This window comes from Oncorhynchus clarkii, chromosome 23 (assembly GCF_045791955.1).
Source record: "Oncorhynchus clarkii lewisi isolate Uvic-CL-2024 chromosome 23, UVic_Ocla_1.0, whole genome shotgun sequence".
NCBI classification, from domain to species: Eukaryota; Metazoa; Chordata; class Actinopteri; order Salmoniformes; family Salmonidae; genus Oncorhynchus; species Oncorhynchus clarkii.
The window spans coordinates 5,478,217-5,603,735 of NC_092169.1; the positions used below are offsets into that span (position 1 = coordinate 5,478,217).

Below are 125,519 nucleotides of genomic sequence, written 5' to 3' on the forward strand. Positions count from 1 at the left end.
GTCTTTGTTGTTCTGTGTATCTGCTTCACCATTCAGACAGTTGTTTATTTCCAGTATAACCTGTTCATTTTTAAAGAACCATATGATGTGACACTTGTAGCTGTCACTCTTGGTGCTTGGCTTATACTTCATTGTCTTAATATTCCAAATAAAACTGTTAAGTGTAATCCACATTGGGCTTTGGTCTCTCGTTCTTTTTATTTCGTTCTCACTGTGCTGCATTTTCTTCTTACCTCTCACCATTCGATCTACCTTAAAGGGATCATTCACAATTAGACAACTAATTGAACATTACCTTGAAACTTAAATGAGGTTATGCAGGATTTGGTTTGCGGAGTCTATTGGAGCCAGCCTACTCTGTTTAGCCGGAGAGCACTGCATGTGGGGGGCCTTCTCTATATTCAATCCCTGCTCCCACCTCTTCCTTCCCCGGGACTAGCTGCTGCTCTTTTCTGGTCCGACCCACCCACCAGGGCTAGCCTGAGCCTACCCACCAGGGCTAGCCTGAGCCTACCCACCAGGGCTAGCCTGAGCCTACCCACCAGGGCTAGCCTGAGCCTACCCACCAGGGCTAGCCTGAGCCTACCCACCAGGGCTAGCCTGAGCCTACCCACCAGGGCTAGCCTGAGCCTACCCACCAGGGCTAGCCTGAGCCTACCCACCATGGCTAGCCTGAGCCTACCCACCAGGGCTAGCCTGAGCCTACCCACCATGGCCTACCAGTAGCTGGCTGGAGACGCATGCACGGCCCGAACGTTAGGTATTTGTTCCTTGAAATAAAGTATAAATAGCATGTGGGTTATCGGTTTCCAGTTATCTACCCGACCTATAAATAATTGAAGCTCACCCAGAGGGAGAGAGAGCAAGCAAGCATGGGAAGCATTCTGTAGGCTTGCAGGGTGTGACTTAAAAGCTTGAACTTGTTGTAGAACTTCAACAGACCTCTACATAATACCTGAACATGCACAACGCTCTCACAATCCTTCTCCAACCACATGTTTGATGTTATTGCCCTGTGCGAGGTGCTGCACAGATTTGCTTATCTTGATCACGTAATGAGTGGTTATTTGGCATGTAAGGTGAATTCTAGATCAGTGATTCTGAGCAGCACATTGCTGCAGGCAGGTCCCCATCAAATGTGCTGCTGAAACTCAAGCTCTGCTTTTATAACAATACCAATGCCAACATCAAGTTCACTTGTAAACCTGCCTCAGGCCCTTAAAAGCTTCAGTCTTCAGCCACAAATACCCCAAGGCGCTCTGGGAATTTCCAATAAGTTGTGGAATCCTGAGCTGGACCAAGACACTACTGGAATGAGGTAGTGCGTAACGGCAGTAATGACAATCGTTTTTTTTTTATTGTATTTTTATTTTACCCCATTTTTTTTCATAGTGTGACTATCTCTATCCTATATTTTTGGTACTCTAGCCAGTCTAGCGTCTTTGAGAACACATTCCTATCAACTTTGTAGAATGGCGCTGAGGTCTCTGCTTCTGAGAGATGAACTTATGCTTCCATTAATGCCAATTAACCTTAATAATGAATCACCCTTATGTTGCTCCGACTCCTCACTCGCTCCCAAACCACTTACGTTTTCAATTTCCTTCCCTTCTCGAGCTCAAAGCTAAATGTTTCTCCCTGCCAGAGTGCTAAGTCCAGCGCTCAACACAGATACACACCAAACGGCTCTCGCATGTCATCTGCATGCAACCAGGACTGACAGTACTAGGAAGGAGAGAACGGTAGGGAGAAGGGAGAGAGCTGCTGCTGCATCTCCAGCATTGGACTGCCACCAAGTCTGTGGCGGCGAAGTGAGCTGACCTCCCGCTCACCTCATCCAGGCAGGCACGCGCGCACACACACACACACACACACACACACACACACACACACACACACAGGCTGCCATCCATTTCATTCCAGAAATACTGTATCTCCGCAGACAACATTTTACACCCTCTTCAGAGATCACCTCCTCCCAGTGGCTGTGCTGAGAGGGCCGGCCCAGAAGCTGCGCCTCTCCTCTCTAAGCCAAACTGAAGCCCTGGCCTGAGCCAAGAACAACTGGCCTATCGAATCACAGAGAAAGAAGACAGTGCAGGGACTACAGGGAAAGTAGCCTATCCATCCAAATGTAATTTCAAAAACTGTTAGTGGCAAAAGTTATTCAACAACTTTGTCTTTCTTTGGGTCCTAGACTAGTGTCTTGATTTTCCGCTAATTGAATCCTAATGCTCTTAATTTTTTAACTATGATTTAGTAAGTCAAGCTACTGTATTTAATAACTTACACTATATATACAAAAGTATGTGGACACCCCTTCAAATTAGCGGTTTCAGCTATTTCAGCCACACCCTTTGCTGACAGGTGTATAAAATCGAGCACACAGCAATGCAATCTCTATAGACAAACATTTGGCAGTACAATGGCCTTAATGAAGAGCTCAGTGACTTTCATTGTCATAAGATGCCACCTTTCCAACAAGTCAGTTTGTCAAATTTCTGCCCTGCTAGAGCAACCTGGTCAACTGTAAGTGCTGTTATTGTGAAGAGGAAAAGTCTAGGAGCAACGACTCAGCCGGGAAGTGGTAAGCTACCCAAGCTCACAGAACGATACCGTAGAGTGCTGAAGCGTGTAAAATGGTCTGTCCTCGGTTGAAACACTCACTACCGAGTTCCAAACTGCCTCTGGAAGCAGTCAGCACAAGAACCGTGTGTCGGGAGCTTCATGAACTACAGTTGAAGTCGGAAGTTTACATACACCTTAGCCAAATACATTTAAACTCAGTTTTTCACAATTCCTGACATTTAATCCTCGTAAAAAATTGCCTGTTTTAGGTCAGTTAGGATCACCACTTTATTTTAAGAATGTGAAATGTCAAAATAATAGTAGAGAGAATGATTTATTTCAGCTTTTATTTCTTTCATCACATTCTCAGGGGGTCAGAAGTTTACATACAATCAATTAGTATTTGGTAGCATTGCCTTTAAATTATTTAACTTGGGTCAAACGTTTCAGGTAGCCTTCCACTAGCTTCCTACAATAAGTTGGGTGAATTTTGGCCCATTCCTCCTGACAGAGCTGGTGTAACTGAGTCAGGTTTGTAGGACCCCTTGCTCGCACACGCTTTTTCAGTTCTGCCCACACATTTTGTATAGGATTGAGGTCGGGGCTTTGTGATGGCCACTCCAATACCTTGACTTTGTTGTCCTTAAGCCATTTTGCCACAACTTTGGAAGTATGCTTTGGGTCATTGTTTATTTGAAAGACCCATTTGCAACCCAGCTTTAACTTCCTGACTGATGTCTTGAGATGTTGCTTCAATATATCCACATTATTTTCCGTCCTCATGATGCCATCTATTTTGTGAAGAGCACCAGTCCTTCCTGTAGCAAAGCACCCTCACAACATGATGCTGCCACCCCCGTGCTTCACGGTTGGTATGGTGTTCTTCGGCTTGCAAGCCTCCCCCTTTTTCTTCCAAACATAAGGATGGTTATTATGGCCAAACAGTTCTATTTTTGTTTCATCAGACCAGAGGACATTTCTCCAAAAACTATGATCTTTGTCCCCATGTGCAGTTGAAAACCGTAGTCTGGCTTTTTTTAATGGCGGTTTTGGAGCAGTGGCTTCTTCCTTGCTGAGCGGCCTTTCAGGTTATGTCGATATAGGACTTGTTTTACTGTGGATATAGACACTTTTGTACCTGTTTCCTCCAGCATCTTCACAAGGTCCTTTGCTGTTGTTCTGGGATTGATTTACACTTTTCGCACCAAAGTACGTTCATCTCTAGGAGACAGAACGCGTCGCCTTCCTGAACAGTATGACGGCTGTGTGGTCCCATGGTGTTCATACTTGCGTACTGTTGTTTGTATAGATGAACGTGGTACCTTCAGGCATTTGGAAATTTCTCCCAAGGATGAACTTGACTTGTGGAGGTCTACAACTTTTTTTCTGAGGTCTTGGCTTTCTTTTGATTTTCCCATGATGCCAAGCAAAGAGGCACTGAGTTTGAAGGTAGGCCTTGAAATACATCCCCAGGTACACCTCTAATTGACTCAAATTATGTCAATTAGCCTATCAGAAGCTTCTAAAGCCATGACATCATTTTCTGGAATTTTCCAATCTGTTTAAAGGCACAGTCAACTTAGTGTATGTAAACTTTTGACCCACTGGAATTGTGATACAGTGAATTATGTGAAGTCTGTGATACAGTGAAGTCTTTAAACAATTGTTGGAAAAATTACTTGTGTCATGCACAAAGAAGATGTCCTAAGAAACTTGCCGAAACTATAGTTTGGTAACAAGAAATTTGTGAGTGGTTGAAAAATGAGTTTTAATGACTCCAACCTAAGTGTATTTAAACTTCCGACTTCAACTGTAGGTTTCCATGGCCCAGCAACTGCACGCAAGACTAAGATCACCATGCGCAATGCCAATCATTGCCTGGAGTGGTGTAAAGCTCGCTGACATTGGACTCTGGTTCAGTGAAAACGCGTTCTCTGGAGTGATGAATCACGTTTCACCATCTGGCAGTCAAACGGACAAATCTGGGTTTGGCAGATGCCAGGAGAACACTACCTGCGCCAATGCGTAGTGCCAACTGTAACGTTTGGTGGAGGAGGAATAATGGTCTGGGGCTGTTTTTCATGGTTCGGGCTAGGCCCCTTAGTTCCAGTGAAGGGAAATCTTAACACTGCAGCATACAATGACATTCTAGACGATTCTGTGATTTTAACTTTGTAGCAACAGTTTTGGGAAGGACCTTTCCTGTTTCAGCATGACAATGCTCCCATGCACAAAGCGAGGTCCACACAGAAAGGGTTTGTCGAGATTGGTGTGGAAGAACTTGACTGGCATGAAGAGAGCCCTGACCTCAATCCCATCGAACACCTTTGGGATGAATTGGAATGCCGACTGCGAGCCAGGCCTAGTCGCCCAACATCAATGTCTGACCTCACTAATGCTCTTGTGGCTTAATGGAAGCAAGTCCCCATAGCAATGTTCCAACATCTAGTGGAAAGCCTTCCCAGAGGAGGGGAGGCTTTTATAGCAGCAAGGGGGGGACCAACTCCATATTAATGCCCATGATTTTGGAATGAGATGTTCGACAAGCAGGTGTCCACACGCTTTTGGTCATGTAGTGCGGCTTAGTGATCCCCCAACCTCCCCACACCCACCCCATTAAAAAGTTCCCATCTGTCCAACATTTGGGAACCAACATCTGATTTTCTCCCCCTCACTCACCATGCCCAAGTCAACGAGGGAGCACCCAGCTAGCTCCTTCCTCACCTCTCTCTCTCATATCTCCCCGTTCTATCTTCATCATCAACACCCCACCCCTCAACCTCCCCTGTCTTCTGAAGAAAAGCCGGAACACACGTTAACAGTGAGCATCTGGACTGACCTCTTTTCCCCCCCTGACAGATACACTGGAAAATGTTATCCTGGAAAATGTTCTCCGGCATGTCCTTCCACTATTCCTCTCTCTCTCTACTGTACCTCCATATATTTCCTTAAGTGATTGCTGCCCACTAACCCACTGTCACATACATAGCATATACACTGCTCAAAATCACACAAAAATGATCAATGGAAATCAAATTTATCAACCCATGGAGGTCTGGATTTGGAGTCACACTCAAAATTAAAGTGGAAAACCACACTACAGGCTGATCCAACTTTGATGTAATGTCCTTAAAACAAGTAAAAATGAGGCTCAGTAGTGTGTGTGGCCTCCACGTGCCTGTATGACCTCCCTACAATGCCTGGGCATGCTCCTGATGAGGTGGAGGATGGTCTCTTGAGGGATCTCCTCCCAGACCTGGACTAAAGCATCCGCCAACTCCTGGACAGTCTGTGGTGCAACATGGCGTTGGTGGATGGAGCGAGACATGATGTCCCAGATGTGCTCAATTGGATTCAGGTCTGGGGAACGGGCGGGCCAGTCCATAGCATCAATGCCTTTCTCTTGCAGGAACTGCTGACACACTCCAGCCACATGAGGTCTAGCATTGTCTTGCGTTAGGAGGAACCCAGGGCCAACCGCACCAGCATATGGTCTCACAAGGGGTCTGAGGATCTCATCTCGGTACCTAATGGCAGCCAGGCTACCTCTGGCGAGCACATGGAGGGCTGTGCGGCCCCCCAAAGAAATGGCACTCCACACCATGACTGACCCACCGCCAAACCGGTCATGCTGGAGGATGTTGCAGGCAGCAGAATGTTCTCCATGACGTCTCCAGACTGTCACGTCTGTCACATGTGCTCAGTGTGAACCTGCTTTCATCTGTGAAGAGCACAGGGCGCCAGTGGCAAATTTGCCAATCTTGGTGTTCTCTGGCAAATGCCAAACGTCCTGCACGGTGTTGGGCTGTAAGCACAACCCCCACCTGTGGACGTCGGGCCCTCATACCACCCTCATGGAGTCTGTTTCTGACCGTTTGAGCAGACACATGCACATTTGTGGCCTGCTGGAGGTCATTTGGCAAGGCTCTGGCAGTGCTCCTCCTGCTCCTCCTTGCACAAAGGCAGAGGTAGCGGTCCTGCTGCTGGGTTGTTGCCCTCCTACGGCCTCCTCCACGTCTCCTGATGTACTGGCCTGTCTCCTGGTAGCGCCTCCATGCTCTGGACACTACGCTGACAGACACAGCAAACCTTCTTGCCGCAGCTCGCAGTAATGTGCCATCCTGGATGTTCTGCACTACCTGAGCCACTTGTGTGGGTTGTAGACTCCGTCTCATGCTACCACTAGAGTGAAAGCACCGCCAGCATTCAAAAGTGACCAAAACATCAGCCAGGAAGCATAGGAACTGAGAAGTGGTCTGTGGTCACCACCTGCAGAACCACTCCTTTATTGGGGGTGTCTTGCTAATTGCCTATAATTTCCACCTGTTGTCTATTCCATCTGCACAACAGAAGTGTGCAGAAGTGTGATTGACTTGGAGTTACATTGTGTTGTTTAAGTGTTCCCTTTATTTTTTTGAGCAGTGTATGATATGCATATAAAATGCAAACAAATTATCCCACTACAAACTTTATTTATTAATCTGTCTGTCTTGCTCTCTTTTGAATTGTTTGTCCTCTCACTCTCTTTCTCTGCCTCTCTCCAAGTGTAGCCTACTGTATCATTGTTGCTTGGCTGGCCTTCCTGTAAACTCCAGCTCTGCTTACTCTCACCCCCAGCTTCCCTGTGTCTTGAAGGCTCCAGGAAGTTATACTCACTTATAATGCTTATAATCAGGATCTCGTTCGTGTGCTTATGGACTTCTGACAAATTCCTTCCTCCTCACTCGCTCTCTTGTGCTGTAGACTTAACATGCCAGCATTCTATTGAATCTCTCTTTCCAGAGAAAGCAAGGGCTCTGCGATGAAGTAGTGTAGGCCCTGAGCTGGAGCTACCACATGGTCTATGTGGTGGAGTAGTGAGAGCCCTGTGGTGGGGCAGTGTGGTGGAGATGCCCAGATTTGTGGATGATTGGCTGTGTGAACTCTTAAACAACACAAACGTCAGTCTACAAACTCAAAATATTAATGGGAACCATAAAATGAAGCCAGGAGCGGTGGTTTCCTGCATTCACTACAGGCAGACAGGGATGGCAGGTAGTGTCTGAATGAGACTAAGGAGAGAAAGTCTCCCTTTCCCACTGCCTGTTCCCAGAAGGATGAATCAGAGAGGGAAACCACAGAGTGGCCATGAGCCTTTCCATCCTCTGTTCTCTAGCCCAGAACAGTGAGGGGGGTCAGGGCCTGACCACAGCATCTCTCCTTCTCTCCCCAACCAAACTCCCAGGGGAGTCATGTGACTTACACTGCTGTCACTACAGGACTGGCCACTATTTCAACCGTTTTCATGGGAGTTTAAGGTTACTTCTGTCAAATGTGTTGGTTTGAGTATGATATGTAACCCCTGAAGGGGTCCACCAGTAAATAAGGACGTAAACACATAAGCAAAGCAGAACACGCCCTAACCCTAACCACTTAAACATCCACAAGGACCTCATGTCAATTTGGCTTGTTGACATAATCTTATTAGGCTCTATGCTTTTTTTGTGAAGTACTAAATAAGCTGTTATAAAGCGCTAATAAATGTGCTGTGATGTTGTTATTTAGGACTGCAATGTTCATGTTGCCCAATCATTTATCACACAGGGAGTTGGGCTTATATGCTTTACATGCAGCCGTGCTGAGGGAAATGGAATTCTAGGAGTAGAGCCAGAAGTTGAGGAATTACTGCCCCCCCCCAGACTTTCTTTGTCACTCTAGACCTCTGATGCATGTTCTGTCTGTACAGATCTCTCTGTTCCTGGAACTGTGAAAGAAGAGATAGAAAATTGGAAGAGACAGAAAGAAGAGACACATTCCTTGTGCTTCTTCTCACTCAAGTCAGACATGGCTACACCAGGCGAACCGATGCAGGATCATTGCGAATGGAATGGATAGGTGGTGTCTTGCTGGTATTTTCCTGGTGAAAATATGATTTTTTTTTGGTAGTGAAGGATCAGAGATTATATTCTCCGGGCCCAGAGGACATGTTTGGTTTCGAGAATGGTATTAGCGTCAAAGCCTCAGCTCAGAGGCTTTATGGTACTTGTGGGCTGAACCAAGTGTGCAGGGTCTGAACCGCCAACAGGAAATGACAGAAGTCTGCGCAGAAGCTAAAAAAAGAATGCTTGTTGTTAAGGGAGAATAGGGGCGCGTTCAAGCGGTTCACTTTTGTGAAGTTGATGGTCACCGCCTTTCAGTATGTTGCATTATGGTTATAAAAATCATCCGACTTGCGACTACATGAATTTGACAAAAATCATGTGATCAAAGGTCATGCAGTTTTTGATAGTTGCCTTCAAGTCACTTGCATTTGCTTCTCACCAACAGCACCAAGCAGCCATCTTTTTACCTATGCGAAATCTGTTCCAAGTATTCCAATTCATAAAGAGCGAGGCACATGATCATATCCCAACGTTATGAAGGTTTGAAACTATTATTTTTGTCAAATACAATATCTGTTTGGGATTCATGAGGTCAATTTGCAGTGTACAAGTCATTTATAACTATGTTCCGGGCAGCCCCCATGACCATCCGTTCAAGGAAAAATAGGTCCACGGCTGAATGTAATTGGGGACCCCTGAAACAGTGTCTGACTTTCGACTGTTGCAGATGCACCTCCCCCGACTTCACTCGCTGACTTTCATCTTAAGTCGGCTTCGTTTGGGTTACCGCTGAAACAGTACTGGGGAGGTTGCGAGTACAGCAAATTATTGCAATCAAACCACAGACCTTATTTCAGAGATAAGCCTGTCTGGAAGGTTGGTGAAAAGAGCAGAGATAACAAGATACGAGGTAGCACCTTGTCATTGTTGCTAGCTGTCTGGCCAGCCAGAATCACAACAACACAGGGAATTCTGCCCCATTGAAGCGTGCAAATAGATTTTGTGTCGTTGTCAGCTAACCCAGAACTAAAATCTCATGTAATTGCGTCAGATGCTCGATTAAGGTCTGGGTGGGACGAAAAATTTGCACACAGGGACAAGTTCCTTGTTAGTCACGGCATCCCAGTATTTGATACCAGTTATGTTACATGTGTCTGTATACGAGAGATTACCAAGAATCTAACAAAGAAAATGCTATCCGTCTTCCATCTGTGTTATTGTGACTGGCAATGTTTGTTTTGTTTAGCTCAATGGTTCAGCAAGCGTTCTCTCTGACTTCAGTATTGCTGAGAAAGAAAGAAAAATCCTCCAGAACTGTAATGTTGGCACCAATCTGACACCACTGCCTCCTCTCCTCCTCCACCCCCTTCTCTCCTGGCAAGCGAAGGCACCCTGGCACTTGACAGCATGGAGCTAAGAATGGCGCGCTCCTCCGGCTCACGCAATGTGGTGTGCTAAAATTTCCTGCAATAAAAACTTGATTGGGAAGATCCCATTAAAAAATGAGGAAAGAGCTGTGAGCATGCCAGCCAACTGCTCTCATAGGAGAGGGAGAGAAGGAGATGAAGGGTGGTTGATGAATGGAGAAATTCAACAAAAAAAAGAGGAAGGAAATAGTGATACTCTCCCCGTTGACCAATGGTTACCATGCCACTGCTCTTTATTTTTTAAACGAGTCCCCACAAGAACCTTTTCTCTGTGTTTTTTTTCTAATCCTGTTTTCATTTAGCATATGGTAAAGCTCTCTCTTGCTGAGTTTCCCAAACCAAAATCTATTTCCTGAATCACTCCCTCTCTCATATACACTGAACAAAAATATAAACACAACATGAAACAAATTCAAAGATTTTACTGAGTTACAGTTTATAAGGAAATCAGTCAATTGAAATACATTAATTAGGCCATAATCTATGGATTTCACATGACTGGGAATACAGATATGCATCTGTTCGTCACAGATACCTTTAAAACAAGGTAGGGGCATGGATCAGAAAACCAGTCAGTATTTGGTGTGACCACCATTTGCCTCATGCAGCATGACACATCTCCTTCGCATAGAGTTGAACAGGCTGTTGATTGTGGCCTGTGGAATGCTGTCCCACTCCTCTTCAAAGGCTGTGCAAAGTTGCTGGATATTGGTGGCAACTGGAACATGCTGTTGTACACGTCGGTCCAGAGCATCCCAAACATGCTCAATGGGTGACATGTCTGATGAGTATGCAGGCCATGGAAGAACTGGGACATTTTCAGATTCCAGGAATTGTATACAGATCCTTGCAACATGGGCCGTGCATTACCATGCTGAAACATGAGGTGATGGGGCTGGAGCATTGGGCCAGTAACCAAAAGATTGTTGGTTCGAATCCCCAAGCCGACTAGGTGAGAAAAAAAGTCTGATGACGGCGTATGAATGGCACGAATATGGTCCTCAGGATATCGTCATGGTATCTCTGTAAATTCAAATTGCCATCGATAAAATGTAATTGTGTTCGTTGTCCGTAGCTTCTGCCTGCCTGCCCATACCATAACCCCACTGCCACCATGGGGCACTCTGTTCACAACGTTGACATCAGCAAACCGCTCGCCCACACGACGCCATACACGCCGTCTGCCATCTGCCCCGGCACAGTTGAAATCCATAGATCAGGGCCTAATGAATTTATTTAAATTGACTGATTTCCTTATATAACTCAGTAAAATCTTTGAAGTTGTTGCGTTTATAGTTTTATTCAGAATACTCAGAAACTCTTTCCATGTTATTTTCTCTTCCCCGAAATGTCCTCTCTTCACACAATGTGAACAAGATGGATAATAATAGTGAAAAATTGGGTGAAATTAGAAAAAGAGGGCGAATTTAAAAAAGGGACGAAAATGAAAGGCGAGAGTGGCGTGTGGCGGTGCTGGGGTTTTGAGGCTCAGCTGTTAGCAGGACAGGGTTACAGGGCTGTTGTCTGGATGTCTCTCATGTCCAGACTCCCCTGGCGGTGTCCTCTTTCCTGCAGCCCAGTTTATTGGCTCCCAGGGCCACCTGCGTTCCTCCAAGTCACTGAAAGCACTCTGATACCCCTCACTGAGGGAGACATCGGCCCCAGCCAGAAACAACCCTTAGCCCCTACACCCTTACGCACTTGCGTAGATCTGGAAGGATTGGATATGAAAAGCAATGTGGTGGTAGGTTCACCTTACCTGGCTTTTGATAGGCTAGTTGTTTCCATATTGCATATACCAATCATTTAAGTGCCTAGGCGGTAGGGGACATGGGATCTTTCTGGACCAGGCCATAGTGTAGGTCTGCATGTCTGCCTGCCTGCATGTCTACCTGTCTGTCCACATGGCCCCCGACTGCCCCCAAATGAAAGTTATGTGGGAGTAATACACCAGTACACCAGACAGCCCATTAATAGCAATATGTTCTGCACTGGGGGGGTCATTTTCACTGGGCAATGCGTATCACACTGCCACACAGTATATCAAATGTTCATGCAAACTTGGCAGAAAGAGCACTATTTGTTGGAGTTCATAACCATGGTGTCTGCTGGTTAGGCCTAGTTTGTGTAAAGTAATCCACCCTTGGGGATCTGGGTTAAGAATGCCCCCTCAACAAAGTGACTATGTGACCTGTGACCCACCAGAGAGCCCCAGCAGACTTTGAGTCCCCATTGACACCATGGGAGAGAAAAGATAAAGAGGGCTTTATAAACTATTGAATGAATGTTCAAAACAGCACATGAGTGACTGTTAAAACATGCATTTGCATAACACTGTAGTGGAGTGTTCTCTCTCTTCCTTACTTCCTAGCTTTTCTTCCTCATAAACACACACACAGAGACACATACACACACATACAGGCAGGATAGGGGGGAGTTGGGTCACATTCCTTCCATCGGGGCTGCAATTCTGCCTGCCAGGTCACTCCCAGTTCAGTCCAGGGAAACTGGGAGGGAAGAATTTCCTCTGTGAGTCCATACTGAACAGAACTGCAACCACAGAACAGCCTGGTTGTGTATACATATGCATGTGTGTGTGTCTGTTGTTTGAACAACTGTACCAGTGTATATTTGTTTCAGCATGTGTAGGCCTATCCCACTGGGCACATTACGTATTTGCAAAATGGATAATTGAGTAATTTTTGGTTGAGATGTTGATCAATGAGATTACAACCTATATTCACCGCCCTGTTAGTTGAATTGGTAACACTGACACCTAGCGTCATAACATGATATGGCACGGTCATTAGCATGTCATAAATGTCTTTACAGCTGGCATAACCTGTCATAACATTGTCATGACATATTTAGACGTGTTGTGACATATTGCAGTATTTTATGGCTGGTTATGACACCTACATAAGAGGGTCAAAGCTCATAAATCCGACCAAGGCAAACCATTCCATTATACTTAAATAGTATATAGTATGTTATATAACATTTCCTAAAATTGGCAATTTTATTATCAATCAATCAAATGTATTTATAAAGCCTTTTTCACATCAGCCGATGTCACAAAGTGCTGTACAGAAACCCAGCCTAAAACCCCAAACAGAGCAATGCAGATGTAGAAGCACAGTGGCTAGGAAAAACTCCCTAGAAAGGCAGGAACCTACGAAGAAACCTAGAGAGGAACCAGGCTCTGAAGGGTGGCCAGTCCTCTTGTGGCTGTGCCGGTTGGAGATTATAACAGAACATGGCCAAGATGTTCAAATGTTCATAGATCACCAGCAGGGTCAGATAATAATAATCACAGTGGTTGTCGAGGGTGCAACAGGTCAGCACCTCAGGAGTAAATGTCAGTTGGATTTTCATAGCGATCATTCAGAGTTAGAGACAGCAGGTGCGGTAGAGAGAGAGTCCAAAACAGCAGGTCCGGGACAAGGTAGCACGTCCAGTGAACAGGTCAGAGTTCAGTAGCCGCAGGCAGAACAGTTCAAACTGGTGCAGCAGCACGACCAGGTGGACTGGGGACAGCAGAGAGAGAATTAGAGGGAGTATACTTAAATTCACGCGGACACCAGATAAGACATCAGAAATACTCCAGATATAACAGCCCCCTAGTCCCACGACACAAACTATTTCAGCATGAATACTGGAGGCTGTACAATTACCTGCTGTCTCTAACTCAATTACCATTGTAATTGTACACACATTGAAATCAAACATGCCTAGCCCAATGCTCTGTCGCTGATGACTGGGACGAATGCAGGAGCAAGACAACACACCCTCTTTTATGACTGACATATGGTCATGTACGTGGTAGGCCTATCTGGCTTATATTATTACAACAACAACAACAACAAAAATGTCCTGTGATAAATTTCTTTAAACGTCCACATTTTGGAATCAAAGATGGCTGTCACAACATTATTATTGTAGTCCTTCATGGATAATATATAATAAATGATATTTATTTATTTATTTAACCTTTATGATGATATTGAGGGAGAACTGCAGAAACAAACTTTCAAACGAGAGGAAAGTTATTGCCAGGGAAAAAACATATTTGAATAAATAATACGATTTCAAGTGAAATCCTTTGTTGTTGTTGTGATTCATTCTTAACATGGTATTTTGAATACAGTTGAAAAAGTACACTTTGACATTCATGAAGCACCATGACCACTCTGTTGCTTTACTTGGACTAAGAAAATACATTATGACCATCATAAGAAGCATTATGATCATCATAATCATATAAGCCAGATAGGCCTATTCTGTTTATTATGCCCTTATGTCAGTAATCACTCATCAGTCACAAATAGGGTGTTTTGTCTTGCTCCTGAAATCTGCTCCTGCAGTCATCCTAGTCTGGTAGGTTTTGTGGATTTTGACACTCTTATGCAGGTGTCATAACTAGCCATGAAATAATGCAATATATGTCCCAATAGGTCTTAAAATATGTGTCATGGCAGTGTTACGACCAGTTATGAAAGGGGATACCTAACCAGTTGCCACAACTGAATGGATTTAACCCAACCCCTCTGAATCAAAGATGTGCACGGGACTGCCTTAATCGACATCCACGTCATCAACACCCTCGGAACAGTTATTATTGGGTGTTAACTGCCTTGCTCAAGGGCAGAATGACAGATTTGTACCTTGTAGGTTCAGGGATTCGATCCAGCAACCTTCCAGCTACTGGCCCAGCACTCCTACCCGCCAGGCAAGTTATGTCAGCTGTTATGACATATTATGATATGGTTATGACCATGTCATAACATGTTGCTGTGGAAATTCTTAAACACGAGACACTAGAAGTCAATCTTACTATGAATCATTGTTTGTCAGCGCGCTGGAGAGTTTGCAACCAACTCAATGCACCATAGTAAACATGTCAATCAGGAGCTCTCCTTGGGCAGACCCAGCAGTTGTCTTATATACGACTATACACAGACAAGTTATATTTGCATGATTTAGCATAATTAATTAATCATTACCGTTTCATTTCATTCATGTGACCTACCAATACTAGTTCATAATATGTGACATACCAATACCTCAAGAGGCTTCTTCTCTCTAAACTGAGACCTTGAAACAGATATCTTTCATTCTCAAAAAAGGTCTGGGCGTACTGCCAAATTGCAGCAACTGATAAGAGAGGATTCGTTAAATCAGTCACTTGCATGAACACAGAAATTGGTTATTAGAACAGCTCATGAATAGAACACAGAAATGAGTTATAAGAAAAGCACAAACATATTTATTTAATTTAACTAGGCAAGTCGGTTAAGAACAAATTCTTAAACCCGGACAATGCTGGGCCAATTGTGCACTGCCCTTATGGGACTCCCAATCAAGGCCAGATGTGATTCAGCCTGGATTCCAACCAGGGACTGCCTCTTGCACTGAGATGCAGTGCCTTAGACCGCTGCGCCACTCGGGAGCCCAAACATTAAAATTCCCATTACAGTGTTATGACACTAGGTGTCAAATAAAGAGTTAACGTTGAATTTCCAATGTGTTATCACTATGCTTTCAACCATCTAAAAGCACAACCAAATTCCAATGGAAAAACAATATCTGATTTTTGGTTTAGTTGTCATCCAAATGTCTATCACTGCGCTTTCAACTATTTTAAAGCATAGCAAAGCTCAAATGGGAATACAATGTCAGATATTTTGTTTATTTATACAACAGATCGTGGTATCACTGTGCTTCATCTAATAGCAGAACCAACTCACTGGGCACAAACTGGTTGAACAGAGGTTGGACCCACTTCCCTTGAAAAATAGTTTGCCCTACAGCCAATTCTGTCGAATCAAAAGAATTTGCAAAAAACAATCAGATTTCGACAGAAATATGGCTGAGATGCAAAGAGAATTGAAGGAGTGGGGGTACAAAAATGATCAGATTAATATTGCCATTGAGAAAATTCAAAACAAAACGAGACATTACCTTTTTCAAGGTCAGTCTCGCAAAAAGACGCATTCTTGCGTTCTAACTACCCGATATTCAAAGTGCTCTGAACAAATTAAGGGAATCGTTCACAAACATTGGCACATTCTAAAATCTCAGTGATCTGTTTTTGGACCTTCCCTTGGTCGTTTTCTCGGGGGGTAGAAATCTGGGAGACCAATTGGTACACTCTTCTCCGTAGGAGAAGAGAGGCTGCCTGGATGTTTTATTTAAAGACCCTTGCTCCCTTCGTCTTAATGTAGACTTTGATCTGAAGCCATTCTTGTGATTATTGTGACTTTGCTATTGTAATGGTTTGTAAACTTGTGTAGTCTAAAATTAATCTATGATCGTATGCTATCCATTAGTTTTTTGTATGCTGTTGTATGTCATTTTAATATTTGAGAATTAACCAATGATATTAGGCCATACTTGGCCATGATTACAGACACCTGTGTGTATTTTGACACTATAAAAACGAGTCATCCCGCAGTGTTTGTGATTATACCCTGATGAAGACAGCTTGGCTGTCGAAACGTTGGTAATTCCATTTTTGCATCTGAGCTCCTAGAGTGTGCGGCTCTCCTTTATTTTCAAGTTTTCTACTCTGCTAGCCAGCACCTCGCCTTATTAGGTGTGCGTTTATTTTTCTTCTAGATTGAACAAGGGTTGGAACGGGTTCAGGGAACAGAACCAAAAACTGGAAAGATTTTTTTTTTTTTTGAGGATCAGAACCAGAACTGAGAATAAAAGTGATCTGTACTGAACAGAACCATTATTTTAATTAAAAGTATGGGATAACGTTATTTTACGTGCTGGGCATTTTCTTCCAGTCCCACAAAAAAATGCAACAAAGCCCCTATGCAAAGCCCTCACTGTCACTCAGAAACGTATTCCAGTGCCTGCCTGTCTGTCACGGCTGATTTCCTCCTCTTCGTCTGAAGAGGTGTAGCAGGGATCGGACCAAAATGCAGCGTGGTAAGTGTCCATAGTAGATTTGAATGAAAAACCGAAACAGTACAAAACAATAAACAAAATGTGACAAACCAAAACAGTACCGTGTGGTGAAACAATCACCCACAAAGTACCCACAGAATATGGCTGCCTAAATATGGTTCACAATCAGAGACAACGATAGACCGCTGCCTCTAATTGAGGACCAATCTAGGCAACCATAGACATACAATATACCTAGAAAGGAGACAGCCCCATAAACATAGAAAACCCCTAGACAAGAAAAACACATACATCACCCATGTCACACCCTGACCTAACCAAAATAACAAGGAAAACAAAGAATACTAAGGTCAGGGTGTGACACTGTCAGCATGTGTGTATGCTACCTGCCCCTCTCCCTCCGTCTAAAGCGTGCAGTTTACTGTAGCTACTGATGTTAGAGGCGTAATTCAGAATTAGGGAGAGATTTTTCATTAGAAAACAGTGGATTAACTTTTTCAATGTTAGTTAAGGATACTATAGTTATCACGTTTCACACTGAATATATTAACTACAAAAAGGTCAAATGTGATTTATTTTTAAATCTGGTGCTGCTCTGCTCACACACGCTTGTTAGCTATCTCTGGTCTAGCTCTCAAACTGTAGGTGGCAAATTTGTGTAATGTAATGGAACAGAGTCATGATAAAGGGATAGCTCTGGTCCAACATTAGTTAAGCCAACTCTCTGAAGTTCAAAGACATTCAAAAGTTCCTGCATAGAAGCTGTTCTTCCGTAGGTAGAATTATGTGGGACTAATTCAGATAACGCATGGCATACGATGCCTAGCGCCTCATGCCCAGTGTTCTCCTCACCCACAAAATTTCAGTAGCATGTCACACCCTACACTACACTTGTCTGTCCAATGCATGTACATTGCTGGCCCACCGCTCTATCCACTGGTGAAGTCATTTAATGTCGAGCTCCATTTTGTATGTCATTTTTTTGTACGTGTGTCTTGTGGGTTTGGCCCAGAGCTATGGTCCCAGTGGTATCTGGGTCCATAGTCAATGTTGTGACTATTTAGCACAACCACCTCACAAACGTTAAATAGGCACCGCAAAGACAGAAAACAGAGTTACAATAATACTAGTACTTACCCATAAAAGTTGTTTTGACGATATCTGTTTCAGACAGAAAGACACCTACTTTTCTATTCACTAATGGTTTTGCTCCTTTGCCCAACAGTGGAAGTGCCGGAACGTGATTAAAATCCATGCCCAACATGGGGAAAAAATACTGTATGTAAAATAACAATCTCCACCAGTCTCTCCCCTCTCCTTTCTCGAATTCCCCCTCTTTTATGTTACCTACAGTGTGTTTACTTTATCCACTGAGTCCTTCTCTAGCTGTAGGAGTCCAGATAGATCCAGCAGCGCTTTGGCATGTTTGTCTCTCTGGGGACTCTACATCACCCAGCCTGGTTAGGTGAAGGACTCCCAGTCATCATGCCAATACAGAGTTGGCATGTTTGTCTCTCTGGGGACTCTACATCACCCAGCCTGGTTAGGTGAAGGACTCCCAGTCATCATGCCAATACAGAGTTGGCATGTTTGTCTCTCTGGGGACTCTACATCACCCAGCCTGGTTAGGTGAAGGACTCCCAGTCATCATGCCAATACAGAGAAACTTTCCATCCACTGCCGCTATACTATTCTTAATGCTATATAGACAGACAGATGGATGGATGGACTGACAGTAGGCGGGAAAGCGTTCGGATAGCCTTTTAGCCATTACAAAAATAGAAAGTGTTGATAATGGGATATGTAGGAGGGTGAGCCGGTCAAGGATTGATTCAGACAAGGTGGTCTATTGTATGACAAGTGACAGTTTAATTATGAGTAAAGATATCTGGTACAACGTATACGGGCCCATTTCATTCGGTTCTTAAGGAACCAGCAGAAAAAAAGCCCCGATAACAGAGTGCATGTATATTATATACAGTACAGAAAGTAGGTTGAGTCTAGAAGTTCTGGTCTTCTGGTTGGTCCTGTTGGGCCGTCCGTCATCCCTCTGAGTCTTGTCGTGCTGTTCCTTGTCACACAATGTTCAGCTAAGAAGGAGATTAGGTGTGTGCGCTGGTTTCTGCAAGTCAAGGCTGTCTCTTCCTCCCAATGTGTGGGTGTATGTCTTATCTGTGTGTCCTCGGCAGTTAGTGTGTGTAATGTATGTGTGCTGTGTGTGTGGGTGTGGGAGCTATCCTGTATGGGACCTAACATGTTTTACTGTGAAAATACGTTGTCTCAGTTATAGCAATGTAATAGCAGTAGGCTGGTCACCTGCATAAGAAATAGCACTTCCTTACAAAAGCCCATAAATAAAATTGGCATTGGCCAAATGTCCCGAAGAAGAAAAATCCCATTGCGTAAAAATGCTTTTTACCCTATTCATTGATGGAAATACCAGTTGATGTAAATACATTTGACCGGTCATGCTAATCGGTCTATGGGTTCATTTGCATTTCGTTATGTATCTTATTAATCACAACTGAACATCATACATTGTTAGGGTTGCGTCAATCGAATCTGGTATTAGGATAAGTATGACACTGAGTCACCGATTGTATGCTATGTACCAATAAGTGGTAAATGCAATTTTCGTATATACGGGCTCTCTGTCACACCTCGCAGGGCAAAACAGAAAACTGACTTGTTCCTGACAAAGATATTATAATATACTCTTGACAGAAGTAGTTCCGGCCTGTCAGGGTAGAGACTGGGCGTGGTTTAAACTCACTCAGCCTATCGTTGATTGTTGGCGCACGAGCTGGTCCCAGCCCCCTAAGCGCTTCAGCGGTCAGTCGTTGTAGTTGTGTAGAATATCTATGCACTCACACACTCAATACAGTTATCTCACACCTAGCTCCTGTTATCTAACAAAATACCGTTTGTTCTCGCAACACTACGTTCTGAATGTGCCCCCACAACTCATTGCACAGTTCCTGTCTTCATGTTATTCTGTATTTTTCCATCACGAGAAAGGCCCATGGCCCTGAAACTGTTAACAATGTCTCAAGTCAGCTATGTTGCATAACACATATACCCACACAAGCCAACAGCAAATAATATTTCATCACATATGATATGGTAAGGGCTATAGTGTATAACACAGACCCTCACAACATATACAGCCTTTGAGCGGAAAATCTGTCAGACAGCGTTTTTATAAGCCCAATCATTGTGTAACAATTCTGAATACAATCGTCTGTTTTTGATTAAAGATGAGAAAGAGCTACTAGTTTAATTTATTATCTGGTAATTTAAGCACACTTCCCATTCGCTATTCAAATGCATAGGCAACGGAAGGCAGGCTTCATCAGCCCTTCACACAACACTTTGCAATGAGCTGGAGGCATTATGCATTTGGAAACATACACTGAACAAAAATATAAACGCAACATGCAAACAATTTAAAGATTTTAGTTCAATTGAAATCAATTAATTAGGCCCTAATCTATTGATTTCACATGACTGGGAATACAGATTTGCATCTGTTGGTCACAGATACCTTTTAGAAAAAGGATCAGAAAACCAGTCAGTATCTGGTGTGACCACCATTTGTCTTGTGCAGCACGACACATCACCTCCGCATAGTGTAGATCAGGCTGTGGATTGTGGCCTGTGGAATCAGTGTTGCCAACTCCTCAGTAAGGAAAGTAGCTAATAGCTGTCCTAAAAGTCGCTAAATGACGTCATTGCCTAATTTGCCATGTGCATGTAATTGTGATGGGTGCTGTAGGAGAGAGGAATAACGTCGCGGGCTTGGGACCGGCAAAAGTGACCCAAAAGATACACTCTGGCGGAGTTACCTAGTTTTAGAATTTATTTTAGATTACATTTTTTTGTTTTTTTGTTTAGTTTTCTTAATTTGGTTTGGTTTTTAACCTTATGGTCCACTTAGGAGCTTTCAACAAGTCACAGTAAAACATTTTTTATTTTTTTTTGTATACAATCTACATTAACAATCTAAATGGACCAAAAATAGACAATAGAAAAAACTGTCAATGGCAATGTGAGAAAATTATGGTAACTAGTCTGGCCCTAATTCAGGTAAGGAAAAAAAAATCATGTAAGTCAGGGCGGGATCAGCCAGCAGCGGCTTCCCGCATGCGTGATTCATTTGCAGTCTGGACAGCGGAGGGGTGAGCATCTCCTGCTCTGGCTGCAGCTGGGAGGGATTGCTGCGCGAGTACTGGGCCGCCTGTGAGTGCTTTGGGACAGGGGTGGGGCCGACGGCAGCACCCGTTGCTCGTTGAGAAGAGTAAGAACGATACGTGCTTTCACGTCAGAGTCTGCAAAAGTCTCCAATAACACCGGAAATAGTCGCTAGAATTGTCACTAGTCGCTTTTTAAAAAATGTGTCGCTAGAGGGGTCTGAATACTCACTAAATATAGCGACAAAGTCGCTCATTTGGCAACACTGTGTGGAATGTTGTCCCACTCCTCTATAATGGCTGTGCGAAGTTGATGGATATTGGCGGGAACTGGAACACAGCGTCGTACACGCCGATCCAGAGCATCCCAAACATGCTCAGTGGGTGACGTCTGCTGAGTATGCATGTCATGGAAGAACTGGGACATTTTCAGCTTCCAGGAATTGTGTCCAGATCCTTGCGACATGGGGCCATGCATTATCATGCTGAAACATGAGATGATGAGGGCGGATGAATGGCACGACATCTCTGCATTCAAATTGCCATTGATAAAATGCAACTGTGTTGGCAGTCCATAGCTTATGCCTCTCCATACCATAACCCCACCTCCACCATGGGGCACTCTGTTCACAACATTGACATCAGCAAACCGCTCATCCACACCACGCCATACACTCCGTCGGCCATCTGTCCAGTAGGGTTGAAACCATGATTCATCCTGGAAGAGCACACTTCAGCGTGCCAGTGGCCATCGAAGGTGAACATTTGTCCACTGAAGTCGGTTATGAACTACAGCCAGATCAAGACCCTGGTAAGAACGAGAACACAGATGATCTTTCCTGAGACGGTTTCTGACAGCGTGCAGAAATTATTTGGTTGTGCAAACCCACAGTTTCATCAGCTGTCCAGGTGGCTGGTCTCAGATGTTCCTGCAGGTGAAAAAGACAGATGTGAAGGTCCTGGGCTGGCGTGGTTACACGTGGTCTGCGGTTGTGAGGTTGATTGAACGAACTGCCAAATTCTGCCAACAGCTCTGATAGGCATTCCTGCAGTCAGCATGCCAATTGCACAATCCCTCAATTTGAGACATCTGTGGCACTGTTGTGTGACAAAACTGCACATTTTAGAGTGGCATTTTATTGTCCCCAGCACAAGGTGCACCTGTGTAATGAGCATGCTGTTTAATCATGATGGATGGATTATCTTTGGCAAAGGAGAAATGCTCACTAACAGGGATGTAAAAAACAAAAAAAAAATGCACACAATTTGAGGTACTGCAGCGCCAGCTGTGCCACCAGAGACCCTGGGTTCGCGCCCAGGCTCTGTCGCAACTGGCCGCGACCGGGAGGTCCGTGGGGCGACGCACAATTGGCCTAGCGTCGTCCGGGTTAGGGAGGGCTTGGCCGGTAGGGATATCCTTGTCTCATTTCGCACCAGCGACTCCTGTGGCGGGCCGGGCGCAGTGCACGCTAACCAAGGTTGCCAGGCTGGCTTCCGGGTTGGATGCGCGCTGTGTTAAGAAGCAGTGCGGCTTGGTTGGGTTGTGTATCGGAGGACGCATGACTTTCAACCTTCGTCTCTCCCAAGCCCCTACGGGAGTTGTAGCGATAAGACAAGGTAGTAGCTACTAAAACAATTGGATACCACGAAATTGGGGAGAAAAAGGGGTAAAACTTTCAATTTTTATATATATATATATATATATATATATATATATATATATATATATATATAACATCCCCAAACCCAACTTTATAAGAGGTTTTAAAAATAGGTTCCATTTGACTCAACGTTCTATCATGTACAATACGTCATTGTTGGCAGAATATATGGATGCAGTTCAATGCATAATTAATATAATTCACCAATACATTTATTGGTAGTGTCGTGAAAATTCTACACAGGGACACTCAGAGTTAATCTTAAATGAAGGTTTATACTTCTATTAACATAAGGGAAATCAACACATAAAACCAGACACTTCATAATTTCAAACCCTTCATTATGGGTTGTACAATCCTCAACCCTTCTTGTAAAACCATGGCTTAAGACCTTCGCTTCATAGTTACACATATGCTTAATTACACAATTTCATTCATGGATTCTGGCAATGGCTTTTGTTAATGACAGATCGCTATATCAATACATTTCTAGTCTAAAATATTATACATTTCACAGTGTGCAGATCTCCACAATCAACCTGATACCCCAAATAAACCATTTTGGAAAAGCACAAATCAATTTCAGGCATGGTTGACCCTCTCCCTCCCAGCATTCATTCTTCTGGCGTTTCAGTTCGTCCTACCAATGGTACATGTTCAAAGTAGATGGGCCTTGATAATGTCTCTCGCCTGTGCCGCCACTGTCCTTTACAATTCATTATGTCTTGTGCCTTTTCCTACCAGTACACCAGCAGCATGAGAGAAGTATGGACGGGAACTCTCTCCATGCTCACTCCACTTGGACTCATGTCGCACTCCTGAGAGAAAAGGCATTTGATAGCTTCGACTGGATGCTGTGTACAGGTTGCTGGCTCGGACTCAGGTCTCACGGAAGAAGTGGTGAAGGACCATAGTGAATGCCATTGTCGCCATTACTTCAGCCGGTTAGACGGGGTGAGGTTCACACTGTTCTTGGCCGAATTATCCCTTCCATGCATCTAGTTACCATCTGTGGCCACCTTCACCATAACCTCAAGAGAGGACAGTTCAGAACAACAGTTTAGTTTAGGCCATTCTGATTCAGGGAATCCAGACAAATTATTTACTGTATGACAAATGATTCACTGAATGACAAATTGTTACTTCTACCAATATTCTTAATACAATTGTTTAAGACACACAGTTGAAACCACCAACATATATTTTTTTCCTTTTACAGGCAGGCATGTGAAGAAAATCTTATTATCCCCCACATAATTCCCCCTCACATCATGATTCATGTGTCCAGAAAAACAACACTGCCTGTTAAATCAATATAACAAATACAATTATTATTACAACCCTTGATGGGCCTTGATGAGAGCTCCTCTCTTGTAACCATTGTCATGTTGACCTGTTGCATTGGTATACAGTTCTGTACAAACTGTCCGTGGAACATAAACTAGTCAAAATTCAGTTAAGAACAAATTGTAATTTACAATGACGGCCTACCCCTGCCTAACCCGGACGACGCTGGGCCAATTGTGCACCTCCCTATGAGACTCTCAATCACGGCTGGTTGTTATACAGCCTGGAATCAAACCAGGGTCTGTAGTGACGCCTCCTGCCCTAAGACTAGCTTGCCGCTACTTCCTATACATACACTGCTCAAAAAAATAAAGGGAACACTAAAATAATACATCCTAGATCTGAATGAATGATATATTCTTATTAAATACTTTTTTCTTTACATAGTTGAATATGCTGACAACAAAATCACACAAAAATGATCAATGGAAATCAAATTTATCAACCCATGGAGGTCTGGATTTGGAGTCACACTCAAACTTAAAGTGGAAAACCACACTACAGGCTGATCCAACTTTGATGTAATGTCCTTAAGACAAGTCAAAATGAGGCTCAGTAGTGTGTGTGGCCTCCACGTGCCTGTAGGACCTCCCTACAACGCCTGGGCATGCTCCTGATGAGGTGGCGGATGGTCTCCTGAGGGATCTCCTCCCAGACCTGGACTAAAGCATCCGCCAACTCCTGGACAGTCTGTGGTGCAACGTGGCGTTGGTGGATGGAGCGAGACATGATGTCCCAGATGTGCTCAATTGGATTCAGGTCTGGGGAACGGGCAGGCCAGTCCATAGCATCAATGCCTTCCTCTTGCAGGAACTGCTGACACACTCAAGCCACATGAGGTCTAGCATTGTCTTGCATTAGGAGGAACCCAGGGCCAACCGCACCAGCATATGGTCTCACAAGGGGTCTGAGGATCTCATCTCGGTACCTAATGGCAGTCAGGCTACCTCTGGCGAGCACATGGAGGGCTGTGCGGCCCCCCAAAGAAATGCCACCCCACACCATGACTGACCCACCGCCAAACCGGTCATGCTGGAGGATGTTGCAGGCAGCAGAACATTCTCCACGGCGTCTCCAGACTCCAGAAGTGTGATTGACATTGTGTTGTTTAAGTGTTCCCTTTATTTTTTTGAGCAGTGTATATAATAACCATAGATAACGTTATAGTTTGAAAAACTCAGCTAACAGAACTTGTTGGGGTATCCATTCAGACACGCACCTCTTTCACACTCTCACATCCACATTCACTTCATGCTATTACTTGACTTAGGACTACCGGTACCCTCCTCCATTTTTAGTTTTATTGGTTATATTATTACTATTATTTTTTTATAAATTAATTTAAATTGACTCACTGAAATCAGTTGCCATTTCCCTCAATTGTTTGCAGATGAGTATCCTCCTAGGCAACTCACAGTATGGGTCTAGTCTGGGTGGGCCTCTTTTGGTCAGATGGGCATTTTCCTCACGCTTCATAAAATGTGCCACCGGGTTTTCCTTGCAGACCCCCACTGGTCAGCTCCACAGGCAGAATCAATCATCCTGTTCATTGACGGCAAATTGTCGTTGAAATCCTACACTGGGACACAAAGTCAATCTTAAATGAATCATTCTTCATTATCAGCGCGCTGGAGAGGTTCCAACCAACTCAATGCACCAAGTACACGTCGATCAGGAGCTCCCTCTGGGGCAGTCCCGTTAGATCCTTATATACCAGTTACAGACACGTTTCATAGGTATAGTTCATAGGGTTGGTTCCGGCATGCGTCTGGCACCGTCTCCTATCTTAACTTATAGAACATATTCTGGGCATTCTGCCAGATGGTCCTAAATTGGAGGTCATGTTACCCCCCTCATATCTTTACCAGCACAGGCAGGAACCAAGGATGATTTATGACACTAAGACAAGATTAACATTTTCAAGGCTGTCTCTTCACATGATAAACATTTCATCGCAGTAGACCAAAAAATATTGCTATCAGGTTTTAATCATGGCTAGCCTGGTACATTGTTTGCAGCCTCCATTCAGGGTGCGCTATTTCTATTTCAATGACTCAATATTCTGGACAAAAACAGATAAATGTAACTAAGGCTGGAAATTTCAATGCAATCAAACTAGCAAAGGCAATAATCACAAGTCAGTCATAACGTGGCTAATAGGCTAGCATATCTATTAATGTAGAAAGCTAATGTTAGCTAGATAGCTAGCTAGCTGCTAGGAGAATGTCATGCCATTGGAGGAGTGGTTGAGTGACTGACTTTTTCCCCTCATATTGTTTTTCGGTGGCTATACTCAGCTAGAGATGCAGGTGTCATTTGGTTCGCTAGCAAGAACTTGAACGACTGTTTGCCAGTTAGCATATCTATTGCGTTCCCAAATTCACTCTGGTTATCTACTCTGATTTCAGAGCACTCTCAAAAAAGTAATAGTTAGAAAGTGGTAGATAACATGTAAACAGCCCAACCAGCTCTGCTGTGGCGAGTAAAATGGTCAGAGTGAGGTGTTCTCTCATTTGTGTCTGGAAGTAGCGAGCTAGCTAGCAAGTTAGCTTGGGTGCTTGGTTGGGACAGGCATGCATTGGCAGGCAAGCTGTAGAAGGACGAGGAGCTACAATTCTCCATCGTTTATCATTGCAATTTTGACGGCCAACTAGCTGAAAAGGCTTGAGGGGATTTATCTAATGTTCCTTTGTTAGATCTTAGCTCATCTTGCTCTGGCTAGCATTAGTTGTTGATCTTGTTGTTGTTGATGCACATAACTGAGGTAGAGCGAGCCTACATTTTCATGGTTATTTGATCAATAGGACTGTAAAGTTTTCAACACTCCCGTCGTCTTTTCATATTTGCAGAGATCCATTCAGGTGTATTTTGTAGCTTCTGGTGAATGCGTTCTAATGATCTAAAGTTGCGCTGTTGCAACTGCCTGTAAACACACAGTCCAGTTCAAAGTGAATGACGGCAGGCCTGTGTGGCAAATGGCTTGTTTGTATAGCGCACTGGTCTGTGTAGACCCCGGTCCTGGACAAGACAGATGTTTTATTTACTGCAGGGTCTATTAATTTCCCAAACGCACGGCCACTTTCCCACTCAATATTGCTATAGAATCTTCACAAATGTTTGAGAATTACGTATACTAAGAATTTATGAAAATGTGAAAATGACCATATCTAAGTGATCACTTGTCCAGAATTTTTTTATTTTCAAGTGTCAAATTCTTCCTGGGGGTGTAAATGAACAGATTTTAATAAGATTTCATGTTGCTTAAATGCTGTCAGTTGCACTTTAAATGCCACAATGTTTCACACACAAGTTATTTTCAAAGAGGTAGCTAACAGCAAGCACGCTGCAATAAAAAACACAGTTCCACTCACCAGATGACGATCATTTGAAACGTAATAACGTAATAACAAATTAGCAACAACATCCTCTTGGATAACATCTGCTGCAGCTGTTGCAAACTAGCTGACAACAAAAGCTAGCTAGACCGTTGGAAAACTACTGCTCGCTATTGCGCAGTGACCTGTTGGCCTTCAAGAAGGCAGATGTTTCCATACATTTTGGTCCCAACCATTAAGTCAAAATGTGATTGGATCACCACATTAAACCGATGGTTGAGAATCTCCCATCTTATGCCAAAGACACCAGTCACATGATCTCATTGATAGAGGGCTTAGAAAGGATACCAGAGTGCACCCTGCTGGCCACTTCTGATGTGGAGAGCTTATACACAAACATCCCACACACTGGAGGCTTGCAGAAGCTGCAACACTTCCTTCAGCAGAGAGACTCTGCCCTTGCTTGTTCCATCCAATGATTGCATCTTACAACTTACTGAACTGGTATTATCCAGTAACTACTTAATCTTTAAGTCAGGCTTTTTCCTTCAAATTTGGGGTGTAGCCATGGGCTCCCCCTTTGCCCCCAACTATGCAAACCTGTATGTGGGACAATTTGAGGAAGCACTCCTTTACAAAATAGAGATGTAGTATCGTTGATCTATATCTGTCTATATTAGTTACTATGCCGTTACTAAGCAGTAATGTATTACGGCAGTGTTATGTTACGACACCTAATAGTAAGTGCACATGCGCACTATTGGGTCAGAGGGGCTGTAGGGCACGAGTGGTTCTTACTAGACAATACTAACTGTACTCCCGTCTCCTGCCTGGTCATTTTCTCCACAACACAAATATTACAAGAGACACATCCCCTGCTTTCCAAAATCCTCCTATGGAACTGATACATAGATGATGTCTTTGTACTCTGGGAAGGAAGTCAGCAGGAACTAAATGAATTCCAAACTCTACTAAACGAGAGCTCTGAATACCTCATCAAAGAGAATGATGCATTACACACAGACTTCTACACAAAGCCCACAGACCGCAATACCCGAAAAACATTGACACGGTCTGAATATGGACTTTGATCTCAGGCCCTTCTTATGAACAATTCTCTCTTTTATTAACAAGTCTTATAAATTGGTTTACTCTTTCTACAGCTTATCAGCGTACACCCAATATGTTCCCCCTGTTGATGATGCTTATTATGTATTATGGTTGAACCAAAAGATTACATGTAACACATTTTTTTTATGAAATAGGAAATAATTATGTGAAATTGAATTAAACAATAAAGTTAATTTTTTATAATATGTTTATTATTTTCCAATAAAAAATCTATTAAAAAAGGACAGCGATACAAACATTGACATTCATTGTACTGTTGAATGGGATGGCCAATTTAGAGGACAACTTAACTCACACATACACAAAATAAAACAAAATCCTATTAGGTGGTACATGTATAAGAAGACAGCATATAGTCATTACAAGCAGTGTAGTTAAGCCAGAAATAAATATTAAGTGGAGTACAGCACAGCACAGAGTAGAAGCAGATCATCAACCCAGTTATGAAGCGGGACTAGACCATTTATCCAGTATCGGCTGCCATATTTTGTAAAACATTGGACTTCTATTTAAGGTATTGTATCGAATCTTTTCCATATGTATTACATTTCCTAAATCCCGTAACCACATTTCAAAGGTAGGTACAGTCTCCAATTTCCAAATTTGCAATATGAGCCTTTTGGCTAATAGAGTACAAAGAGAGACAGCCTTCCCCTCCTGGTTATTCCCATCAACTGTACCAAACAGAGTGATCAATAGGTCAGGGACTATAAACAATAATGTTGATGCTAATATTATGTACAATATTCAATAATGTTTCCCATATGATAACAATAGCCTAATATATTCAATATGTCATAAACTTGTCACACCCTGATCTGTTTCTCCTGTCTTTGTGCTTGTCTCCACCCCCCCCCCCCCCCCCCCCCCCCCCCTTGTCTCGTCAAGGCTACCAGCGTGTTTTTCTTACTCCTGTTTCGTTGAGCCCGTTTTCAGGATTTTTATCATTCTGCTTGCCCTGACCTTGCCTGCCGTTTTGTACCTTTGCCACTGCCCTCGATTACTGACCTCTGCCTGCCCCCAAACCCACCTGCTGCTCCGTACCTTACGGACTCTGCCCTGGACTACTGACCCCTGCCTGCCCTTGACCTGTCCTTTGCCTGCCCCGTTTATATAATAAAAGTCCGTTATTCGAACTGTCTGTATCTGGGTCTTTTGCATCGGAGCCGTGATAAAACTATTGTTTTTAACAGTTTCACTCAATTCTTCTAATTAACTTAATAATTATGACACACCTTTCGCTATTGTCATTGGTTACACTAATTGTACTGTTAGTCTACATAACCTGGTTCAAGCATTCATGAAATTACCCTGAAAAAGGCAGAATGGGAGATACAGTGGGGCAAATAAGTATTTAGTCAGCCACCAATTGTGCAAGTTCTCCCACTTAAACAGATGAGAGAGGCCTGTAATTTTCATCACAGGCACACTTCAACTATGACAGACAAAATGAGAAGGAACAAAATCCAGAAAATCACATTGTAGGGTTTTTAATTTATTTGCAAATTATGGTGAAAATAAGTATTTGGTCACCTACAAACAAGCAACGTGCACTCAACTTCTTTGGTTGACTTCTTTGGCTTGTTCTGAGTGGAACCTGTCCAGTTAAACCGCTGTATGGTCTTGGCCACCGTGCTGCAGCTCAGTTTCAGGGTCTTGGCAATCTTCTTATAACCCAGGCCATCTTTATGTAGAGCAACAATTCTTTTTTCAGATCCTCAGAGAGTTCTTTGCCATGAGGTGCCATGTTGAACTTCCAGTGACCAGTCAGTATGAAGGAGTGTGAGAGCGATGACACCAAATTTAACACACCTGCTCCCCATTCACACCTGAGACCTTGTAACACTAACGAGTCACATGACACCGGGGAGGGAAAATGGCTAATTGGGCCCAATTTGGACATTTTCACTTAGGGGTGTACTGACTTTTGTTGCCAGCGGTTTAGACATTAATGGCTGTGTGTTGAGTTATTTTGAGGGGACAGCAAATTTACACTGTTATACAAGCTGTACACTCACTACTTTACATTGTAGCAAAGTGTCATTTCTTCAGTGTTGTCACATGAAAAGATATACTCAAATATTTACAAAAATGTGAGGGGTGTACTCACTTTTGTGATATACTGTATATACAGTGCCTTGCGAAAGTATTCGGCCCCCTTGAACTTTGCGACCTTTTGCCACATTTCAGGCTTCAAACATAAAGATATAAAACTGTATTTTTTTTGTGAAGAATCAACAACAAGTGGGACACAATCATGAAGTGGAACGACATTTATTGGATCTTTCAAACTTTTTTAACAAATCAAAAACTGAAAAATTGGGCGTGCAAAATTATTCAGCCCCTTTACTTTCAGTGCAGCAAACTCTCTCCAGAAGTTCAGTGAGGATCTCTGAATGATCCAATGTTGACCTAAATGACTAATGATGATAAATACAATCCACCTGTGTGTAATGAAATCTCCGTATAAATGCACCTGCACTGTGATAGTCTCAGAGGTCCGTTAAAAGCACAGAGAGCATCATGAAGAACAAGGAACACACCAGGCAGGTCCGAGATACTGTTGTGAAGAAGTTTAAAGCCGGATTTGGATACAAAAAGATTTCCCAAGCTTTAAACATCCCAAGGAGCACTGTGCAAGCGATAATATTGAAATGGAAGGAGTATCAGACCACTGCAAATCTACCAAGACCTGGCCGTCCCTCTAAACTTTCAGCTCATACAAGGAGAAGACTGATCAGAGATGCAGCCAAGAGGCCCATGATCACTCTGGATGAACTGCAGAGATCTACAGCTGAGGTGGGAGACTCTGTCCATAGGACAACAATCAGTCGTATATTGCACAAATCTGGCCTTTATGGAAGAGTGGCAAGAAGAAAGCCATTTCTTAAAGATATCCATAAAAAGTGTCGTTTAAAGTTTGCCACAAGCCACCTGGGAGACACACCAAACATGTGGAAGGTGGTGCTCTGGTCAGATGAAACCAAAATTGAACTTTTTGGCAACAATGCAAAACGTTATGTTTGGCGTAAAAGCAACACAGCTGAACACACCATCCCCACTGTCAAACATGGTGGTGGCAGCATCATGGTTTGGGCCTGCTTTTCTTCAGCAGGGACAGGGAAGATGGTTAAAATTGATGGGAAGATGGATGGAGCCAAATACAGGACCATTCTGGAAGAAAACCTGATGGAGTCTGCAAAAGACCTGAGACTGGGACGGAGATTTGTCTTCCAACAAGACAATGATCCAAAACATAAAGCAAAATCTACAATGGAATGGTTCAAAAATAAACATATCCAGGTGTTAGAATGGCCAAGTCAAAGTCCAGACCTGAATCCAATCGAGAATCTGTGGAAAGAACTGAAAACTGCTGTTCACAAATGCTCTCCATCCAACCTCACTGAGCTCGAGCTGTTTTGCAAGGAGGAATGGGAAAAAATTTCAGTCTCTCGATGTGCAAAACTGATCGAGACATACCCCAAGCGACTTACAGCTGTAATCGCAGCAAAAGGTGTCGCTACAAAGTATTAACTTAAGGGGGCTGAATAATTTTGCACGCCCAATTTTTCAGTTTTTGATTTGTTAAAAAAGTTTGAAATATCTAATAAATGTCATTCTACTTCATGCTTGTGTCCCACTTGTTGTTGATTCTTCACAAAAAAATACAGTTTTATATCTTTATGTTTGAAGCCTGAAATGTGGCAAAAGGTCGCAAAGTTCAAGGGGGCCGAATACTTTCGCAAGGCACTGTATATGAGTGTGTGAGTTTTTATTTTTTATAGCTTATAGTTTAATCACCTAAGTCAGCATCTCTACATACAATAATTTTCTCTGGGTGTGTGCCAGCTCATGTTTTTTATCCCACCCATTAGGGTCAAAATGTGATTGGTTGATTCCACTGTCACTCCAAATTGTTGCCTTAATTCAGTTGAATGGCAGATGCCTTTATCTAGCTTCTGATGGCCTAGCCAATGGCCGATTTAGTAAGCTAGATTTATCTCCCTAGAGACCAGCAAAGAATAGATTAACTGGTTGTTAAAATAACTAAATTGAGAAGATATCATTATGTTGAGTTTTGGTGATTAAATTAATGTACTCATTATATTTCACAGTAAACTTTTATTTTGGGTCAACGGTGGTGTGACGAAAGATATCTACAAACAAAAGGACCTTTGTACGAAAATTCATCACATACTTGTGAAAATAGTTCCAAAGCGATTAAAACAAACTGTAAATCAAGACGAAAGAGGACATGATAGTGTGCTGGGGAGGGACTACTCTGTAAGGAGCACAGTCTCCCCAGCACACTCTCATGGACAGATGCTGTAGGTTGTCACCTCTTAGTGGACATAGGCACAACTGCAATGATAAATGAAGATACAGGATAGACATTTTCCATTAACGGTTTTCAATGGCTTCCATAGACGAGCTTAATGCTTGAATTCTTGTGATTCAGTGAGCATTTAGCCCCTTTCCATCTGTGTTGAGTAAATTCTGTAGCCCTTCTGTGACCTTACGTAACCGGAAAGATACTTAAGTAAAGCCAGGTAAATGTAGAGGTGGGTCGGAATGGCATGTGATGACAGCTAGACACGGTGGGAAAAGCAAAAGGTAGCTAGCTCAATGTATGCCAAGCGCTTGATGCGGTAGCACAAAAAAAGGACTCTGAGGACACCTCCTTTGCTGGGCCCGCACACACCTTCACCACCGGCTCCGCCTCTTAAGTGGGAGCAAAAATAACTGGTTCGATGAGGTACCTTACGTTCAAGTACCGCACCCAAATGAGGAAGAAGGGGAGTCATGGACAAAACAAGAAAAAGCTAAACCAACAGTAGAATGTGAATGGGTTTACCTGATGCCAGATTTGGGATGCATAGACACTGTCACTGGTGATAGTTTCACAGTGGCATTTCACAGTGACAGCTGGCCGCATCTAAAAATGTGTAGGTGTGATGTGCCAGTGTGACATGTCACACTGACCCTTTACAGGAATAGCTAGCCTGCATGATCAGAATGTGCCTCAGAGCATGGGTTGACTGTGTCCTGAAGAGAGAGTGTGTATATAAGGAAGATGCCTTCCTTAAGAGGGCATGATAGTGCTACTTGACTTATCACTGACAGACAGCTGGTGATACTTCCAACTATCATCAACCTAAAAGGTCATATCTGATTTTCATACTCTAGAACAATTGTAACTTTTGATTTCTGGATCTTGTAAAGAGAGGAACAGAGACCATTACCCGGTACACTCCGATTGCCTACATAATCCACCCCGTAACTGGAGTAGATACACAGCATCAGTGGAGATATGAAGGGTCTTGATCTCGACACAGCCTTTAAACAAGATTCAGAGAATCATAGTACAAACTTCTAGTAGGAGAAACAGAACAGAGTGATTGGATAAGCCTCTGGAGAAATTGTGAGTGGAAGAACATACTCTTTGGGGACCAGCCAGGTCAACCTGCGCTAAGGTAATTAACCGCTTGTTGTAATACATATATATATAAGGCATTTATAGTAGTAAGTGTTTTGATGATTGTTGATGTGATTGATTAAGGACCAAAAAGAAACTGTAATAACGTGTACAACTGTGTGAACTGCAAACATTGAATAAAAAGTAGAAGCTAGACCCAAAACTCGAGGGGAGAAAACACCTCTGACACTCCCAATCTAGGGGAACAAGTCTAGTTTCTACACTAAAGACAATATGATGGTTTGGACAGAATAATCATTTTATTGTAACAGGTATCCTCTATATTAATACTCAAGCAGTATTAGTCGACGGACATAGACTGTAAATCGTAACTAAGGTATAGATTGCGTGAGTCTAGCTGTAAGAGCATACCAAGGGAAAGCGAAAGTAAAGCAGGAGGTACTCTAAATCTGATTGATATTATCTAAAATCCCGAAACACGCCTAACGGCATCACATAAAGCTAATCTCAGAATAAAAGGGCAGGGATACATAACCAGGCCAGTCCGGCGGGCCTGTGAGTCACCTGTTAGCCGGTTGACATAAGAACTTGAGTGAGACGACTTGTATATCACTCTCGACGGGGGTACCTTAACGGTCCTATAGCAAAATCCCCTACCGCGACACGCTCCTGATTGTAGCATCACAGACCACACCGGTGAAGATGGCCCTGGGAAAGTCACCCACAGATGGTGTCGGGAGTAAGCAGGAGTGTAATTCTGATATTACCGCTATCAGCTCTAGCACAGGTCAGTCTCAAAAAAAATTGCGGTCAAAATTGTATTGTATCAGTCAAAGTTGTATGATGATATTATAATACTAATAACAAACTATATATTGTCGTAGGCCTTTCATTAATATCTGCCTGAATTACATTTGAATAGTATGAATTGATGCTGTAGTATTAGTTAATAAAAAATGTAGGTACTTTATATTAAATTCCATTATATTTCTGGACTTTCATGAAAAAGATTGATAAAGAATACCAACAAAAATGTTACAAATAAAATACTACAAAATACTACTTTGGCCAGTTCCCTGTTAATTCTGTCTGTTCACCATCCAGTGTAACGTGAACAGCCAGTCAACTATGTCAACCAATTCGACAACCAAATTAGTCACTGTTATCTTTTGTTAACTTAATCTTGGTCAAATCCCCACATCTCTGGTATCTCTTTCTCACGAGATTGGATTTTGTCAGCAAAGCCTTGTGGCTATTAGGTTGCCCGAGGTTGATGGGAAAGATAAGGTCATGTAATCCCTCTTTTTTGAAGCACAGTCCTCAGTGAAATGTGTCCTTACAAATGTTACCGACTTCCTATATGGTGAACGTGAAACACAAGTAGGCCTATAGGCCTGGCCAGCCTACGTCATGAAACCTGAACTAGAGAGTATAATAAAGAAGCTCAGCCAGAACTTACAGTTTAATTCAAGTCAGACGGATTGCCATTGCAGCATCCATTCAAAGTCCTCACGCATTCAACCTATCCTCATCCTGACCACAGATGTGGGCAGCCTAGTCAGAAAAGGCCCATTTGACAGTATGGCCCTAGGCCTCAGCAGGCGTGGGAGAGCATACCCATCCCCACCGCGCAGGCGCTATTGCACCACCTTCAGTCACAAGCAGCTGGACCAGCTGGATGGTGTTTGGACAGAACCACTACCCCGACATCTACTGCCGTGAGGAACTAGTGCGGCTCACCAAACTCAGTGAAGCACTCATACAGGTCATTGGGCCTAAGCCTATTTATCAGTCCACACGGATTGTATTAAATCAAATCAAAGTTTATTTGTCACGTGAGCCGAATACAACAGGTTTACAGTGAAATGCTTACTTACAGGCTCTAACCAATGGTGCGAAAAAAAGGTTTGTGTGTGTGTAGGTAAGTAAAGAAATAAAACAACAGTAAAAAGACATTTGAAAGCAATATTTATCCTGTGGGGGGGGGGGGGGGGGGGTGATAATGCTTGCAATTACTAACTCAAACAGTTTTAATTTACAAAAGGTTTTAATTTACAAAAGACTGTGACATACTTAATTTTATATCAATTCTCCTATAAAATTGACAAATCTCGAATTCAACCTACTTAAGTCTTATTTCTTATTGTATCTGACAGGTATGGTTCCAAAATCGGCGTGTCAAATACCGCAGGAAGGAGCGTGGGTCTCAAAAGGTCTTGCCAATGGGCATGATGCCAGGGCACGGTGCACTGTTGGGCTGCATGTGTGTTCAGTCCACAGGGATAAACCTGCCAGTACTACCCTCACTCCCTGGCTCACCATATCCCCCGGTCCCCGTCTATGCTGCCCCCAGGTGGTTACTCCCACTCCAACCACACAGGCCAGCTTGAGGAGTGGTACAGCCCGCTACGGAACATTGGAGCCCCACCCAGCAACCTGGCCACGCCTGTGTTCTCCATGACTGCTCTAGATCCTGCCTCTCACTGGAACTAACAAAAGGGCAACTTCTACTTCCGGAGGTAGATAGGCTGTGGTTTTAGAAGAATTAACAGTTATTCATTGCACAATACATATTTGTTGTATCTGTGCAATGATAGGAACTAAGGAACATGAAGAATGTAGAGAATAGTGAGAATGACTTCACTCTTTCACCCCTTGAATACCTTCCATTGCACGTCACATGTTCTGTAACTAGCAGGTTGAAAGTTCAAGGTTGCCTAACAGAGAGACATTTGTAGGCCATCTAAATAGCAGCATCTTTCTCCTAACACCCTATTTTGTATTCTCACAGTAAATAAAGTGTGTATTGGGAGTGATTTGTTTGTTTATGTTAAAAGTGATGCTAGAAAAATTTTATAATTTCAGCCAGTGGTTTTGAAAGTAGCGCTCATGATTCAAAACTGGTCCCCGGAAATTGTGCACAATGTCATCCATTTCGTATGATGTTAAATTATTTGTTTTTCTGCAATTTGTTTGATATGTTGTCAAATTCAAACTAGTACAATATGTTACAAATTTACAAGTGCTTAAGATCCCATTCAAACATAACCTTTACCTCAGAGTGAACTGCACTAACATGCTCCAAAAAGCCAGTGTGAATGCCACTGAAACATACTCAACATAACTACATCAGAGAATACTTCCATATTTGTTTATTAAAAGTATATTACACAGACAACACCGTTGCATCTGTCTAATCTTTTAACATTTTATAGCGTTCAATTACACATTTCTATTCAAATAAAACTGAGTTCACTGAACAACCAACACCGAATGACGAAAATAGAACTCTTTTGTAACAAATACTTTTTCAGTATTAGAAATGTTATTCATGGGTTCAATATAGACCTGGGCCTTATAACACAAGACCTGGTAACCTTCTAATGATCTGTAGCTGTTTGAAAGCAATGCATCTCATGAGGGGGGAAAAAAAATAAAATAAAGTGAGGTGTACCTACGCATAACATTGTCACTTTAATAGGCAGCTAACATTTACAGCAACACAACCATGCATTCTACTTATAGCACATCTGTCAAATTAAGTTGTCCCTTGAGTAATGGCATCACCCAGAGATCTCACAGTGCTGCAAGTCAACTGAATCCAGTGACAAAGAAATCACAATGCGCAGCACGACACAGCTCCGGTATTACATTCAGATTCTGCTAATCTCGAGTATCAGCCCTGCTGTAAACTGGAAGCGGAGTTGAGCATTCAGGTAGGTGGGTAACAGACCACGTTAGGGATGCATGTAGTGATCAGCAGAAAAAGTACTAATTTGTTATTGCCCGTGTTTGACCAGAACCAGGCCTGCTTTTATGTTACCTGGGTCGCGTTGATGTACAAACAAATGGGAGAAAGTGTTTTGAAAACAAGAGTGAGCATACTTATAGGACTAGCCGAGGTATTACTTCCTCTGTTTCAAAACACTGTCTTCCGTTTTGTTCCAACTGTACGCAACACTGTTCATAGCGTGTTTCTGTGATCAGACAAATCCTCCAAACCTGCTTTGCCATTCCCACACTCTCATATTTATTCTGTGGTACATTAGGCTGCTTCTGAGCCGTATAATTCCCACTATGAGTAATAGTAAAGGCCACACTTAAAGTTAAGGACCACAGGCAGTTGTCGTTAATGGCCTAACTTAAATATATTGGTCCATAATCTTACAGCAAGGCATCACTTAGGTAAATATTAAATTCCAACATGACTGAACTCATTTAGTTGTGAGCATACAGCAGACAAACTTGGCAGTTTCTGTAATAATAATAATAATAATATATATATATACAGTTGAAGTTGGAAGTTTACATACACTTAGGTTGGAGTCAATTAACCTTGTTTTTCAACGACTCCGCAAATTTCTTGTTAACAAACTATAGTTTTGGCAAGTCGGTTAGGACATCTACTTTGTGCATGACACAAGTAATTTTCCCAATAATTGTTTACAGACAGATTATTTCACTGTATCACAATTCCAGTGGGCCAGAAGTTTACATACACTAAGTTGACTGTGCCTTTAAACAGCTTGGAAAATTCCAGAAAATTATGTAATGGCTTTAGAAGCTTCTGATAGGCTAATTGACATCATTTGAGTCAATTGGAGGTGTACCTGTGGATACATTTCAAGGCCTACTGTCAAACTTAGTGCCTCTTTGCTTGACATCATGGGAAAATCAAAAGAAATCAGCCAAGACCTCAAAAACAAAATTGTAGACCACAAGTATGCTTCATCCTTGGGAGAAATTTCCAAATGCCTGAAGGTACCACGTTCATCTGTACAAACAATAGTACGCAAGTATAAACACCATGGGACCACGCAGCCACCATACATCTCAGGAAGGAGAAGCGTTCTGTCTCATAGAGATGAAAGTACTTTGGTGCGAAAAGTGCAAATCAATCCCAGAACAGCAGCAAAGGACCTTGTGAAGATGCTGGAGGAAACAAGTACAAAAGTATTAATATTCACAGTAAAACGAGTCCTATATCGACAAAACCTGAAAGGCCGCACAGCAAGGAAGATGCCACTGCTCCAAAACCGCCATAGAAAAGCCAGACTACAGTTTGCAACTGCACATGGAAACAAAGATTGTACTTTTTGGAGAAATGTCCTCTGGTCTGATGAAACAAAAATAGAACTGTTTGGCCATAATAACCATCCTTATGTTTGGAGGAAAAAGGGGGAGGCTTGCAAGCCGAAGAACACCATCCCAACCGTGAAGCACGGGGGTGGCAGCATCATGTTGTGGGGGTGCTTTGCTGCAGGAAGGACTGGTGCTCTTCACAAAATGGATGGCATCATGAGGACAGAAAATAATGTGGATATATTGAAGCAACATCTCAAGACATCAGTCAGGAAGTTAAAGCTGGGTTGCAAATGGTTCTTTCAAATAAACAATGACCCAAAGCATACTTCCAAAGTTGTGGCAAAATGGCTTAAGGACAACAAAGTCAAGGTATTGGAGTGGCCATCACAAAGCCCCGACCTCAATCCCATACAAAATTTGTGGGCAGAACTGAAAAGGCGTGTGCGAGCAAGGGGTCCTACAAACCTGACTCAGTTACACCAGCTCTGTCAGGAGGAATGGGCCAAAATTCACCCAACTTATTGTGAGAAGCTTGTGGAAGGCTACCTGACACGTTTGACCCAAGTTAAACAATTAAAAGGCAATGCTACCAAATACTAATTGAGTGTATGTAAACTTCTGACCCACTGGGTATGTGATGAAATAAATAAAAGCTGAAATAAATCACTCTACTATTATTCTGACATTTCATATTCTTAAAATAAAGTGGTGATCATAACTGACCTAAAACAGATCATTTCTACTAGGACTAAATGTCAGGAATTGTGAAAAACGGAGTTTAAATGTATTTGGCTAAGGTGTATGTAAACTTCCGAGTTCAGCTGTATCTATCTCAGGGGTGATTTCAAGGGGGGGTATTTTGGGTTAAAATGAGATGAAAATATATAGGGCCATTATAATTTCTAAATTACTGCCCTTTTGCTAGCCTGAAAATCAGTCCAAAAAAAAAATCTGTGCAGCCCTCCATTGAATTTCAAACTCCCGATGTGGACCTCGAGCCAAAAAGTTTGTCCACCCCTGGTATGCTGTCTGGATGGATAAAGGATAGTGATAGCACCACAGAGAGCGTGAGACATGTACACTGGCTCAGGTAAATAAACAAGAGATTTTGCTTTGAGATGGAAAGTGGCATTGTTATGTGCAGTGCACTGAGAGAGGTCTCAGCAGTTAGGCAGCGTCACTCCTCTACTCTACTCCAGGGACTTGGCAAACTCGGCGTAGTCTATGTACCCATCGTTGTTTTTGTCATCGTCCCTTAGAACGTCATCTATAAGGCTTATGAGGTCTTCCTCTTTCATAGGCTGGCTTTCCTCTCCTCTTTCCTGCAGAAAGGTGGAAAACGCATATACTGTACATGAGTGTGTGTACATAGGTGAATAAAATGCATTACAGTATGTGGCATCATTGGCTGTTGATATCATTTGCAATTACACATACCTCTTTGTGTACATGAGTGATGGCTGTGGCCAACTCCAGCCCATCCAGTAAGTTGTTGCCATCATAGTCATGCATCTTAAAGTAGTGCAACTGCAGCTCCTGTGGCAACATATCTGACTCAGGCTTGTCAATCACACCTTCCAGATGCTCCATGATGTGTCTATACACAGACAGGGCATAGAAGAGACACTGGTCAGTGCATTAACCAAGCATATACTGTCAGGCAAGGTAAAGCTTTAATTCAAGCATCTGGGAGACTTAGGCTGAGAGGCTGTTTGAGCTCAGGGTTTTGGTGCCGTAGTGAGATGTTTGGACAATATACACCAAGTATGTGGACACCTGCTCGTCAAACATCGCATTCCAAAATCATGGGCATTAATATGAAGTTGGTCCACCATTTGCTGCTGTAACAGCCTCAATAATTTTGCACGCCCAATTTTTCAGTTTTTGATTTGTTAAAAAAGTTTGAAATATCCAATAAATGTCGTTCCACTTCATGATTGTCTCCCACTTGTTGTTGATTCTTCACAAAAAAATACAGTTTTATATATTTATGTTTGAAGCCTGAAATGTTTGGCAAAAGGTCGCAAAGTTCAAGGGGGCCGAATACTTTCGCAAGGCACTGTATATATATATATATATATACACACACACATACACACACACACAGAGCACACAAAACATTATGAACACCTTCCTAATATAGAGTTGCACACCCTTTTGCTCTCAGAATAGCCTCAATTGGTCAGGGCATGGAGTATAAAGTGTCAAGTGTTCCACAGGGACACTGGATGCTTAGTTGTGTCAAGTTGGGAAAGGGTTGTACAACTGAATGCATCTTCCACACTTAACCCAACCCCTCTGAGTCAAAGAGGTGCAGGGGGCTGCCTTATTCGACATTGTTTGTGCCCAGTTAACTGCCTTGCTTAAGGGCAGAACGACAGTTTTTTACCTCGTCAGCTCAGGGATTCGATCCAGCAACCTTTCGGTTACTGGCCCAACGCTCCTACCCACCAGGCTACTTGCCGCTGGATGTCCTTTGGGTGGTGGACCATTCTTGACACACAATGTAAACTGTTTAGTGTTAACCGGTCTCCTCCCCTTCATCTACACTGATTGAAGTGGATTTAACAAGTGACATTGATACGTGAGCAATCATAGAATGGAAAGAGCAGGTGTTCCTACTGTTTTGTAAACAGAATTTTCTCCTAATGTTCTTTTGGCAGGCAATAGTATTGCACATTTTTCTACCCATTCACAATTATGTGGCCTGTTCTTTAGACACAGAATCGAAGAAAATGCTCCGAAACAGAGAGAAAAAGGAAGGTACTATCTGTCCAATAAGAAATGTTTGCTTTTGTTATGTTGCAAAGCATTTTGGATCAGTGTACCCCAATGAACACGATCCAGTACTCACTCTCTGTCATGGACCATGTTCTTGTCCAGGTGCATGTTTGGATGGTGAATCTCCGGTGGGTGTTCTTGGGCTGCCTGCTCATGTGAACAGACAGACAGCAGAAAGCAGGAGACCAGGAGTAGCCAGCCCCACACAACGCTCCTCCTGCCACTTACTCTTAACACCATTCTGGGCTGTACAGTAACTACACAGACAGCCAGAAAGAGCAGCTAGCTGAGAGAGAAAGAGAGCTCCATCTATGAACCCATATGAACATTTTTGGAAACACATAGATAGCAGAAGAATGAGAAGATTAATTAAATGGAATTGCATTATTTGCAGGCGATAGGCCTAATTGTTTTCAGTGATATGCTATTATATGTACAGTTCGGGATGCAAACTAACTAGTGATGTTGTAGACACAGACACATTGCTGGCTACCGTTAATTATACTAGCATAGTGCACCTTTAGACAAATCTATTAGGTTTTCAAGACCTTCCGTTAGTTTAGCAAGATAATCAATACGGTGATAACAAGCCCTCCATAATGAACTGGATCTTCTGCGATATTAAAGATCAAAATGCATACTCACCAGCTTAAAAACAGACGTGGAACCGTTCACTTTAGCTATTTGTATTTTAACTATCTTCACCCTTTTTGGGCATTGCTGTGAGCCGTAGTCACCTTTCAACCCACGGACACGACAGCTAAATTCTGATTGGATATCGGCATTTTGCGTCAGAGATTTGAAGGCGTGCAATAGTCCAACCATACACCTGTCAGTGTCCAAAACACGAACATGAATGTGGTTGTTTCGTTGAATTTGAGAAGTAAACACATCTGACAAGCAAATGTCAACCTTTCATAGGGAAAATGAAGCCGCCAAATTTATTTTCCGAAGATTTGAGGTTGGATTAGATGTAGAAAACTGTCCTGTGATAGCTTGTATTCGTAGGTAATGCACTTGACCTAAGCACTAGTTTGCTGTGTTAGCTAGTCAAGTGCCTCGAACTGTCGTTTTGTAATGCTTTTGTGAAAGACGATTTAGCAGCCGTCCTGTGAAACTATGGTTGCTAAAATGTGTTCTGCCACCAGGTCAAGGTATATGAAATAATGTTTTATATTCTTGGCAAATGGTCGATAAAATAATCATTCCCATATAGTGTATACATATTTTTTTGTAATCTTTTTTTAAATTCACAAATATTGTATGTTGTAACATTCAATGAACTTTACTGTACGACCACCATTGGACTACTGAATGTGTTCGTCCCGCCCCTTACTCACAAATAAGGCATGCGCCAATTAAATGTATACATTTTTGTAATCAGTTTGTATAACATGTAAAGTGTTACATTCTTGCCAATGGATTTGCAACAGGTGTACGCCTCGATCACACCTACAGTGTCATTGGCACAAAAATGGCACGCAGCATCATCTGGATATGTGTGCAACAAAAATGCACCTTCTGCTATAATTTCTGTCAAGCCGTCTACGGATACAATTTGATGCATATATTCGATAAATCCAATGTATGTACCACTCAGAACGCACTGCAACTGGCTCTGCAACGCAATGCTTCAAAGCAAACGTAGCGTTCCATTGGAAATGAATGTACTTCTGGTACCAAAACGCAAAAAAAAATAGTCGGTGTGATCGAGGCGTATTTCGTCAGTCACGCGTTACCGTGCAGTGCTGAATTGTCTGAGCAGACCATATGGCCGATGTAAATTTAGCTACCTATAGTCCCAAATCCTGAAGTCCGTCAATTAAAATAGTTGATAACTGACATTTTAGATACAGTAGACTACTTGGGATTTATTGAGGGATTTAACATATACTGCGGTAAAAATCATGAATAATAATTTGCCACAAGTGTGTCTCAGATCCACAGTTTGAATGTTACTGTTTTATCTAAACACTGAACTCTGGTAGGCTATTAGCGTTAATCCCAGTAGGCTAATTGATCTAGTTAGGGAAAGCTTTTGAAGGAAAATCTAGGACGGGTTATCAAGGACAAAATGCACTTCAATACAAACGCTTTACAGTGGCATATATGATAGCAAATGGTTTGTAGCGTAAATAGGCTAAAGAAAATAATAAGAAAAAAAACCCCAAATACTTCGACAAACATTATTGTTTCCTAAAATCTTTGCGCTGTGTTGGCCTATTGTATGCTAAATAAATACAAGCATATAAGGGTAGAGTCGACTCCAATAAGTTATATATATCGACTGGCTATACAATAAGCTAATTCATTGAATAGATAGTTATTATGAAATATAAACAAATCTAAGTCTACGAAAGTAAAAATATAAAAAAATCACACAATGGGTATACACATCTTCCTATCTCATCCTAAAACTGAATCACCTGTACAATAGTATCTTGAGTTTGTTTAAAACTAATTTTCTTTGTGTGTGCTATTTAAGAATACATTGTGGTCAAATATTATTTTGACATGTCCACCAATAATGTGTATAAGGGAAGGTAGGGCAGCAGCACATGCTCATAGATTACATGACACTTTTTTCGTGTTCTGTTTATCAGTCCGCAGTTACTCCCCGGGTATCAGGGGAGTACGGTCACCGAGACAGATCGGGATCTAGAGCGGGCATGGCAACCAGCAGGGTCTCCTTCTCGCAATACCGTCTGGAAGCGGAGATCGACCGCTACAGAGCAGAGTGCCAGTGGGACAAGATACCCCCTATCGTAGAGCAACTAGTGGCCGCACGATTTCACGAAGACGGTGAGTGCTGGTGACTGACTGACTGACGACTGACCTGTTGGATTTTTGTATAGTTTTTTAAAAAAAATGCTCAGTAAGTTTTTGTCACATGTCCGGGCAGGGATGGCAATAGTTCCACATGTGTTGGACTTGGTACTCTGCAAGTAAGCTCAATGTCATTCCCCTACTCTGCAAACCATGAACAACTTTACTGCAGTTTGGGCGTATCTGAAGCTGTTCGTTGTCTACATCAATACCAAACACTTCTCAATGGACAATGTTCAAAACACAGAACATGTTGTAATGAACATGTATTAACTGGTTGTCACCATCACTGTAATTCTTTGACCTTTTTATTATTTTCAATGTATGTGAGCCTATATATTCAAACACACCACTTAAACACTCAGTAGGTAGGCTAATTTAGCTAATTACCTCACCTGGTTAAAATAAACATGGGGTAAGGTGACATGGCTCATGACCTTGCTGCTTGCCACTGTTATTGTGTCAATAACCAAATATATTATTGGCTGAATGGAGTGCCCACTGCCCACCTGAAACTGTTTTCAACATGCTTGCAAGTGTACAGAATTCTTAATGTGTTATTCTAGACTAAAGTGTGTAGAATTGAAGTCATCCATAGTTGGCCTCCTGTCTGCCTTGACAGTGACAGTTTTCCCTCTGTCTTGAAACTGTCCCTAGTTGTTGCAATTCAAGACAATGGTGACATCATAATCAGTCTCTGACCAGGAAGTTTGGAGATTACAACAGTGTGTTGAAAATAATGTAACTTTATCCAGATGCTATGTAGAGGATTTGTTCCTCTCCTGAATAATTCATAGAAGTTATGCACCACATTAACGCTCCCAGTGAAACTGATTTGTAACACATTGCTGTTATACTGTCGTTAATGTTTTATAGAGCCGAATGATTTGTTTTATGTGTTTAGACACCATACTGCATGTCACATTATACATTTCTGCAGCCCCGATCCTCCCTTTCAGTGATTAACCTTGACTGGGACAGTCTCATAAACACGACTGGCTACAGTATGTCGGAGATGCCAGAACATAAACACCAGTCACAGACTTGGCGTCAGAACACACCACCAGAGACAGGAGAGGAGTGAGAGAAGTGAGACCTGGACCAAACAGGAAGCCTTAATCCAGAATGTGTTTACAAGTGACTTTTATTGCCATCCAGTGACTATAGTTTTAGACACCACTGGTGTTTTTTCTCGCTTCTCTCTGGGGCTTTTGGGAAATGATGCTATGATGGACTGGGTTTATTTTGGCTTCCAAAGTTGCTCACCCCTGACCTTGAACTTCCAACTTCTACACTCAGTCCACTTAACCTTCCACTACTCTGAATTCTGTCCCAATCTCCTCTGCTCTTCTCCAGATGACTACGGGACGCTGTTATTGGCCGAGGCCCTTCTGGAGGAGTGTCTACAGGACAACCTGAGTCTTTTACGCAACGCCACTCCTTTGACGGACATCAACCAGCCCAAACTGTCCCGGTCCAAGGGCTACCTCAACTCCATCCTGAGCAGGGGACGGCTGGTGGTCAGTCTGAGCATCTCCCCTTTGTGTCACCTCATTCTACACCTCACTTCCTCCGATTGTACTCAGCTTTCTATCTCGTTAACTTATCTCACCAAGTTTCCAATGAATCTATTATTTTCACATGCACCTGTTTTCTCTATCGCTCTTCACTTAGTCTCTAGTAACAGTCTTAACAATAAAATGATGGTTCAGGCTGCCTTCCCTTGGTTTACTTACCTGTTTGTCATTGTTGTGTCAAAAACTCACAGCCCTTGTGTCGTGTCTCTCTGTGTCTGTCTGTCTGTCTGTCCCCACACAGCCCAGGCACCTGAACGAGGCTCTTCTCCTGATGGCCAAAATACACTATGTCCAGGGCTGTTACCATGACGCACAGGGCATGTGTGCAAGGGTGGGTATAGACGAGCTGACGGGGGATGAGCAGCCCCTCTACCACCTGCGTCTGCTCGCAGAGGCCTTTGTCATCAAAGGTACCATCCTTTCATAGGCAGATACTGGGTGATATGGAATATGGAAAACACATGATGTTTGATCTGTCTGGTATTTGTTTAGTAGACAGACTAAACATTCTGAGACCTGAGAATTTTACTTGATTATGACCTATGCTAAATGGACATTCAATGCACAAAGTAAACAAATTACCAGGGCCCATTTTCATCAAGCATCTATTCATTATAATGCAAACATCGAAACTGATCCTAGATCAACACTCAAACTCTGAGACGCTATTTGAATACGAGCCCAGAGCTACAAATTATGATTTCTATCAGGTATGCTCTGGTTTTAGTCTCCATCTGTACAGTGTTATGATTACATGGAACTCAGATATGATTTGCATACTGGCATTACTTCCTCTCGGATGAACTAGACAAAGAGAAAACCAAAGCCTGTAGACTGGCACGTTTCCCTGAAAAACACTCAAGTTGAACTGCACTGTGCATAAATGTACCTAATGATCTAGTTCCTAATCTCCCATGGTAGGAGTTATTATAGGCCTGTGATGACTATAACCTTGTATGGGTTTAGAAGTGGCCCGTTCTAGGCTGTATGAATACAATCATTAGAATGAAATGCGACTGGGAAACGTCTGCTTGGTTGGAGAGATCAGTATCTCCATTCACCCCAGGTATGTTTATAAATGCTTGCAAGTATGTCTCCATACCCCAGGTATGTTTATATGAATATAGATAAGTATCTCCATACACCCCAGGTATGTTTATATGAATGTAGATCAGTGTCTCTATACCCCAGGTATGTTTATATGAATATAGATCAGTATCTCCATACACCCCAGGTATGTTTCTATGAATGTAGATCAGTGTCTCCATACCCCAGGTATGTTTATATGAATATAGATCAGTATCTCCATACCACAGGTATATATTTATGTGAGTAAAGATCAGTGTCTCCATACCCCAGGTATGTTTATATGAATATATCAGTCTTACCATACACCCCAGGTATGTTTATATGAATGTAGATCAGTATCTCCATACCCCAGGTATGTTTATATGAATATAGATCAGTGTCTCCATTCCCCAGGTATGTTTATATGAATGTAGATCAGTCTCACCATACACCCCATTTATGTTTATATTAATTTAGATCAGTGTCTCTATACCCCAGGTATGTTTATATGAATGTAGATCAGTATCTCCATACCACAGGTATGTTTATATGAATGTAGATCAGTATCTCCATACCCCAGGTATGTTTATATGAATGTAGATCAGTATCTCCATACCCCAGGTATGTTTATATGAATTTAGATCAGTGTCTCCATACCCCAGGTATGTTTATATGAATGTAGATCAGTATCTCCATACCCCAGGTATGTTTATATGAATATAGATCAGTGTCTCCATTCCCCAGGTATGTTTATATGAATGTAGATCAGTCTCACCATACACCCCATTTATGTTTATATTAATTTAGATCAGTGTCTCTATACCCCAGGTATGTTTATATGAATGTAGATCAGTATCTCCATACCACAGGTATGTTTATATGAATGTAGATCAGTATCTCCATACCCCAGGTATGTTTATATGAATGTAGATCAGTATCTCCATACCCCAGGTATGTTTATATGAATGTAGATCAGTGTCTCCATACCCCAGGTATGTTTATATGAATGTAGATCAGTATCTCCATACACCCCAGGTATGTTTATATGAATGTAGATCAGTGTCTCCATACCCCAGGTATGTTTATATGAATATAGATCAGTATATCCATACACCCCAGGTATGTTTATATGAATATAGATCAGTATCTCCATACCCCAGTTATGTTTATATGAATATTGATCAGTGTCTCCATACACCCCAGGTATGTTTATATTAATGTAGATCAGTATCTCCATACCCCAGGTATGTTTATATGAATATTGATCAGTATCTCCATACCCCAGGTATGTTTATATGAATATAGATCAGTGTCTCCATACCCCAGGTATGTTTGTATGAATATTGGTCAGTATCTCCATACCCCAGGGATGTTTATATGAATATTGATCAGTATCTCTATACCCCAGTTATGTTCATATGAATATAGATCAGTGTCTCCATACCCCAGGTATGTTTATATGAATATAGATCAGTATCTCCATACCCCAGGGATGTTTATATGAATGTAGATCAGTATCTCCATGCACCCCATTTATGTTTATATTAATTTAGATCAGTGTCTCCATACCCCAGGTATGTTTATATGAATGTAGATCAGTATCTCCATACCCCAGGTATGTTTATATGAATATAGATCAGTATCTCCATACCCCAGGTACGTTTATATGAATATAGATCAGTGTCTCCATACCCCAGGTATGTTTGTATGAATATTGGTCAGTATCTCCATACCCCAGGGATGTTTATATGAATATTGATCAATATCTCTATACCCCAGTTATGTTCATATGAATATTGATCAGTGTCTCCATACCCCAGTTATGTTTATATGAGTTTGTATCAGTATCTCCATACCCCAGGTATGTTTATATGAATGTAGATCAGTATCTCCATACACCCCAGGTATGTTTATATGAATATAGATCAGTGTCTTAATACCCCAGGTATGTTTATATGAATGTTAATCAGTGTCTCCATACCCCAGGTATGTTTATATGAATATAGATCAGTATCTCCAGACACCCCAGGTATGTTTATATGAATGTAGATCAGTGTCTCCATACCCCAGTTATGTTCATATGAATATTGATCAGTGTCTCCATACCCCAGTTATGTTTATATGAGTTTGTATCAGTATCTCCATACCCCAGGTATGTTTATATGAATGTAGATCAGTATCTCCATACACCCCAGGTATGTTTATATGAATATAGATCAGTGTCTTAATACCCCAGGTATGTTTATATGAATGTTAATCAGTGTCTCCATACCCCAGGTATGTTTATATGAATATAGATCAGTATCTCCAGACACCCCAGGTATGTTTATATGAATGTAGATCAGTGTCTCCATACCCCAGGTATGTTTATATGAATATAGATCAGTATCTCCATACACCCCAGGTATGTTTATATGAATGTAGATCAGTGTCTCCATACCCCAGGTATGTTTATATGAATATAGATCAGTATCTCCATACACCCCAGGTATGTTTATATGAATATTGATGAGTATCTCCATACCCCAGGTATGTTTATATGAATATAGATCAGTATCTCCATACCCCAGTTATGTTTATATGAATATTGATCAGTATCTCCACACCCCAGGTATGTTCATATGAATATTGATCAGTGTCTCCATACCCCAGGTATGTTTATATGAATTTAGATCAGTGTCTCCATACCCCAGGTATGTTTATATGAATATAGATCAGTGTCTCCATACACCCCAGGTATGTTTATATTAATGTAGATCAGTATCTCCATACCCCAGGTATGTTTATATGAATATTGATCAGTATCTCCATACCCCAGGTATGTTTATATGAATATAGATCAGTGTCTCCATACCCCAGGTATGTTTGTATGAATATTGGTCAGTATCTCCATACCCCAGGGATGTTTATATGAATATTGATCAGTATCTCTATACCCCAGTTATGTTCATATGAATATAGATCAGTGTCTCCATACCCCAGGTATGTTTGTATGAATATTGGTCAGTATCTCCATACCCCAGGTATGTTTATATGAATATAGATCAGTGTCTCCATACCCCAGGTATCTTTATATGAATGTAGATCAGTATCCCCATACCAGAGGTATGTTTATATTAATATAGATCATTGTCTCCATTCCCCAGGTATGTTTATATGAATATTGATCAGTATCTCCATAGCCAAGGTATATATTTATATGAGTAAAGATCAGTGTCTCCATACCCCAGGTATGTTTATATGAATATAGATCAGTATCTCCATACCACAGGTATATATTTATGTGAGTAAATATCAGTGTCTCCATACCCCAGGTATGTTTATATGAATATAGATCAGTCTTACCATACACCCCATTTATGTTTATATGAATTTAGATCAGTCTCTCCATACACCCCAGGTATGTTTATATGAATGTAGATCAGTATCTCCATACCCCAGGTATGTTTTTATGAATATTGATCAGTATCTCCATATCCCAGGTATGTTTATATTAATGTAGATCAGTGTCTCCATACACCCCAGGTATGTTTGTATGAATATTGGTCAGTATCTCCATACCCCAGGGATGTTTATATGAATATTGATCAGTATCTCTATACCCAGTTATGTTCATATGAATATTCATCAGTGTCTCCATACCCCAGTTATGTTTATATGAGTTTGTATCAGTATCTCCATACCCCAGGTATGTTTATATGAATGTAGATCAGTATCTCCATACACCCCAGGTATGTTTATATGAATGTAGATCAGTATCTCCATACACCCCAGGTATGTTTATATGAATGTAGATCAGTATCTCCATACACCTCAGGTATGTTTATATGAATGTAGATCAGTATCTCCATACACCCCAGGTATGTTTATATGAATATAGATCAGTCTCTCCATATACCCCAGGTATGTTTATATGAATACATATCATTCTCTCCATACACTCCAGGTATGTGTATATGAATATAGATCAGTTTCTCCATACCCCAGGAATGTTTATATGAATATAGATCAGTATCTCCATACCCCAGTTATGTTCATATGAATATTGATCAGTGTCTCCATACCCCAGGTATGTTTATATGAGTTTGTATCAGTATCTCCATACCCCAGGTATGTTTATATGAGTTTGTATCAGTATCTCCATACCCCAGGTATGTTTATATGAATATAGATCAGTATCTCCATACCCCAGGTACGTTTATATGAATATAGATCAGTGTCTCCATACCCCAGGTATGTTTATATGAATTTAGATCAGTGTCTCCATACCCCAGGTATGTTTATATGAATATCGATCAGTATCTCCATACCCCAGGTATGTTTATATGAATTTAGATCAGTGTCTCCATACCCCAGGTATGTTTATATGAATGTAGATCAGTATCTCCATACCCCAGGTATGTTTATATGAATTTAGATCAGTGTCTCCATACCCCAGGTATGTTTATATGAATATCGATCAGTATCTCCATACCCCAGGTATGTTTATATGAATGTCGATCAGTGTGTCCATACCCCAGGTATATTTATATGAATGTCGATCAGTGTCTCCATACCCCAGGTATGTTTATATGAATGTCGATCAGTATCTCCATACCCCAGGTATGTTTATATGAATGTAGATCAGTGTCTCCATACCCCAGGTATGTTCATATGAATATAGATCAGTGTCTCCATACCCCAGGTATGTTTAAATGAATGTCGATCAGTGTCTCCATACCCCCAGGTATGTTTATATGAATGTCGATCAGTGTCTCCATACCCCAGGTATGTTTATATGAATGTCGATCAGTTCAGTCTTTACTCTACAGGCACGACCAGATCGGTAGGATTGTCGATTTCTGCCTGCCGAGAGAAACTTATCACTTTTGAGCAGAGTGCCGCCTGTAATTTGCAAACCAATTCTACATGTTGAAACTGATGAAAATGATGGACATCAGTCGCCCAGCAGTGGTGGTCCCTATTACAGACTGCACCGTCGGCAAACGAACAGCCCCCTACTGTACAGCCCGACAATCCGTCTGGTGTGCAAGTTCTTCCACTTAAAAAGATGAGAGAGGCCTGTAATTTTCATCATAGGTACACTTCAACTAACAGACAAAATGAGAAGAAAAAAACCCGGAAAATCACATTGTAGGATTTTTAATGAATTTATATGCAAATTATGGTGGAAAATAAGCATTTGGTCACTTACAAACAAGCAAGATTTCTGTCTCTCACAGACCTGTAACTTCTTCTTTAAGAGACTCCTCTGTCCTCCACTCGCTACCTGTATTAATGGCACCTGTTTGAACTTGTTATCTGTATAAAAGACACCTGTCCACAACCTCAAACAGTCACACTCCAAACTCCACTATGACCAAGACCAAAGAGCTGTCAAAGGACACCAGAAACAAAATTGTAGACCTGCACCAGGCTGGCAAGACTGAATCTGCAATAGATGAGCAGCTTGGTTTGAAGAAATCAACTGTGGGAGCAATTATTAGGAAATGGAAGACATACAAGACCACTGATAATCTCCCTCGATCTGGGGCTCTACGCAAGATCTCACCCCGTGGGGTCAAAATGATAACAAGAACGGTGAGCAAAAATCCCAGAACCACACGGGGGTACCTAGTGAATGACCTGCAGAGAGCTGGGACCAAAGTAACAAAGCCTACCATCAGTAACACACTACGCCGCCAGGGACTCAAATCCTGCAGGGACAGACGTGTCCCCCTGCTTAAGCCAGTACATGTCCAGGCCCGTCTGAACTTTGCTAGAGACCATTTGGATGATCCAGAAGAAGATTGGGAGAATGTCATATGGTCAGATGAAACCAAAATATAACTTTTTGGTAAAAACTCAACTCATCGTGTTTGGAGGACAAAGAATGCCGAGTTGTATCCGAACACCATACCTACTGTGAAGCATGAGGGTGGAAACATCATGCTTTGGGGCTGTTTTTCTGCAAAGGGACGAGGATGACTGATCCGTGTAAAGGAAAGAATGAATGGGGCCATGTATCGTGAGATTTTGAGTGAAAACCTCCTTCCATCAGCAAGGGCATTGAAGATGAAACGTGGTTGGGTCTTTCAGCATGACAATGATCCCAAACACACCGCCCAGGCAACAAAGGAGTGGCTTCGTAAGAAGTCCTGAAGTGGCCTAGCCAGTCTCCAGATTTCAACCCCATAGAAAATCTTTGGAGGGAGTTGAAAGTCCGTGTTGCCCAGAAACAGCCCCAAAACATCACTGCTCTAGAGGAGATCTGCATGGAGGAATGGGCCAAAATACCAGCAACAGTGTGTGAAAACCTTGTGAAGACTTAGAGAAAACGTTTGACCTCTGTCATTGCCAACAAAGGGTATATAACAAAGTATTGAGATTAACTTTTGTTATTGACCAAATACTTATTTTCCACCATAATTTGCAAATAAATGAATAAAAAATCCTACAATGTGATTTTCTGGATTTTTTTTCTCTCATTTTGTCTGTCATAGTTGAAGTGTACCTATGATGGAAATTACAGGCCTCTCTCATATTTTTAAGTGGGAGAACTTGCACAATTGGTGGCTGACTAAATACTTTTTTGCCCCACTGTACATTGGGTACCAGTACTGAGTCAATGTGGAGGTATACGAGGAAATTGAGATAAATATTTACAACACATATAGTTAGGGGCAAAGTGACTAGGCAACAGGATAGTTCATGTTATTTGTGTGTCTTTGTGTGTGTTTGTTCCACAACCCAAATCAGTTCCTGGTTTCAGCAGTGGTTACAAATATAATGGGAGCCTATTCAGAATTTAGTCTAAGTAATTCAATAAAGCTGTCTCTAGAGCAGTGTTTACCATCTCCAGTCCTCGGGTACCCCCAACAGTATACACATTTGTTTTTTTGTAGCCCCAGACAAGCACACCGGATTCAACTTGTCAACTAATCATCAAGCCCTTGGCAGTGTTTCTGCAACTCGGTCTTCGCGACTCCAAGGGGTGAACTGTTCGTTTTTTCCCCCTAGCACTACACAGCTGATTCAAATAATCAAGTCATCGTTCATCTTTAATTATTAGAATCAGCTGTGCAGTGTTAGGGCAAAAACCAGAACTTGCACCCCTTGGGGTCCTGAGGCCCGAATTTGCGAAATACTGTAAGATGAGTTGAATGAGGTGTTTGTACGGGTATACAACAACAATGTGTATGGTTGTGGGTACTTGAGGACCGGAGTTGGGAAACACTTCTCTAGGGAACCCTTTATATATAGTTGGACTGGAACTAATCTGATTTTGTTCCTAGGGTAGTGAGTATCTGTCATCAGAATTTGTGGTGAGGATGGTTTCCACTTGCACACGCAACACGCACGCACACAGTTAAACAGAGGGCATTGTCCATTGTCACAGCACACTGCTGGTCCATGTCTGGGTAATTGTGTTTGATAAGCATCACTCATCATCATGAGATTCATTACATTCAAGGAGTCATTGCTTCCTGGCCATTGACACATTGACGTCATCACAGTGTCTGCTGCTTAAATTGAAGGGAAGAATTCATGAAATAGCCTTGTTGAGGTCTACCATTTTTAATAAACCATCATGGACTATAAGTCATGTTAGAAAAATACTAGAGTCAAGCCAATATGTTCAAAATAAAGAATGCTTAAGAGAGAGAAGACCTGATGGGAATCACTCAACTATGCAAAGGGTTTGACATTGCATAGTTTCTCAGCAGCTTTACAAAGTTTCCATGATATTGTTTATGGAATGTTATGCGATAGGAATATTTGTTAGATGAGATATTGTCTATTGGCAGCTGCTCCTTATTTGATTAAGGCTGGCGTCTGGTCTTGTCGTCCCTACCGCCCTGCAGTCCTGGAGGTCTCCTCTCACTCTATTTATTTATGCCAATAACCGCATTCCCCCTCCAGCCATCTACTGACTGTCTCAAAATGTCACATTATCCATACTAAACAAACTGGCGTCTTCCTACCAGCAACAGTATTATTTGTTTTCAGTGTCAAATGCATCACCTAACTAAAAAACTTTATTTCTTTATTTTTTTCTCTCTCTCTGTCTCTCTCTCTCTCTCTCTCTCTCTCTCTCTCTCTCTCTCTCTCTCTCTCTCTCTCTCTCTCTCTCTCTCTCTCTCTGTCTCTGTCTCTCTCGCTGTCTCTCTCTTTCTGTCTGACTCTCTTTCGCTCTCTCTCTATCTCTCCCTCTCTCCCTATCTCTCAGGTCTGTCCCTGGACCACCAGGCAGTGTCAGCTGCCTCCCGTGTCCGTCTGTCTGAGAGAGAGGAGGAATGTCTTTCCTGCTACCTGAGGGCCTGTGACACCTCTCTCGTTTACCTGCAAGAACTCGACAAGGTGTGTGTGTTTTTGTTGGGTGTTTCTACCCCCATTGCAGATAATACATGTTATTTCCTGATGAAAAGCAGCACAAAACTACTTGGTGTATGTGTTTACTAACGGAAGTTTTTACTGTTGTGTTAGCAGATGGTGGTCAACCCTAGTTCTAAAGCAGCTAAGACCGGTTTGGTCCCTCTACCACTGGACATTGACCTGGGCTTCTTCCAGCAGGCGGCTCTACAGAGTGCATACCTGTGCCTGCTGCATAGGGGGTGAGTCAATGGCCCAGTAGAGCAGTCAAAGATGGTGGAGGCTTCCCCTCTTCCGTTTTGGAACAGTGCATTGTGATTTCAGCAAAAGCGAGTGGCACTATTGTTTTTGACCAGTAAGTGTCAGTATTGCACCTCGGATAGGGCAGAGTTATTGCTTGTAGTGGCACGATTGAGCTCCACTCATTTATACTTAGGTGGAACCGCTCTGAATAACCCCCCCCCCCCCCCCCCCCAGGCTTGAGAACAGGTGGACATGTGTGCGAAAACACTATTTATCCCTATCACAGATTTGAAGGGATGATTAACAATGTAGGGACAGAATGGGACTGATGCTGTCTTAGATCTACCCATATGATATCTCGCTCTCCTCTCATCCTTACCCGTATAATACCCACGTGTTTAGTCCATCAGTCTCACCTCGCTCACTGGTATGTCTGTTGGGACTGTGTCATACTCACCTGTTTCTTTTCATGTTATGTTATCTGTGTTGTTCTAATTGTCTGCATATTCTGTTAGCGTACTGCAAAGTTGCCTAGGAGCTAGGCGCACGGCTGCCCTATCTGTCAGCGCCATTTTCTTCAGAGAGAAGAAAAGGGCGCCAATCTGCTGACGTGTCTCAAACCCCGTTCGACATCATTCTCACTTTGCGAGGCCTTTGTCGCTGTCAGCTCAGCTGTTTGACTTGTTTCATTGTTGCGTCTGTCTGTCTGTCTGTCTGTCTGTCTGTCTGTCAGGCACCTGGCCCAGGGAGCCCACCAGCTGCGCAGGGTCCTCAGGGTGGTGGAGTCTCGAGGCTCCCAGAGCTTCAGGAAGGTGAGAATAATGTATTTTATGTTTACGACGACGCGACTTGACTAAGTCAGGAAAACGGTCCTGGCTCTAGTTAAATCCTAGTCGTGTTCTGTGGCGTTACGGTACGTTAAACGTGTCTCATAGGCTGCAGCGCGGAAGCTGGCTGAGGTGTTGCTGAGCTCGGTGAGTGAGGACAGCTACTGGGCGCCCATGTCTCTCCCACCCTCCGCCTGGCTGCAGAGAGAAGGGAACGCCGGCCCAAAGGATGCCATGTACCCCTCTCCCAAACCACCCCAACGCTACAGTACTGACAGGTCGATAACTCCTACTTCTCTCCTTCCTTCCTTCCCCTCTCTCTCTCTCTCTCTTTCTCTCCCCTCTCTTTTCTTTTCTATACATGTGTAGTCCCATTAATCCACTGGTATTACTCAATCCCCATTCAACATTAGCACTGGCTTGAGAGATTAGCTCACATTCCCCTACAGTGAGGTTGTGTGTACTCCTACTGAACCGTTGAGCTTAAATAGCCCCAGAGCATCAATAAGGTCAAAGACAGGCCTCCCTAGAGGCCGAGGCGTCCACTGTTCCATTCATACAAAACCCACACATAGAACATAACTTGTTCTCGCCACGTTCTGACCTCGTATTGGCTAGGAGCTCTGCGGCTAAGGCGTTTATCCATGCTACTATAGTGCTCGGCGATCAACGGTATACTTCAGCCACCTCTCCTATAGAAGCACACGTACTGTACATTGTGTTCACACTTCCATTGCCTTTTTTCCCCCCCAAGGCTCCAAGATGTCGCACCGAGACCATTTCAATTCGGCTACGTCTCCCATGCAAATTGTCGAACTTCGAAGGCTTTGTCGGGGACCTACCTTTGGCCGTTCCGCCATCTCTACGATAGGATCTTATGGGTCTGCGCTATCCTCAAGACGATATCAAACCCTACACCCCAGACAACATGCACGAGTGAGAATGCACTCAGGGAAATCAATTGCAGATTTGTTGTCATGGGTTACTTGTTTGGAAGTGCCCTGACAGTATCTTGCAATTGTATCTTTAGTTGGTACATCATGGGCTCAGCCAGAGGGCAGTTAAGATGAGCACATGCACAAATGTGTACGAGTGTACTATACGCGTGCACGGGCGTGTGAGAGACACCTGAGAGAGTAGTGTACTATGGTACTGTCGGGTTGGTCGGAGGGTTGTGTTATATCACCAGAGCAGGTGAAGTAGAAACAGGACGCTCCCTGCGATCTAGCCACGGCGCGGGGCATTTGCGTGACGTGTCACTTCCTGCTCCCGTTTCCTGTGTTTCCCTGCAGCGTCTTCTGTCCCCAGGACGTGGTTGAGGAGGCCGTGCTCCTGCTGCTCATCACAGAGTCTACGGTGAGACAGCCCTCCCTCTCTCTCTCTCTCGCTCTGTCTGTCTGTCTGTCTCTCTCTCACAAATGTGTGCGTGCACGTACGTACGTGTGTACACGTTTGGTACATGTGTATGTGCCTGCACATGAGAGATACCTGAGAGAGCCAACTTCCTTGGTCCCTCTCCTTTTTCTCTGGCACTTTTCCCATTCCTCCCACCCATCACTTCGATGTACAGTATCTCTCTCTCTCTCCCTCCCTCTCTTTTTCCCCCCTGAGTCTATATCTATTACTGAAATGTCTATGTTTACCTTGACATGTGTTGATTAGACATTCTTGTGGATATTCTTGTGCCCTCCCCTTCATCTACAATGTGCAGTACGTAGATTCTACGTTGATCTCAAAACGTATTGACAGGAGTTAGGCTGGCTTTCGCTAGTCCTGTCTATACAGGTGAAGGAAAGGACACCTGCAGATTAAGCCACTTCATAGGCCTTCTGCCGCAACAGCCTTGGTATGAATCGGATCCTAGACAGCTATGTGATCCCCCCCCCCCCCCCCGCCCCCCTAAAGGCCAGCGGAGACGCAGTCATCAGCCGCGCCCCCGACCATAGGGAGGAGCGGGAGACCAGTCTGCAGGACGCCACCTCTGTCTACGACCTGCTGAGCATCGGCATGGCCAGGAGGGGGCAGTATGCCATGCTGTCTGAGGTAAGCCTGCCACGAAAAAACACTGGAGGCCAAAGTACTGAAACCTAACTAGCTACACAGTGTGAAGGGAAAGCTTTGCCTCTGACAACTGTTTCATGCCCTTGTTGTGTCGTACACTTTCGAGCAGGTTTAGGGACTCTCTCGCTCTTTCTCTAAGATAATCTCTGTCTCTCTCACCCTCTTTCTCTATTCCTCTCCTTATTCTCTCTCTCTCTCTCTTTCTCTCTAGCTTACCCAGGCTTCTCTCTCTTTACGTTCAGGTTGGCAGCGTTTTTTTCTCCAGGCGAATGAGAGTGAGCCTCACTAGGCCAGACAGGTGAACCCTCTCACATGTTGGGGCCCATGCAGGGTACCACTAGTCTTGCTAACAACACGTCGCTGGTTATGTCTGTCTGCCTGACTGACGTCGTTCCTCTCAAAGGTGTCATGGCGTGGGCCGCTAGTCAAATGAACATCTAACCCTCAACCTTCAACCTCACTCTCCTTCAACAATGTGGGTTGATATCTCAAATGCGTGTGTGTGTGTGTGTGTGTGTCCTCCAGTGTCTGGAGCGGGCCATGAAGTTCTCATTTAATGAGTTCCACCTCTGGCACCAGTTGGGCTTGTCACTCATGGCATGTGGGAAGGTGAGCTCATCGCACACACACACACACACACACACACACACAGACACACACACACACTATCCTACTCTAATCTGGCACTACTACCTGCGCGCAAGCATATGTAATCACTCATCCTCTAAATGTTGCTGTGAGGTTGTGTGTGCGTTAGTCAGTAGAATGCGTGAACCAGAAGTACTGAGTGATGACGAGAGATGAGGAGTGTGACAGATCGAAAGATCTGGAACCGTCCCGAGTGAAACAGGAAAATTGATCTCCTCCCCGGCCTGGCTGCCTGCAGGATGAGGTGACACCGCAGATCAATGCAGAACTCTGGAAATAGGCTGCTCCCTATAAGGATGGGGGGGGGGGGGGGTCTGCTTCTATTTAGGGCCAGGTGTGTGAGTTAGGGAGCGAGAGAGTGTGTGTGTGTGTAGTGCATTGATGAATGACCTATATGACTCCCTTTCTGTGTTATTCTATACAGAAAGTAAATATGCGCGTGATCTATGCTCCTGTTATATCAGTAGACTAGATTGTCTCTGTCTACACTGTAGGAGAGTGTGCGTAAGCATGAGTGTGTGTGTGTGTGTGTGAGACGACTTCTCGACGTGTCAGTGACCATGCGTGTGTGCCTGTGTTTTACAGGGTGTGGGCGCCGTGTCTGTGCTCAAGGAGTGTGCCAGGATGAGACCCGAGGACCCCTCACTGCCCATGTTGGCCGCCAAAGTCTGCATCGGCCAACTGCACTGGGTGAATGACACACACAGTCTCTCTCTATTTCACGATACCTTTACACGACATGCTATGCATACCATCCATACGGGCCGTCGGTCACCATTCAGAATCGCCGCCACCATTATTACATAACCACGCTCCACACGAACGCCCACCTCCGCCCCAACCACTGTGATAACCAGCCTAGCAATGCCGGGCCTGTTGTTGATCCAGGAGGGGGGTAGTGTAGGATTAGGAGACGCATGGTGGCATGGCAACAGAGGGGCTAGAGATCAGATGTGGCTGGGGAGACTAAGGAGCTTACAGCCTTACAATCACAATAGGATACTATGGGACCAAAGAGCAACACATTACACATCTTGACCCTTGGAACTACGCATTTGCACTGTATTGTCTGGGAGTCTGGGACTTTGGGACTAGAGTCATTCGAGGGTCTTTGACCCCTAGTTTTGACCCCTAGTAGGAGTGGAGTGACCAATAGGGATTTGTGTCCGACTGTGGAATGTTATTTTTATTGTTGAAAGAAATATATATGATTTTTGTTGCATTATTTGATTGTAAAAATTACATTTAGGGAGTTTAATAAGGGAAAGAAATCCAAATGTTTTCAATATTATTACGCTGAACAAAAATATAAACGCAACATGCAACAATTTCTAAGATTTTACTGAGTTACAGTTCATATAAGGAAATCAATCAATTGAAATAAATAAATGAGGCCCTAATTAGGCCCTATTACATGACTGGGAATAGAGTGGCTGTGCAAAGTTACTGGATATTGCCGGGAACTGGAACAAGCTGTATTACACGTCGATCCAGAGCATCCCAAACATGCTCAATGGGTGACAAGTCTGGCACATTTTCAGCTTCCAGTATTAATGTACAGATCCTTGCAACGTGGGGCTGGGCATTATCATGCTGAAACATGAGGTGATGGCGGCGGATGAATGACACGACAATGGGCCTCAGGATCTTGTCACGGTATCTCTGTGCATTCAAATTGCCATCGATAAAATGCAATTGTGCTCGTTGTACCATAACCCCACTGCCACCATGGGGTACTCCGTTCACAACATGGACATCAGAAAACCACTCGCCCACACGACGCCATACACGCTGTCTGCCCAGTACAGTTGAAACTGAGATGTGTCCATGAAGCACAAGCATTTCGCTACACTCGCATTAACATCTGCTAACCAGGTGTATGTGACCAGTACAATTTGATTTGATTTGAAGAGCACACTTCTCCAGTGGCCATCGAAGGTGAGCATTTTGTCCACTGAAGTCGGTTACGATGCCAAACTGCAGGTCAGGTCAAGACCCTGGTGAGGATGACGAGCACGCAGATGAGCTTCCTGAGACGGTTTCTGACCGTTTGTGCAGAAATTCCTCGGTTGTGCAAACCCACAGTTTCATCAGCTGTGCAGGTGGCTGGTCTCAGATGGTCCCGCAGGTGAAGAAGCCAGATGTGGAGGTCCTGTGCTGCCGTGGTTACACGTGGTCTGCTGTTGTGAGGCCAGTTGGATGTACTACAAAGTTCTATAAAACAATGTTTTTTTTAACACTGTTCTACAACAGTATGCTTAAACTTTTGAAGTATTTGCTTTGCTAGACCTAAAGCATAATGTTTGCTTTTTAAATGTTGTTTTATGTTCTAAATCTAGAAAAACATGCTAACGGAATTACCCCTGGAGCATTTAATAATGCATATTTGAATAATCTTATTTTAGTATTAAACAATAAAACATTTTTTTAAAAATGAATCACTGGAAAATATAAACAAACTGTTGAGATTAACATGATTTAAAAGCTTACAAACAGGGTTGTCAGACTATTTTAAATGTCTTGGGGGAAAAAAATGATATTTTTTTTGTGACATTTATGTCATTAAACGTTATCTAAAAACGCGCCAACTCCGTTTTGTTTCATATTCGCATATGTTGTAGCTTAGATCCTAATTTGACATCATCTGAGTTGGGTCATTTGTGTTGTGCCCGCCATCGGTAGAGACACAACATGCTCTTGAATAAAGGAGCACCTTTATCTCCTAAATGTTTAGCCATTTCCATGGGCAAATATCTTTTGTTTAAATCAAAATGGACACTGTCAAAAAGGAACTCAATTCAAATGGATATATCCCATAATAACATAATGGCTCTCTTCCTTTCTATTGTATGGAACTTTGTTGATAGTGTCCGTATTCTGAGAAAGAGAGGGATAGAGAATGAGGAGGAGGAGGATGAGGGAGGGGAGAGATAGAAAGAGAGAGGAAAGGGGAGGGGGAACAGTCAGGGAGAGTCTAAGCAGCTGTCCTGCTGTTCTGCTGGCACCGTGTCAAAAGCAATTCACCGACCCCTCCCCATACCTCACACTGAGTGACACGGTTTTACCTCGTCCCAGCTCAGCCACACGGGGGACTCTAGTGCGCTGTTCTTCACCTGAATCTACAGTGTCCTTAAACTAACCACACACTGCCCACGATACAGCCCTTCAGACTATACAAACGCTCTATGCTATGCAAACACAAAAGCTCACTAAACAAGACAATCCGAAACCAACTGAACATGCCTTTAAATCCTTGAGCTCACAGTTGAGCTCACAAGGTTAGTAAGTACTTCAGCAGACCCATACCACATCGGACTGTTATCTTTGCGTGTATCTGTGTGTGATAGCTGGAGGAGGCTGAGGCCCTGTCTCAGAGTGTGGTGTCCATGGGAGAGGAGGCTGCAGAGTTCCTGTCCCGTGCGTACCTGACTGTGGGGCTGTGCTGCAGTCTGCAGGCCTCTGACGGTAAGAGACACCACTATGAGCTGCTCTACGAGGCAGGATTGGTTTCCTCTAACAAACGGTGGCCCTTGTCCCGATTCACCGGGAATCCGCCATTGAGAGAACCCACGGAACTCACTTGTCCTGATAATCCACACTTTCATTAATTGGCCTTCCCCGTCGCCTGTGCAGTATTTCATTCAGAGGTGAATTGTGTCGGAATGAATATGAGTTGGTACTCACAAAGGGCGACTAATATTTTCAGGATTCAGAACTGTGCGATAAATACCGTAAACCTCATTATAATCCACCATGAAAATGTCGCCCAAAATGCCTTGTTCTCCACTGATGGATTTGTCCATCTGTACCTAATCTCTCTCCAGCCACTCTGAAAGCTGATCGGGATGGGTTCAACAGACGAGCACTGCAAAATCTGCATAAGTACGTACCAACCTCTCTCTGTCAGTCTAAGTAAGTATCCTTTGCCACGAGGCTTGGCTTGTGCAATTCAGAACGGCTCATAGGAGCAGGAGCCCATCTCCTGTTTCTGTAGCGCGAGGCAGCTTGATGTACAAGTACACCCCCTGGACAGGACGCTAGTCTATCACAGGGCCTTACCCCGAATCTATCTCCTTAATGCTGAATGCCAAGCAGAGACACATCGGGTCCCATTTTTACAGTCTTTTGTGTGACTCAGCCGGGGATCAAACTCCCAACCTTCCAATCTCAGGGCGGACAATCTAACCACAAGGCCACTCTGTCAATCTAGGTTGGTCTTAACCTGTGTGTTTGTTTTTATAATTAGCGTACACTACAGTTTGTGTGTTATTCTGCATTGTCATTGAGTGTGATCTCTCTCCTCTGAAGAGCCCATGCACTGGATCCCCATGATGCTAAGATTGCTCTCTACCTGTCTCTCCAGCTGGCTCTTGTACGCCAGGTCAGTCAGCACTGCCACACACACATATACTGTAGTACACACACCACTACGGCTCCTCATAGTGGTTCTCCATCTTCTGGATCTTCTACGCAGAAGTTTCGGTTTCTCCTCTCCCCATTCACTGTGGGTATGTGTGTGAGCAGGTGGCAGCTGCCATGGATCCCCTGCAGGTGGCTCTGTCTCTGCGTGGGGACGACCTGCACTCCCTCCACCTACTGACCCTTCTGCTTAGTGCCCAGAAACACCACCAACATGCCCTCGAAACCCTCACACTAGCGCTCAGCCAACACCCTGAGAACTTCAAGTAGGTCGCCACTCTCCTGTATCATGGAACTGTGTGTGTGTGTGTGTGTGTGTGTGTGTGTGTGTGTGTGTGTGTGTGTGTGTGTGTGTGTGTGTGTGTGTGTGTGTGTGTGTGTGTGTGTGTGTGTGTGTGTGTGTGTGTGTGTGTGTGTGGGTAGAGAGCCTAACTCTGGTGTGTGTCACCCAGCCGGGTGCTCTGGAGGCCCAGGCCCAGACCTCTGTGTGGGGATAGGGTGTCTGAGCTCCTCACTAGAGCCACACACACTCACTGAAGGCCTTATTTAGATGTGCCAGACCGGGCATCCGCACTGCGCTGAGGAGTCTACCCACACACCCTTACCCTTTTCACACTGCCGCACTGACCCCAACTCTTCCATGTAGGTTGGAGTTGCAGTACTCCCTCTCTCTGAGAAGCAGACAACATTATGCAGTAATAAAAAACCACAGACACACATTAGTCGACCATGCAATTGGCCCATGCCACAGTGTTGCTATAAGAATAATATGCATATTTGAAAGCCACATGGTATTTTGAGTATTTCGCAGTGCCACCTCACCCTAGAGTCTGCAATAATGATCTAAGACATGTTCTTCACAGCACGACCATTTGGGGTCAGTGTTGGTCTCTATGGTGTCAAGAAGAGAGGGGTACAGTGAAAATAGATAGCGGTAAATTAATGATATATAGAGACAGGTAAATAAGGAGATATGGAGTCAGAGAAGGACAGAGCGAATCAAACATTGTTGCATTTATATCGTATTTGTAGCAATATATATATATATATATATATATATATACAGTGCCCTGCGAAAGTATTCGGCCCCCTTGAACTTTGCGACCTTTTGCCACATTTCAGGCTTCAAACATAAAGATATAAAACTGTATTTTTTTGTGAAGAATCAACAACAAGTGGGACACAATCATGAAGTGGAACGACATTTATTGGATATTTCAAACTTTTTTAACAAATATAAAACTGAAAAATTGGGCGTGCAAAATTATTCAGCCCCCTTAAGTTAATACTTTGTAGCGCCACCTTTTACTGCGATTACAGCTGTAAGTCACTTGGGGTATGTCTCTATCAGTTTTGCACATCGAGAGACTGACATTTTTTCCCATTCCTCCTTGCAAAACAGCTCGAGCTCAGTGAGGTTGGATGGAGAGCATTTGTGAACAGCAGTTTTCAGTTCTTTCCACAGATTCTCGATTGGATTCAGGTCTGGACTTTGACTTGGCCATTCTAACACCTGGATATGTTTATTTTTGAACCATTCCATTGTAGATTTTGCTTTATGTTTTGGATCATTGTCTTGCTGGAAGACAAATCTCTGTCCCAGTCTCAGGTCTTTTGCAGACTCCATCAGGTTTTCTTCCAGAATGGTCCTGTATTTGGCTCCATCCATCTTCCCATCAATTTTAACCATCTTCCCTGTCCCTGCTGAAGAAAAGCAGGCCCAAACCATGATGCTGCCACCACCATGTTTGACAGTGGGGATGGTGTGTTCAGCTGTGTTGCTTTTACGCCAAACATAACATTTTGCATTGTTGCCAAAAAGTTCCATTTTGGTTTCATCTGACCAGAGCACCTTCTTCCACATGTTTGGTGTGTCTCCCAGGTGGCTTGTGGCAAACTTTAAACAACACTTTTTTTGGATATCTTTAAGAAATGGCTTTCTTGCCACTCTTCCATAAAGGCCAGATTTGTGCAATATACGACTGATTGTTGTCCTATAGACAGAGTCTCCCACCTCAGCTGTAGATCTCTGCAGTTCATCCAGAGTGATCATGGGCCTCTTGGCTGCATCTCTGATCAGTCTTCTCCTTGTATGAGCTGAAAGTTTAGAGGGACGGCCAGGTCTTGGTAGATTTGCAGTGGTCTGATACTCCTTCCATTTCAATATTATCGCTTGCACAGTGCTCCTTGGGATGTTTAAAGCTTGGGAAATCTTTTTGTATCCAAATCCGGCTTTAAACTTCTTCACAACAGTATCTCGGACCTGCCTGGTGTGTTCCTTGTTCTTCATGATGCTCTCTGCGCTTTTAACGGACCTCTGAGACTATCACAGTGCAGGTGCATATATACGGAGACTTGATTACACACAGGTGGATTGTATTTATCATCATTAGTCATTTAGGTCAACATTGGATCATTCAGAGATCCTCACTGAACTTCTGGAGAGAGTTTGCTGCACTGAAAGTAAAGGGGCTGAATCATTTTGCACGCCCAATTTTTCGGTTTTTGATTTGTTAAAAAAGTTTGAAATATCCAATAAATGTCGTTCCACTTCATGATTGTGTCCCACTTGTTGTTGATTCTTCACCAAAAAATACAGTTTCATATCTTTATGTTTGAAGCCTGAAATGTGGCAAAAGGTCGCAAAGTTCAAGGGGGCCGAATACTTTCACAAGGCACTGTATATATATATATATATATATATTATATATATATATCTACATTACCAGTCAAAAGTTTGGGCACACCTACTCATTCCAGGGTTAAAAAAAATAAAAAATAAACTATTTTCTACATTGTAGAATAATAGTGAAGACATCAAAACTATGAAATAAAACCTATGAAATCATGTAGTAACCAGAAAAGTGTTAAACAAATCAAAATATGTTTTATATTTGAGATTCTTCAAAGTAGACACCCTTTGCCTTGATAACAGTTTTACACACTCTTGGCATTCTCTCAACCAGATTCATGAGGTAGTCACCTGGAATGCATTTCAATTAACAGGTGTGCCTTGTTAAAAGTTAATTTGTGGAATTTTGAGCCATTCAGTTGTGTTGTGACAAGGTAGGGGTGGTATACAGAAGAATGCCCTATTTGGTAAAAGTCCAAATCCATATTATGGCAAGAACAACTCAAATAAGCAAAGATAAACAACAGTACACCATTACTTTAAGACATAAAGGTCAGTTAATCCGGAAAATGTCAAGAACTTTGAAGTTTCTTCAAGTGCAGTCGCAAAAACCATCAAGCACTATGATGAAACTGGCTCTCATGAGGACCGCCACAGAAAAGGAAGACCCCGATTTACCTTTGCTGCAGAGGATAAGTTCATTAGAGTTACCAGCCTCAGAAATTGCAGCCCAAAGAAATGCTTCAGAGTTCAAGTATCAGACACATCTCAAAATCAACTGTTCAGAGGAGACTGCGTGAATCAGGCCTTCATGGTCGAATTGCTGCAAATAAATCACAACTATTTATTTTAAATGTTTTAATTTAACCTTTATTTAACTAGGCAAGTCAGTTAAGAACAAATTCTTATTTACAATGATGGCCTACCAGAAGGCAAAATGCCTACTAAAGGACACCAATAATAAGAAGAGACTTGCTTGGGCTAAGAAACACGAGCAATGTACATTAGGCCAGTGAATATCTGTCCTTTGGTCTGATGAGTTCAAATTCGTGATTTTTGGTTCCAACCGCCTTGTCTTTGTGAGATGCAGAGTAGGTGAACGGATGATCTCTGCACGTGTGGTTCCCACCATGAAGCATGGAGGAGGAGGTGTGATGGTGTCGGGGTGCTTTGCTGGTGACACTAGCGATACGCCATCCCATCTGGTTTGCGCTTAGTGGGAGTATCATTTGTTTTTCAGCAGGACAATTACGCAAAACACAACTCCAGGCAGTGTAAGGGCTATTTGACCAAGAAGGAGAGTGATGGAGTGCTGCATCAGAAGACCTGGCCTCCACAATCACACGAACCTCAACCCAATTGAGATGGTTTGGGATGAGTTGGACCGCAGATTGAAGGAAAATCAGCCAACAAGTGCTCAGCATATGTGGGATCTCCTTCAAGACTGTTGGAAAAGCAGTCCTCATGAAGCTGGTTGAGAGAATACCAAGAGTGTGCAAATCTATCATCAAGGCACAGGGTGGCTACTTTGAAGAATCTAAAATATAAATATATTTTCATTTGTTTAACACTTTTTTGGTTACAACATAATTCCTTATGTGTTATTTCATAGTTTAGATGTCTTCACAATTATTCTACAATGTAGAAAACAGTAAAAATAAAGAAAAATCCTTGAATGAGTAGGTGTGTCCAAACTTCTGACTGGTATTGTATATGTATATATATGTATCATCAAAGCTTATATTCTAGTGATTTCTCTCCCTCATATGCATATGCAGACACATTCCTTCTCCATAGAGACATTTGACTGACCCATTTAAGAGCTTTTTGTCAGGCTCAGCCCATCACAGCCCTCCCTGCGCCAGGAATGCCCATCGCCCCGGTAACCATGAGGTCATATCGGCGGAGGGAGCAGTCAACATCTGTTGTTAAATAGAAAAAGAGGGAATGTGTGAAGAATTTGTGCTGAAGACGATTTGGTTTGAATAGCATTCGTACACAATGACATGCATGTACAGTATGTGCACGCGTGTGCATGTGCGTGTGACGCTAGTCATCGGATTTCTGCACCACAGCAGCACAGACTGTCAATTTGTTGTAGCACACACTGAATCCTTGTGCTTTCTCTCTCACTTTCTGTCTTTCTTGGTCCCCAAATAGAAGGCATTTACTCTACGATAAAAATACCCGTGTACACACACGTTCCTGTAGTGTAAAGACGCAAATCTCGATTCATTTCTCACGTCTCGTACACCACCTCCATAGGTAGCACAGGAGACCCCCCCCCCCCCCCAAAAGACAAACATCTCTTCGAGCCATATCATGCCACAGTAAATATCTTAATAGCAGACAGTAATTGGATGAAACAGTTGAAATGTGTAGACATTGTCCTTATTATTTGACATGTTTTTATTGAGATTTGACCTGAAAATGCAGTACTAGCCTGTTGCATTCTTAAATGGCCGGCGTGGCTTTATAAGTAAACAGCTGGGAAACGCTACTGTCTTTTTATCTCTCTATTTCCCGTCTTTTTTTTAATCTCTGTCTCTGTTTGAAATTGTTATCAGCTAGTAAACAGGCATTTTTAGCACAAAGCGAAAGAGCTGTGGAGGCTGTGGAAAGGGAGGGGGGAAGGGAGGCGAGAGAGACAGAGAGAGAGAGAGAGAGAGAGAGTGTAGTCTCGCAGTTTGTTCTAAAGAAAATGATTAATCCCAGGCTTTGATTCTGCATTCATCTTGCGGCATGTCACAAGATGAGTGTGCTTGCACACACACACATACACACACACACACACACACACAGTAGGAAGCCCACTAACACACGGCACACCACTCCTCTACTAAACGCTGCTCTGCACGGTAGCTAATAGGAAACCCACTGGCCCCGCTGACAGGTGTATCCGTAACACCACGTCTGTCAGCAACAGTTTTCATCCTCATGTCAGATGACACTTCGTGCATATCTCTCGCCCCTCCATCCCTCCCTCCATCACCCCAGCCCTTCCACCCACCCGTTAACCGGTAACGGGCCACATTTCACCGGGTGTTTTTCCCCTGCTGCCGGGCCGTCTGGCTGTGCTATTGATCACCAGTGCTATCGTTAGGCTTGGGCGATTATATACCGTATACCGGGGTATTTTCAAATACTGTCGGTATAATTTTGGGTTGGGGGCAACCCGCCTTGCGGGTGCTGCGGGGGTGTGTGCTACGCAATTGCTTAAAGCTAACTATGAGTTAAGTATAACTATAAGAAATCTTAGCTGTGTCAAATCAATTATATCCAGCTCAGGGCTCCAGCTATGCATTTGGTTTGCTAACTTGCTAAGTGGCTAGATGTCAAGATCAAGCTTCTTGGTTACAGCAGAGACATTCAATCCCTTCCTGAATCAAGACCCCTGTTGCCTAACTTGTTTTGCGAGTCAAACAATAGCGCCCCCTGTGTGCACTTCCGGTAATACCGTATACCCTGGTATGGTACAGAAATGGTATGACTGTAAGAAAATCTGGATAGTGCCCAACCCAAGCTCTCTGTCAGTAAAAGGTGAGCAGAGAGAGGAATAATTTGAAGAGGCTCCAGTTGGGGGAGCAGGGAGACAGGAAGAGACAGACAAACAGCAGGCAGACAGACAGGCATCCGCTTTGGGGCTTCTTTCTCTCTCACGGATGAGTAAGGGCCCTGACTCTTTCTCTCTCCCTCTTTCTGTCTTTTCCCTTCACATACTGTACCTCTCTCTTCCTTTCCCAGCTCAGCCTCCCACTGTAGCATATTGTAACCCCCCAGACTCACACAGTTCCTATCTGTTGAAAAACAGAGGACCAAAGCTCTATGAACAAACAGTGATAAACATGCTTATCCTATATGATGGTAGCATCAGGTCCTGGTTGACGTGCCAACGGTATGTGCTGACCTAGCAAACACATGTTGTGTCAACATTGAGCCAATGTTGTGTGTGTGTGTGTGGGGGGGGGGGGGGGGGGTTCCTGATGTGTCGAGTATATGGTACAGCACACCAATGTGTGTATCGATGTGTAAAGTGCTAATGGTGTACTAATTGATGCATGCTGTGTTGATGTGTTGCTGTCTGTGCTCCTTGTCACTCAGTCTGCTGTTCACTAAGGTGAAGCTGGAGGAGGCTCTGTATGGGCCGGGCGTAGCACTCCAGACCTGCCAAGACATGCTGCAGCTATGGCAGAGCCGCTATGACTTCACACGTACCAGGTGTGTGTATGGGTGTGTGTGTCTGTGTCTATATGTCCGCCTGCCTGCCTGCCTGTCTCTCTGTTTATGTGGTTAATGAGTGTGTTACATGTGGGTGTCTGTCTCTTGTGTCTATAATGTGTTTGTGTTTCATGTGTGGGTGTGTGCATGCACGTGTGTGCTCGTGAGTGTGTTTGTCTACTGCACTGGGTGCGTGGCTATAATGGCTGCTGCTGAGTGGGAGCTGGGAAGGATTCTGCTGTGTATTGATTAGCTGCCATGTGGTGTTGCAGTGAGGGGGATGACAGCAGCAGTATCCACCCACCAGAGCCACTTCCACTCAACCGCAAACCCAGTGGCCTCCACCTCACCCTGCCAGACTTCCAGGACAGTGAGACTGGTTTGTACTGTCCACAGCCTCTTGGGTGTATTGATGTCCATGTAACCTTTGTTTAGACAGGTTTGTCTCATTGAGATAATACACAAATCTATTTAGCAAGAGCGACCAGTATTTGGATAGTGTATCTTTACAAAATATGATCTGCTGTTTGTAAACGAGAGGCTTTCGTGTATGTGTATTGATTCAGAATGAACTGTTCAAGGACCAGAGTCCGTATCCACAAAGCATCTCAGAAAAAGAACCTAAGAATTTTGTTAAAACCTGGGGCCATATCCACAAAGCTCTTTGAGTAGAAAATTGTAAGTGCTGAGAATAGAGACATTTTACTCCTACTCTTATGGGTAAAAATAAAAGCTATGCATGAAGCCTCTTTAGTCATAAGAGTCCACTATAGTTGACAGAATTTCTGGACACCACATGCAATGTCCTAACCAGTTAAGAGTTACCAGCAGGTATTTATTGATAATAGAGTCAGTGGTTCCTGTGCGTTTTGATATGATCAAACCATAAATAATCTACACCCATAGGCCTTATATCTTGCACTATTGAGAGTTATTTCACGAGGGCTATTTCACATGACATGCCTAAATACTTCTTACCACTAGGATAATAAATAAACTATCGATTATGTAATTACCAAACGTGATTTCAATGTATCCCTCTGGAGCCCATCATCACGTTGTTTTAAAAAAAAAGATGCCTGCATTGGGCATGACAATAAATTGGGCAATTGAAAGCATCTTGGGTTTATGTTAACTTTGATTGTGTTCGATGAAAATTATAGGCCTTTCAAACATTGTATACAACTTTGTATGCAACATCATTGTCAGGTGACTTGATTGATGACTACTGTGCCAATGCGATTTCGATATGTTGAACGGGGGTGTGACGAGTGTTTTGATATAACGGCAATGTTGTCAAAATTCCGCTTTCAACGACTTTCAGAATTGGTAAATAAAAAAATTTAAAAACGTTATGCATACCAACATATTAGCACAGAGTTTTGTACTGTCTTTGATAATATTAGGCAATAATTAAGGGTAGGCAAAGTGACTGCGTCACGCGAAAATGATATCAAAACGTTTTATCATTGCAACATTTGATGTAGGCTACAGTTACTGTGGTTGTATGAAGCGTACGATCGAAGTGACAGCTGGCGATAGGTTGTATTCCCCATCATTACAACAAAGGCAATGAACGTAATCGCCATCTTTCCTTTGCGGTACCTCAGACTGTCGTGGTTTTAAGGAAAGATAGCGACGACACACATTAGCGTTGACATTGTTGCAAATTATGGGGAATAACCAATCGCGACGAGGCATCTCCAACTGTGAACTAACTCTGTCACGCTTCAGACAACCACAGTGACTGTACATAAAATGTTGCAGTGGTAAAATATTTGATATAATTTTCGCCTGACACGATCACTTGACCTACTCTTAATTATTGCCTAATATGTTGGCATGCATAATTGTTTGTATTTTTTTTAACCAATTCTGATGGTTGTTTAAAAGCGTAATTTTGACAATATTACCGTTATATCAACACTCTCGTCACTCCCGTTTTAAAAATTCTAAATCGCTTTAGCGCAAAAGCCAAGCGCCAATAATAAGATAAAAATAAGTGACTTGCCGATAATGTTGACAACGTTGCATACAACGTTAGATCTTTCAATCATTCTCATCGAACACAGTCAAAGTTAACATAAGCCCTAGATGCCTGCAATTGCCCAACGTATAGGCATTGACGCCTACTGTGCCAAAGTGCCAAAGATAGAGCATTTTTAAACGGGAGTGACGAGTGTGTTGAACTAACAGTAATATCGTCAAATTACCCATTTAACAGCCATCAGAATTAGCCAAATCTATCCATCCATCCATCCATCCGGACACCAACATATTATTTATGAGTGTCAAAGTAATAGTTTCAGGCCAAAATTATATCAAACATTTTACCATTGAAATATGTGATGTACAGTCACATTCACGGTTGTTTTTTGAAACATGCAATTGAGTTCACAGCTGGCGATGTCTCATTGCGATTGGTTATTCCCCATCATTTGCAACAACGTTAATGACGGTAATTACTATGTTTCCTTTGCAGTACCTCAAACAGTCATGATAACCAGCTGAGATACAGTTTTATGAGTTGATTTTACTCCTGGCTCAGAGATTGTGGAGGCAGTGTCTTAACATCATCCTCAAATCTACTCTGAGCAGGGAGTAGTTTTTGCCTTAAAACAGGTTTTAACAGGTTCCCTGAGATATTTTTTTGAGGTCGTGTCTAGACTTGACAGTTCATGCAGCTTTCGATTTCTGATCATTAGAGTTCTGTTGATAGATTTCCGTCCTACATTTAAATGTGTCTACCATGTCCACAGTGTGCCCGGATTCCCTTTTCCCGCAATATATTCAAATGCCGGTATGCATTCTACAAATGGTGGAATAGGCAAAAAAATATTCTGATAATCCTCATCAACAACCTTAATCGTCTCCGTGTAGGAGATTCGATTGACCGCTCTAACTTTTGCCACTTCAATCTCCTTCGCCCTTAAAAGGCACTCCAGGAAGTTGGGATCATGATCCCAGCACAATTGCAACACCGTCGTCCTTCTCCACACTGTTCTTCAATATACTCTGTCTGTCTACACACACTTGAAACGTAGCCAGATCCTTTACAATTGTTACACTGCAATGGCTTGCGGATGAAAGCTCTTACAGCGTATCTTACATAACTAAGCTTCACATGCGTAGGTATTTGCTCTTTATAAGAAAACAACAGGACCGACAGACTTTCTTATTTTTCTCCATTCACCCAGCGGGTCAGACACCAGGCCCCATCCACACCAGGAATTCTCTTTAGGTATTCAACCTGAACGTGTGCCGTCACCCCTGAGATGACTCCATTGACGGGTGCTCTACTCCGAAGTTCAAAACACAAAACTTCTGCTGTTCGGATTCTTTTGATGCTCCTGGTCACTCTGACAGACTCCACTTTTCCCAGCGCATACTTCACCATTTTCGACACCTCAAACGGGTTTCCCACTTTTGCATTCTTACTAAAAAACAAACACATCCCAACTACAAGCGATTCATTATCGTTCATACACGTGTCCTCCACTCCAATTTTAGACAATTTCCTTTTTGTTCCAGCTTTCGCTACTACTGTTGTCCATTCAAAACATTCGTTTTCACCAACTTTGCTAGATGCGCTGCTTGATTCAAACTCAGCATCCACTTCAGCCATCTTTCCTTTGTCCTCACTCTTCAGACTCTAACTCGACTTTTTATTTTGTGTCTTCCTCTGCTTTTTTTCTTCCTTTGTAAATATCAGCTAGCTAGCTAGCGTTTATGAGGCCGGCAAACACGCTAGGAACATAGTTCTTCCAACGTTATAATGAAACGGTTCCTCGGTCCCAAGACACACGTTTTCTGGAGACTTGTGGGAGGCGTGCTGATGACGTTGACCACTGTATGCGCTTTCAGTAGCCTGATTGAGTCCAGACTGAGGAGAAATCCGCACACAATGCATCCCCGACCACCTCCTGAAGTTGTCAGACAGATCTGAACACAATCAGAACATAAAGTACCTTTTCAAATGCGATCTTCATATTCTGATAGCAGAAGTCGCATGTAAGTGTCAAGTGTAGACTGAGATGCTTTGTGGATAGGGGCCTAGGCTCTGTGTGTATGTGTACTGACTAAGTATCAACTGTTCCTAGATCAAGCTCTGTGTGTGTGATAGTGTATAGTGCTGTATGTGTGCTGACTATGAACTGTCCCTGGGTCAGGTTCTCAGAGCGGTCCGTCTATTGCTCTATCCCGCCTGGAGCATGCCATGTCAGAGGTGTCAGCCATCAGCTCCGCCCACAAACAGGGCCCCACCTACATATGGACCACCCTGGAGCGCATCTGGCTGCAAGCAGGTACAGGAGGGAGGGAGTGTACATAACTATCTAGTGTACACTGGAGTCAGCTAGGACAAGCTTCTTACCCACTGAAATTAGCTACAGGAGGGAGTGTAGACTCTACCACCGGAGTGTACACTACTGCTGCCAGCTATAGGAAGCGAGCGAGAGTGCACTCCACTGGAGCTAGAGGGCAGGGGTGTGCATCCTACCCTATAATTGTGAACTGAGCAGAGAGAAAGGCCATCACTGTACCGATGGATGAGTTAGGGTCAAGTTCCCTGTGTTGGATTTTAAGCAAAGGTAGTTTTCGTCATCTGGCATTTGTCTTCTATTTGACCCTTGAGAGTAATTTCACTGAAAAACCCACTGAACTTTACATCACATGTACAGTAGATACACATATACTGTACCTCAGTCAGTCGTTAGAGGCATCTGTTATATCTCCCTCCCAGCACAGACCGAGCCAGTGTAGTGAATGTACCTGTGTGTGACCCAGGGTGTGTTCCCCTCTCCCAGACAGGCAGGCCCAGGCAGGATGTGTGGCTGGGCAGTCATGCCCATGTCTCTCCCCTCCCTCTCCAGTCACATTCCTCTGTCATGTGGATCATCAATTCCTGCCTCAAATCTCATATCTTGATCGGCCCAACAGGCAGGCAGCACGAACACACACAGCACTTCTCCTCAGGGCAGGACACAACCACCCAGCATGACCTGGCTCCGCACACGCACACACACACACGCGCGCGCATAGGCACCGAAACACACACACACACAGCCACTATGCATGATCTCACACACACTCACATGTAGGCACAGAGGAGGTGGATTCGTTAATATTATTCATGTTCTTCATTATGGTGTCAAGCCCAGGTGAGGAATATGAACAATTGTTTATAGAAAATGGGATCCGGAATAGTGATTTTCTATTTTCTGAGTAGCGTTATTTGAGGGCATAATAGCGTGCGCAAATAGCTCCCATCTGTGCCCACTTTGAAAAACAGATAAACAAACATTCACACACTTTACTTGGCTACCGCATAAAGGCATATACGGTGTTGGCGCACACACGCACGCATGCACGTACCACGCACGCACACACACAGGCTAAGTGAATGTGTTTTAGGCAAGCCTCCCCTCAAGAGTTTCTAATGGTTAAGCTGTCATCACTCTGGTGTCCACTCTCCCCCAGAGACAGCTCTATCCCAATGTCCTGCCCTCCATTGGTCAGTGGTGGCCTGAGGGAGGGGCCTGTGGACGGCCCACTATCTAGCCTGTAATTGGCCAGTGTTGTGCTTGCGGGCGTGTCTGTGCTGAGGGCAGCCTGGGGTTTGTCTTGAGCCACAGCAGCAGCATGCAATGCCCTTATTTAGGCATGAGCCTCATTACTTCCCAGGCACTGCATTCGGTCTTGTTTGTGTGTCTGTCAGGGTAAATATGCGTCTGTATCTCTGTGCCTATGACTGAATCTTCTTTCAGTCCATTATGTGGGTATGTGTCCAATGTCATGTTGGTACAGTATGTGTCCTTTCCTCTGTTGCGACATATTCCCCAAGTCAACCTTGTGAATGAGAATGAGTCCTGAAACAACATACCTGGTAAAACAAAGAGAAATGAAACAAGAATCATTCATGTCGAACGACGGTGGCCGTGCAGTTGGTGATGTGACGTGTTAGCCTGGCTTTATCAGCACATACTGTTGTCAGCTGTCTCAACCGATGATTGAGCCCTCTCCCCCGTCTCTCTCTCTCTCTCTCTCTCGCCTCCCGCCATCTCTCTCCCATAGGAGAGTTGTTCATGGCAGAGGGGCGTGTGAAGGAGGCCCAGTTCTGTGTGCAGGAGGCAGCTGTGCTCTTCCCCAACTCCCACTCCGTGCTGCTGCTAAGGGGCCGGCTGGCCGAGCTCAAAGGGAACCAGGACGAGGCCAAGGGTTTGTACGATGAAGCCCTGGCCATCCACCCCAACGGACACCGCATACTGCTGCACCTGGTGAGAGAGAGAGACACACACATACAGTACGTGTAACACAGTTTTGGTGAGACGCACACATGCACACACACAGTCCTGGTAAGAGTCACCACACACAAAGACCTGGGGCACATCAACAGGCCTATTACCCTCAGTAATAACAGATAACCATCTTGAAAATATTTCCTGTGAGCCACAGCACTCTGTAAGAAATGGTCCAATCATAAAGAGTCCCAGATCTACCTCTCCCCCCAGATCTCCCTCTCCCCCCAGATCTCCCTCTCCCCCCTCATCTCCTGGATCCAACTCTCCCATTACCCTACATGCTGTCTCCATAGTGACCATACATTGGTTGTGTAGCCGTAAATGCTTCTCTGGCTTAAACAGTGGCCGCAGTGTGACCACATAAGGCCAGTACCTTTCTCTCGCTCGTGTGCTTGTGTGTGTGTGGGGGGGGGGGGGGGGGGGGGTGAGAGAGGGTGTATGTGTGGGGTGAGAGAGGGTGCTCTTGGCTTCCATATTTGGCCAGTGGGAGTACCAATCCCTGGGGTGAGGAGCTGAAACACAGCCAGCTGGCACTGGCCCACTGTCTCCTATGACAGATCTGTGTCTGTATCACTGTGAGTGCGTGTCACTGTGTGTGTGTCCAAGTGTGCGCCTGCATGTGTTTTTCTGTGCGTATGTGTAAGCAGAACAGCATGTTATGTGGAGTATGGCCAATCCTGCTTGCTCCAATCCAAGTATTACAATTCAGAACCAATAATGCAGTTTCTCCTCTGAGAGACAGTATCTCCAGTTAGGATGGGACCTTTTTAAATGTGTGTGGGTGCGGTAGGTTCCCCACAATGCCCATTCAATTCAACTCTCTGCCTGTACTAGTTTGCTGTTTAAAGGATTTTGGTGATCATCCTAACCTCCTATCCCTTAACCGTGGTGGCCATTTTGACATGGTCCTGTTCTCGTTTTATGAGCTTTGTTTACAAGCAAGCTAATAATAACTTGGTTTAACGAGCTACGGTAATTAGAAATGCAGCTAGCTCAACACCGTTAGCGGATGTTCTCCAGACTTGCTCGCCCTTCCGCTCGCTGCCTAGCAACAGCTCATTCCCTCCATCTTTCTGGGCGTTACCCCAAAATATCCTCCCCCAACTCCCCAATAAAACAGTGTTATACCGTGATGATGTTGTCTATATTCAACATAACCAGCGGTTACACCAAGGGAGAGGCTTATCCAGACAATGCTATTATTACATTCACTTGGCCTATGCAGTAGTATTAGATTCACTCGGCCTATACAGTAGTATTAGACTCACTCGACCTACACAGTAGTATTTGATTCACTCGGCCTATACAGTATTATTAGATTTACTCGGCCTATACAGTAGTATTAGATTCACTCAGCCTACACAGTAGTATTTGATTCACTCAGCCTACACAGTAGTATTTGATTCACTCGGCCTATACAGTATTATTATATTCAATCAGCCTATACAGTAGTATTAGATTCACTAGGCCTATACAGTAGTATTATATTCACTCAGCCTATACAGTAGTATTTGATTCACTCGGCCTATACAGTATTATTAGACTCACTCGACCTATACAGTAGTATTAGATTCACTAGGTCTTTATACTGTTTGTCAGTCCTATACTCTGTTCTCACACTACCAGCCACAGGAACATGAGGTGTGTGTGTTGGTGTGGGTGTGTGACTGATGTGTAAAGTATTTGTCTGTGTGTGTGGGTGTGTAAAGTGTATGTGACTGACTGATGTGTAAAGTATGTACAGTTGAACTCGGAAGTTTACATGCACCTTAGCCAAATACATTTAAACACAGTTTTTCACAATTCCTGACATTTAATCCAAGTAAAAATGTCCTGTCTTAGGTCAGTTAGGATCACCACTTTATTTTAAGAATATGAAATGTCAGAATAATTTAATTAAGAGAGAATGATTTATTTCAGCTTTTATTTCTTTCATCACATTCCCAGTGGGTCAGAAGTTTACATACACTCAATTAGTATTTGGTAGCATTGCCTTTAAATTGTTTAATTTGGGTCAAACGTTTTGGGTAGCCTTCCACAAGCTTCCCACAATAAGTTGGGTGAATTTTGGCCCAGTCCTCCTGACAGAGCTGGTGTAACTGAGTCAGGTTTGTAGGCCTCCTTGCTCGTACATGCTTTTTCAGTTCAGCCCACAAGTTTTTACAGGATTGAGGTCAGGGCTTTGTGATGGCCACTCCAATACCTTGACTTTGTTGTCCTTAAGCCATTCTGCCAACTTTGGAAGTATGCTTGGGGTCATTGTCCATTTGGAAGACCCGTTTGCGACTAAGCTTTAACTTCATGACTGATGTCTTGAGATGTTACTTCAATACATCCACATAATTTTCCTTCCTCATCAAGCCATCTATTTTGTGAAGTGCACCAGTCCCTCCTGCAGCAAAGCACCCCCACAACATGATGCTTCCAACCCCGTGCTTCATGGTTGGGATGTTGTTCTTCGACTTGCAAGCCTATAGATACGTTTGTACCTGTTTCCTCTATCATCTTCACAAGGTCCTTTGCTGTTGTTTTGGGATTGATTTGCACTTTTCACACCAAAGTATGTTCATCTCTAGGAGACGCGTCTCCTTCCTGAGCGGTATGACGGCTGCGTGGTCCCATGGTGTTTATACTTGCGTACTATTGTTTGTACAGATGAACGTGGTACCTTCAGGCATTTGGAAATTGCTCCCAATGATGAACCAGACTTGTGGAGGTCTACACTTTTTTTTCTGAGGTCTTGGCTGATTTCTTTTGATTGTCCCATGATGTCAAGCAAAGAGGCACTGGGTTTGAAGGTAGGCCTTGAAATACATCCACAGGTACACCTCCAATTGACTCAAATGATGTCAATTAGCCTATCAGAAGCTTCTAAAGCCATGACATCATTTTCTGGAATTTTCCAATCTGTTTAAAGGCACAGTCAACTTAGTGTGAATTGTGATACAGTGAAATAATCTGTCTGTAAACAATTGTTGGAAAAATCACTTGTGTCATGCACAAAGTAGATGTCCTAACCGACAAGCCAAAACTATAACAAGAAATTTGTGGAGTGGTTGAAAAACTAGTTTTAATGACTCCAACCTAAGTGTATGTAAACTTCCGACTTCAACTGGGTGATACTTTATGAAAGCCAGTGTAGGTAGTGTGACTCATCCCCAGGGCCAGTTGGTTGGGTGTATTTTAGGATGAATAGTGATGCTTGGGTTGGGAAGCCAGTGGAGCTGATCTTCCCTGCCCTGCCTTCTTCCTGACTCTGCTGTTTAAATGATTCTCACCACAGCTCTCAATGTCCTCCACATCCCAGCACCTCTGCATCCTCTCTCCTCTGTTTTGCTTGCTGCTTCGCTCTGTCAGTTAGCTACACATAGGCCTCTTCTCACTGAACCAGATATATTCCTCTCTGTCTCTTTCTCCTTTCTTCTACTCACACAGACACACATATATATTCACAGACGGATGCAGACACACACACAGACGCATACAGATATACGGTCAAGGGCAATCACTTCATCTCATAGAATGAATTGCGTTTCAGTGATCCAATTCCCCCCCCCCACCCACTCTCTCTTTCTCTCGGTCTCTCTTCTCTCTGGATGGGGGTGGCTGGCAGCTCATTTGATAATGCAAATACATTATTTATAACGCTTCGCTCCTTCTCGGGCGCTTTATGGGATTGCCTAGCAACCAGGGAAATATATTCTATTGAGCAATACCTCTGATAACCAGCTAGAGAGAAAGATAGGAGGGGAGCTGGCTTGTGCCTGTTCGCCATTGTGCATGTGTTCACCTCTTTTTCTTCGTCTCTTTTTCCCTCTCTCTCTGCATTCTCCCTCCCTCTCGTTCTCTTTCTTTGTTTTGTGTTTTTCTTTCTTTCATTCTTTCGCTTTCTCCCACCCCTCCCCCATCTTTCTCTCATTAGCTGAATGGGCGTGTACTTTAGTGATTGGATTAGCTGGTTCAGCTTGTGTAGTGTTGACATAAGGTGTCTCAAATCAGTTGGCTCCCCTGGGTGTATGAGTCAGGTCAGGTCACGAGCAGGTTAGTCCTTTTCCGGAGCGCCCTGAATCTGGCAAGACTAGGGTCAAGCGGGCAAGCGGAGAGACAGGGAGGGGAGATAAAGAGCGGTGATAGAGACAGGGCTACCAGAGGGCTACGAGGGATAACTAAGGCTCCCAGCAATAGGGCTTTTTGGGGATAGGACATTGCAAGGCCAGGGCCCAAGTAATCGTAGCTCACTCTCAGCCCAGCTCCGCCAGCTCAACCAGGCAGGCAGGGATTACATCGCCACCACATCTCTGATAGGATTAGTGGGTTCAGGTGTGGGGCGCCACGCTGGGTCACGGCCCGGGCCACCAGGGTATCAAGGGGATGAGCCTCAGATACATACTACTGGCACAGAGCCCTCTCTGCCTGTCTTTTACTCTCTCGCTCTGTCTGGTTGTCCTTCAATTTCTCTACTGCTGTCTCTCGCTCTCTTCCTCTCTCCGTCTTTCTCGATCTTTCTCTGTTTCGCTCTCTCTCTACTGCTCTCTCCCCTCCTCTCTCTAAACACATGGTTTGTTTTCCTCTGCCTTGTTTACGGCGCAGCATAGGGTGTTTATTTCCTTGAACCATTGACCTAAGAGGATTAGACTTGGCAGCATCATGTAAACCCCGAGGAGAGGAAATACAGTGGTGAAGCCTCACTGTGTGTGTGTGCGCCAGAAACTTCAAAGAATGGAAGAATTTAAACTTCAGAACCGACTCTTGGGTGGTTATTTCCCATAAGTCCCAGTGTGTAAATCCTGGTGACAGTAGGGCAGTGGAATGGCAACGAATAGATCAAAGACCCGCTGGCAGTGTTAGATGATGAGGACGCGAGTGCCTTAACAATGGCAATACACCCACCGTGTGATACTGTATCTTCCACTTTGTCTCTGCACCCCACCTAAGATCTCCTTCCGTCTTTTCTTCAGTTCTGGTCAGTAGCATAGAGAGTATACAGTAACAACTGTAGGAAAAGGAGTGAGAGAGTCTGGAGTTGCAGCAGAGAGGAACTCAGAGACTGAGAGACAGAGGGAGCAGAGCATCCTCATTGGGAGGTTGCGTCAGAGCCCCTAGACAGCTCTCTGAGTTTCAGCCCAATTAATCTGGGGCTTGTGAGCAGAGCCTGCATAACAAGACTCGCCAGTTTGACCTCAGGCAAGCCCTGCACTGGAGGCTGTGTGTGTGTTCATGCCTTTGGTCGGTTTGCGTGATACCCTGTTACGCTGCTGGACTCAGGAGACACACAGAGAGAAGTTTTAAAGAGACATGTCACGCTGGGCTGACCACTACTGCCCTCTCACACAGCCACAAGCACACACACCGACACAAAGTAACACATAGGGAGCAGTCATCCTCATCACACAAACATCCCATCCTTTCTGGAAATGCCTCTGGCTGCAATCACCTGACACGCCTGTGCAAAGGAAGAGTTGGGACAAACAGGAGCTTTAACTAGCAACATCTCATCCTCTTAGGCAGCTGGACATGGCTTCCCCTCCCCTGTTTTTCTGTGTGTCCCATTAAGACCCAAATGTGCCCTTAGTGCCCCTCTGACACGCTATGTCTAGTGTCAGAGGGTTCTCATGAGCTGTGTTCAAATACTCATACTACCCACACTAACCATACTATTTGTGACGTGAATTGAGTATATAGTATGCTTATTGGTCATAGTATGGATGTAGTTAGTATGCCAAAAGTTCCCGGATGTCTTACTAAATTCGCCAAAATATGAAGTATACACGCAGAGGACACTATTTCCGTACTTTAGGGCCCATAATGCAATTCTTCGGGAAATGGGCGTGGCTTCACATCGTTTTCAAATTTGATTCATTGCTTTAAAACCTGTTGCGACGACCAAACCCGGATCCGGGATTCTATTTATAGACCTAAGCTCATTACCATAACGCAACGTTAACTATTCATGAAAATCGCAAATGAAATGAAATAAATATGCTAGCTCTCAAGCTTAGCCTTTTGTTAACAACACTGTCATCTCAGATTTTCAAAATATGCTTTTCAACCATAGGAAAACAATCATTTGTGTAACAGTAGCTAGCTAGCGTAGCATTTAGCGTTAGCATTAGCGTTAGCATTAGCGTTAGCATTTAGCAGGCAACTATCACAAAAACAAGTAAAGCCTTCAAATAAAATAACTTACCTTTGAAGAACTTCTGATGTTTTCAATGAGGAGCCTCTCAGTTAGATGGCAGATGCTCCGTTTTTCCAAAAAGATTATTTGTGTATTAGAAATAGCTCCGTTTTGTACATCACATTTGGCTACCAAAAAAAAAAAAAAAAAAAAAAAAAAACGAAAATTCAGCCCTCAAAACGCGAACTTTTTTCCAAATTAACTCCATAATATCGACTGAAACATGGCAAACGTGGTTTAGAATCAATCCTCAAGGTGTTTTTCCACATATCTCTTCAATGATATATCCTTCGTGGAAGCCTGGTTTCTCCTTGCTCTCAAATGGAAAAATAATTGCACCTGGCTTTACGCTCCAATTTCGACGCAAGGACACCAGGCGGACACTTGGAAAATGTAGTCTCTTATGGTCAATCTTCCAATGATATGCCTACAAATACGTCACAATGCTGCTAACACTTTGGGGGAACGACAGAAAGTGTAGGCTCATTCCTTGCGCAATCACAGCCATATAAGGAGACAATGGAAAACAGAGCTTCAGAAATTCTGCTCATTTCCTGGTTGATGCATCATCTTGGTTTTGCCTGTAGAATGAGTTCTGGGGCACTTACAGACAATATCTTTGCAGATTCTGAAACTTCAGAGTGTTTTCTTTCAAAAACTGTCAAGAATATGCATAGTCGAGCATCTTTTCGTGACAAAATATCGCGCTTAAAACGGGAACGTTTTTTATCCAAAAATGAAATAGCGCCCCTAGAGATCAAAGAGGTTAACTAATTATGACAAATGTTAACAAAATTTTGAGCAATGTAATAAAGTAATTAATTGAGAAGTATGTTGCCTTACACGTTATGTTGGCTGACAATTTGTTAGCTACGATGTCCTTACGAACCACATAGCATATCATTACAGCCGTATGTACGGCTGTAGCTACCTAACGTTGGCTACTTATACAGCAAACGTGCCAGTATATTAACTATAGGCTAGCTAACTAACTACCCAATGTTTATTGACTTGGTTATTCCCGTCCTTCTTAGCTAAATGGTATAGCCATGTGCATTCTCAATGACATTCGGTTGCATTCGTAAATTCGCTCTGGCTATCTACTCCGATTTCAGAGCACTCTCGTCTGAGTGTACCAGAGCGCAGAATAATTAACTTACGAGCGCTCCATATAGGTTGAATATGGCCGGTGTCAGTTAACTTCGGCAAAAAAGCGTAATTAAAACAGTTTGTGTGGATAAGATGAAAACTGCCTAACCAGCTCTGCTTGGGCGAGTAAAATGGTCAGTGGTCACTCTCATTTGCAAGCTAGCCAACGTTAGCTTAAGTGCTTGACTGCCGTTGTAAAGTCAGAACGCTTAAATCAAACCTACTCCTCGGCCAGAGCGCTTTGAGAGCGAAACGCTCTGAATTTACAAACTGAAAATCTGACAACACTCTGAATTTACCAGCGCACTCTGGCACTCCAGGTTGAATTTAAGAACACACCCGAAGTCCTGAAATGTCTAACTAGTAATTTGTTACGCTAACTAGCTAGCAAGAGGTTGCATAGCAACAGCATCAACTTCCGGTTGACCGGCGAAGTGCTAGTAAATCAAATCAAATCAAATTTTATTTGTCACATACACATTGTTAGTAGATTTTAAAGCGAGTGTAGCGAAATGCTTGTGCTTCTTGTTCCGACAATGCATTAATAACCAACAAGTAAACTAACTAACAATTCCAAAACTTCTGTCTTATACACAGTGTAAGGGGATAAAGAATATGTACATAAAGATATATGGATGAGTGATGGTACAGAGCAGCATAGGCAAGATACAGTAGATGGTATCGAGTACAGTATATACATATGAGATGAGTATGTAAACAAAGTGGCATAGTTAAAGTGGCTAGTGATACATGTATTACATAAGGATGCAGTAGATGATATAGAGTACAGTATATACGTATACATATGAGATGAATAATGTAGGGTATGTAAACATTATATTAGGTAGCATTGTTTAAAGTGGCTAGTGATATATTTTACATCATTTCCCATCAATTCCCATTATTAAAGTGGCTGGAGTTGAGTCAGTGTGTTGGCAGCAGCCACTCAATGTTAGTGATGGCTGTTTAACAGTCTGATGGCCTTGAGATAGAAGCTGTTTTTCAGTCTCTCGGTCCCAGCTTTGATGCACCTGTACTGACCTCGCCTTCTGGATGATAGCGGGGTGAACAGGCAGTGGCTCGGGTGGTTGTTGTCCTTGATGATCTTTATGGCCTTCCTGTGACATCGGGTGGTGTAGGTGTCCTGGAGGGCAGGTAGTTTGCCCCCAGTGATGCGTTGTGCAGACCTCACTACCCTCTGGAGAGCCTTACGGTTGTGGGCGGAGCAGTTGCCGTACCAGGCGGTGATACAGCCCGCCAGGATGCTCTCGATTGTGCATCTGTAGAAGTTTGTGAGTGCTTTTGGTGACAAGCCGAATTTCTTCAGCCTCCTGAGGTTGAACGCTCAACTAAAAGGATACTGTTCCATTTACAGTACTAAAATGACCTAATAGTATTGTAATGAAACAGGCAGGGAGCAGGTCTCGAACCCTCGACGCTCTAGCCCGAAAGTCCGGCGCGCTATCGACTGTGCCGCAAAAGCATGCTCTTCCGGGAAGGTCGATTTCCGGCTTATAAACCCAGGGTCGTTACAGTATGTAGTATATACTCATTAAGTATGTCGTATGTTAGTATGGTATTCAAACACATCTATGGTTTAGATATAGCCAAAGCTATATCCAAAGTTACAGATGTAGGATCTTAATTTAAAACAGTTTGCTACAGCAGGAAAATAATCCTGCAGCAACAGGAAATGTGAATTATTATTATTATGTGGATTATAATTAATGGACATTTTTAGTAGGGGTTGATACATTTTTCATAAGATCAAATCAAGTCTGACATTTTTAAAGTGGAAATTAAACATTTTAGAAACTTTTTTAAATCTTGACTACACCATAAGTTTGCATTTCCTGCAACAAAAGAGTGATCAAAATAAGATCTTACATCTGTAAATATCTGTCTCTCTCTGTAATCTCTCAATTACTTATGTAACAGTATAACTTTAGACCGTCCCCTCGCCCGAACCAGGGACCCTTTGCACACATCAACAACAGTCACCCACGAAGCATTGTTATCCATCGCTCCACAAAAGCCGCGGCCCTTGCAGAGCAAAGGGAACCACTACTTCAAGGTCTCAGAGCAAGTGACGTCACCGATTGAAAAGCTATTTAGCGCGCACCACCGCTAACTAGCTAGCCGTTTCACATCCGTGACACTTATCCCCCATTCAAACTCACCTTTCATCACTTCCCCTCCTCCTGTTTCCTGCCTTCCTCAGGGCCAGTTGTTGGTGCGGTGTGGGCGTGTGGGTCTGGGGGAGAAGGTGCTGCGGGATGCGGTGCAGGCCCAGAGCACGTCCCACGAGGCGTGGAGCGGCCTGGGGGAGGCCCTGCAGTCACAGGGCAGCAGCCAGGCTCCAGACTGCTTCCTCACAGCCCTGGAGCTGGAGTCCTCCTGTCCCATCAGGCCCTTCACCATCATACCCCGCGAGTTGTGAGGAGCAGACAGAGGGTACTACTGTATTACACACTCACATACATATATATATATATATACACACACACACACACGCGTATGATCATTTACACGTGCAAATTGGTGCAATATATCTTCTCTTGCCCTTTTTCACTATTTTTGCTCTCTATCTCCTCCCTTCCCCCTCTCCCTTTTATCTACTCTCTTCATCTTTATCTATGTCTATGCACTCATAATAATCGCTCACATGCACTCATGGGCAAGTCAAGTGTATGGTGACACTGTTATACAGACCGTATACACCCACTACACTGTTATACAGACCGTAATCATCCACTACACTGTTATACAGACCGTATACATCCACTACACTGTTATACAGACCATATACATCCACTCTCAGGGATCATTCCTATAGTATCATTCCATTTTATTCTCATTGACTGAGAGCCTTCAGCATGTGTATGTAACTGACATAATCCATTATGTTCAAATCACTGGTTGTTTGTATTGTATATTTTTGTATTATTAATATTATGATTCATTGTCTGTGTGTGTGTGTGTTGTTTTAAATGCATTTGTCCATCTTTGTCCTCATAAACAATGACTTAAATCACTGTGGGATTGTGCATCTTCATTTGTCTTGTCACTTGTGACTAATCTTCATCACTTCCCAGTGCCTAACCACATTAATATGGGCAGTGGGACTCGAACTGCTATCTTATGTAATACTGCCAGCGCAGTTACTGCCATGAAACTCACAACCCCCTCTCTTTCTCTGCTCTCTCACTACCTCCTCTCTCCTCTATCCTCTTTCTCTCTCTGTATCCTCTCTCTCCTTTCTCTCTGCTCTCCCTCACCATTGCTGTGTCTCTCTCTATCTCTCACTCCCTATCCCTCCCTCTCTCTCCTCTTTCTCCACCTTATGTGATGTGGCCTGGTTGCCTAGCAGCCATTCCGTCTTTGAGTAACGGGGGAAGCGGAGAGATATCTAGTCTGTTTGGCAACATAGGCTGCTGTAATCAATGGCTCTGTGTTCTACATTGATTTCTGTTTCAAGAAGAAGCATCCCAGTCCCCTCTCTGCATGCACAATTTATTAACCCTTTCACACCCCACGATAGAGTTATGACTAAAACGTATCAAAGTCTTTCTGTTTCACATAGGCCTACTACACATGATCAAAAGCCACATGCATGTCTGTATTTTATGTTGATGATAGATCACCCACTGTCACTATTTTCTTCAAATCCCTGTCTCTACTACTTCCACCACTCACTCCCCCTGTCCATCCCCTCATTAGCCAGTGTGTGACACCTGCGCCGGGCTGGTGTATGGAAGATGAATGGCCTAATCCAGGGGTTTTCAAATCTCTCCTCGGGGACCAGCAGATATCTCACTATGTTGTTGTAGCCTTGAACTAGTTCACCTGATTCACCAGTCAAGGGCTTGATAATTAGTTGACAAGTTGAGTCATGTGTTAGCTTGAATAGATCAAATAGATGGAATGGCTGGCGGACCCCAAGGAGAAGTATAAAAAGCCCTGGCCTAATCCGTGCGGATGTGAAGTGATCTATAATGTAGCTCAGTCAGGACAAGGCTGGTAAAAGAAGACAGATTAATGAATGGGCCAGCCTGCCGCAAAGCCTCTCAGGATGACATCAGCTAATGAAGGGCTCAGGGCAGTTCTGCTCATCACCCAGCCAGTCCAGACTGAATAATTAGCCTACGTGACATCTAAAACATTTTACAGTGCCTTCAGAAAGTATTCACTTTTTACAAATGTTGTTGTGTTACAGCCTGGATGGATTAAATGGTCACTGACCTAGACACAATAGCCCATAATGTGAAAGTGTAATTATTTTTCAAAATTTTACAAATTAATTAAAAAAATGAAAAGCTGAAATGACTAGAGTCAATAAGTATTCAACCCTAAATACAGTGCCTTCAGAAGGTATTCAGACCCCTTTACTTTTTCCACATTTTGTTACGTTACAGCCTTATTCTAAAATTGATTAAAAAAATAAAAATCCCCTCGCCAATCTACACACATTACCCCATAATGACAAAGAAAAACAGGTTTTTAGACATTTTTGCAAATGTATTAAAACAGATATCACATTTACTTAGGTATTCAGAACCTTGAATCAGCACTTTGTTGAAGCACCTTTGGCAGCGATTACAGCCTTGAGTCTTCTTGGGTATGATGCTACAAGCTTGGGACACCTGTATTTGGGGAGTTTTGTCCATTCTTCTCTGCAGATACTCTCAAGCGCTGTGAGGTTGGATGGGGAGCGTTGCTGCACAGCTATTTTCAGATCTCTCCAGAGACGTTCGATCAGGTTCAAGTCCGGGCTATGGCTAGGCCACTTAAGGACATTCAGAGACTCCTGCCTTGTCTTGGCTGTGTGCTTAAGGTCTTTGCCCTGTTGGAAGGTGAACCTTCGCCCCTGCCTGAGGCTGGTACCAGGTTTGTGGTATCAGGTTTCCTCCAGACGTGACGCTTGGCATTCAGGCCAAGAGTTTGATCTTGGTTTCATCAGACCAGAGAATCTTGTTTCTCATGGTCTGAGATTCTTTAGGTGCCTTTTGGCAAACTCCAAGTGTGGTGTCATGCGCCTTTTACTGAGGAGTGGTTTCCGTCTGGCCACTCTACCATAAAGGCCTTATTGATGGAGTGCTGCAGAGACGGTTGTCCTTCTGGAAGATTTTCCCATCTCCACAGAGGAACTCTAGAGCTCTGTCTGAGTAGCCATTGTGTTCTTAGTCACTTCCCTGACCAAGGCCCTTCTCCCCTGATTGCTCAGTTTGGCCGGGCGGTCAGTTCTAGGAGTCTTGGTGTGGTTCCAAACATCTTCCATTTAAGAATGATGGCGGCCACTGTGTTCTTGGGGACCTTCAATGCGGCAGAAATGTTTTGGTACACTTCCCCAGATCTGTTCCTCGTCACAATCCTGTCTCGGAGCTCTTACGGACAATTTCTTCCACCTCATGGCTTGATTTTTGCTCTGACATGCACTGTCAACTGTGGGACCTTTATATAGACAGGTGTGTGCCTTTCCAAATAATTTCCAATCAATTTAATTTACCACAGTTGGACTCCAATCAAGTTGTAGAAACATCTCAAGGATGACCAATGGAAGCAGGATGCACCTGAGCTCAATTTAGAGTCTCATAGCAAAGGGTCTGAATACTTATGTAAATAAGGTATTTCTGTTTCATATTTTGAATATATTTTTTTCAAATTCTAAAAACCTGTTTTTGCTTTGTCGTTAGGGGGCATTGTGTGTAGATTGCTGAGGATTTGTATTTATTTAATCGATTTTAGGTTAGGGCTGTAACATATCAACATGTGGAAAAAGTCAAAAGGTCTGAATACTTTCCGAAAGCACTGTATGTTCAGGAGTAAAAATTAAGTTAGAGGAAGGAAACCGCTCAGGGATTTCACCATGAGGCCAATGGTGACTTTAAAACATTTACAGAGTTAAATGGCTGTGATAGGAGAAAACTGAGGATGGATCAACAACATTATAGTTACTCCACAATACTGTACAGAATAAAAAATATTCAAAAACATGCGTCCTGTTTGCAACAAGGCACTAAAGTAATACAAATCAATTCACTTTTTGTCTTGAATCCAAAGTGTTATGTTTGGGGTAAATCTAATACAACACCTTACTGAGTACCACCCTCCATATTTCCAAGCATAGTGGTGGCTGCATCATGTTATGGGTGTGATTGTAATCTTTAAGGACTGGTGAGTTTTTCAGGGTAAAAAATAAACCAAATGGAGCTAAGCCCAGTCAAAATCCTAGAGGAAAACCTGTTCAGTCTGCTTTCCACCAGGTGCTTCTACAAACTATTGACTCAGGAGTGTGAATCACTTTGTAAATCATATATTTCTGTATTTAATTTTCAATACATTTGCTAACATTTAGAAAAATATGTATAGCGCTACCACGGTAACACCAAGGTAACAAAACGTTATAACGCTTGTGATACCAACATTTTAGAAAACTGTACAATCGTTTCATATAAAGCTTGCCAAGAGTTTTGGCCCCATAGAAATGGAATTACTAAAACAGGTAAAGAACCCCTGAACTGCAATTTGACTGTACCCTCAAGGGCACACTCAATGTGGCTGCAGGTCCACCGTTCATGGAACAAATTGCCAGTTCTAGTCATTCTATTTCTATGATTAGCCCTGTACAGTGCTGTATGTGAGGTGGTGTTCCGGACAAAAAGGGAGCAACCCTATGAGACTGCCAAACTCCAGGGGGTTATTGTAGGGCAGAGGGAAGTTAATAGAGTGAACGCTAACAATAGGTTCTGTGTGGCAACCTGAATTTCAGTACACGGGGATAACTTTAGGCCAGGAGGGCAATTATGGCAGGTCATTGGTGTGGTTTTTCATATAAACCTACATAGTTATATCCCTTTAATGATCAGCAAAGGAACCGGCGAGCTAACAATGCATTCTATAACCATGTTGACACATACAAGGCGGCAGCCATTGAAGAGGCAGATTTCCAATTGTAACTCATTCTTCTTGGTAATGTTTGAGGTTAGCCAGTTAGCGTAAATGAGTTACAGCAGCAGAGCTATCACCAACCTTGCCCCCAGTTTGTATTTCACCAGTCCGACTCACCTGATCGCCCTTAAACAGCCACGGTCCTCGTCCATGTGCCAAACATCATGCCAGCCCCATTACAGGATAAACAATGACCCCTTGTTTCACTAAAACAGCCTATTCAAGCTTATTAAACTTTTATAGGTCATTTAATAGAGCTGTAATGTCAGCCTATCACAGCTGTTAATGACATGGTAAAAAGATACCTGGTCGCCCGCCTTGGTGTCATGCTGCCTTCTGAATTGTTTAGCCAGCTATCAACACAGTGGTGTCGGGTCGATGGGAGTGTATATGACCCTGCCGGAAAGGACATAAGTGAACAGCACTCCAAAGTTAAAGTAGAGTTAAACTAAGCAAAATCAACTTGCTTTTCTGTTAAAATCAAAAATTCTAATCAGGTCCCTACACAGGCTCAGAAGGATCCTATGAGGGCAGGACATTTTCTGGTGACAGTAGTCCTTGCAGTGCTTCTACCGTCTTAGAGCCCCCAAAACGTTTTGTCTGCAGACACAGTGATGTCCAGCTTCTTGGACACTTGTGCAGCACAATTAATAACTGTGGCTATAAATGCTACAAAATCCACCTTCTTCACAATGAGTGTATCCAGATCACTTGATTGACGTAAAAACATTTGCAGCAACATTTACTCCACATAGGAGATCTGCTGTACAGCCCTGACCCTTGACTCCTCAACCTCTTCCACTCTAAAAAAAGCAAGTTTAGGTCGGGCAGCCATCTTGGTTCAATGCATTGTCAATAAACAAAGTTTGTTGTTGCTCGTTTGGCGCTATGGGTTCATCAACCTTGAGAGTGAGGTGGATTGGAGTGACTAACGATACTTGTTGTTGTCTCTCCAGATCTGGTATAAGCCAATTCAGGACAAATGTCCTTACAGCAAATATTGGAAAACACAAATAGTCAAAAAAATTTGACCCACTCGGTTTGATGCCGGACCACTTCCTGTTCAAAGCTGCCAATTATAAGGATAAGAGGACTTTCAAAACATCCACTATCATGGCTTGGTCCCTCCCAATATTCTCCTGAATTATTTGAGCTATTCAGGAAATCAAAAGGTCCCACAAAAGCAATAGGTAATGTTTGAGTTGCCTGTTCTGCCTAGATGGCCTTGTTTACACCAGATAATTTCGAATGAAAGTGAGTGATTTCATCCCACAATACACCTGGGCTGCAGCTGACCCATCTGTCACCACCCCGAAGAGGATATTACAAGGAGTTTAGAATGTGATCAATTTAACAAGCTTATCTCTTTCCCTTAGCTTTTCGAGATCACAAAATGTCAAGTAATTAGTAGACAATAGAACCACGTTTTCTTGCAATAAAATGTACCTTTTCTAAGATTTAATTTATTTTGCTATTTTGGAGAGAAGGTATAACCTGGGTCAATCAGATGTTATCCTTTTTTCACTAGCCCCATTTATACCTGGTTCGAGCATACATCCTTTGTCCTGATCTTGTCCCCATTCTGATTGTGCCCACATTTTTAGACAGGTGTAGACAATCAAAAAACACATTGTGATCTGACTGTGATCAGATCTTCCTGATCACTTCAAGATGTGGTCAGGAACCCATTGTGTCTGGATGTCTTACAAGTGTAGACATTTGTTTTGTGCACTGCTGCTACTGTTTATTATCTATGCATAGTCACTTCACCCCTACCTACATGTACAAATGACCTCAAACCTGTACCCACGCACACTGACTCGGTACCAGTACCCAAAGTATATAGCCTCGTTATTGTGTTACTTTTTATTATTTTTTACTTTAGTTTATATGGTAAATATTTTTTAAACTCTTCTTGAACTGCACTGATGGTTACGGGCTCGTAAGTAAGTATTTCACGGTAAGGTCTACACTTGTTGTATTTGGCTCACGTGGCAAATAAAGTTTGATTTGATTTAGATTTTATCTGGACAGTGAAATCATTTAAATCATCGTAGCCTTCTAAAATCATTAACGTGTGAAACCATTGACATGTGGCATCAATGTTTAAAAAAATAAAATAATGAAATACTATTTTAAAAGAATATCTGTCCAATAATGTGCATACAGGGAGGGACTAGGAATTCTGGTCACAATGCAGACACAGTGGACAGATAGGAGACACATTTTAACGCCATCGTAGGGCAGCCCAGCCCCCAAACGGACTCTTCTTATCAACTGTATGCAAGAAGTTTCTCCGCGTTGTCTTAGGAAGTTGTTTCATTTCGTGATATTACGATCTTGTCTCTTCGCTGCAACTCCCCGGCGGGCTTCGAAACATGACCCGCCAAACCGCGCTTCCTAACACCCGCACCAGTGTGTCGGAGGAAAACACCGTTCAACTGATGACCTAAGTCAGCCTGCAGGCGCCCGGACCGCCATAAGGAGTCGCTAGAACGTGATGAGCCAAGTAAAGCCCCCCCCCCTAACCCAGACGACACTGGACCGATTGTGTGCTGCCCTATGGGACTCCCGGTCTCGGCAGGTTGAGACACAGCCTGGGATCGAACCCTAGATCGCTGTGCCACTCGGGAGGCCCTGGAAGTCAGCATTCTTATCTCTCCAACCCTCATTGTCTCACTTCTGAGAAGCAGAGGTTACATCATGTATGTCTGGTATCTGATTGGAGGTTTACAAGAATACTATTGATCAACAACTCAGTTTTGGAATCCAGACAACTCAGATGCTTGAAACTGCGGGCACAATCAGAATGTGGACAAGATCAGGGGCGCATGTTAGAACCAGGTGTAACTGGGGGCTAGATAGAAAGAGACAAGGAGCGAGAGGGAGAGAGGGTCAGCCTAGCCCACGTCTTTCATTGATGCAAGACGTGAGAGAAGGGCTGTGCTAAATTGTCACTATGGGGCCATATGTTACAGACCAGAGTGTTGTTATGGTGACCACTGACCATGAAGGATTATAAAATAAGATCTAGCCTACTTTATTGACAGAGAAGTGACAGAGAAGAATGTGTCTATGCTCACACCCCACACCCCAACTGACTGGAAGCAATTGGACAGCAACAATGCAGCGCCCCTGGGGGAATTGTAGGGGGTCAGGTGTCTTGCTCAAGGGCACAACAGCAGGCGAAGGTATCAGGGATAACGCCAGGAACCCTCCGGTTGCCGGCTCACTCTGCACCAGATTTTCTCCATCTAAACCGGCAACCCTCCGGGTTGCTTGCCCGCTTCTCTAACCACTAGGTTACAAGTGGCTATAGTGTCCCCTGACCACAGCCTAGCGCAATGATGCACCCACCGCAAATTCTCAGATACCACATAGTACTTACGGTACCAGGCTTGTGGCCCATGTTAATAGGCATGTCTTTCTGTCAGCCTCGAAGTGTGCTCCTTGGTCCCCTAAATAACGAAAACGGAAATAAGAGCCCTGCTCTTGAACCACTTGAGCCACTTGTATGTGTCACTAGTTGAAGACAAGTAAGTGAGGTGTTGGGAGGTTTAAACTGATGTGCTGAGATAATGACGTTAGGGATATGTTTGCGATTTTTGTGAGAATACAGACATTGTGAACTGATATTAATACAAGGAAATGGAACTAGTGAGACGCACAGAGTCTCAAAAGATGCCCTCCCTGTTTTTTTTCTCTCATAGCTCCACAGAGAGGAGAGCATTTTCTCTCTGCTTATTCCCACAATCAAGACTATAATGAAAATGTGGTTTCAGCCAATCAGCGTCCAGGACCGAAAAACGATCTGTTGTATAAACCCCCACAACCACTTGGCCTACTCTCCACAGGTCTGATTCCTATCAAGGTCTATGCCAGTGTAACCTGTGTCCACATTACCCCGTGTGTTTGTTTTGCTCATGGACAGTAAGAATAGCCTTTTTAGTGTGTGACACTGGCTGCTCTTCTAATGTTGAATGACTGAACTGCGTTCCCCCCCCTCACTCACGAGTGCATAGCAGAGCAGATACTGTGGAAGCAAAACAGCCTGCAGGACAGGCTGCCAGCAGAGAGAGAGTGAGAGAGCGAGTGGGGTATGCAGAAGGACTTAGGGCTGGATTCAATCCGTAGCGCTGAAGATCAGCGTTGTAGCACAGTTGAAATTTGAAGGTGATTTTCGATTGAGCTGACGTACTCAGCGTTTGCCGTGACTGCAGTCTCTGCGGACGCAATCAGGCTGTAACGCTGATCTTCGGTGCTACGGATTGAATCCAGCAGGGGCCGGAATTATGGGCGGGCCTTAAGGGGCCTGGCCAACTCTACCGCACCTCCTTGCCCGTTCAAATAAAATATTGAAATATTGATAATTTATTTGACCGAGACGAGTACAGACAGAAAGACACATACATCTCAGATAAAGCATCTGAGCGAGCGAAACCCTCCGTATGTGTAGCTCATGTATCTGATGCTGTCTGGCCAAAAAGCATATCGCATATCATACTCTTTTTTTTTGGCAAGACAGCATCAGATAGATGGGCTACATATACTATGACAGAGGGGCGCTGTTTCAAATGCTCAGAAGTTTTCTCGGGTGAGATCGTCTCGGCCACTTGCTAAAGGTGACCACATTCATAGGTTTGGTTTGCTCCTAGCAGAACTCGGCTAGGCAAAGCGAGCGTCTGTGCTTGCATACTCTCTAAAGACCTTTACTTGAAACGTGAAAAAAAGTGGCAATACTACTGTTTTTTCCCTCTTGAGCCACCGTAGCAACATCAAAAGCCAGAAACACTTCCTCAAAATCTGTCATTAATTTTCACGTTTTTGCCGAGGTCTTAGTCGTGCTAATCTAATTAACATCTTTGGTGCAGTATTTCTCAAGTGAAAAAAATGTTAATGAAACTAGTCGTCTCTCGTCGAATGACAACAAACGCTTAATGTTCCCACTCCCCCTAAGAGTACTACTGTAGACCAATCACCAAAGAAGGGGTGTAGACATCGGCTTCCAAACTTCGCACACGTTAAGCTTTAGTGAATGAAAGTTGGTGGGTACACTGTTCGGATGCTGGAATTATTTTGGACAAACGTATGAAGGTAGCCTACTTTTTTAAGTGATTTGTTTGACGGTCATGAAAACACCATGACTGATTGTATTCATGTCACGTTAAAAGGTAATACATTTTACAATTACATTTTACAATTAAATGAATGTCTTTACTATAAAACCCATTTTAAAAATGTAGCAGGTCCCGTGAAAGTAATATGGAAATCAAACGCCCATCCAGCTGATTCGTTCTTGGGTTGGCCGTGAATCCAGCCCTTAGTTAACCAGCATTGCAATGCAGATGAATATCCTTTGGTTTCCCTGGTTAGTATGTCTAAAATGTATTTAGGCAAAACAAAAGTATTTGATAATGGTATATGGTGACCCATCTGCCAGGAAGGCTCATTGGTCCCTGGTCCTGCGGTCCTCTGTCGATCAAGACACAAACTCACTAGAACATTGCTAGCTAGATCTTCACTGATCATGACTATGGGAGAGAATATACAGTGCCTTGCGAAAGTATTCGGCCCCCTTGAACTTTGCGACCTTTTGCCACATTTCAGGCTTCAAACATAAAGATATAAAACTGTATTTTTTTGTGAAGAATCAACAACAAGTGGGACACAATCATGAAGTGGAACGACATTTATTGGATATTTCAAACTTTTTTAACAAATCAAAAACTGAAAAATTGGGCGTGCAAAATTATTCAGCCCCTTTACTTTCAGTGCAGCAAACTCTCTCCAGAAGTTCAGTGAGGATCTCTGAATGATCCAATGTTGATCTAAATGACTAATGATGATAAATACAATCCACCTGTGTGTAATCAAGTCTCCGTATAAATGCACCTGCACTGTGATAGTCTCAGAGGTCCGTCAAAAGTGCAGAGAGCATCATGAAGAACAAGGAACACACCAGGCAGGTCCGAGATACTGTTGTGAAGAAGTTTAAAGCCGGATTTGGATACAAAAAGATTTCCCAAGCTTTAAACATCCCAAGGAGCACTGTGTAAGTGATAATATTGAAATGGAAGGAGTATCAGACCACTGCAAATCTACCAAGACCTGGCCGTCCCTCTAAACTTTCAGCTCATACAAGGAGAAGACTGATCAGAGATGCAGCCAAGAGGCCCATGATCACTCTGGATGAACTGCAGAGATCTACAGCTGAGGTGGGAGACTCTGTCCATAGGACAACAATCAGTCGTATATTGCACAAATCTGGCCTTTATGGAAGAGTGGCAAGAAGAAAGCCATTTCTTAAAGATATCCATAAAAAGTGTCGTTTAAAGTTTGCCACAAGCCACCTGGGAGACACACCAAACATGTGGAAGAAGGTGCTCTGGTCAGATGAAACCAAAATGGAACTTTTTGGCAACAATGCAAAACGTTATGTTTGGCGTAAAAGCAACACAGCTCATCACCCCGAACACATCATCCCCACTGTCAAACATGGTGGTGGCAGCATCATGGTTTGGGCCTGCTTTTCTTCAGCAGGGACAGGGAAGATGGTTAAAATTGATGGGAAGATGGATGGAGCCAAATACAGGACCATTCTGGAAGAAAACCTGATGGAGTCTGCAAAAGACCTGAGACTGGGACGGAGATTTGTCTTCCAACAAGACAATGATCCAAAACATAAAGCAAAATCTACAATGGAATGGTTCAAAAATAAACATATCCAGGTGTTAGAATGGCCAAGTCAAAGTCCAGACCTGAATCCAATCGAGAATCTGTGGAAAGAACTGAAAACTGCTGTTCACAAATGCTCTCCATCCAACCTCACTGAGCTCGAGCTGTTTTGCAAGGAGGAATGGGAAAAAATGTCAGTCTCTCGATGTGCAAAACTGATAGAGACATACCCCAAGCGACTTACAGCTGTAATCGCAGCAAAAGGTGGCGCTACAAAGTATTAATTTAAGGGGGCTGAATAATTTTGCACGCCCAATTTTTCAGTTTTTGATTTGTTAAAAAAGTTTGAAATATCCAATAAATGTCGTTCCACTTCATGATTGTGTCCCTCTTGTTGTTGATTCTTCACAAAAAAATACAGTTTTATATCTTTGTTTGAAGCCTGAAATGTGGCAAAAGGTCGCAAAGTTCAAGGGGGCCGAATACTTTCGCAAGGCACTGTATTTCACAACATACCAGCTGCAAAAATGACGGTTTCTGTTTAGATTTTTACAAGGGGCTCAATTAACCAATGGCGTGTGTGTGTGTGCGTGTGTGCGTGTGTGCGTGTGTGTGTGTGTGTGTGTGTGTGTGCGTGCGTGTGCAGGACCAAGAGCCCTCTCTCTGAACACAAACAGGAATCATTTGATTCATTACTTATAGTAGGCTAACTCACACACAAAGGCAAATAAACCTGCTCAGAGGGACCAAAGTTGAATGGTTGTCTTGAAGATTATTTACTGGCACGAATCAGGTTTATATAAGCATTCAGTGCCAAAACACGGTGAAGTTGGATCATTGAGGCAGTTCCAAATGTATGACTATTTATACTTGAACCACTGCATATACCGTATATTAATTACATGAGGTTCAAAACATTTATTTCAATGGCTTCCAGCTATCCTTTTCCCCCGCTGCCCACACATACTGTTGACCATAAGCAGAAAACAGCACACAGCCTCTCCTACCCTTCCCGTTACTGGACAGTCTCTGACCAAGCTGAGTCGGTAATCCATCCATCCCTAGCCCTCCTGATAGGGGGATTCACAGCACAAGGAACGAGAGAAGAAAAGAAAAGGAGCTTCTAGGAGGAGCCTTCCTCTGTCCCTGAGCTGGGAGGCTTAGACTAGCTAGCTATAGCTATCATTGCGTGCCATTTGATTCACGCTGGGAAAATTCACTTGATATCCACCACCTGCCCATCAGCTCGCAGGGGAGCTGATCCGCGGTGGAGGTGTTAATACAGGTGTATTTCACAGGAGATTTTAGAAAGGACACGGGGGACCGAAGCACTCTCGCCTTCCCGTGACGAGCTGTCCTGATGATCTGTCCTGATGATCTGCCTCTGTGTAAGGGGCCTGGCCTACTTTTCGCTGCTGGTAGAGCGAGTGCCACATTCTCCCGGCATTGGCACAGATAACTGGCCCATGCCGCAAATGTCTGCTGAACCTTTGACCTTTCGTTAATCACGGGTGTGCTGCAGCGAAGGTCCTCGACCACCTCTATTTCCATGGATACACCACGTGTACGTAGTGCAGATTCTCCAAGCTATTATCCTCAACCACAAAACTTCAGAGGCCATGGCCAAACAATAATGATTTGGATAATCCCAGCTGGGCTATTTAAATTTGACCTTTGTTTACCTAGGCCAGTCAGTTAAGAAAAAAATCTTAGTTTCAAAGACAGCCTAGGAACAGTGGGTTAACTGCCTGTTCAGGGGCAGAACGACAGATTTGTACCTCATCAGCTCTAACCACTAGGCTACTCTGCCGCCTAATGTCGTGGAAATGTCATGGAAACAAAGGCTCTAAAATGGTTTGTTCTGAAAATCTATTTCACATTCTTAGCCTGCAAAGAGGAATCCAAGAGAACTCCTCTGTTGCCTATTTGAACGAGTTTGATAGGGACTCTCTGGCTGACTATTCTCAGTGTAAAACATTACGACTCTGTGACCCTTGACCCACTGATATATGGCGAACCTGCTTCAATTCATCAACTAGGCAGCTGTCTGAATGGCTGTGGCCACAAATACAATCGCCACGGGATTTGTTGAGCTTTGACAGTAAACTTGGACTAGCCCTGACACGCCACTAACAGTGCAAAAAAGCTCCCTACTACATAGTCATGACACCCTTGAGATTTCTTTACACATTTCCTTCTCTGTCAACACGAGACAGCTGCCAACACTGCTCAAATATCTATCAAGTACGGATGCACTTGCTGCAGCACACACAGTGCAACCGAACTTGAATCATCAATCAACACAGTGCCGTAGTATGAATCAAATGCGGTCGGAGAACAGACTCTGTGATGGGTGTCATAACCAAACCGGCTGAAACACGTGAGCCTGCAGTCTTTGTTGGCGATGTAAGGGCCTTAGTCATAGCCAGTGGAGACTAGATATTCACAGGCAGATCGTTGGCACTCTGCACTGCCGAACGAAACGTCACGTGTCTGCAAGGAGAGGAGTGGTGAGAGAGGAGATGAGGTGCTGTAGAGAAGAGGGTATAGGTCAGTGGAGGCTGGTGGGAGGAGCTATATGAGGAAGGGTTCATTGTAATGGCTCGAATGGAATAAATGGAATGCTATCAAACACATCGCACATGGAAACCACATGTTTGACTGTTCCTCGTAATTCCATTCAAACCATTACAATGAGCCCGTCCTCCTATAGCTCCTCCCACCAGCCTCCACTGGCATAGATAGAGACCAAGGGGCTAGGGTTACGGTCTGGAAGCACGCTTTTGACTGCACATATAGTATTTCTTCAGTACTGCTGTTTAACTACACCCAGGCTGAGAAAGACAATTCACATTGACGGCCCCATAGATAACTCAAATTTGAACATTCCTAATAAAATACTTTATTCCATCACCTTTGTGCACAAGATCACCCATTGAATTATTCAAATGAAAAAAATCTTCCATCCACTGACAGCCGAAGATATTAACATTTTATATTCATGCTCTGAGGTCATGACCCCAGCTAGCCAGGGGAAGCGATGGTTGGCTTGTTTAGCTGTCCTCTGCTCTGCAGAGTTCCGGGTCATGTTCACACAATACTTTTGTCTGTCCAGTGCGCACTGGGCACTAGTGCGCAGATGTAGTAATCCCAGTAAGAAAAACGTCAGCAACCACAAAATGGCGCATGCAAACGTGAGTAGATTACGTTGAAAACAAAGGTTGGCCATCTTGGAGGCCGTCTCTAGTTCTTATTATACCTCAGTGGGCCAGACCTGTTGTGGTGGCACTGAAATGGAGAGGTCAGGTCGTTGTTTGTACATGTTTTGAAGAGATGAAAGATCACAGGAAAAATATATCTGGGGATGATTCAAATATCATGGAGATGAATCAGAGGCAGTCTGCTTGCAGTGACTCAGATTTGAGTGTCAACATTTGAATGATAGATTATGCAAGTGTTTACTTGCAGGGTATCTTGGGCACTGGTTTCTCGGTCACATTGCTGTGGCATGGTGAAAGGTCAATTTCCTGGACAAACTCTCAAACTCTCAGGTTATAATTTCAAATAAAACTGTGTAATTAGAAGATAAATTGCTGCTGATAACACCCCCTTCTCCTCACCTCCCTTTCTCCTCTGCCCCCACGCCCCTCCCTTTTTGTTTGGCCGGGGGAAGTTCTTAAAGGAGTAGGAGGCCTGACGTTGGAGGGCCTCCTCAGTGAAGCTTTAGGCTCCCAGTAGCAGCAGGTCCCCCTTATGCATCTACATCTGGGCGACTCTCCTCGTACCCTTAAAGCCATATGTCCTACGGACCGGGTTCATGCCAGCCTCCTCAATGAAGTCCCGGATGTGGTCACTCCCAGTGGGCGTTTCCTGGGGGAATGGCGATGGAAGGAGATATACAAATGTTATAAAATTGTAGAAAGAAATGTTATAACTCCCGCACACAATTTCCCGCATATACAGGAAACAGAGATTGAAAAGGCATTTTTGGACAGCATCACCTTTAACTGCACTGGATAGGGAGTTGTATGTCATATCTTAAAGGTACTACTTGTAACAATTCAACAACAAACCGTCTCTTGTTGTCAAATTGACTGGGGCCAGCAAATATCTTGTTTTGCCCGTTGTTGAATTGACAACAAGAGATTTGCTGGCCCCAGTCAATTTGACAACAAGAGCTGGTCCGTCTTGTTGACCAATTAGAAGGCTGCACCATTAGAATGCAATTTTGTGTGAGCCCCAATAATGTTTAGGGGGAAAGAATATTATGAAACACTATCATTCCACTATTACTGTACATATACAGTATTAAGGACATTTTCTGAAATGACGGTGTGAAGATGTGTTACTGAAACAAACTGCTAGTTGTTCTCCCCTCACTAAAAACACCTACTTTCAAGGTACCCATCCACCAGCCGCCTCTGTCACACCTCTCCTTTCTCATTGCCCTGTAGATGGAAGAAAGGCCAAACAGAAGAACGGCTTGTTTGTGGACTGTATTTTGAAGTCTATGTGACTAAATAATACAGACTTTATTCATTTCTGCATTTTAATGACTGCATTTTAGCTCATGTGTTTATTTGCCAAGAGACTGAATCTAACTTCAGTGTATCAACAGCCATAATTTCCTATGACTACCAACTCCTCCTGAGGGCAGAGATGATCTCATTTCACAGCATATTTCAGCTCTCAACAAACCATTTTTTTTATTACCCAATGCAGTATCTATACAAAGATGGAAATAACACTGAATAGTCTTAAGCTTACCCTCTCATCTGCCCTGTGTGATGCATCATTGCGGGATATGTCACCAACTTTGTGTTTTCCCCCTGCTGTGTGTACGCACTTCACCGTCTGCTGTTTGTCCAACAGAGATCCCGTTACAGCTTTTCCCTCTCAGACAAGCTGACGCTGTGTGACCCAGGTTGAAGTTTAGGATGTTGATTATGACACAAATCAAAATTGCCATAGTCACTATGACATTGAATCCTTTGTAACGTCACACAGGCCTACTGCACGGCCAGTTAATAATGTGTCCCAAATGTGTCATAACTGGTTTTCCAGTGGCATTTTAGTGCGACAGTCATCTTTATAGGCTACTTTTTGGTAGGTTAGTTGGAGGCTCATCGGGATCTTTAAATAAGTATGAATGAGTATCCTTGAGAATGAGAATCGCTATTATATAGCTATTACTAGATGCGTAACACACTTCTACCCAACAAATGTGGGCGGTCACATAGACACATGTATGACAACCCTTAATAAATCAAGTTAATAGTTATTAGACACATCTTCTCAGAGGGTTATGGCCCTGTTGAGTAACTCATGTAAGACCCCTTTATTATAAGCACCTGTTTCTAGTGGCCTAGTCCAAACTCCCTTCTCAGATCACATACAGCTGAGTGATGCAGTGTAAGTATAAATAAAGCTAAAGATCTAGACAGCCTGCTAAGATTGTGGGAGCAGGAGCAGAATATTGTACTTCTGCCTCATTGTTAGGCTACATGGGACATATGATTCAAAGGAGCCAGGAATTCATGTTTATATGAGTCAAGGGAGTCTCATGTCATGTGACACTGAGGCTGTGTTTACACAGGCAGCACAATTCTGATCTTTTTCCACTAATTGGTATTTTGACTAATCAGATCAGTGTTTCTTTTTTTCAATAACTGGGAAAAATATCTGATTTTGGCTGTGTACACACAATCTAATGAATAATCTCGAATCCCAAAATCAAATCTGTCACGAGACAAACATTTAATCATATTCGTACCTCAGCCCCTAATCCCCCCCCCCAAAAATTGTAACTGTGCATAGTGGTAGTTACTTGACACTGAGGAAATAGCTGCGATAATGCCAAAGCTTGTGCTGCATACTAGCTAGCCTCAAGGTGAAACAGAACTGATGAGTAACTCACGTTGGCCATAACACTAAATGTTATTGCAATCCCATTCCCATGCTGCCTTTCTAGATCCAAGAGCTGCTTCTCCATGCCATGAACAGTACTCCGAAATTGACTAGTAGCTAGCATGTCACTATGCAGTGTGGCAAGGGTATAGGCTCAGGAAGCATGGGTGAGCTCCACAATGAGCTTTATCATTGAAATAAACACTTAACATATCTGTAAACTCATTGTTTAACCTAAAAATAACTTGCAGTTCATTTTATTGCCTTGGCGTTTTGACCTGAAGTGTTATTCAGGCATTCGTGCCAAATAAGATGAGGCAGTCAGCGTCTGCCTGGTACTGAGCCAACATCACACGATGCATCTATTTACAAAAGGGTCTGGACATTAGTGTTAATCTAATGGAATACTATTAGAAAGAGAAGCTTTTGATCCCATTGTCCTTTTATTTAAAGGACAATAGGAATTAGAGCTGAATGTTACAAGGCATTGGCTGATGCTCATTTTCACTGCTCAGGGACCTTACATGGGTACATTAGTAAACCGCTTTCATGTTGGTTTCTTTGCAAAAGGAGAATCTTTCATAGACAAAATTAACTTAAACTATTACAGCTGAGAAAACAATTTTCAAATCTGGGTAAATTGTAAATTTTATTGGAAAACAAAAATATACAACTTGGAATGAATTAGTTGAAGCACGGCCAAAGGCCATAAAAGAATAGTGAGTAAAACATTAAAAAGCATAGTAAGATTAAAACAAAGTTGTTTTCTGGTATAGAACAGCAGATACAAAAAGAGTTTGTACGAGTATCTAGAAGATACACCAGTCATTTTTTGCAGTAGTGCAATGCTGAGAGATTTCATATACTTTGTCCGTAGTCCATGCAGCGTTGACTCCTCTACACTGTTTCCATTCCAACAGTATTGCCAAGTGACAACCAGCTGACAGGTCTCCACCGTCACCACGCATCTGGAGCTGAGCAGACGTGACGGTTCTAAGCTCTGGCCAATCCCTGGGGCTGCGACGGGCATTCCTTATTACAACCGTGCCGTCACTCCAAAACACGATGACAGCAAAAGAAAGGGACATGGGGACTCAGAGCCTATGCAGTTTACATGCAGTTCCTTTGGACAGCAGGGAGGGCTATTAAGATTTTACAGATAAATTACAAAGAAAAAAAGGCAAGTTATTTATATAAGAAATATCTGTACAAGGCCTTCACTTCGCTGTCATCATTTGTACGAACTCTGCAAATGATAAAAAGGTCAACGTTAGTTTGACACCATCCAAGAACAAAGAAAATCTAAATTGAGAAAATGTTAAATATGTTGTACCAACCTTCATAATTGACCTGGCCATCACCATCAATGTCTGCTTCTCTAATCATCTCATCAACTTCTTCATCAGTCAGCTTCTCCCCAAGGTTTGTCATCACGTGGCGCAGCTCAGCAGCACTGATGTAACCGTTCCCATCCTAGAGCAGAGCACACGTACGTCAGAGCACTGTCCCACACCCAAACACCTTGTCAGGATGAACGCAGATATGTGTTACCTTGTCGAAGACGCGGAATGCTTCTCTGATCTCCTCCTCACTGTCTGTGTCCTTCATCTTCCTCGCCATCATGGTCAGGAACTCTGGGAAGTCTATCGTTCCATTACCTGGGAGGGAGAAGAAACACGTTTAGGACATCTCTTCAGTGACTGCACGCATCTAGTCTCAACAGGAAGTTGTGAAAGAGCTGGCTTCTCACCATCAGCATCCACCTCGTTGATCATGTCCTGCAGCTCAGCCTCTGTGGGGTTTTGGCCCAGAGAGCGCATGACAGTGCCCAGCTCTTTGGTGGTGATGGTGCCATCGCCATCCTTGTCAAAGAGCGAGAAAGCCTCTTTGAACTCTGCAGAGAGATAAACAGAAACTGAGGCTGCCAATAGGGGAAGTGACTCTTCAGATACAGGAAACCCAAAAAGGCTAGTACTAAAAAAAAAAAATTGTAAAAAAAAAGTGTTGCACAATGAAATAACTATTGCCTGTGAAATTCTCTAGCAATATACCCCACCCTAAACTCTATCCTGCTATAAAATTGTGATTAAGACATGTGGGAACAAGTCAGAGCTCTAGAAAGAGTTTCAAACTTGGCACAGAATGAATGACAAGCAGTCTATCGTGATAGCCAGTGGTCTTGCTGTGCAAAGTCTGCAATTAGTCATGGCTTGCAACAGCTTGTCAGCATAGTGAACCACAATTAGGCCTGCAGTTGAGGATCCTTCGCTATAAGTAGGAACTTCCTTTGTTGCAGGAGTACTGTGTAATAAATAGACCTGCCAGTGTCAGGAAACCCTCACAGGGGTCAAACAAAAATAACCATGACAACACAATTGCCTCCACTTTACCAAAGCACTAACAGATGCCCGCCCGTCGCCCCCATACCCCCCCCCCCTTTTAAAATTCCCAGAGGACAGCGTCAGTATTGCAGTTTAACAAAAGTCCAGCCCAGAAAGACAATTCCTAATAAGACACTCGTTACCGTCATGGACAAAACTCCCATAGCATTAAATAAAACATCCCTGAGGCAGTCCCCAACCCAAGATTTTCCAGAACAAGATATGTCCAGTGCGCAGGCGATCCAGTAAAACCTAATCTAGAAAGATTGCAAACCACGAAATGTCATGCAGTAGATTACGTTGAAAACATGGGTCAGCCATCTAGGCCACAGTCTAGTTCTTTTCTAGCATAAAGTTTGAAATCCTCTGTACAAAACAGGGGATACTTCCCTACAATTACAATATTCAAACCACACCCCAAATGAGATGCATGTTGTCAGCAACCCCCATCTGAACTAGACTTTACACATTAAAAGCTTACACCACTGAAAGAATGCAAGTATACATTGTGAAAAGGTAAACATAAATCTAAAAGATATGTTTCCCAGTTGATATACAAAACATGTTGGGAGTGTCATTAGTCAAGTTCTCCAGAAGCAAAGTCACTTTCTACTTTCTACATCATGATGCAAAACACATGGTGGCAAGTGACACTGCTTTTTGAAAATCTTACATCTTGAAAACTTGACTGCTGACATGCAGAACATGTTCGGACTAATAGCAGACTAATAAAATAAAATATGAAAAGATGTCAGTTAACGCAAGTTGACTTGACCACTGTCCTGGGGGGGGCACTTGAACTTGGCAACTTCTCCATGAGTTAGTTTTTTTTCTGTAGAAAAAGGTTTTGCATACACTGGGTCATGTTACAGACTCAAGATTCCAATTGAACTTAGTCTCACTTTGCTTGCCAGCCTTCCTGCCATGAACTAGCTAGCAGAATGTCATCCAACAAGGAGAGGACACACCCAGGTCAAAGGCTGCAACCAGCAGTTGAGCAAGAGGTGGGACCAGATGATCCCTTTAAGATTTGATCATTTATGACATGGAAATCATAAAAAGCATGTTGAGTTGCTTCCCATGAGGGAGTCCTTTAGACCCAAGGCTAGAAAGCCTGCCCATTCATTATCGTTTTATGACCAGCTTGTCCCGATGCAAGCCTTAAAAGGCAAAAATATAAATCCAATGCCGAGTAGGTGGGGGGATCCAGTGGGCCACGTTCCAGGGTAGGGGACAGACGAGTGCAATGCTGTCTTACCGGCAATCTGCTCCTCTGTCAGCTGATCAGCCTGGGGGGAATAGATGTTATAATTATAACAGATGAGCCACCACTTAACATATGTTAACTAACCGACTAGTGGTGATGGCAACTGGCTTGCATTAACTTAAAACGTTAATTCTGAATCCATCATCAACTGACCATCTACAGTAGAGTTAGCTAACTACATTAGCTAGTGAACCTACCCTAGCAGTTTTAGCTTTAACGTTAGCGAGTCAAATTAGCCAACACAAATACATAACGTCAACTAACGTTACACGACAGCAAGTACCGGAAGCAAATTCGAGAATGCTCTTTAAACTAGAGATTACACATTTGATGGCTAGATACTAGCCAAGACAGACCAGTAACGTTAAGCCATGTAGCTATCCGGCTAACGTGACCTATTCTAACTTCAAGTAGTTAGCAAGCTAGCTATTGAATGTTCCTAGCCAACCGCAAATTGGCGGTAATCTTAGCTAACTAACTTCGGCTACATACAGTAACGTCAGGCTTTTTAACGTTAGTCAGCGTCAGCTGCTTTCTAATATGACGTTAACTAATGTAACAAGCTGCCAACATTTTACAGTCACTAGCTAGCTAAGTTATTATATTAACTTCCAGCAAGATATTAAATAATGCTGAAGTATCCAACTCACGACGACGGCCAGCAAAATGTATGCGCCAGCACGCAGGTTCGCCTATTCAGACAGCATGGCTGTCAAGCCCAAGTAACGAAGTAAAAAAACTGAAGGACGACAACTACTGAACCATATAGCGAGGAGGGAAAAAAATGAATTCGGTTCACTTACCATTGCGATATAGTAGCAGCAGGTTTTTTACGACGCTTAGCAAGGAGATATAGACGCAGCTTAAAGTTACAACCTCACGGAATGCACTAGCAGACAGTTTGACGCGCCTTTAACCGTTGTACTTTAACTCCTCCCCCATTTGCGATCCCTCCGCCAACCTCCTTTCTCCTAATTTACTAAATTAGCACAAACACACATTTATTGAGATTAATTGTAAAATTATTTGTAAAATTACCTAAACTCTGTTAATATTTCACCGACATGAATTTATATTCCATATTTAAACATAAAAAGTGGCTTTAGAAGATGGACTGGCCAGCTGCGCATGTATACTTTCTGCTAGTCAGTGATATGTCTTGCGCGGCACAAGACGTAGATGGATGAAATAGCGATCTCTGATTGGTGTGTTTGTACCTGCAATGCGTCACTCCCTTGGTCTTGCATTGCCGCTGCATTGTAGTCCACACATACATCGCATTTGCAATAAGCACATAATTGTACCTGTGTAGGAATAATTTCGTAGATGGAATATCATACATAGCAGATGGAAATTACATGCATTCCGTTTCAGAGAGCTCAAAGTATACATAGCACAGACTCCATGGTCCACTTTTCCTGGTGGGGACGGTTTTATAAAAAGGGAGTGCCAGCCTTCAACACATTGTCTTATATTTCTATGCTCTCTTCAATCTCCATGTTGTGGCACATATGCCACACCAAGCTCTATTACTTAAAAAAACGTATATATAAAATATATGTAAACATTTTTTGGGGATGTTATTTTATGACAACTGTATTTATTTATTTTGCTCCTTTGCACCCCATTATTTCTATCTCTACTTTGCACATTCTTCCACTGCAAATCAACAATTCCAGTGTTTTACTTGCTATATTTACTTTGCCACCATGGCCTTTTTTTTTGCCTTTACCTCCCTTATCTCACCTCACTTGCTCATTGGGGGTTAATATCATGAGCATGGCCAGCTTTAGCATTTTGAGGGCCCTAAGTGAGATTTGGTTGGCCCTCTGCACATTTTGCCATGACTTATGCCATGATACAGTATCTGAGTGAGAGTGACTAACAAAATCAATGGGAGACCCGTAGTGGTCAGGACACCTGGGCATGTGCCCTGCGTGCCTAGTCGGTATTCGGCCATGATTATTGTTAGCTGACATGGCTTATTAAGTGACTGTCAGTGATTGACATAAGAGAAAAATGACTGATGCACAACCAAATTTCGAACTTGCACATTGTGTATTCTACTATTCTAACTCTCAACAGTAAGTTGAGACCCTGACTAGTAAATTGAGGCCCCCTGGCGATCTGGGTCCCTAAGCGACCGCTTATTTCACTTATGCAGCTTACTAGATTCTCAGGTCTAATTGAGTTGGTAGTGAGGATGGTCGTATCTGATATCCTGATTTCTTATGTTTGGCTGCTCTCCTTTCTCCCACTTGCCACCTGTCTCTGTCCCTGTCCCTATCCCACTTGAGCCACAGGGCAAGGGGAGGATGGAAACTTAGGCTGAGGAGGATTTGAAGAACCAGTGAAGATGTAACAGCATCTCTATCTCTCTACCCCAAGTCACCTCGCTCGGTCTCTTTGACTGACGGTCAAAGGTCTAGTGAAATGTCCTCTTCCTGGAGAGAGCATGAGATCATGCGAATGCTGCCTGTTGTTTCTAATATTGTTCTGTCAGACACTTTGTGTTGGTGACATACTGTAAATGAAAGCAGAAGCATCAGAAAATATGGTTTCACTATATTCACTACATTCTGTTCTGTTCAGAGATCTTGTAAGCATTTCCAATGTCACCTCCCAGGTTTTTCTCGACCTAATATGGAACACAATGGAGTCTATTCAGTGAAATCTGTTTTTCTGCAACAGGATTTTACTCCCAGTGCAGATTATGTTAGTCTGAAGGAGATGGCACAAATGCCTAAATCTGTCACAGGGACCAGATAAACTGGGATCTGTGTGTGTGTGTGTGTGTGTTTCCATGACAAAAGGCACCAGATGTGAAGCGTGCCCCGTGTTTTACAACGTTTATGTAAGAACCAACTTCGCGTTGTAAATGTTTGTGTCCCTGTATTTAAATACACTTGGTGTGACTGAAAGAGTTTTCTGATTCTGATAATGTATCGTTTCATTCATAAATCCTGCAATTATGTCATTGTAGATCAAAGATTTTTGATATGTCATAAAACAGCCACAATATGGGCACACCATTACATATCGATCTATTACATTTGCAGAATGAGCTGGATGGTTGATGACATGCCCTCTCATTCTCCCTGGGTCCCTGGGGGACTTGGTTAGGGTCAAATAGATAATCCTGGTTCATGTCTATAAAAAAGTGAAAGCAATCTCTGTAATTTAAGTTGTGAGGGGTTTGTGAGGGGATGTGAGTACACAGAATACAGAATATGTATGGGTTTATGTTTTTGGTTTCATTACATTTACATGGACTAGTTTATGCCTTTTGTGTGCACACGTGCACATGTATCCCTATGCGCTAGCCCAGTAATCTCCACATTTATGTCATGTTACCTCTCCTCTGCATGGTATGAATGTTTGGTGCGAGAGTCAGACCTTATCTGCAACAGGCAACTCATCCCAGGACACACTCCTTCAGATAGCTGCTCTTGGTCTCACACCATCAGGCCAAGGGTCATGTGTAGGGGAGGCAGGGCCGTCGCCAGGGACTCTGGTAATGTGTCCTCCACTCCATCTTCACGTCGTGCCTAGATACGAGTTGGTATTGTTCTTCTACACAAGCTGTACAGTTTCACTGGCACAAGTGGCATGTGAGGAGTTCCAGAGGTAAAAGCAGGTGACACATATGAGAGCATGTTTACCTGTGTAACTAGAAGACGTTGTCATCACTCATGTATGAGGGCTTTGTAATGCACCTGGAGGGAGGGTCACCTTTCATGATGGGGAATAGTTGTAGTGTGCGTAATATGGATGTGAATAGGTATTATAATTTGTGGTGTGTGCGTGCATGTGTGTTTTTTTTGTGTGTGTTTGTGTGTTGTATGAATGTAAAATGCATGCATTTTTTATGACTGAAGGCAATTTGGCTGTGTCTAAGAGAGACGTCTCCTTGGAGAGTTCCTAATTGCAATTGGTGATCCTGCCAGAAGGCCTCCACTGGTCAAAGGTGATGTGGAGGAGAAATATACTCCCAGTGAGCATGAATGGTTACTTCAGAGATGCAGCTCTTTATGGTTTTATGAATGTGTGATAACAGCATTATCCATGTAACTAAGGTTCAACACAACGGGCTTATGGCAGAAACCAACCGACCAACACAGGCCTAAATAGCTACATGTTACAGAGCAATGACTTGTTGCATGCACAATTACATAATCATGAGCCAAATATGATTAATGCCTTCAAATTTGATAAGAGGATTTAGCATTGCTGGTTTTCCCAAGCTATTTCAAATCATGCTCTGATGAAATGGATATGATCACACAGTACATGCTCAGTGTTGAATCGTTTGAATCCTTCTAATTCGGTCTGCTCTGGACCTTTCTCGATCTGTGAGTGTCTTTGTAGCTCAAGTCATCTGCTGGCATTTTTATTTGAGGTGATCAGAAGGACAACACCACTTAGAAACTGTCCAACTGAATACCTGCTGTTGATCTTGGCGCTCAGCTCTCTCGTTCTCTTGATCTCTCGTTCTCACTTTCTCTCTCCCCTTTCTCCCTCTTTCTGGCGTGGCTCCAGGTGTCTGCTGCAGTCTGAGTAGTATTCCCTGTTCAAACACTGCAGCCTTCAGTTCAGTACCAGATTATACTGTGCCGGATAAAAGTAGGCGATCAAGGTACTTGTCATATTTTCCTCTTCAACGCTTAATTCCTTTATTACAAATACGAGTTTTTACTGGGATTTCTTTACTAGAACTTGATGTTTCTTCATTCAGGTGTCAGTAGTGTTGTTTGCCATGTAATGCCTCAATGACTCTTTGTAGCCCTTTCCTATAAATATTCTGAACAGGACTTCGACATTATCTGTGTTTCGCGTCATCCAGAGGACGATAGCAAGAGGAACTGTGGCTGCGCAGAGGTTATGCAGGGGTAGTGTGGGGGGTGGTGGAAGGGGGCTCCACATTCCGGAAGTAGGTTGGGGAGTGTAGTGGCAGGGCCCTGCCCTTGACCCTAGCGTAGCTGCCTCTGTGTGGGACAGGCCTCTCTGCAGTGCTGGGACTTGTGGGACTCAGGTGATCTCATCTTGCAGGGGGGCAACACACTGCACGCTGCAGCCACTTCCTAAGAAGCCAGGGCTGCAGTCTGAGCAGGTGGCTGCTGTGCTACTGTGCTATTCAGTTCAGCTCAGCCACCCACAAAACAAATGTGATTGATCAGCCTCTCCGCTGCCCCTGTGTGGGTGACTCACTGCTGACACCTATTGATGGAAAAGAGTATAACACCTCCACATGATGGGAATGGTCAAAGTATGGCGGTACTGTAAATACTGATGGGTATTAACAACTATAGCCGGGCAGATATACAGTGCCTTGCGAAAGTATTCGGCCCCCTTGAACTTTGCGACCTTTTGCCACATTTCAGGCTTCAAACAAAGATATAAAACTGTATTTTTTTGTGAAGAATCAACAACAAGAGGGACACAATCATGAAGTGGAACGACATTTATTGGATATTTCAAACTTTTTTAACAAATCAAAAACTGAAAAATTGTGCGTGCAAAATTATTCAGCCCCCTTAAGTTAATACTTTGTAGCGCCACCTTTTGCTGCGATTACAGCTGTAAGTCGCTTGGGGTATGTCTCGATCAGTTTTGCACATCGAGAGACTGAAATTTTTTCCCATTCCTCCTTGCAAAACAGCTCGAGCTCAGTGAGGTTGGATGGAGAGCATTTGTGAACAGCAGTTTTCAGTTCTTTCCACAGATTCTCGATTGGATTCAGGTCTGGACTTTGACTTGGCCATTCTAACACCTGGATATGTTTATTTTTGAACCATTCCATTGTAGATTTTGCTTTATGTTTTGGATCATTGTCTTGTTGGAAGACAAATCTCCGTCCCAGTCTCAGGTCTTTTGCAGACTCCATCAGGTTTTCTTCCAGAATGGTCCTGTATTTGGCTCCATCCATCTTCCCATCAATTTTAACCATCTTCCCTGTCCCTGCTGAAGAAAAGCAGGCCCAAACCATGATGCTGCCACCACCATGTTTGACAGTGGGTATGGTGTGTTCAGGGTGATGAGCTGTGTTGCTTTTACGCCAAACATAACGTTTTGCATTGTTGCCAAAAAGTTCAATTTTGGTTTCATCTGACCAGAGCACCTTCTTCCACATGTTTGGTGTGTCTCCCAGGTGGCTTGTGGCAAACTTTAAACAACACTTTTTATGGATATCTTTAAGAAATGGCTTTCTTCTTGCCACTCTTCCATAAAGGCCAGATTTGTGCAATATACGACTGATTGTTGTCCTATGGACAGAGTCTCCCACCTCAGCTGTAGATCTCTGCAGTTCATCCAGAGTGATCATGGTCCTCTTGGCTGCATCTCTGATCAGTCTTCTCCTTGTATGAGTTGAAAGTTTAGAGGGACGGCCAGGTCTTGGTAGATTTGCAGTGGTCTGATACTCCTTCCATTTCAATATTATCGCTTGCACAGTGCTCCTTGGGATGTTTAAAGCTTGGGAAATCTTTTTGTATCCAAATCTGGCTTTAAACTTCTTCACAACAGTATCTCGGACCTGCCTGGTGTGTCCCTTGTTCTTCATGATGCTCTCTGCGCTTTTAACGGACCTCTGAGACTATCACAGTGCAGGTGCATTTATACGGAGACTTGATTACACACAGGTGGATTGTATTTATCATCATTAGTCATTTAGGTCAACATTGGATCATTCAGAGATCCTCACTGAACTTCTGGAGAGAGTTTGCTGCACTGAAAGTAAAGGGGCTGAATAATTTTGCACGCCCAATTTTTCAGTTTTTGATTTGTTAAAAAAGTTTGAAATATCCAATAAATGTCATTCCACTTCATAATTGTGTCCCACTTGTTGTTGATTCTTCCCCAAAAAAATACAGTTTTATATCTTTATGTTTGAAGCCTGAAATGTGGCAAAAGGTCGCAAAGTTCAAGGGGGCCGAATACTTTCGCAAGGCACTGTATATCTGTTATTTATTCAATGTTTGACTCCCCATACCTGCTTTGTCTCACTGTGACAGAATGCTTCGTATATTGGCTGCTGCATCGGGGAGTACTGGAATGGTGGCAGCGGCTCTGGGTCGCCACCGATGGAACCGGGGATGCCTAGTCAGCTCGTCGGGCTTCCACACACTAGCTGGCTCGAGAGGTTTCCTTGCCCCGGTTGGCTCGGATGGCGCCCATCCCACTGTCGGGCCTCAGCCGGATTGTCAGTTCTTGTTCGTCCAGCTGGTCCAGGAGTTTTTGTTTTTCGTTTTGTTGGTGACGTCGTGGTGGATCCCGCCGCCGATGGAACCGGGGGTGCCTAAGCCAGCCCGTCGGGCTTCCACGTCCTGGCTGGCTCGAGATGTTTTCCTGGCTCAGCGGCTTCCCACCCCACGTCACACTCCACTGGATCATCGGGCTCCCCTTCTGCAGCGGGATCGACAGGCTCTCATTGCCTCGGCCGGCTAACCAGGCTCTCACGCTCCTACAGGTTTGCGGGTTCACACGTCCCAACCGGCCTGCCCAGCGCCCATGTCTCGGCTGGTTCGCCCAGCTGTCACGTCTGCTCGACTGCTTGTTTTTTGTCTTAGTTTCTGTTTGCTGACGCTGTGCTTGTCCGTTATTTATTAAATGTTACTCCCCGTACCTGCTTCGTCTCTCCAGCGTCATCACATGTGACAAAGAGACTTGCTTGGGCCAAGAAACACGAGCAATGAACATTAGACCGGTGGAAATCTGTCCTTTGGTCTGATGAGTCCAAATTTGATTTTTTGTTCCAACCGTTGTGTCTTTGTGAGATGCATAGTAGGTGAACGGATGATCTCTGCATGTGTGGTTCTCACCATGACGCATGAAGAAGGAGGTGTTATGGTGTGGGGTGCTTTGCTGGTGACACAGTCTGATTTATTTAGAATTCAAGGCACACTTAACCAGCATGGCTACCACAGCATTCTGTAGCAATACACTATCCCATCTGGTTTGGGCTTAGTGGGACTATCATTTGTTTTTCAACAGGACAATGACCCAACATACCTCCAGGCTGTGTAACAGCTATTTTACCAAGAAGGAGAGTGATGCGGACCACAGAGTGAAGAAAAAAAACTGCCAACAAGTGCTCAGCATATGTGGGAACTCCTTCAAGACTGTTGGAAAAGCATTTCAGGTGAAGCTGGTTGAGAGAATGCCAACAGTGTGCAAAGCTGTCATCAAGGCAAATGGTGGCTATTTGAAGAATCTCAAATATAAAATATATTTGTTTAACACTTTTTACATTACTACATGATTCCACATGTGTTACTTCATAGTTGTGACGTCTTCCCTATTATTCTACAATGTAGAAAAAAAAGTTAAAATACAGACAAATCTTTGAATGAGTAGGTTTTCTAAAACCTTTGACCTGTAGTGTATGTCCTATACACAAATATAGGCCTAAACAGTTTAAATTTTTTTGAAAAAGAATACGGAAAAGAGTTTCTTATTTGACAAGTCCAAGTAGTCCCTCCCCTTTTCAATCTGTTTTCCTACATTTGCTGCCTAATGAACATGGACCAGCAGCAAAACTCCCTCTGCCATTATCTAAGTTTACACACCCATTCCCAGGAAAATCTGTAGACCCTATAGTTATAGCCTATTACTGCAAACTAAATCAAATCAAATGTTATTTGTCACATGCTATGTAAACGGCAGGTTTCGAATAACAGTGAAATGCTTACGGGGCCTTCCCAACAATGCAGAGAGAAAGAACTGGGGCATTTCTGGACGTGAGTACTTCCTCGTCAGGAAAAAAACAAATTATCTTTCAGCTTGTTTTATGTCCCACACACAAATATAGGCCTATGTAAAAGATGATTTGATGAGACAGGCTGCCCACACGCTCCCTCTCACCTGTCTCAGTCTCTCTCCTCCAGTACCCTGGTTCTTCCAGCCCATGGAGACGTTGAAGACATTGAACCCTGCCAACAACAACAAGGCCATCAGATGACCTCATATTCTATGATGTGGTCATGATCACCATGGTAACACTGACGCAGCAATGTCATGTGGGCAGTATTGGGGGATTCATTTGAGAATATAGCGTCCCCTGCAAAGGAACAAAATAAATGTTATCATCATTATACAAAAACAATTTGGTTAACACTTTACTTAAAGGCACAATATATATATATATATATATAAATAAAATGGGGTAAATAAAATAAATAAAATGGGGTAACAATTAAATGCCTTACTGTAATAGTTTTCAGAGACAGAAGCTGTTTTTCAATCTCAAGGCCATCAGACTGTTAAACAGCCACCACTAACATTGAGTGGCTGCTGCCAACACACTGACTCAACTCCAGCCACTTTAATAATGGGAATTGATGGGAAATTATGTAAAATATATCACTAGCCACTTTAAACAATGCTACCTAATATAATGTTTACATACCCTACATTATTCATCTCATATGTATACGTATATACTGTACTCTATATCATCTACTGCATCCTTATGTAATACAGTATCACTAGCCACTTTAACTATGCCACTTTGTTTACATACTCATTTCATATGTATATACTGTACTCGATACCATCTACTGTATCTTGCCTATGCTGCTCTGTACCATCACTCATCCATATATCTTTATGTACATATTCTTTATCCCCTTACACTGTGTATAAGACAGTAGTTTTGGAATTGTTAGTTAGATTACTGGTTATTACTGCATTGTCGGAACTAGAAGCACAAGCATTTCGCTACACTCGCATTAACATCTGCTAACCATGTGTATGTGACAAATAAAATTTGATTTGATTTGATTTAAAATGGTCAAAAATAATCAAAAATAGTAGCTTTTTAGCAAAAAACAATTTCTCAATAAATAATTTTACTAGGACTGTATGGGTGTGGTCTGAGTGGGGAGGGGAAACTGAAAACAAGCTTTTATTGGCAGAGAGGTTTGGAACGCTCTTTGTTATTGGTCTATTCATTTATTTACCGCTTGGTGAGGTTACCAGGCAAGCCAAAATCCCACCCATGCGAAACCTACTGATAGATGGACCTGTGTAGATTGTATTTTCAGCCAGCAACTATCAGGATATAACACTGATCAAATGTTTTCACACTTTTACAGTGTTTGTTTATAATAATGATACAAAGCACAGGAATAATCGGCTATGAATGATCGGCTATGAAAAGCCAACTGACATTTACTCCTGAAGTGCTGACCTGTTGCACCCTCTATAACCACTGTGATTATTATAATCTGACCCTGCTGGTCATCTATGAATGTTTGAACATCTTGGCCATGTACTGTTATAATCTCCACCCGGCACAGCCAGAACAGGACTGGCCCCTCAGAGCTTGGTTCCTCTCTAGGTTTCTTCCTAGGTTCCGGCCTTTCTAGGGAGATTGTCCTAGCCACTGTGCTTCTACATTGCTTGCTGTTTGGGGTTGTAGGCTGGGGCATCGGCTGATGTAAAAAGGGCTTTATAAATACATTTGATTGATTGACCGAATACCATAATTTTCACTGCACTGGGCCCTTAATAAAGTCTTTATATGCATGACAGGGTCATAATGCCCTACATAGATACTCTTTCATGCAGGGCTAATGCTGAAACAGGCGCACTATCCACAGGTGAACTGGTCTGTCTCTCCCTGGGATTGAGACTGGGACTGGCACTGCACTCCTGGGAAGTTAGGCTTCCCTTTACACACTTCGGTGGTATTCCGACAGAATTAGGCCACAGACACCCTACCACCTGGGAGGACAAGACACAAAGGAAGAGTGTGTGGGTTGATCGGCATGGGAATATCATCTCACACTCAAAACCCAGGACTATACTGCGCTCTGGGAGAAAACACCCAAGTCCATATAGAAGTGCTCCCCACATTGTTTTGCTTGTCTGTCTATGTAGGTCTGCATTTGTTTACCTGAAATCTCCCCTGCAGATGGTTGTTCACTATGCTGTCATATTGGCTGGTGCCACCGTTGAGGCAGTTGCACACCTGCAGGATGAGGGTGAACTGAGAGCTGAACAGCTGGTCATTAACTCTGATGGCCAGGTAGACGAGCTGGATGTCGAGTGGTGTCCAGGTCAATATGCCATCACCTATAGGGAGAGATACAGGTGGGATTATAGGTAACTTCACTAAGAGGGGAGTTGCGTGTGTGTGTGTGTGTGTGTGTGTGTTTGTAGCTCACTTTTCCCAACAGAGGCTTGTGGTGGCCTGGGGAAGAGCATTGAGAAGCTTATATTGTTGGCATCTTGAGTGCCGATCGGCACGTGAACAGTGGATTTGAACTTCCAGCGTATCACTGTGGGCTCAGGATGGGAGGCATGTTACCTACATGGGAGAGAAATTGGAGCATATCAATGGCCTATAGAAAGGCATGCTAACTGACCTCAATCACCACTACACCGCATTTGATGAATTCTTACGCAACGGTTGGTAGAATGCGTTGGAGCAGGATGAAGTTGCACAGAGGCTAATCTAAGGTCCGTTTTGTGTTTATCCTTCTAAACCAGCCCAATTAGGGTAGTACTTAAGATTAGAGTCTGTAATTGGGGAGAGAGTAAGCTGCTCCTAGATATTTGTCCAGGGGGAAACTTTTTCACAGAGCATACAACATTATGGGACTCAAAGAGGAAGGACCAACACGTAGAATAAAGACACAGATTCTTGGACCTTTGGTCTAATGTAACAGTTGAGTTACCAAACACCATAGCCAGGTTGAGGCACAGCCCCTGGGACTCCAGACCTAGGCCAGTGGCGTTAGAAGACAGTATGTCATGAACGCACTGCAAACTGACAGCATCATACACTGACTGAACAGACAGGACCGTATGTGTGACCTAGGGGCTCTGAGTGTATTTTTACCAACTTGTCAGGCCCGAAGCTGAAAGGGTGAAAGAACACTCCTTTAAACACCTGTGAATGGCTACCCATACTTGGCACTCCATGTGTGACTGTGTGGAGTTATAGGGGTAATTAAATCTGTGTGATCCACTCTATTAGGGGAGAGAGACCACACTAGAATGCTACATTCAATATGTTGGACATGCATTCTAAGTGGTATGTTATGCCTCCAACTCCTTCAATGGGATTTATTGACTTTAAGCCTCACTCAGTCAGGCCAAAGGGGTGCAGACAACCTTCTGCCCCTTTTCTGGATCGAGCAGGACTTCTCCATCTGTCAGAGGCTTGCGCCGGGAGCAACGAGCTCAAATTCTCCTGCCTCTCGCCCATCCATAAAGGGTTCTCCTGGCTGCACCCCAGCCAGGATTTTGGCCAGCTCTATTGTAGAGGTCGACCGATTATGATTTATCAACACACACACACACACACACACACACATACACGTAATAATAACAATTGCAACAATACTGAATGAACAATGAGAACTTATTTGACCTCAGTATAATACGTAAAATGTTTTGTCTGATATAAATGAATCATGCTCAATTAGGTTTAAATAATGCAAAAACAGTGTTGGAGAAGAAAGTAAAAGTGCAGTATGTGCCATGTAAGAAAGCGAATGTTGAAGTCCCTTGCTCAGAACATGAGTCTTCAATATTCCCAGTTAAGAAGTTTTAGGTTGTAGTTATTATAGGATTTATGACGCGTTGACTATTTCTCTCTGTACCATTTGTATTTCAATTTCCTTTGAATATTGGACATTCTTGTAGGCACTTTAGTATTGCCAGTCTAATCTTGGGAGTTGATAGGCTTGAAGTCATAAACAGCGCTGTGCTTCAAGCATTGTTAAGAACTGCTGGAAAACTCAGTAAAGAGCCTTTTGAATGAATGCTTACAGGCTTGCTCCTGCCTACCACCCTGCAGTCAGACTGCTCTATCAAATATCAAATCATAGACTTCATTATAATATATTAAACACACAGAAATACGAGCCTTTGGTTATTAATACGATCAAATCCGGAAACGATCATTTTGAAAACAAAACGTTGTTTCTTTCAGTGAAATATGGAACCGTTCCGTATTTTATCGAACGGGTGGCAACCCCAAGTCTAAATATTGCTGTTATGGTATGTGCACAACCTTCAATGTTATGTCATAATTATGTGAAAACTTGAAATTGGCCCTAATTAATCAGCCCTGGCGATTAATCTGTCGACTTCTACTCCATTGTAAGAAATGTGATGACGCTAGCGTCCCACCTCGACAACAGCCAGTGAAATTGCAGGGCGCCAAATTCAAAACAACAGAAATCCCATAATTAAAATTCCTCAAACATACAAGTGTTATACACCATTTTAAAGATAAACTTCTTGTAAATCCAACCACAGTGTCCAATTTCAAATAGGCTTTACAGCGAAAGCACACTTTGCGATTATGTAAGGTCAGCGCTAAGCCACAGAAAAACATACAGCCATTTTCCAACCAAGGAAAGGTGTCACAAAAGTCAGAAATAGTGTTCAAATGAATCACTTACCTTTGATGATCTACATCTGGTGGCACTCCCAGGTCTCCATGTTAGACAATAAATGTTTGTTTTGTTCGATAATGTCCCTCTTTATGACCAAAAACCTCCTTTTTGTTTGCTCGTTTAGTCCAGTAATCCGAATGCACAGGGTGCGGCACTAATTCCAGATGAACAATAAAAGTACAATAAAAGTTGTTAGAAACATGTCAAACGATGTTTAAAATCAATCCTCCGGTTGTTTTTGTCATAAATAATAAATTATATTTCAACCGGACAAAAGCTTCGTCAATAGAAAAGGAAAAATAAGAAAGGCGCGTTCCCCATCAGGCGCAAGGCTGGAAATTTCCACTGTCCACTGATTGAAAGTGGTGCATCTCCCTCAGTTTTCAGAGTAAAAGCCTGAAGCAATGCCTAGACTGGTCACATGTTGAGGAAGCCATATATATTGTGAACAGGGTCCTAAGTCTTTATATGGTGGATAGGCTTTCAATGGAAAAACAGGCATTTCAAAATAAAAGCACTTCCTGGTTGGATTTTCCTCAGGTTTTCGCCTGCCATATCAGTTCTGTTATACTCAAAGGCATTATTTTAACAGTTTTGGAAACTTTAGAGTGTTTTCTATCCATATGCATATCCTAGCTTATGGGCCTGAGTAGCAGGCAGTTTAATTTGGGCATGCTTTTCATCCAGAGGTGAAAATACTGTCCCTTCCCCAAGAGAGGCTAAGCTGCTCCCGAATGTACTACATCAGGACATGGAAATCGATTCTATCATAGTTCATGTGGGTTTTAATGACATGAAGGGCAGCTCTGAACAGTTGAAACTGGATTTTAAAGAGCTGATTGACTCTCTGCTAAACATTATCCGGCCCTGTGCCGTCTCTGAATCGTGGCACTGAGCGCTTTAGCATGATTATTTCCCTTCACAACTGGCGACGTGATAATTGAAGCTCAATGGGTGTAACTTTTGTTGTCAATTTTGATACCTTTTGGAAAATAAGGAGGATAGGATCCACCCAAATCAGTTGGGTTCCTGGATCCTTTCACAGCATTATAAGGTTGCATTGAGACAATGACTTATCAATGACCCACAAACCCAGCTCAGTTAATTCCTACCATTGTGATGCAGAGTTGTCACAATGTTTAAGCAAATGTACATTATACCAGGGGTGTTTGTAAACACAATTGAAGTAACCTAATGTATGTCCCTCTAACTTCCCTGAATGCTTCTGCTTATCCTACAGCGATTGTATGCAGTAATCATGTGCCTTTGAACCAGATTTATACTGTTGGCACTGAGGCGGTGTGCCCTAGGAGGAAGTCCACTGTGTGCAGCTCACCCTGCACTAACATAAATAACATGAGCATATCTACTTCTGCTAAGCTTCCCAGTTAAGCAATGAAAACAAGTAAGCATTCGAGAAGAAAAGTGCTCAAAATAGCCCAAACAAGGTTCATGAAATCAATAATTTGCTAGTAACAGATTGCAGTCATATTTTGACTATCTCTGAAACTCACTTAGATAATACCTTTGATGATACAGTGGTAGCATTATAAGGTTATAACATTTACAGAAAATGCCAATGGTGGAGGTGTTGATGTTTATATTCAGAACCACATTCCTGTAAAGATTAGAGAGGATCTCATGTTAAATAATGTTGAAGTAATATGACTACAGGTTCATCTGCCTCACCTAAAGCCCATTCTGGTGGGAAGCTGCTATAGACCACCAAGTGATAACAGTCAGTATCTGGATAACATGTGTGAAATGCTTGAATGTATGTGATCAACAGAGAGATATATTTTCTGGGTGATTTAAATATTGACTGGCTTGCTGCCCACTCAAGAAAAAGCTTCAAACTGTAACCAGTGCCTGCAACCTGGTTCAGGTTATCAGTCAACCTACAGGGTTTGCTTGAAAGCAGTATCCAGATCCATCGGATGTAGTGATCACAATATAGTAGCCATATCTATGAAAAACCCACTTTCCAAAGGCTGGGCCTAATATTGTGTATAAGAGGTCATACAACATGTATTGCAGTGATTCCTATGCTGTTGATGTAAATAATATTTGCTGGTCTGTGGTGTGTAATGAGGAGCAAACAGATGCTGCACTTGACACATTTATGAAACTACTTATTCAAGTTACTAATAAGCATGCACCCATTAAGAAAATGACACAAAAAAAATGGTTAAATCCCTGTGGATTGATGAGGAATTGAAAAAAATATATTTTTGAGAGGGATAAGGCAAATCTAATGGCAAATAAGTCTGGCTGCACAACCGATTGGCAAATGTATTGCAAATTGAGAAATCATGGGACTGAACTGAATAAAAAGAAAATACACTATGAAACAAAGATAAATTACATAAAGAATAATAGTTCAACGCTTTGGAGCACCTTAAATGACATTTTGGGAAAAAGGCAAACTCAGCTCCATCATTCAATGAATCAAATGGCTAATTCGTCACAAAACCAACTGATATTGCCAACTACTATAATAAGCAGGATAAGCTAACATGACAGCAACAAACACTGACACTACACATCCAAGTATATCTGGCCAAATTATGAAAGACAAGCATTGTAATTTTGAATTCCGTAAAGTGAGTGTGGAAGAGGAGAATAAAATTGTCTTATCAACAATGACAAGCCACCGTGGTCTGACAACTCGGATGGAAAATTACTAAGGATAATAGTGGATGATATTGCCACTCCTATTTGGCATATTTTTCAATGTAAGCCTACTAGAAAGTGTGTGCCCCCAGGCTTGGAGGGAAGCAAAAGTAATTCCACTACCTAAGAATAGTAAAGGCCCCTTTATTGGCTCAAATAGTCAAACAAATCAGCCTGTTACCAACCCTTAGCAAACTTTTGGAAAAAATTGTGTTTGACCAGTAAACAAGTTGACAAAAAAAACATTCAGCATGCTTATAGGGAAGGACATTCAACAAGCACTTACACAAATGACTGATGTTTGTCTGAGAGAAATTTATGATAAAAAGATTGTGAGGGCTGTTTTGTTAGACTTCAGTGCAGCTTTTGACATTATCAATCATAGTCTGCTGCCTGAAAAACACGTGTTATGGCTTTACACCACTGCTATATTGTGGATACAGAGTTAACTGTCTAACGGAACACAGAGGTGCGTTCTTTAATGGAAGCCTCTCCAACATAATCCATGTGGAATCAGGAATTCCCCAGGGCGGCTGTCTAGTCACCTTACTTCTTGCAATTTTTACTAACGACATGCCACTGAGTAAAGCCAGCATGTCTATGTATGCGGATGACTCAACACTATGCACGTCAGCTACTACAGCGACTGAAATGACTGCAACACTTTTCAAAGAGCTGCAGTTAGTTTCAGAGTGGGTGGCAAGTAATAAGTTAGGCCTAAATATTTCTAAAACTAAAAACATTGTATTTGGGACAAATCATTGATTAAGCCATAAACCTCAACCAAATCTTGTAATAAATAATGTGGAAATTGAGCAAGTTGAGGTGACTAAACTGCTTGGCGTAACCCTGGACTGTAAAACTGTCATGGTCAAAACATATCGATACAACAGTAGCTAAGATGGGAAGAAGTCTGTCCATAATAAAGCACTGCTCTACCAATCTACAGGCCCTAGTTTGGTCGCACCTGGACTACTGTTCAGTTGTGTGGTCAGGTGCCACAAAAAGGGACTTAGGAAAACTGCAATTGGCTCAGATCAGGGCAGCACGGATGGCCCTTGTATGCACACAGAGAGCTAAAATGCATGTCAATCTCTCCTGGTTCAAAGTGGAGGAGAGATTGACTTCATCACTACTTGTATTTATGAGAGGTATTGACATGTTGAATGCACCAAGCTGTCTGTTTGAATTACTAGCGCACAGCTTAACACATATGCATACCCCACAAAACATGCCACAAGAGGTCTCTTCACAGTCCCAGAACAGACTATGGGAGGCGCACAGTGTTACATGGAGCCATGACTACATGGAACTCTATTCCACATCAAGTAACTGAGGCAAGCACTAAAATTGGATACAGAAAAAACAGATGAAAATACACCTTATGGAATCAAATCAAATACACCTTATGGAACAGTGGGGACTGTGAAGCAACACAAACATAGGCACAGACACGTGCAGACACACACATGATAACATACGCACTATACACACACGTACACATGGATTTTGTACTGTAGATATGTGGTGGTAGTGGTGGAGTAGGGGCCTGAGGGCTCACAGTGTGTTGTAAAATCTGTATTTTAATGTGTTCTAAATTGTATAAACTGCCTTAATTTTGCTGGATCTCAGGAAGAGTAGCTGCTGCCTTAGCAGCAGCTAATGGGGATCCATAATAAATACAAATATAGCCAGTGATCAAACCTTACCGACAGAGACCTCCACTTCATCCACACCAGGACCTCCAGTCCCTCTCCTGGCTATGCACACCGCCACTTAACCTAAACACACACACATTCACACCGAGGTAAGGATAATTAACCACATGAGATTTACAGCCCATAATACAACCCATAAGGCACACACACATACTGACCTTGTGGAAAGCAGCCATCGTCACCACCGCGGGGACCCGTCTGGCCTGTCCATCTGTCTCCAGCTCGTCCTTCTTGCCCTGCAGCGGGAAGATAATGGAGCTGGTGTAGGAGGAGAGGTGCACAATGACAAACTTGCCGCAGGGC

General features: G+C 43.1%; 3 protein-coding genes and 2 pseudogenes across 4 annotated transcripts; 2 read left to right on the forward strand and 3 right to left on the reverse strand.

Moving 5' to 3' along the window:
• Positions 1 to 34,577: 34,577 nt before the first annotated feature.
• On the forward strand, positions 34,578 to 36,466 carry LOC139381913 (homeobox protein prophet of Pit-1-like; annotated as a pseudogene).
• A 541-nt stretch (positions 36,467 to 37,007) lies between these two features.
• On the reverse strand, positions 37,008 to 42,465 carry LOC139381737 (multiple coagulation factor deficiency protein 2 homolog). Its single transcript, XM_071125477.1, has 4 exons — positions 42,387 to 42,465; positions 41,815 to 42,027; positions 40,398 to 40,557; positions 37,008 to 40,282 (listed from the first exon to the last, which is right to left on the reverse strand). Exons 2-4 carry the CDS (start codon positions 41,979 to 41,981, stop codon positions 40,151 to 40,153), a joined length of 459 nt encoding a protein of 152 aa, XP_070981578.1. The 5' UTR covers positions 41,982 to 42,027; positions 42,387 to 42,465; the 3' UTR covers positions 37,008 to 40,150.
• A 147-nt stretch (positions 42,466 to 42,612) lies between these two features.
• LOC139381795 (tetratricopeptide repeat protein 7A-like) lies at positions 42,613 to 87,145 on the forward strand. Of its 2 annotated transcripts, none has more exons than XM_071125560.1 (21): positions 42,613 to 42,702; positions 44,345 to 44,543; positions 45,924 to 46,087; positions 46,386 to 46,554; positions 55,422 to 55,552; positions 55,679 to 55,806; positions 56,541 to 56,619; positions 56,743 to 56,912; positions 57,927 to 57,990; positions 58,540 to 58,677; positions 59,221 to 59,304; positions 59,929 to 60,033; positions 62,691 to 62,808; positions 63,168 to 63,225; positions 63,652 to 63,724; positions 63,868 to 64,028; positions 70,496 to 70,612; positions 70,885 to 70,991; positions 74,782 to 74,916; positions 76,685 to 76,887; positions 86,460 to 87,145. In XM_071125560.1, the coding sequence occupies exons 1-21, from the start codon at positions 42,646 to 42,648 to the stop codon at positions 86,676 to 86,678; spliced, it is 2,679 nt and encodes an 892-aa protein (XP_070981661.1). In that variant the 5' UTR covers positions 42,613 to 42,645; the 3' UTR covers positions 86,679 to 87,145. The 2 variants fall into 2 exon arrangements, with proteins under 2 accessions (XP_070981661.1, XP_070981662.1); XM_071125561.1 differs by having other exon boundaries at positions 55,682 to 55,806.
• Positions 87,146 to 100,296: 13,151 nt separating this feature from the next.
• LOC139381984 (protein STPG4-like) lies at positions 100,297 to 103,787 on the reverse strand (annotated as a pseudogene).
• A 611-nt stretch (positions 103,788 to 104,398) lies between these two features.
• Positions 104,399 to 108,356, reverse strand: LOC139382034 (calmodulin-1). Its single transcript, XM_071125971.1, has 6 exons — positions 108,220 to 108,356; positions 107,408 to 107,438; positions 105,519 to 105,662; positions 105,320 to 105,426; positions 105,106 to 105,241; positions 104,399 to 105,014 (listed from the first exon to the last, which is right to left on the reverse strand). Exons 1-6 carry the CDS (start codon positions 108,220 to 108,222, stop codon positions 104,986 to 104,988), a joined length of 450 nt encoding a protein of 149 aa, XP_070982072.1. The 5' UTR covers positions 108,223 to 108,356; the 3' UTR covers positions 104,399 to 104,985.
• Positions 108,357 to 125,519: the final 17,163 nt, after the last annotated feature.

What these genes read in the sequence shown, in the direction of transcription:
- LOC139381737 (XM_071125477.1), bottom strand. Translation starts at nt 41,981, where the DNA reads ATGGTGTTAAGAGTAAGTGGCAGGAGGAGCGTTGTGTGGGGCTGGCTA. An exon ending in AACATGGTCCATGACAGAGA is followed by an intron (nt 40,558 to 41,814) that starts GTGAGTACTGGA and finishes GTCTGTGTATAG; the next exon opens with ACACATCATGGAGCATCTGG. An exon ending in TCACTCATGTACACAAAGAG is followed by an intron (nt 40,283 to 40,397) that starts GTATGTGTAATT and finishes ACCTTTCTGCAG; the next exon opens with GAAAGAGGAGAGGAAAGCCA.
- LOC139381795 (XM_071125560.1), top strand. Translation starts at nt 42,646, where the DNA reads ATGTCAACCTTTCATAGGGAAAATGAAGCCGCCAAATTTATTTTCCGA. An exon ending in TGAGCAGGGGACGGCTGGTG is followed by an intron (nt 46,088 to 46,385) that starts GTCAGTCTGAGC and finishes GTCCCCACACAG; the next exon opens with CCCAGGCACCTGAACGAGGC. An exon ending in CTGTGCCTGCTGCATAGGGG is followed by an intron (nt 55,807 to 56,540) that starts GTGAGTCAATGG and finishes TCTGTCTGTCAG; the next exon opens with GCACCTGGCCCAGGGAGCCC.
- LOC139382034 (XM_071125971.1), bottom strand. An exon ending in CATTCCGCGTCTTCGACAAG is followed by an intron (nt 105,242 to 105,319) that starts GTAACACATATC and finishes GCTCTGCTCTAG; the next exon opens with GATGGGAACGGTTACATCAG. An exon ending in TGGCCAGGTCAATTATGAAG is followed by an intron (nt 105,015 to 105,105) that starts GTTGGTACAACA and finishes TATCATTTGCAG; the next exon opens with AGTTCGTACAAATGATGACA.